At 41.3% G+C, this 105738-nt stretch overlaps 4 protein-coding genes across 9 annotated transcripts; 2 read left to right on the top strand and 2 right to left on the bottom strand.

Annotated features, from left to right (window-relative positions):
* Positions 1-335: 335 nt before the first annotated feature.
* Positions 336-40296, bottom strand: LOC148346998 (kinesin-like protein KIF20B). The gene is made up of 27 exons (XM_088323835.1): positions 40167-40296; positions 38095-38202; positions 33084-33167; positions 32882-33001; positions 31792-31930; positions 31538-31722; positions 29779-29821; positions 29564-29712; positions 29421-29493; positions 28432-28543; positions 28293-28367; positions 26039-26185; positions 24286-24448; positions 22585-22851; positions 20060-20163; positions 19837-19997; positions 17476-17603; positions 15265-15402; positions 13946-14073; positions 13715-13860; positions 8920-8994; positions 8675-8844; positions 8506-8601; positions 5704-5754; positions 3625-3703; positions 2323-2432; positions 336-601 (listed from the first exon to the last, which is right to left on the bottom strand). The coding sequence occupies exons 2-27, from the start codon at positions 38200-38202 to the stop codon at positions 521-523; spliced, it is 3132 nt and encodes a 1043-aa protein (XP_088179961.1). The 5' UTR covers positions 40167-40296; the 3' UTR covers positions 336-520.
* On the top strand, positions 39256-63503 carry asah2 (N-acylsphingosine amidohydrolase 2). Of its 4 annotated transcripts, none has more exons than XM_088323837.1 (21): positions 39260-39398; positions 46019-46155; positions 47698-47792; positions 47870-48013; positions 48083-48259; positions 48344-48471; positions 48537-48614; positions 48696-48816; positions 50070-50195; positions 51461-51547; positions 51612-51716; positions 54725-54806; positions 55479-55594; positions 55671-55765; positions 57178-57217; positions 57670-57768; positions 59366-59461; positions 61432-61581; positions 61663-61719; positions 63129-63217; positions 63283-63503. In XM_088323837.1, the coding sequence occupies exons 2-21, from the start codon at positions 46032-46034 to the stop codon at positions 63479-63481; spliced, it is 2208 nt and encodes a 735-aa protein (XP_088179963.1). In that variant the 5' UTR covers positions 39260-39398; positions 46019-46031; the 3' UTR covers positions 63482-63503. The 4 variants fall into 4 exon arrangements, with proteins under 4 accessions (XP_088179965.1, XP_088179963.1, XP_088179962.1 ...); XM_088323836.1 differs by lacking the exon at positions 39260-39398 and adding an exon at positions 41005-41607; XM_088323838.1 differs by lacking the exon at positions 39260-39398 and adding an exon at positions 45721-45831.
* Positions 63504-66155: 2652 nt separating this feature from the next.
* On the bottom strand, positions 66156-77520 carry LOC148346996 (cGMP-dependent protein kinase 1-like). The gene is made up of 10 exons (XM_088323052.1): positions 77334-77520; positions 77157-77256; positions 76946-77085; positions 76782-76871; positions 73569-73710; positions 73310-73503; positions 67695-67817; positions 67562-67621; positions 67409-67475; positions 66156-66254 (listed from the first exon to the last, which is right to left on the bottom strand). Exons 1-10 carry the CDS (start codon positions 77444-77446, stop codon positions 66156-66158), a joined length of 1128 nt encoding a protein of 375 aa, XP_088179178.1. The 5' UTR covers positions 77447-77520.
* A 4268-nt stretch (positions 77521-81788) lies between these two features.
* a1cf (apobec1 complementation factor) lies at positions 81789-101603 on the top strand. 3 transcript variants are annotated; one of them, XM_088323050.1, is made up of 13 exons: positions 81789-81932; positions 83389-83537; positions 83603-83737; positions 84993-85123; positions 86706-86944; positions 89030-89194; positions 89258-89355; positions 90461-90616; positions 94097-94238; positions 95834-96033; positions 97429-97565; positions 98534-98679; positions 101271-101603. In XM_088323050.1, exons 2-13 carry the CDS (start codon positions 83436-83438, stop codon positions 101390-101392), a joined length of 1773 nt encoding a protein of 590 aa, XP_088179176.1. In that variant the 5' UTR covers positions 81789-81932; positions 83389-83435; the 3' UTR covers positions 101393-101603. The 3 variants fall into 3 exon arrangements, with proteins under 3 accessions (XP_088179176.1, XP_088179175.1, XP_088179177.1); XM_088323049.1 differs by having other exon boundaries at positions 95810-96033; XM_088323051.1 differs by having other exon boundaries at positions 95810-96033; positions 98534-98689.
* The last annotated feature ends 4135 nt before the right edge of the window (positions 101604-105738 follow it).

The raw sequence follows: 105738 nt of genomic DNA, 5'->3' as shown, positions 1-105738 counted from the left end.
CCTTCACTACCCACCTCTTTATTTATGTGACTAATGTTTCCCCCCTGTCATGTTTTGTCTATTTCATAGTGTTTTAGTTTGTTGTCCGGTTTGGTCGTATTGTGTGTTAACGCAACATTACGGTAAGATTTTGGTATGTAAATTTTCTCTGCGTTTTGTGCAATAAAGCAGATACACAGAGAAACAGAGTGTCTCAAAGAGCCAGCTCTAGAGCCATATTGTTCACAAACGACTCACCAATTCCACGGAGCCACAGTTATACCTCTGTTCAGAACAGACTATAAAATGAAAAATTCTTTATACACACATACAGTCAAACAAAGGGCTGCAAAAAGTGTGTCGCAAGTTTGGAATGTAAACTTTTTATTTCCTTCAAGTCAAGAAAGAGTGAAAGGTCTTTATCAAACACCAGCATTATTTACACCTTAAATTTACAAGACTGACAGAGACATGATAAGAACTATTCAACTGTTAAAACTACAAACTAAACAACTAATATACACTATCCATTTTGGTCCTTTCACTTCCTGACGGTCTTGGAACGCAGTTGGCGTTTGATGATCATGTGATCGCTTTCTTCCTTTTGCACCTCAGCCGTTTCCTGAACACACAAACACAGACCTTACAGCAGAGTTTGTACAGCTTTTCATGGCCAAAATTAAGCACTTTTTGAGGACTTTCAAAACCGATTCTCCAATTTCTCCAGTACCATTAAAAGAAGAAACCCGGTGTGCATCATGTAATTTGCAGGGACATAAATATATCTGCATTTTATCTTTGCGATGTTCAACTTTGCATATGCATTCATCAAGACATGTGATTTTTAGAGTTTAAATCGCAAATATTTCTGTTTTTTGAGACAAATCTCTCCCCATATAGGGTTTTAGTAAAAAACAAATATGAAGCTTATGTTTTCAGTTGCATAAAGTTCTTCCCATTCTAATTTATCACTGGGAATCACTACCTTCATTTTTGGCATAGCCCATAATAAAAATTCATAATTTATACGTAATCCTTGCACTAAGACACATTTCATAGTGCCCTGTTTAGGTGTAGCAGGCACTTGTCTTCCAAGTATGATGACGTTTCAAAGGCAATGCGATACGATCTACTGAGAGTTACCGTTAATCACAAGGGAAGAGTAAAGAGAGCACTGCCGGAGTGATTTTTTTTTTTTTTAGAAGACTTGTTGAGCAACATGGTGACAATTTCAAGCATTTACAAGCACTTCACCCAAAATTCAAAACATAAAAATTCAAGCATTTTGAAGGATTTCAACCAACCGTACGAACCCTGTTCAAGATACCATGTGTATTAATTGACCACTAGATGTCGCCGTATTATGTAGCGTAACCAAAAATGAGTTCTACAAAGCACAAGTAAGATTTCAAGCTACAAAAACTCAGTTTCTTGTGGTGTACTTTTTTTTTGGCAATAGAGGGAAAAGAGGAAAATAAAAACAGAAATACAAAAAAGCAAAAAAGAAAATGAAAAATGCAGAAAGAGAAACAAGTAAGGAAGAGGAAAACGAGAAGGTAAAAAGCATGAGAAAAAGAAAAAGAGTGAGAGAAAAGAAAATGAAAGAAAAAAAGAAGAACACAAAGAAAAGAATAAATGAGAGAGAAATAGAGAAAGCAAAAGAGAAAAAGAAGTAAAATTGATACAGAAGAGAAGTAAAAGACAAGTCAAGTCATTTTTATTTGTATAGCCCTAAATCACGAAGAGTCTCAAAGGGCTTCACTGGTTATTACACAGACTATTTTTCAGAATATTATTATACATTCCCCTGCTCTGGAGCCGACGAGAAGAGTAGGTTATTCGTATGCTATAGAGTAGAAGTGAGTTTTAAGCTTAGATTTAAATATTTCAAACAAACAAAGAAAGAAAGAGAAAGAAAAAAAGAGCAAGAAATAAAGTAAGGACGAAAGAAACAGCTTTGACGACATCAAACGGACTTATTTTAAACTGCAGCTCATATGTTCTGTTGCGCGTCTCTCAGTGTTTCCCCCTTGGTGGCCCTGATCCAGCCCACGGGTCGCATATTTGGCACCCCTGGGCTAAGGTGCACTTTTTATGCCATTTACATAGTAGGAATGGTTTTTTTCAACCATGTGGCCCCTGACCCAAAATGAGTTTGACACCCCTGGTTTATATGATAGTTCATGTGTTTTTGCTCACTACTTAAATCAATATATATTTTTTTTAAATGAAGAAAGTTTATTTTACTTCGAGGAAGTGCTAAATAATACCCACTATCACTTTAAGCACACAAACATGAATAAGGCGTTGAGAGAAACAAGAGCAGAAAAGGTACAAACGAACCAAAAGCGGAGAGTTAAAAAACGTCTCAGTTGCTTCCTTCCCTAAGAGCTTCCTCCGTCCTCGCTTGGTCTTGGTTGCCATGGCAACGTGACGTCCACAGGAATTTTTATCTGAAAACAAAAAAGACTTTAGTCGCCGCGCATGCTGAGTACAGACTGCAGAGTCTCAGAGCTGGCAGGCTCAAGGACAGCTTCTTCCATCATGCTTTCAGAACACTCTCCCTAACCAACCACAGCCCACCCCTCTGCCTTCTGCCAACCAACGCAAAACGGCTTTAAATAAATTCCGGCTACACTTTGCACTCTTTTATTTGAAACTTTATATATTTTTATATGCATACGTTTTCTTTTACCTTGCTGCCATACCAAAGCACTGTTCAACCCATCCTCCTGACTGCTCCACATGTTTTTTTCACTATGATCTGACACAAACCGGACCAAACTCACACGTGTCACTCACCCAGCAGCTAAAATCATCTGCCTCCCCACACCCAATCTCTCAGTCTTAAATAACAGTTCCATCCTTCGACTAGCAAACACAATAGTCCAGGATATCACTCATCCACTAAACCAATACAGTCAGGGTGCAGATAGAGAACAATTAGATTTAGGAAGACCTTCCTTGGGAAAAGCCTGATCCCCTCCGCCATTTACCCTTGTAAAAAAAAGGCACTGCTGACCCATCCAATCATTGTGACCTAATTGTCCCACTGTCATGTATGTCATTCTGCTGAATTTTGGTTTCAGTTTTCTTTTCTTTGTAATGTAATGTAATGTCGGCTGTTTTCCTACGATACAGTCTGTGAATTTTCCTTAAGGGACCAATAAAATAAATATGTATTGTATTTTATTGTGCCTGGTGTGTGGTTAGCACGTACGTGGCAGTTCTGAGGTGATAGGTTCAAATCCAGCTACTAGCCTTCCTGTGCGGAGTTTGCATGTTCTCCCCCAGGGCACTACGGTTTCCTCCCACATTCAAAAAACATGGATGTCAGGTTAATTGGCCGGTCCAAATTGTCCCTAGGAGTGAATGACCGAGTGAGTTGTCTTCGCTGGTGTAACCTGCAACCAGTTGAGGGTGTCCCCTCCCCACTTGCGAAGATGGCTGGGATGGGCTCCAGCAACCCCGCGACCCTAATGAGGATAAGCGGTGCAGATAATGGATGGATGGATGAATGTATTGTGCCTTATTTCTCGCATGTTTGCACACGGGAAAAAGGAAGTTATTGCATCTCTGCTGTATGTTGTGTATATATTTGAGAATAAAGTTAAAGATCAAGGAGAAAATCCCCAAAAAACGCACCTGTGCTTCTCAAAACAGGGGGAGATGGAAACGCCCTCATCGGACTCAACTTTGCAGGGGATGGCTTCTCCTTCTGGTACTGTAGGAACAAGAAAGAGATTTCAAATGCATCATTCACCCATATTTTGAAATGGATGTTCTAAGCTGGCTATACGTATGAGAGGTAAGATTATGCTTAAAATATCCAGCCTGACCCGAACCAGGCCTGTGGGTATTCACAGTTCGACCCGGTCGGACCCCGATCAATTAACTTGATTTGCGGGACCAAGAGCAAATCCGATATTGCATATTTCATTTGTTAAGGACTTGGGAGAAGTGATTTATAACAAATTAAAGCCCGTCTTTTGGAATAAAATCCAAGTTAAACAATGCTTATTTCATATTTCTCTCTGCTGAGGATACATTAGCATACAATTTTCCATCTTTGACATATGTATTTAGGATAATTACAAGGCCGTCCGACAGATTAAAAGAAAAATTTCCAATTTCTCCAGTACCTGTCACCTTGGTTTTTCACCTGTCCTCTTGGGCGCCACCCATAGGGGGCGATGACACATCATGGGACAATGCCATACAAATTAATGCCAGCTGCAGTAAGTCATGAAGGAAAAAAAATGCAATGGAAAAGCCAAGCCACCAGAGCGGGTGTGTCTGCGTCATTTTTAAGCAGACCTGAATTTTTTTTCCCATTTAATGCTTGAAAACACAATATTCAAATTCATGAATTTTCAAGAATTATAGCACCTGTACAAACCCCGTACATAAGCTCGTAAGTGCGATTTTAAAATGCAATAATCGAAAAGTCAAAGTCAGGGTTTGTACGCATTTTTCAAGGCCAAATTCAAGTCCTTTTTAAGAACTTTAAAAGCCAATTTTCCAATTTCTCTAGTACCATTAAAAGAAGATATTTGGATTGAATTATGTATTTTGCAGTGCCACAAATATATCCGCCCTTTACCTAGGTGTTTTTTAATCTTGCATAAGCATTGATCAAGCAAGATTTTTATATCTTGAGTAGATCGCGAATATATTGGTGGATCTGAACAAGTGTGTAAATATGTTTGGGCCAAATCTCTCCCCAGATAGGTGTTGGGTTAAAATAACAGTAATATATAGTTCTTACCATTACAATTTACCAGAAGAAAACCCAACCTTCATTTTTTTGCATGGCCCTAGAAAATGTCAATAACTGATGCATAATTCTTGCACTAATACATATTTTATAGTGTCCTGTTTAGGTGTAGCATGCAACCCATCATGACGCATCATAGGACAATGCTATACAAACAAATACCAGCTGCCGTTAATCATGAGGGAAGGAAAAATGCATGGCAAAACGAAGCCACCGGAGCAGCATCGGCATACTATTTAAGCAGACATGTTGAGAAACATGACAACAATTACAAGCATTTACAAGCACTTCATTTAAAATTCAAGCACTTTTTAACCCTTATGAACACATCTAAATTCAAGCATTTTGAAGGGTTTCATGCACTCATATAACCCTGGATTCATATCCATTAATCTGCACTTGGGGCGGGGCAAGATTTATGGGACAATGATCTGAGATTGAATTTCTTTCAAATAACAATTTCTTCAGTTAAAAAAAAAGTTGGAATTTGGTGTCCAGAAGAAATACATAGCTTAAAGCTCCAGTGTGTAATATTTGACGACTAGATGGCACTGTATTCTCTGGTCCAAGCGAGGTCCAGTGTCACAGAGCACAGCGTGGCGGCACAATGCCGGACAGACATGGCGGCGACCTAAGAGTGGATTCAACTGTGTAAAAGAGATAGACATTTCTCTACCTAGGATTTCCTATAACAAAATAAAGTTGGTATATTTAATTTATTTTTCCCTAGTATTCAAATCAATGTTTTTTTTTACTGAATGAAAGGTTTTTGTACCCCTATGAGGCACTAAATATTACACACTGTTCCTTTAAAGAGCGCCACATTGGATCCTCATGACAGACTACAAATGTTCCATAGTTAGTGTGAATCAGGAGTCAGGAAAAAGGCGAAAAAGAGGAGCGCCTTGAGACTCCTCAGAGGAGACCCATAAGGATGCAGGGCTCACCTGTCTGACACGTGTGACGTTCGCTCGCTTGCTCTCGCTAGTCCTCAAAACCTAAACACAGGTAGAGAAGTTGGTCACGCAAAATATTTCCTAAAGCCCGACGCGTGGGGAATTTAGCGTTGATGCCTTTGGCTGCAGAACGCCAATGGCACCTTACCGCCACGCATCTTACGGCGTTCTCTTATGCATCCTTTTCAGTTTTGCTCCAAGTTGTTTACGTCACGTGTTTTCTGATCATGTGACTATACAAGATGGCGACTACAAAAACATATGAGGGCTGTTTCATGTAAATTATGAGCGCTATATTTCTAGATGACAGAACCAGGGCAATCATACGGTGGAAAATAGCGCCAGATTGCAACTCAAATTTGAGAAGTCGTAATTTTGTGTTTTTGTCCATGGTAGTTTCTGCAGTACCTGACCAAATTGCATTTGCTTGTTATCGGTCCTCCAGGATGAGTGGAAACTTCAACGACCAGACATTGACGCCATTGATACAAAATGAGAAGTGTAGCGTTTTGATAGGTAACTTCCACAGCGGTTCAATTCGGGTGTATAAATTGAGGACTAGATATGCGGAAGTTGAAATATTTTAGTACGTTGTAAATATTGAATAAAAGTACTGTCAAACATCTCGTTTACCTCATGTTGTGTATTTTATGAACAATCTTGGTAAACATATTAACTAATTTTCTTCTATGAGGGCATCATAAATGCTTCCAGGCATCACTGCAGTTTCTTATATTTATAGTGCACGAGTTGTGGAAAAAAGGAGCTTGACGATACAGTTTAAAAGAATAAGCTGCAATGTGTTTAAAGCAACAGTGTTTAAAATGTAGGAAAAAAGTACAGCTTGTAGTCTTGAATCTACCCTATATATTTGGTTCAGCATGAAACTATGAAGGTTAATTTTTACTTTGAAAAACTATTCAACATTTTTTTTTTTCGTCTGAACTTAAATAATGCCATGAACAGTGTTGGGCGTGTTCCTTTAAAAAGTAATCTGTTATAGTTACTTATTACTACTTCCAAAACGTACCTGAGTTAGTAACTGAACTACTCTACAGCAAAAGTAACTAGTTGTCAAAGAATTTGAAATTTTCTTAGCAGTAATCTTGTTCCTTAAATAGCGAAGAACAGACAAGTAGTTGTGTTATAGAACCTTGTAATATTTATTGCCCCTCACATCTCACAGCATCAGATTTATCCTACACTTGAAGTGCAACTAAAATAAACAGTCAACAATATGATAAAATAACAATCTACATGCACAAAAAAATACATAAACATCCACAAAAACGGACGTAAAACGCACATAAACTTACTTAAATGTACACAAAAACTTACATTAACACGCACAAAAACGTAGGCAGCCCACCGCGTTTGACTGTCAATAACAATAACAGCGTTCCAACGGCAGAAAAATTAGATGACCTAGTTACTGAAAAAATAACCCCGTTACGTAACGGCGTTATCTATAACGGCGTTGTTACGAACACTGGTTGGCAAAAAACATTAACTAATTTCTCCTCTAGAACTGTGTTTCTTTAACAATAGTGTGCTCAGTAATCAATTAACGTATTGTGCCAAGGAAAATTATCAGGTCTAAGAAAAGCTTTCTATTATTCAGACTTATTTTCACCGGAGATGCAAGAGCACTGACTGGTGGTGTTCCATGGGATTTCTCCAAATGTGACATGGCTCAAAAAAGGTTGAAAAACACTGCTCTAGAAGGGGGTCATAAATGTTTAAATATGTCAATGAGGTGTTTTGTATTTAGAGTGCAAGCGTTGTTAAGTTAATTCAGTTTATAATATTGGACACCTACAAGGGAGATTTCATAGAATAGCAGTTCCTTATTTTGACTAGTATTAGACACTGTTGTTCATTGTTTTGACTATAGCATCATTGTCACTATCGGCCAATATGTTGCCATTCTTTGATTTTCCACACCCCTTAGGACTGATTTGCTTTTTGTAACCTTGAAGTTTGAATTAAAAAAAAGGGGGCCTTACAACAGGTTAGACTTTCTTCTCAGAAGAAATGCTATATCTATTCCACCCTGGTCATCCTGGAAGGGGGATTACCACTTGTGAGGCCCCTTCTCAAGGTTTCTTTTTTCCTCACGCTGAGGTTTTGAGTTTTTCCTGGCCCGCATGTTGATTTAAGATCAGGCGATGGTGTCATTGTAATCCTGTGCAGTCCATTGAGACAATTTGTGATTAAGGGCGCTATATAAATGCAGACCATTTACATTTTACATTTACAAATAAATGCGACCTGACTTGTCTTGACTCGAAGGCTTCTTCCCTCTTTCCTTGCATGATCAAAATCCATCAATGTCTTCTCTACTTAGTTTGAGTGTCTACTAAACTTTAAACTCATCAGTTGTGGTAAAGAGCATCTCACTGTTTTTTTGGGTAGTGCACACACTTGAGGAATTTGGCAACGGAGCGCTAATATTATCAGACATGTTTGATACTCTATGGTAGACAGGGGCATACTACGGCCCGCAGGCCATATATGGCCCGTTGGCCTTTTTAATCCAGCCCGCCAAACATTTTCCAGTTATATCAAAATATAAAATTAATAATATCGTTACGGCCAAACCTTGTTCATTTACTTTCCCCTGTAATGCCCACATTTTCCCAATAGATGGCATAGAGTCTATGCCATTGGGGCCACGCCATTTTCCTCCAAAAAGTGTTCCCATCCCCGAACGACAAAAGCCGATCGCCAATTAGCTTCGCCCACGGTTGGCGGCAGGTAAGGGCAGTTGTGTAAAGTTGCAAAGTTTCTCACCTCTTCTTCATAGGTTTTCCTTTTCCGTGCTGCGCTTTTGCCATTGGAGTTACTACCATTCGGAGAACAGCTGAGATACGCGCACGTCGGCGAGTCCTGTTCATGCACACATGCGAGGCTATTACATCAGCGTCCCTGTGATGGTGAAGTGGATGTGTTGCCACGGTACCTCTGAAAGCGCTTTTGGTGTTTGCCTCTCCTTCTTGTCGTTGAGCCTCCGCATTTCCTGTTTCAGCTCTTCCACCAGCGCCACAGCCGGGTGCTCTTTGGGATCCTCGTTCTCCTTCTGCTCGACTTCCTCCTGACGCCGCTGCGCTCTGACCTTGGAGCACTCCAGTTCTAATGGATTTAAAGGCAAGAATTTGCTGGCTAGATAGCAAGCACATGCTCGGGCGATCCAAACGCGATTGGTACCTCGTTTCATAGCATCCATCTGTCTCTTGTGATCTTCCGCAAGTTTTTCTTTTTCCTGATGGACAAGTTGAAGCTCTGAGGCACAAGCACACAAAGACAATCACGCACACATTAGGAGACACGATAGAATAGCTCTTTTCCATTTTTGTAACATTACAAATATTCGCATGATGCTGTTAAAGTGTGATGCTGAAATCATTGTTCAATTGTTTGATACCTCCCAATTATTGTAATTACAGTAATCTCTCGATGTCTTAAAAGATAGATAGATGGATAGATACTTTATTCATCCCCGCAGGGAAATTCACATTTCCAGCAGCATCCCTTCGCTGAGAACAATACAATAATAAAGCAAACGGAATACAATATACAGATACCCAATGTGACGTGCTAATACCCACTGTAGCGTGTTGTATAGAGTATTTAAATAGTGCTACATAAAATAAACACTGCAATAAAAGTACGGTAATATGCAATGTAGGGGGTGTGGTTTAGTGTGGGCCTTTACTCCGCCGGGTGGAGTTAAAGAGCCTCATGGCATGAGGAAAAAAAGATCTCTTCAGTCTGTCTGTGGTACACGACAGTGACAGCAGTCTGTCGCTGAAGCTGCTCTTCTGTCTGGATATAATGCTGTGAAGTGGATGTGATGAATTTTCCATGATTGACCGCAGCTTTTTCAGTGCCCGTCTCTCAGCTACTGTTGTCAGGCTGTCCAGCTCTGTGCCCACAACAGAGCTCGCTTTCCTCGCCAGTTTATTGAGACGAGAGGCATCCCTCTTCATAACGCTGCCTCCCCAACACGCTGAAGAATTTTTAGACGTTCCCAGACCCTCAAGCTCAGGTTATTTGTGCTCAACCTAGCCGTTATGATCTTAGGGTACGCCAGTCCATCAGGCCTCCCAGTCGTCCTTTTTGTCAGATGAATGACCAGTTAGTAGGTGACAATTCTGTGTCCACAATATCTGCTAGTTCCTTGTTTAAGTTCTTTAGAGATGCACTTTCAGTTTGAGTAACAAAGCTTGACCAAGAAACAAGAATTGTGCCTATGTGAGTACTTGAAACTACAGGAACAATGTTTGATATTTCATAGATGTAACAGGCATCTTTGAGTCTGTGCTTAGTTAGGAGTTTGATCGCCTCCTTTCTTTTCAAACTCCTTTTTGGGAGTTTTAGAACTGACATGCACTTCAGTTTGTTCCTTGTAATACTGTACCAGTTTTTGTGTCTTTTTTTTCATCAATATTTGCACTTTTGCATGTGATTTTTTTCTGTTTAGTGTAGCACTCCCATATTAAGCAGATAAAATGGATGTAAAAATGTATTGTGACATTCTAAAATGTATTTTATGTAAATTGAAAAGAAAGCTCTTTGATATGCTTTGGGCAGTCTACAGAAAGAGCTGCTAATGAGATCAAAGAGATCAAAGCCAGCAGAAAAGCTAATGTTGTGACTCTTTTCATCTGCAGTAACTGTAATAAAAACCTCATCATCCAGTCCAGCGTGAATGTGGATCTTTGGTGGGACAAGTCCATTTTAACAAGATACTTTTAACAAGAGATCGTATAGTGGATTTTTAACGTTTACAATGAATTCAACATATTTTTCTTTAGTCTGAATTTTAACCAACATCATCCTTTTTAATATATATGAGAAAATAGAAATAAGAACAATAATAAGTATAAAAACGGGTACAATTTACCTGCAGATGAAATGAGTAACGACATTAGCTTTTCTGCTGGCTTTGATCTCTTTGATCTCAACAAGGGGAATTCATATTTTAGTAAAACAGAAACAAAAAGAAAATAAATCCAAACAGCTTGACAACATCAATCACATTACTGTGCATGTTGAGAGATTTGTCAGCTGTGGTTATAATGTTTAAAATTAACTTCTTTTGTGGAGCAGCAAAAGATGTGTCTTACCGTTAGCAGCTCTCTCTGTAGACTGCCAACAAACCCCGCCTCCCGATCACATGTCAGAAGCCAAAACCAAACCCCACCCCATACCAGCAGGTGGCACTGTTGGACTCATCATTGCAGGACACTTACCAAAAACTATACACATATTTCAGCAGGAATTTCAATAAAACAAAAGTTATTATTACACACGTTACATGCACCCCCCTGAAATTCTGCTTAATATGGGAGTGCACTAAACAGAAAAAAATCACATGCAAAAGTGCAAATACTGGTGAAAAAAAATAACACAAAAACTGGTACAGTATTACAAGGAAAAAACTAAAGTGCATTTCCGTTCTAAAACTCTCCCAAAAAGGAGTGTGAAAAGAAAGGAGGCGATCAAACTCCTAACTAAGCACAGACTCAAAGATGCCTGTTACATCTCTGAAATATCAAACATTGTTCCTGTAGTTTCAAGTACTCACATAGGCACAATTCTTGTTTCTTGGTCAAGCTTTGTTACTCAAACTGAAAGTGCATCTCTAAAGAACTTAAACAAGGAACTAGCAGATATTGCGGACACAGAATTGTCACCTACCAACTGGTCATTCATCTGACAAATAAGACGACTGGGAGGCCTGATGGACTGGCGGACCCTAAGATCATAACGGCTAGGTTGAGCACAAATAACCTGAGCTTTAGGGTCTGGGACAGTCAAGTCTAAACAGTCAGTATTAGGAGTGGCTGTCTCATACGTGTCAGTACCAGGGAAAACAATGTCCGGGGGGGTCAGTGTTCAATGGGGTCTCGTCTGGGAGGACAGTGTCTGGTGGGCCCATACCCAAAGGGATCATGTTTTCAGAGCACTGTGGTGGGCTTTCCGTATTGTCACATGCAGTATGATCAACATCTTGTTCTGGGATGTGCTGACTTCCTTGACTGGATGTATCGACTGTGAGAGAGTCAGACTGGGCATCAGATCTGCTGTCTAGTGAGTTATCCTCCACCTCTGAATGAACTTGCTCTTCACCTGACTGTATTACCCAGTTTACTGTAAAGAAACAAGTTTGCAGCTGGTGCAAAATGCTGCAGTGAGGCTTTTGTAAGGCGATGCAATTTTGCTCACTGGGTGTAGGAACAGCACACTCCCTTCCAGTTACAGCTAAGACAGTGCGTTTAAACCACTGTGAATATTACAGGACTAAGAGGTTACATTTAAATAAACAGAACCCTCTTCTGGGAAGCTTGGTTACGGTTTACAGTCTATAAATCCTTGAAAAAAAAAAAACGCAGGGTTGTGCGATTGCACTATGTCAAATCGCAATGTCAATTCGATTTCGGTAAATCATGCAGCCCTACTTTCCGCCGTGCTTAGCGCCAATTTTGCCATGTCCTCTGGTTTGTCTATTTTGGTCTGTTCTTTGTTGGTTTGCGGTTAGCCTGGCTGCTCACTGAGTGATTTTGGTCAGCCAGCCTGCAGGCTCCTTTCGTTATTTGGTCCCAATTAGCCCCCAGTGACCAGCTCTCACGGTTTTTTTGTGCCGGTTAGCTGCTTTTTGGCTTTGGTTATTACATTACTGCTACAGCCTGGGACACAATGCCTAGGCATTCTCGACAAAAACTACCAAAACTTTGCCTAAAACACTCGAAACTTCTTCAACTAATTAACACACAAACCGATATGGGGACTGGCTTGCTAGGGTGCTGGTGTTTTTCCGATAATGTCACAGCTCAGGAGGACAAAGACAAGACATGCTGTCTCGAAATCATTTTACCCGGAAAATAATTAGAATATAGATATTGAAGATAGATTAAAAAACAACAAAAAAAACACACTGTAAATAGTACCGTATTTTCCGCACTATAAGGCGCACCTAAAAGTCTTAATTTTTTTCAAAAGCTGACCATGCGCCTTATAATACAGTGCGCCTTATATATGGCTCTTTATTAAATCGCAAGGTCTCGCAACTTACGCAACAGCCGCCGACTCGATTTCCCCCCGAACGTGGAGTAGTCCGCGGTGTATGCTGGGATTTATATACCGGCGTTTCATTAGCTAACCAATGTGTCAATCATCATTTGAAACGATCGCTATTGGCTAAAGTTATTCGGAGCCTCGGATAGGCTAGAGGGCTAAAACAAACCCTGCAATTGGCCGAAAAAGATGACTGAATAGCAAGCTTTTCTAAACTACGCCATAAAGAAACATGTTTCATTAGTCTGTATTTGTAAACATTTTACTCTCCTGGATTTACTTCACTCACAGTTGTAAGAAGACCATGATTGCGTATCATTATTGAACGTGAGAACTTAGGTGAGCTATGCGGCTTTATATTTTCCCGGTATCTTGTTTTAGAACGATCTTGATGTTGCTGTGATGAGTTGAGTGAATTAAACTCAATTCCAAGTGTTTATTGTCATATGCACAGTAAAGTTGCGAGCGAAAAAGAAAATAGAAACTAAGGAATGGTTGGCATTTTTTGAATCCCAAGACTATAACCTTCCGAATGATATTTGAAACGATGCATTTGAGTGACATCGTACAGAAACCGCATCCGCACGTGTCTACGACACGCATTTGCTTCTTTGCAAGCTTTGGGAATGTTAAGGGGGTAATCAGTTTGACTGAATCATCTGACTGTTTTGTCGACGTTCCCAGTAGCACCTTATAATCCGGTGCGCCTTATCTATGGAAGATATAGGACCAAAAACTATTTTTTGGGGGTGCGCCCTATAACCCGGTGCGCCCTATAGTGCGGAAAATACGGTACATGTTTTTTTACATAAAATCAATTTTCTCAAACTGCATGTTTTAGAATTTAGGAATACCTTTAAGGGCTATACAAATAAATATGACTTAACAAGACCTGCGCATGTACACACGCACACTCAATCACCTTGTTGTCGCTCGGCATCCTCCTCAGTCATCCGCTGGAGGGCTTCAGCCAGTCTTTCAAGCTCCACCCTCATCTCCCCTAGCTGATTGAGGTTTTCCAATTCCTGATGGCCCAATTTTTCCCCGAGTTCCTCGCACTTCTTTTCCCTGCAGAAAGGAGTTTCAGAAAAGGTATGATGGCACAGTTCGGTTCTGTCTTTTCATAGGAGCCCAGAACTTATTATTAGCTCACAAGAGTTTATTTTCTTGGGTCACTTCCTCAATGACTTTGGCTTGGCGGGCAGAGATCTCCAAGGCTGCCTGGCACTCCTCGTGCAGTCGGGCCATGTTGGCATGAAATGTGCTGGGGGATTTGTTCTCCTGAGGGAACAAGTGTTGAGTTTAAGTGTGGGCAATATAGAGGTCGACCGATTACAGGCATCGATATTTGGGAATTTGTTGATCTCAGTATCAGCATTTTTATTTATTCAACGGGATGTTTAAATATGTTATAAAGTGGTTATTTAGGCTCAGATGCAGCCGGGCCTTTCTCTCCCTCTCTCGTTACACACTCAGTGTGTTCTGACTGGATAAGCGACAAGGGGTGGAGCTGTCCTGACTCGTAAGACTACAGATGTGTATGAGCTAAACACAGAAAATTCCCCAGGAAATGTAATCAAAATTCCAGTGCACTACATTCGATGACTATTATTTACGTTACAAGGAGCAGGAGAATAATGTTAGAGCAGAGTAAACAGGGGCAGCTCTGCTAACTCCTGAGTCCTAACTTTACTGTGAACCAAGAACACTGATAATATTGAGATTTTAAAGTCGGTGTGGGTGATTAAGAGATAGCATTAAAAGTGTAGTTAAACCATTCTAGGGAGGCACGTTCAGGTGGAGATAAATATATTAGCTCTAATTATAACATTAGTTTATCACTCAAGCATGTGTGTTTGAGATGAAGAACAACTCTAAAGTGGAACGCTGAGTGATTAGCTCTGACAATACCATCAGTTCTTCAATATACCTCTAAAACAGGAGGTCCCACACTTTTCAATTCGCAAAGCTCAGTTGAAATTTTGATTGCTTTTTGCAATCTAATTTCAAGAGGCAAATTATATCCTGCACGGGTAATTTTTGGTTTAAGTGAAAGACAAATCTTTCTAGTTTACTGTAAAAAAATAAAAATAAGGGAAATATTTACGTTTTTATGTACCTTTATACGAGTTGCTGCTAAGCCCATTTTTATTTCCTGCAATGTGAGCTTTTGGTTAAAGTGAAAGATTAGTTATATTAATTTTGTTGGAATTCTAATTTCTTCATTGTAAAATTATTCAGAGAGCTAATAAAGTTTTATTTTTATTCATAACAAATGTTTTTGTTTCTTTTGTATTATCAAAAAATTATCACGCCAATTGTTAAGCTTTTACAGCAAATCAATATGGGCTCCAAATATCGGTCTATCGACCTCCTCTTAATATTAATATTCCGTATTGGCCCTGAAAAACTTATATCGGTCGATTCTTAATGGACATGGCCCAAAACACTCCTGAGTCAAACAGCAAATACCTCAAAATTTTGCAGCTTGGCTTTGGCATCCGATTGTCTCTCGAGTTGCTGGAGACGGTCCTTGGCAGAGGCCAGCTGAACTTCTGCGACATCCGCGCGATTTGCTTCCTGATGTAGCTCGTCTTGCAGGGAGCTTATCTGGTGCCAAACAATGGTCCCCAGTTTTTTTTCAGATTGTTTTGCAGAAAAAAACTGGTCATTTTGTTTAAAAGAAGGCAATGTCAAAGAACATTATCTGGCCCACCATATGATTCTGAGTATGTCAAAAAAAGAAGCGAGTCTCTAGCACAGGGGTCTCCAACATGGTGCCTGCAGAACTGTGCTCGGTTCATTGTCATTTACTAGTTGATTAGTAAGTCTCTTTAACCCTACTTCCAGTAAATAACCGTTTAGTAACATAGTAATAACATAATAAGTTATTTTAAAAAATACATATCAAACTGTGTGCCCTTTGCGCTAATTAGAAACAAAAAGTAGCACTCAGTTTGAAAAGGTTGGAGACCCTGGCTCTAGCTTATTACTATCAAAAGTAGTGATTTTTATTAGAAAATGCAAAAACCAAATACTCTCTATGGCCGCAAACGGGCAGTAAATATGTAATAGCGCTGATGTCCAGCATGCGGACTGAACAAGTCAGTACCAGGAAACATGAAGCGGGAATATACTCTCTCAGCTTTGGTAAGCCTGGCGTAGTTCGATATGATGTAGTCTAATCTTTTTATCCCTGCACCGCTAAATCGTTTATTTTCTGTTTCATTTTAATCAAACCTGTACAACAATTAAAGAAAAAGGTATTTTTCACATCTCCCACTTAATTTTGTATAGTGTTGTGAGTTAGTTCATGTGCAAAACTGCATTTACTCAACTCTAAAAATTGACACATTCAATGCCAAGCAGGATCTTTTTTTCCCTATTGTTTGTCAATAAACGTGTTATTCAGAAAATATCCTTTGTCATCAGTGATAATAATATGAAGGGTAGGTTATAAATGTAAGCTGAATGATACTGAATAATACTGAAAAATGAAGCTAATAATTTGAAGTTGACATTCTTGTTCAAACCCTCCCTCAAAATTTAAAGGTGCCATTAAGACACACTTGAATAAACGCTTCCTTTTTCATGTCATCAGGGTTTGGTTTGGCTTTGGGACTGTATTTGAAGCAGGCCTATAATTGCATTCACTGTTTTAACCAAAAAACAGAGAACAAGCATAAAATCCCTCTCCACCCACCATCCCCCCCGTTTCCGGCTTCCTAATGTGTTGCGAGTCCCGAGCCCTGATAAAAGCATAAAGGCGCAGAGGAAAAAAAACATAAGGGCTCATTAAAATCACATGGACATTTTTAACACATACTGTACTTAATCAAGAAAATATTTTACCTTTAACTTTTTAAAGACACCTGAAACAACGCACCGCATCATTGCTCCAAAAGGAAAAGAGTAATGAGGAGCCTGTGAATAAGGTTTGTTCTAGGATTCCAATGTATAATAGAAAATTAATTTAATAAGAGGTTTCTACTTCGCGGGTTTTGACTATCGTGGGTCCTTTTTGGAATACAACCCACTCGAAAAACAAGGGATTACTGTAATTTTGATTTAAACTCAGAAAATTGCATCAAATTCAACCAGGAAATAGCTTGGTGCAAATGTTTTAACAAAGTGGTTTCACATTTAATTTCCCCCCTAGGCTCCTGCTCAGAGTCTTAGCTCGGAAAATGTTGGTCTACCAGTGATCCAGGAACCAAGAAGAAGTCATCAGGTCCAAGAGTGTTCTCCATTCGGGCCCCGGTTATGTGAAATGCTCTACCCTCTGAGATTAGATCTGTAACCTCAGTGGAAGTGTATAAATCTAGGCTTGAAAACAGTTTTATTCACTAGCTTATGAATGATGTAGGAAGCTGTAAACCAGACATTCTGCTATAAAATATATTATGTTGATGATATCTGTATGGTGGTGGTGGTAGATCCCTTAACCACGAGAGTTGTACGGGCACCATTTCCTGTGGTGGTAATGCACAGCCTGGCGGCGCCCAACTGCCTTGTTAATTCTCGTCATGCTGAAGTTTTTAAAAATTTTCTTGCTTTCGTGCAAGTTTTAGATCAGGGAATGGTGTATTAGTAATCTGTACAGGCCTGTGAGACTTTTTGTGATTGAGGGCCATACAAATAAACATGACTTGAACAAGAAAAGCTGGAAAAAGCCTGTGTCACCTGTGCCTGCAGCTCCAAGATCCTGTCAGCGAGGGTTTTACTTGCTTGCGTCAGTCGGCGAGTCTGTAACTGCCGAGACTTTACAGAGTCCAACGCAGTTCCACACTTGCCACACTTGTCTACCTTGGCTACAGAAATAGAGGAACATCATGGCTAGGGTGGCAACAATGAATCAACGTTGTCGACAAAAATCGGAGAAATAGTAAGACAATGATTTCCATTGACGACTACTGCTGAGAGTTGCTCATGCCCAAAAGCGTCTGTCTCGAGTGGTAAAATACAGAAAAGACGGCGTCAACGTCAAGTATAATAACCAAAACTTCTAAAGTTCTGGAGCATTTTAGCCTGGATACAGCCAATAAAAGACTACTTGCAAAGATTTTAAAGGAGACCTTGTGTATCATGGCATTACCTTGGTAATGAACAGTTTTTTTAAAGAGAAAGCACGTTTGACAGTTGAATGAAACGGAGTCTGACTCGCCTCGATAACGTTGAATACTGTTATGATGACATGCACTGCCCATTTTTGAAACATATATTTTGCTGTAAGGGAGCTTAAACTTAATTAGGGGTGGGACGATATGCTTTAGTCACGATTCAATTGTATCATGATACTAATGAGCCAATTTAAGTTATTTCACAATTCTCGATAATTGCAATCCTACAAGTATAGCAATACGATATAATTGCTGGTTGCGATTTAATTTTCTTTACCAAAAAAAACAAAAACAAATTAAATCATACACTTCTAGGACAGGCAGCACGGCGGCGCAGTGGTTAGCGCGTGTGCGGCACAGTTCTGAGGTCATTGGATCAAACCTTCTTGAGTGGAGTTTGCATGTTCTCCCCGTGCTTGCGTGGGTTTCCTCCGGGCACTCCGGTTTCCTCCCACATTCCAAAAACATGCATTTCAGGTGAATTGGCCTGTCCAAATTGTCCCTAGGTGTGAATGAGCGAGTGAGTTGTCGGTCCCTGTGTGCACTGCGATTGGCTGGCAACCAGTTCAGGGTGTCCCCTGCCCACTGCCCGATGATTGCTGGGATGGGCTCCAGCACCCCCGCGACCCTACTGAGGATAAGCGGTGTAGCTAATGAGATGAGATGAGACTTCTAGGACAATAAACATTGAATGATTTTAAACAATGCATTTGAAACAATGGATTTACATACTGGATATGGCGTCTCAAAAATCTATTCTGGGGAGAAATGGTGATTTTAAAAATCAGCAAAAATAAAATCAAAATATATAACATGAATTGATTTTTTTGTCTCACCCCTAAACGTAAAGCCTGTGCCTGACAAACATCCAAAAACCAAACGTCAGTTGTTTAAACTGTTTCATTTCAAACTGTTGAGAATTTGTTAGGTTCTTTAGTTCCGGACTTTTCAGTTGACCACCGAATGTACTTAACAAAACTCGCAATTTTTATTTATTTATTGTTATACTTGCTGCTAATGTGCCTCTTCTTGGTTTCCAGGGGTAAACAATGTTTACTGGATTTTGTTATTTATTTGCCTGTCCCTCAAAAATGGGTACAGATTTAGTTATGGATTTATGTCTGCACTGACCAAGCAATATGGCTATTTGGTTTTGGGTAGGGATATTTTTTTTTTTAATTTTTGTACGCATCTGCAGTATGTTCAGTACAATATGTATTCTTTACTTTACCCATTTTTTGTGTACTTTATTTGCCACATAATTTAATCAGCTTCATGCTAAATTTGAGCTCATTCAAATATATTTGATTTTGAGACAAACATCTCCCCTTTAAGGTGTTGGATAAAAATGAGAGTAAAATGTAGCATTTCCAGTTGCCGGAAATTCTTCCCATTGCAATTTACCAGTGTGAAATGCTACCTTAATTTTTTTACATGGCCCGAAAAAAGCCCATAAATGATGCATAATTCTTGCACTAATACACATTTCATAGTTCATGTTTAGTTGTAGCATGCACGTATCTTCTCAGGCACGACTCGTAGGAGTCTGTGATGCTTCATATAGGACAACGCCACAAAAACTAATGCCAGCTGCTGTTAATCACGAGGAAAGACAAATTGTAATAGCAAAGCGAAGCAACCAGAGAGCAGTATTGCTGCCTTTTTTAAGCACATTTGTTGAGAAACATGGCAACAACTTCAAGCACATCATCCAAAATTTAAGCACTGTTTAATCTTTGACACACCATTAAAATCCGAACACTTCCAAGGATTTCAAGGACCCATTTGAACAGTGATTATTTATATAATTATTCGACAAATGGATAGTTGGTGACTAGTCGACTATTAAAATAGTCTGTAGTTGCAGCCCTAATTATGACCAACGTTTCCCCTTCTGAGGGTCACATTGTGGTGGCGTTTCTACCTGGCCAACGCAGTGTGTCTATCTCCAGGTTGTCTTCCACCGTTTGTGTTGAAGCATTGCTCTGAATAATGGACGTTTCCTCGCCGATCATCTTCTTTAGAATCTCCAGCCGGCTCTCGGCTCGTTTCTCCAAGATCTCACGCTCCCTCTCCAGGCGTTCACTGAGGATAAACACAAATTGTCTGGGACAGGTCGTCGGGGACAAGGGGCTCCCTTTGCTCACCTGTAGTCTTTTTCCATTTCTTTGAAGACCTCCATAAATCCGGCGCAAACTTCTTCTCTTATCTGAGCCTCCAGAACCAGACGCAACGCTGCATCCTTGTCAGACTGACGCACAGACGAAGTCAGGTTACATTTACTGTATTTGTATAGCCGTTAATCACAAAAAAGCTTAAAAGACTGCAAAGGCAACAATTACAACTGCATGCGGACAAGGACAAACGCAGTATAAAGAAAATAAACAGACATTGTCCATTTTGTTCTTTTTAAAGGTACTACAGGGGGGTATTGCAAGAAACAAAGATAAGGAACAAAGCCTGTATATGTTTATGATCTTAGCTGAATTTAGCCGCAGGTCAGTTGCATGATAGCAGGTTCAATTAAGCTTAGCTCTGACTTATTCTTTATAGCTAGCCTGATCCAGACCAGGCTAAAAACCAGGCTAGGATTATCCCTGGATGTGGCACTTTGAATTTCAATCATGTGAGAAATTAATGCCGTTTATATAGCTTTTTCATTGACTTTCTTGATATGTTGCATTATTTTAATCATCCCGCATTAAAACTATTCATATAAGCCCATATTGTTGTATCATTAACAGTGGGGTGCATTCTTTGAAGTGTCCTTGCTCATTCCGTGCCAAAACATATAAATACACTTTTCCTCAGTAGGGTCGCGGGGGTGCTGGAGCCCATCCCAGCTATCATCGGGCAGTGAACACCCTGAACTGGTTGCCAGCCAGCCGCAGGGCACACAGAGACAGACAACTCACTCGCTCATTCACACCTAGGGACAATTTGGACCAGTCAATTAACACTGAAACGCATGGTTTTGAAATGTGGGGAGAAACCGGAGTGCCCAGAGGAAACCCACACAAGCACAGGGAGAACATGCAAACTCCACACAGGAAGGTTCGATCTCATGACCTCAGAACTGTGCCGCATACGTGCTAACCAATGTGCTGCACGTTCTTGAGTGCCAATATGTAAAAATAACTTTTTAAAAAACTATTCTGAAATAAGCTTTGGCACCACTAAACAGGAAGCCGGAATATGGGTTTTTCAGGGTGATACAGATACCGATTATTAGTATTAGGAGGAGGCCAATAACTGATATTTGGAGCGAATTCATTCGCTAAAAAAGGCTTAAAAATTGGCAATAGGTTTTTTTAGTAATACAAAAACATGGAATGTTCGGGCAGCATGGCGGTGCAGTGGTTAGCGCGTGTGAGGCACAGTTCTGAGGTCATGAGATTTAACCTGTGTGGAGTTTGCATGTTCTCCCCGTGCCTGTGACGCTACTGAGAATAAGCGGTACAGATAATGGATGGATGGAACATTTGTTCTAAATTCAAATAAAACTTTTAACAGCTCGCTGAAACATTTTACAATAAGTAAATTATAATTTCAACACTAACCAATATGACTAATCTTTCATTTAAACCAAAAACTAACAGTACATAAAAACTGAAAAATAACTCCCTGCTTTTTTTTAATTATATTTATATATCTACCCTGGTCATATCCATCGAGAGGGGTGACCAACAGCAAAATGTTTTTTTTTTAACAATAAATCCAATAAATAAATAAAGATGTCAATTCAACAAACATGACTGAACTGAAAACAAAAAGTGCATGGACATTTCAACAGAGCGAGCGAGAGAAAAACAATGAATCAAAGCAGAGCTCTCGCCTGCGTCTCTAACTCAATTTTAAAACCCAATTTTAAATATATTTAATTGGCCGGTCGAATTAAAAAAAGCAAAAAAGATAATCTGTAGACCTTTTGGTGTGTATGATATCAGTATGATAAAAACAATACTAGATGGCAGGAATGGCTTTGATCAGATTTATCAACACTTAGTCTAGTTTCATTCCTGTATTCACCATATCATACCTTATGGCAGTGTGTAGGTGCCGGCCCATATGCAGAGTACGCAGTGTGGTGAAAAAAGCGCAGATATACTGTAAGTACAGACAACGCTTCAAAACTTTGTTCTTTCTGAAATGAAAGCTGAGGGTTCAAGCTTTATGTTTTTATGCTCTCTGCCTATATAGCTACAGAGCTGAATTTTCTGTAGGTCTTCAATATTTAGTCAAAATGGCAAAAATTGGCTGGCACCAGCACTTCCCATTTTAGAGAAACTTTTCTATATTACCTCATTCAGTGCAATAACGTATAAATACCTTTTCAGAAGGATTGTCCCAGAGTGTCAAATTGGGAAAATACACTTTTTTTGTTTTATTTTAAAAACTGTTCCAAAGATGTTGGCCCTGCTGATTAGTAAGTATCAAGCCTGTGGAAATGATATCAGTATGATAAATCACTATTGGATGGCAGAAGTGGCTTTGATTTTATCTTTGTCCTTGCATCATAAACACGCTTGGACAGAGGTTGCAATGATGACACAAGAAAGAGGTAGTGGCCACGAGTAAAACAAAAAAAGTTTCCAATTTTGTGTAGCTCCTTTAAAAGGTTGTAATGGAAAAAAAAAGATCCCGAAAGACGTTACTAAATAAAAGCTTGTACCTCGTCTTTTTCTGCCATGGTTGTTTCCACATCATCGTCATCGCCTGCATTCAACACCGTACCCTCCATGCCGCTCTCCTCTCCTTGTTCCTCTTCCTCCTCTTCATCATCGTCCTCAATGACATCCTCCAAGGTCGTTTCCCAGGCCAGCATGGAACTATTACGGCCGCAGGCATTCCTGCGCTGGTCGGCCTCAGCGATGATGACTGACATTTCCGTGGGCAACCTGAGGGCGGCATCATCTGGCTTGGAATTCACCACCACCACCTGAAGGGAACGAAGAAGAAAACAGCAAACAGGGTTTGTACACCGAGCACTTTTCAAGGACTTTCAAAGCCAATTTTCCAATTTCACCAGTACCAGTAACTCATTCAGTGCCATTACGTATAAATGCATGTTCAGAAGCATTGTCCCCGAGTTCCAGAACGTAAAAATATGTTGTTGTTTTTTGTTTCACCTAAAAAACATTATAAAGGGTTTGGTGCAGCTTATCAGTAAGTAACAAGCCTCTGGGGATGATTTTAGTAGGAAAAATGCCAATTAGATGGCAAGTGTGCTTTGATCAGAACTTTGTCCACACATCAAGGGAGCCCCCACATACGCTCACCTACTTACAACCATTCGACTTACATAAAACGGTAGACACGCAAACAATTTTCGGGATGTCGAAAAATATCCGGACATTGCTGTAAGTTAGATTTTGTATTGTGTGCACCTTTTTCCGAGTACAGGACATTACTGTAGTGCTTCTTTCCACCGCTACCGGCATGTGGCGCAGTGAGAGGTCACCCAGCATTCAGCCTAGTTCGTGTGTAAACATTCCATACGTCTATATCTTTACTATCTCCAGCGCGCTAAAAACTTTGACATTTTTATTGTTTAATATCTCGTGCATCCATTCAATATGGTTGGGGTAAAGTGTAAAGAAGAGGCGAGCCATTTCTTTAGAAATGAAAGTGGAATAAGAAAGCTCGATGCGGTTGAGAAAATGGTCGGATGTTTTTTTTTTTGGGGCCAATTTTTACCACGGAGGAGGACCACTTGAAGCACATCTTCCAAAAGTAAGTTAAACTCAACTTTATTTATCTTTATAGAGCATATTATTTTATTAAATGTTTATTTTTTTGTACAAGACAATCAGGGTTACTTGTACAAGTCTTAAACATACTTATATAAACCTTAAACATACATTCCATACAAAATATAGCACTGAAGCAACTTACGAACAAATTCAACTGACTAACTATCGTAAGTAGGGCAGCGTCTGTATTGTTTTCTGTGCCCAGTGATTGAGTTTGTAGGCCGCCCCATATGGCAATTCCGTAGTAAAGCAGTGAGTAAAAGAAGCGAATATATTGACAAGTGCCGAAAGAGTCTTATTCTTTCCAGAAAAGAGATGACAAAGTCCCTTTGTCATCATCGGGCCAAGAGGAACGATGTTTCATGCACGTCCGCAGAAACGTGATTTCCATATTGACCAAAATTGTGTAAACACGTCACCGGAAATATCAGGCTTCGCCGCTTTACATCACAAGATAATGCACGCCGCATAATTTTAAGACTTTTATGGTCTTGAAATTCTGGTGTGTTTAAATATATATGATATATATGCTTGTTTAATAAATTAAAGTTTCTACTTTGCGGGATTTGATAATCGCGAGACCTTTTTGAAATGCAACCCCTGGAAGAAGGAGGGATTACCTTCTGAGCTAGGGCAGAGAATTTGAGGACGTTGAGCGTCTCATCCAGGCAGGACAAATTCTGATTAATGTTGACCACCATGGACACCTTGCCAGCACCGCAGAAAAAAAACTGCAGGAAGTGAGTCAGCTTGGACTCTCTGAAGGGAATATGACGCTGAAAACTGAAAGCAACAGAACAACAAAAATATGTTCTTTTAATGTTTGCTTCAATTATTATGGACATCACAACAGACACAAAATACAATATTGCTGTATCACAGTTAACTATTCACAGTTTTAGCTACTTAATGGATTTTCACTGTGCATAACAATTTCCCACTGCTTCCATCTTGCGCTGAGTAAAGCTGTTCAGACCGCAGAATGGGGGTGTGGTGAGGTTGGAGTGCGACTTTATGGTCATCAGTGCAGCTTTTTGTTAGTGTCACATGGAAATGGTGAAAGAAAAGGCCCTTTTTCAAGAACAGTACCAATGCCAACCCAAACCCCCAAAAAGATTAAAACAAAAGCGCATCGAAAAAATACACGTACTTGCACGTGCTATATAAGGAGCTTGACATGGGCTGCAATGATGACACGAGCCAAAAAAATCAGATCGACAATCGTGAAAACCCCAAATTCCATACTGCAGCTTTAATGTATAAATAAAGGTTTCTACTTCGCAGATTTTGACCAACTAAGGCAGTGGGTGGGAAGGTCTGGCTCATCAGGTGTGGCTTTTTTTATGAGTACATTTGGCTTGGAGATAAAATTCATGATTTTAAAGCTTTGAGGACGGAAAACAAATACCACGTGTCTACCGCAAGCAGGAACGCTGTAACGACTAGCACAAACGGTCATTTCCTTTTCCACCTTACCTTACTTGCGAGGAGACTCATCCTCCTTAAATGGACACATAGATCCTCTCCAACACACAACAAATGGATTAGTTATATATAGGGTTGGGTAGGGTTACTTTAACTTGATTACTTTCAATTACTTTTGGATTACTCCCATATCAAATATGCTAATGAAAGACAAAAGAAACTAAATAAGAATGAAATTACTAAATTTTGTGCTGGCTTGGGGAGTAACTGAATACATGGAACGGCAAAAATGCTGTTGGCAGGCTGTTTGGATTTATTTTCATTTTGTTTCTGTCGCATTTTATGTTAGTTTTGCCGGAGATCAAAGAGATCAAAGCCAGGAGATAAAGCTTACCACGTGTTGTGAGTCGTAACTGTATTCATATTTAGTTTCTTTTATCTTTTATTAGCATATTTGGTATTGGAGTAATCCAAAAGTAATTGAAAGTAATCAAGTTAAAGTAACCCTACCCAACCCTGGTTATATACTGCAAAACCTGAAGCATGAGAAAACCAGATTATCTCTTAAAAAAGTCATCACAGGCCTTCCAAGAGACCTGGCAACCCTTTCTAGCATGTCGATGATCTAATTAGTTGCCGACGCTTTTAACAATCGATTTTGTCGATTCATTGTTGCAGTACTAATATATAGATTCCCTGCAGTTTGACATAGATGATCACTAACTCTCAGCTGCCCTTTGTCCCCCTTGTTTGTTTTTCTTAATTTATTATTAAATATTTGACTTTCATGGCTCTTTGAGTCCAAAAGATTCCCAACTGCTGAACTAAAGGGTTTTTTTTAGAACACAGCCCCCACAAAAAATAATGAATCACTTTACACACAATTTGAAATGTTTCAATGAAAACCCCAGAAGGTTTTTTCTTTTGCAATGACACACATGTACGTACTTCGCGCCTTGTTTGACCTTCATCGCATTGATGCATTTCCCAAGTGCGAGGAGCGAGCTGTTAATGTTTCCTGCCTCTTTCAGTCGCTCGCCCGTGTTGTTTGTGCGTGAGCAGCGCTCCGATCCAGCCAGGTCGCACAACACCAACCTGCGTACATAAAGTTGAAAAGTTTCGGGGCGCTTAGGAATTTTATTTTTTATTTTTGGAAGGAAAAACTCTCTTTTTTTTTTTTTTTTTAAACATTTGTTTAGATAACATGAAAATTAATCAGAAATACACCCTATACATTGTTAACATCTTATTATAACATTTTATGTCTTATCCATTTGGTGAAAATGTGTTGGATTAACATGGTACAGGATAATGCAGTTTGGTCTAGATCAGGGGATGGTGTCATAAGAGACGGCTCAGCTAAAAAGTCTCTGTAGTGCGAAGTGGAAGGAGAAGAGGACGACGAGGTGAGCGGAGAAGATGAGGTAAAATTTTGGACTATTTGATAAAGTTTCAGGAGCGAGCAGAGAGAGTGGGAAAGGTGAGATGGCACAACATTCATTTGGACAGGTAACTTAAAATTAGTTTTACCTGGTTATATCAGTATCAGAAATTATTTTCCCCCCATTTTATTAACACTCCACTTATTGAAACATAAATATTTTGTTTGTTTGTTGTACATGATTCAATTGTTTGTTTGTTTGTACATGATTCAGATTGAATCGTTTCTTGTACATGATTCAATTGTTTGTTTGTTTGTACATGATTCAAATTGAATCGTTTCTCCGGCGCCGTCACGAATGGCAGCCACTCCAGCAGCTCCCGTGTTATTTTCGATTGTTCTCAGTTATTTTCGATTGTTCTCAGCTTAGGGATGCTGCTGGAAAAGTGAATTTCCCTTCGGGGATGAATAAAGTATCTATCTATCTATCTATCTAACATTGGAATAATTTACAAGATGAGATCAAACAATGTCCAACTATCCATGTGTTCAAATTTAAATACAAAAAAGCATTACTGGCGAAATACAGGGATGAAGAGAATGGGATATGAGGGAGATTGGAAATACTGCGTGTAAAACTATGGTCAACTTGTTGTAATTGTTGCTATTATTATATCAGAACTGTTGTTATAAATATTATGTTTATTTTTATTGTTGTTATTATCATTGGTGCCGCAGTGACATTTGGTAACTAGGCGCATTATAACGTTGAGGGATGGGTATTGCAAAGATTAGTGTATAAAATATGTGATTATAGTAATTATTATAATTATTGTTATCTGACCTATGTAATAAGTATATCCACGAGATTTTGTTATATTAGACACAAGAGGAAAGGAGGATTTGTAAAATGTATTTAATAGGGAAGATAAAGGGGTAGGAAAAATAAGCATCTGCTTCTGACTACCCCTTTTCGAACATGTTATGTGACATTATTTTGTTGTTGACTCATTGTTTTTGTCTTGTTTTTATTTTAATGTTTGAAATAAAAGTTTTCATTCATTCATTCATTCAACATGGTAATTTTAGCTGCAAATGTCTGTTTTTTTAATGCAATTTTTACATAGGTGTGTAGAGGCCCATTTCCAACATCTACCACTCATAGTACATTATGTTTGCTAATGGCATTAGCAGAATATATGATGATTAGAAAAGTATTGTGAAATGATGATAGCACAGCTAAAAACAGTTAAGTTGGTTAGAGAAGCTATAAAACTGACCTTTGTTTGAGCTAGTCAAGTATCCGGAGCATTACATTTGTAGGTGTGATTCAACTTTCGAATAGGTCAGAAAAAGTCGGCCAAAGTTTCATGTTTAACTCGACAGTCTATTCTTGTACTAAGAAACTAAAGCTATTCCAAGTAAGAAATTCCCCCAAAATTGAAGATTTCCGACAACGGTGTGTATTACTCGCTTCAGAGAAGAGCATAAGGAGGCTCTAATCAGAGCAGAAAGAGAAGTGGGAGGCCACACTCCACAAGCAAGTATATTAGAGTCTCTATTTGAGGAATATACATATTACTGGTCCTCAACTAACACATTTGACTAAATAGAACCCAAAAACATCAGCGTCAACATCTACAGTGAAGAGGCGACTTAGAGATACTGGCCTTCAAAGCAGAGTAGCAAAGAAAAAGCCATAACTGAGACCAGCCAAAAAAGGGAAGAAAATAAAATGGGCAAAGATACCGACATTAGATAACTCATTTGATAAACGAAAGAGTGACGTTTGCATGGAAAAAACAAAATTATCTGCCTTACTCGCTGACGCTGAGGAACCTGGGCACGGTGGCAGTGTTGTCTACCCGCAGAATCCTAATGGAGAAGATGCTGTGGCTACAAGATAGGCGCCATGAGTACGCTGTACTGATGAGTCGATAGGAAGCGGGCACCAACTCACCTCCTACTGGACTGCTGGTTGAGTCTGGTGCAGGCTAAACTTTGGTTCTTCTTGCCAATATTCATGACATTGAAGGCCTCCTCTGAGCTGCTCACTTGGATCCACTTTAGGTCTGCAAGAAGACACATATGGTTGTGTCTAAATTATCATTGTGTGTCGTTTTCTATATATCAGAGATTCCCTACTGGTCTGACTTGAAGGTATTCACCAAAAACTTTTTTTTTTAATTAGGCAGATAACTTGTCGTGTTTCTCCTAATAACTATGTAGATATGTTGCAAAATATTCCACATGCTGTGAGGCACGAGAAATCTAGTCTCAAAATTGACAGATTTTGACTGATATTCTCTAGAGCTGTGACGTCGTAGGATGAGAAGAATCCTATTACTCAACATGTGAGACAGCGCCCAAACTGGCAGTGATTGTAGTACTGCTCATTTCTGCTAGGAGAAATTGGAACTTTGCCTAAACTTGTTGCTCGGGGGCTTTGTGACTGTTCTTTACGAATTGCGTGCTCCGACCTCCAGAAGCTGCTTTGGGCAAATTTACCTGCCTCTTTAGTGTCGAGACTGCCGAAGGATTCCTCTTTTGTTTTCTCCAGGTTAGCCCCTGTTATCAGCTGGCTAGCCTGCCGTTGTCCATTGGTTTATTGCCAAACAAGTGTTGCTGTAGCTGCTTTTTGTTGTTGAACGCCCTTTGTTGTACCATTATTGCATCCACCTGGAAGGTAATGCCTTGCAGGATTTGTACACCTTTTTTATGGCCAAATTCAAGCAATTCGGGGGGATTTTCTAAGCCAATATTCCAATTTCTCCCGTACCATTCATTAATAGAAAACATCTGGTGTGAAAAGTGATTATACATGTAATTTTTTAATTTTGGGTATGCATTTATCAAGACATGTTATTCAGATATTGAGTAACTAACAACTATATTTGTTTTTTTTACACATCTCCCCATATAGGTATTGGGTAACCCTAACCCTTTTACCTTTAATAAAGGAATTTCCTTTGACGTCCTGAGAAAGACGAAGCGTCGTCCTTTTCATGTGTCCTCCCGGAACCTGAGAACATGGTCTCGTGACTCCCCGAGCCAATCAAAGGACCCACGGCATTTTTGGCAATGTTCGCTACCTGTTCCAGGAGGTCGTGGATATTGTCATTGTAAATCTCACAGAAAGAAACCCAGACGGAAAAGCGGACGTTAGACGGGACGTCCGGCAGGGGCAAGCGGTCGGTCTCAGAAAAGCTGTTGACACTGCAATTTGAGCTCACAGTCGATGCTAGAGCCACAAAATATTGTTAGCTGATGCAATTAAGTATACAGAAAAGAGATAAAAGTGCCCCACCATCAAGAAACGTTGATCGGGCAGATGTCGCGTTTTTGTCAGTCTGCAGAGACACAATTGAGAACAAGCGTTAAGAAACAAGACGAGAGGTGCAAAAACACATTGATACATTTTTGCCAAGAAAAAAAAAGGATAACATTGTCGCCATTTTCCCAGCAGCCCAAACCGGTATTGATGAAAAGAGGCACTGATTAAAAAAAATAAAAATAAAATAAGAAATACTTAAACTAATGCGGAAAAAAATGTAAGCAAGAAAAATGCTCCGCCACTAAAAAATTCAGCTTGGACCCCAAACAAAGAGCTTTGCGTTAGGGTTCTAGAAATTCTTAACGGTCAAAATATTTCACAAGCAGTACGAAAAAAGGTTGAGAAACAAAGTTTTTAAAACAAGAATTGACATGCAAACATTTTTCGGTTATCAGATTTCACTATTATGGATAAAAAAATTAACAGAAAAATAGTTTGATGAGAAAAATGTGTTCCCTACAACAACCCAAATATACACAGTAGTGGCTTCAGGTTTTGAGTGATTGGTGGATTGACCTCATGAATGCAGGGATGGATGGATTGTGTGATCGCAAGACAATGCGTTTTTTTCCAAGGATTTATTGTTCCCTGTTTTTGTCTGAGTGATGGGGTGTTTGGCCAACCGGAATTGTCACAGTTTGGGTTTTAACCGTTTTAAAGTCACTAGCTAATCAAGGCACAGCAAAGTTTGCCACCAGCGTGCACGCGACTGTGATAGGCTGGTGTATGTTGTTAGTCAAATATCAGGCAGGCAGGCGCATAACTCAATGTGCCCAGCCCTGCCGCCACCCAAAACAAACTCTGGTGCACGGCTACTTTTAGTCTTTTAGCAGCTCGTTACATTGAAAATAAATTAATTAATTAAACCAGACTCTGAGATAAGTCAGACGAGTGCAAAGAAATGCTGATCACCAGCGGGTGCGTGGTGGATTGTTATCGCATCAGGGAAACAATTGAGGCAGCGTCGTGAGGGAAAGCAATAACAAAACTGCTGTCTACTACTACTGTGAATTTCCCTGCGGGGATGAATAAAGTATCTATCTATCTATCTATCTAGTGCTACAGCTAGGCTTACAAATCTCACAAGCTACCCTTGCCAGATCCATTACCCATGAAGCAGACGACCTGGAGCTACAAGTTGTGGTTAACTCCTACATTCGTGACTCTTGCATTTTAATCATCATGGAGACGTGGCTTGAGTCACAGTTACGCGATACTAGCTCGCAGCTTGCCAGCCGCTCTCTCATTTGCTATCTTCCTCCAAAAGAAGCCCTCCAATTTCGTCTTACTTTTGTATGATAATAAAGACCATTTATTCAACAGCAATTTTGTATTCTGTTTTTATTTGCCTCTCTCTCTCTCGTGTATGTATGTATATATATATATATATATATATATATATATATATATATATATATATATAGTTGTTATTTTGTTCCAGTGGTGCACTCCCAGGAGGTAATGACGTCATCTAAAGGTAGGTTGCATGTCACTATGACAAACAAAATTAGCACAAAAAAATGCACTTTTCTTTTAAAATCGAAACCCACATCGAAATTGCAACACAGATCTGAAAGATTGCAATCAGGTTTCTTTCCAAAATCGTGCAGCCCAACAACGTGAAAGGCCGCAAAAAGATTCGCTTGTTATACATAAATGTAGGACATGAAGCAAGGTTGACAGAACGGGTTGCTAAATGTTTCAACGATGTTTACAAATAGTAATGACTAACCTCTCGGACGGTCCGAAGCAGACTCTGCTTAACGGCACGCTCCGCCTTCTGCTGATCCGCAGTCAGGCGACTGTAGTCCCGGCAGCGGTGAGGTTTTAGATCGCAGCCTGAATATGAACGGCCCTCCGTGCTGTTAAAGATCAGCCACAGGCACCGAGGCAACAGCCCGCTGTTGTGCTCTGGACCTGAAAAAGCAAAAGTTTACAGAAGGACAGACAGCCAAAAGGGTGGGCGAATGCACAGCTTTTGCCTACCGAGAAAAGTGAATGTCTTGCCAGCGTTAGTGACCCCGTAAGTGAAGAGAAGACAGTTTTGGCCATGCAAAACATCTTGCACCAAACCACGAACTGATCCCTCGAAGACTTCTTTCTGACTGGCATCCGGTCCAAACACCTACCAGGAAGTAACATTTTTTGAGGGGTCTTGCAGAAGATTAGTGCAGTGTATGTCAACTCGTGTGCCACAGCACACAAGTATGCTGTGAGATCTTCTCTAGAGCAATGTTTTTCATAAACTTAAGGCACACTGCCCATCAAAAAAGATAACAAAATAATTTCCAGCACCATTTTCATGCTTTTTTTACGCTAAAAGTTTCACATTACCCAAATTGACAGATTACAAGTGGGGTGCGTTGTTTGAAGTAGTAATAATAATAATAATAATAATAATACATTGTATTTCGAAGTGCCTTTCAGGACACCCAAGGTTGCTGTACATGAGTAGGACAGAACAATCAAGTGTCCATAAAGATTTGAAAGCAAAATATCTTCTCCATCAAGTATATGTCGACAATGCCCAAAGGAGTTCAAAAAGCCTTTGCAATTTTTATTTTTCCCCACCACGGCTATCTGCTTTTATCTTACGTTCAGACATGTTGTTACAGGACCAACACATTAGGAAGCAGGAAAGTGGGGATGATTAGTGGAGAATGATTTCATGCTTGTCCCTGCATTTTTGTTGTGTAGCATTAAAACTGTAAAAATATGAAGGGGCATGTTTAAATTACAGCCCAAACGCCAACCAAAAACCTTCAAAAAGATTTTTGATTTTTTTTTTTTAAATAAATACATTACAATTTTTTTAAAAAAGATAATAAAAATTAAAAACAAATTATATATATATATATATATATATATATATATATATATATATATAAAAGATACAATTACAATAAAACGAGTTACCAAGAATTTCCCAGCACTCCCAATGCACGTTGACAAAACAATTTTTTGATCTATTGTCATGATTTAAAAAGTAAAGAGGGGAAAATGACTGTATACTCTAAAAAAATTAAAATAAAGGTTGAGAAACCGTGGATTAGAGTGTACGAGAGTGCTGGTTTACCTGAGTGAATGTGAACCTCTGTGCAGTTTGCTGAAGGATCTTGTCAGCCTGCCTGTTGGATTGGCTGCTTTTGGGAGTTTTGAGGACCACACTGTGAGGTCCCTCAATGGTCACACAGTCCTGATAGCATGTCCAACACAAGTTGAACTCACTCTCAAGTTTTCCTCAATATAGATTTAGTATGCTCGTGTAAGTTCTCAACCTGCAACTCTCCACTCTCTGCTCCCGTAGAAGGGCGAACCCTGAGGTACACCTGAAGGTACTCCGACCGGCTTTGTGCATCATCCTGAAGACAAACATTCCAAGGACGTTAACTGCCAAGCAATAGCGAGGATACTGAACCGTTTAGATCAGGAGTCAGCAACCTTTTTGGTGTGGAGTGCCACTTTCAAATTTCCTTTTAAATCAGTGTGCCACACGAAGATCAATGACTCGCACAACAATTCTTTTTAATATCCGACAGAGCTGAAATTTGGGGCAGCACGATGGAGCAGTGGTTAGTGCGTGTGCGGCACAGGTCATGAGATCGAACTTTCCTGTGTGGAGATTGCATGTTCTCCCCGTGCTTGCGTGAGTTTCCTCCGGGCACTCTGGTTTCCTCCCACATTCCAAAAACATGCATGTTAAGTTAATTGACCGGTCCAAATTGTCCCTAGGTGTGAATGAGCGAGCGAAACCCTGAAAAACCCATATTCCGGCTTCCTGTTTAGTGGTGCCAAAGCTTTATTCAGAATAGTTTTTTTAAAAGTTATTTTTACATATTGGCACTCAAGAACGTGCAGCACATTGGTTAGCACGTGTGCGGCACAGTTCTGAGGTCATGAGATCGAACCTTCCTGTGTGGAGTTTGCATGTTCTCCCTGTGCCTGTGTGGGTTTCCTCCAGGCACTCCGGTTTCTCCCCACATTTCAAAATTTCAAATTGTCCCTAGGTGTGAATGAGCGAGTGAGTTGTCTGTCCCTGTGTGCCCTGCGACTGGCTGGCAACCAGTTCAGGGTGTCCCCTGCCCACTGCCCGAAGATAGCTGGGATGGGCTCCAGCACCCCCGTGACCCTACTGAGGATAAGCGTTGTGAAATATGAATGAATGAATAGGAGCTGTAATTTTACACCAGTCCGAATATACAACATATATATACATTGAATCGTAACTGACCAATTTATCTTCCACTATCCTTGTTCATCAATAAACTAAAAAATAAATGTGAGCAACATGTGGAAAGACATCCATGACTTCAACTTTTTACCACAGGAATCAACCAGAATCAACCATTCTTCAATGAATGAATGAACTACAATCAAAAACAAGTGATATGGACAGCTACCATACCATTCATCAATGAAATCTTATTGCAGAAAATATCAAAACTTAAAACAACAGCAGTAAAGCAGAAGGCTACTTGAAAATATGTGCAACAGAAATAACAGCTGATTTGGTTGCAGATATAAATGGTTTTCCGTGCTTTGCTATGCAGTGAGCAATGTGATAACTTGCTTCAGTGGTGGTGTTTTTAGAAGTGACAAAGGTTTTCAGGGTCTGTGTTTGTTGGCCGTACTTGGACACGGCGCGTTTTAATGTCTCCGCCTTGTCAGACTCATCCTTGAATTCATGTTCATATTTCGTCTCGTAATGATGATTAACACTTGATGTGGCGCAATGCACAAACAGCACGGTCCTTTTTTCTTTTTTTTTTTGCACAAAGCCCCAGTCACCTGTCCACGCTGGCTGAAAAGAACGAGATTTTTTTCGCTGGAGGAGCTGACATGATTCATTTATCGTGCGCTTTTGTTTCGTTGGCTGGGTTAATACACAGATCTCTCCTCCTCTTCTCGGCGCCACGCAGACACACGCTCACACACAAAGCAGAGGAGGAGGGGCGCTACCGTAAAGCCCCTAAACAACACGGAACGCAACTGAAAATGTCTGAACTGACAGCGTCATCATCAAGTACCAGACGAAAACTTCTTACGTTTGGGGGCATTTCAGTCTGGATATGCCAATAAATATAGACTACTTGCAAAGTTTTTCTAAGCAGACTTTGCGTATCATGGCAGTACCTCTGTAATGCGCTGACATTTATAGAGAAAGCACGACAGAAAGTTGAACGAAACGAAGTCTGAATGGCATTGGAACGCTTCAAGTAACATTTAAGCCAAAATAGTTTTCATTACAGGCATTGTATATTATATGTTGTATATTAACCTGCAGGGATGAACATAGAAGCATGTATATTTTTCGTTATTAAAGAGACCTTGAGCGTTAAACCAGACTGTGCCAGACAAATGCAATGTTTCTCATAAAATGTTCTGAGACTCCGGTGGGTGGAGAGTCTATGGTGGTCCATGGTAGTGCCTGAGGGTAGATATCTTTGTTGCTCTGATTGATATGGTTGGTTGAATCGCTTAACCACAAGGGTGATAGGAGCACCATTTCTGGTCGTGCGTCCTGGCCAAGTACAGCCTGGTGGCACCCATCCCTCTCCAAGCCAACATGTTTCCACCCGGTCTTGAACCAGGGACCTTTAGCGTGAATGTGCTAACCACTCTACTATGGAAACATACGAAGCCAATACCAGACATATACATTGCGGGCAGAAGTTAGCCAACACTAGCATAAAGCTGGCACACCTCCAGGGGCATCTCACCACAAAACATGGATATCACGTTGGTAGGGGCCCGGTCACACAGCCGTTTGCGGCTGAATCACGGCCAGAAATTTCTGCCTGTGAGGCGGACGCTATTGGACGCTTTGAGACCGCCATACAGACGAGATACAGCAGTGCTTAACACGCGGTCGGAAATTCACGCGCGGTTGGCAGCGCGAAAAAGTTTTGCGCTGTTCAATACTTTAGAGCGCGGGTACACAGCCTTTCACGGGCGTATTGAGGCTGAATCACGGCCAGAAATTTCTGGCCGTGAAGCAGATGCTGTTGGGCGCTGTTGGACGCTTTGAGACCGCCATATAGACGAGATACAGCAGTGCTTTACTCCCGGTCGGAAATTCACACGCGGTTGGCCGCGCGAAAACGTTTTGAGCTGCTCAAAACTTTGAGCATGTGTTAACCGCGGGCAGCACACGAGGTAATGACGCGGAACGACGTGCTCTGGCCGCGGCCAGGGCGTGGTTACACATGGGTAGGACGGGGGGGTTTGCGTAGGAGTCGGATTTGGGCACAACACTGGCTCGGGAGCTTTTATACCCGTGGTCCACACGAGAAAATGACGGGGAAATGACGCGATGAGGAAGCGGAACAGTCGCCGGCGTCTGTTTTGCGGGCATACCACCGATGAACAGCGGGTTGGCCAATTTTGCGCATTTTCCATCGCGGGCAACCACGGGCAAAAAAAAACGCAAAATTTTACCCGCGATACAGACGCAAACGGCTGTGTGACCGGGCCCTTAGGCACCCGAGTTCTTCAAGAGAAAACTCTCTGACATCAAGTCATCCCAGTCATCATCATGTTGCTAAAGCCAAAAACACGTTCACCATAACGGAAGACCTACTGCTCCCCGCCGCTGTGGTATTGGCCAAAACTATGCTGGACCAAAAATCAGCGAATACAATAAAACCTGTGCCTTTGTCCCAATGACACCGTTTGCCGCAGAATAGATATCATGGGCACAAACATTGTCAAACAAGTTTTGGGGAATCTTGCCGATTTATTTTCAATAAATATGATTTATTGGGTTATGGATTTAATCTGATCTCATCTCATCAGCCGTACCGCTTATCCTCATTAGGGTCGCGGGGGGGGCTGGAGCCCATCCCAGCCATCTCCGGGCAGTGGGCAGGGGACACCCTGAACTGGTTGCCAGCCAATCGCAGGGCACACAGGGACAGACAACTCATTCGCTCATTCACACCTAGGAACAATTTGGACCGGCCAATTCACCTGAAATGCATGTTTTTGGAACGTGGGAGGAAACCGGAGTGCCCGGAGGAAACCCACGCAAGCACGGGGAGAACATACAAACTCCGCACAGGAATTCTGGAGCTGGATTTGAACCCACGACAGGTTCCCATGACATGTGCCGCACAAGCGCTAACCACTGCGCCGCCGTGCTGTTCTGTGAACAGATTTTGGTTAGTTATGTATATTTTTTTAAATTCTATTCATTTTTAGCAGCGTTTTGCACATTTGAGTTTTGACTGTTTATATGCCTTATGGTGGTCGATGTCTTCTGTTTTTCTTTTGTCCGTGCAATGTTTGCCATACAAATGTTTTTGTCAGGTTCACTGTTGTTTGGCTTGAATACATGACTTTACAGCACTTTACTTCTTGTTTTCTTCCAAAAATGTTTTGCCCCTGTTAGGAGGTACTTGACTAGAAACATAGTTCACTGAAGAAAGTATGAGAACCACTGCTCTACAGTGAACTTTTAACGAATTTAAACTTTTATACTTGGCAACTTTAAAGTCAAGCAACACAGAATCCCTGAAAAACAAGCTACAGAACAAAATAAAAAATGTAAATATTTACTCTTCAGAGCTGTAAATAAAAAAGGTTCTTTTAACTAGTAACAACTCAACTTTTAATCAACGTAGACTGAAACAACGCAAAACCTCTGAAAAACACGAAAAAGTAACAAAATATAATATAACAAAAACATATTTAGTCTCTATTGAATATTGGCATTTGGAAAAGTGCTAAGCTTTGAGAGACTGATTCAGATTAATCCGTCAGTCAAGTCATGCTTATTTATATAGCCCTTGATCACAAGAAGTCCAAAAAGTGATAGACAATGCACAATATAATATAATTAAATATAATTAAATGAGTCCAAATAGGCATCATTTTCATGTTTTGCCCCATTTCTTAAAAACAAAATATATATAAAAATATATCATTTGGTCCTCCATATTGCAATCCGTTTCTCTGCTCAATATGCTGATTTTAATTCATCATTTATTTGCCTGTCGCTAAAAATGGAAAGGTTTATGTATGGATTTATGTCTCTACTAACTGAGCACTGTGCCTTAATGGTTTTATTTTATTTAATCTTGTATGTTTAATAAAAAATGTATTTTTCATTGTACTCGTTTTTGTGTACATTATCATTTGCACACATTTAAATCAACTTCATGCATGCTAAATTTATGAGAAAAAGTTATGTTATTCGACTAATTATTTCACTGGTCGGTGACTAGTCGACTATAAAAATAGTTCTTAGTTGCACCACTACAATCAAATAGAAAGATAAAGGATTGTAACCTGCTTGTAAATAATTGAGAAGTCATGCAGCAGGTTACGCTTGATGTCGTCCACCTTCACCGGGCCAACGCGCTCCAGCTTCCCGGTGGGAAAGCAAGACTCCATCATCTGCTTCCAAAAACACACAAACACGCACAACAGAAATTGTCTTCAGTCAGCTCGTTTGTGATGCACGTACAAGTATATGCATTTCTTAAACTCTGCTTATTTAATGTTTTGGGGAGTTTGGGTTGGTGTTTAGACTGCCTGAAGGCTTTTTCTTACTTTCACCATTTTCATACTACAGTAACAAATAAAAAATAAGACGAGCATGTTGCCCTCTAGCACTCTCACACCTCCTGCCTACTAAGTTCCGCCCCAAACATTTTTGCTAACAGCAAGACAGAAGCAGATTGAAAAATAAGTATAAGGGCTCTTTGAATTCGTTTCTGCATCGTCAACAAATACTTAATAGAGAAAATATTTAACTTTCAACCGTTTTAAGGACACCTCAAACAACGAACCCAACCTTTAAGTAAAAAAAAAAAAAGTAAATATGTTCTCGAGAAAGATCTTAACAGTTATAAATTGTTCTTATCAGCTGTATGATTATTCCAAATGCCCAATGTTAATGTAAGCCAAATGCTGAATAAAGTATGAATGCTGCTGTCTCTTTCAATGTCTGATATTCAGTTTCTCTCTCATTAAAGTTATCTATCCATTCATGACTAAAGTTTATAAATATTGAATACAAAAAAGACATGATCTAAATCAAAACAAGAAAACAGAACTTTACCCCCCAATGGAAACTTTGATTTTTTTTTTAATTTAATAAATAGTATAGCTAATGACTCGTTTAAGAATAATACCCAAAGAAAATCTTGATATTATCAATATTCTTTAGTATATTCATCCAAAATTTCTAGAGTATATCTTTTTAATTTGATACAAATAAAGGAATTTTAAAGGTCATCATTTAAATTGATATTTCTCAACTGGTGGGTCGGGCCCCAAAAGCAGGCCTTTGCCATGGCAAAATAAGCTGAGAAGACGAGAAAAAAGGAAGGTTACACTCCATAACAGTAGATGGCAATAATCCTCTACTCCATCTCTTCTCTCTTTTTAATCAACTGGCACGTTTGAGAGGGACAAAATCTAATATTATTGGGATTTTGTTGGTTTTATTTCCTATTGCTGCCAATAATAATGGGTCCCGAGAAAATTACTGATAAGGGGAAGGAAAAGAGGACAACAACTACAGAAGTAAACATATGCAAAATATGAAAATAATGTACGAGTGTCTGCCATCAAAACGACGCTGGAAGGTACAGTAAATAGTTTTAAAATGTTATATGTCTAGCTTATTACAAGTATATTAATGTTTAGTAACTACATAAGTGAATAACAAGCAATGTATAAGTACACATTTGATCAATATTTTAATTTTATTTTTAGTATGCAGATATGGATTTTGGTGGTATTTTTAAAAGATGCATTTTTACACTATATCTGCTTTACCCAGCAAAACCCTTTATTCAGATACATTTAGGAAGTGGAAATTGTTGTTTGTCTGGGTCGCAGCTTGTCAATTGGTTGGAATGGTTGGTCCTCAAATCGGATCAGTTGAGAACCACTGATCTAAATGAAAACATTTTCAGGTAGAACAATGTTATTTCAATACCTGTTTGGAGTTGATCAAACATTTGATACCTGTATTTGGATTATTGATCAAAGGGGATCAGGAGTAGCACGAATTTAGAGCGGCTCAGCTAAACCCGACAACTAATAAAAACATGAAAGAAACCTCGTGACGGAACTTTTAATGCCTTACATAAAGTTCCTTTTCACAAACATATTCAAAGTCTCTGTTGAGTTTAGAGGATGTCTTTCATAAAATTGCACCGAAGTTACTTGCAAGGCTTTTGTTGTTGTCATTACTATTAGCCACATATAGCCAAACGAGGAATGTTATGAGACTTTTTTGACGCAAACATCGGGAAATTAAGTAAGCTTTGCACGTGTTGCAGCTACAGTTACCATATAGCGTACAGGTTGTTTTGTTTTATTTTATGTTGCATTCACGCTCAACTCACCCTGGTGATCCTTAAGCTAACCGACAGAAGTCGCTCACTCAGCGCTGCATGTACGTCCCCGCTTAACTTTTTCAAACGGGAAGCGGACAACCAATCAACATAAAGAAAGACATCGACGTCATCAGAACGCGACGCGTGTCACATAGTTATCGGAATTTAAGCTCTCTTCAAGAAAGGTCATCCTTTGGCTCGGCTCTTTAATAATACCCGACTTTTTGGGCTTCCAAACAGTTCTTCAGATATTTTTTGCTTTTAATTATATGTTATCTACCTACCTACCTACCTACCCCCCACCCCCTCTCTCTATCTCTATCTCTATCTCTAACAAAACATTATGCTCCAAATTAATTATTTTGGAAATGCATATCTGTCAACCTGTACGGTTTTGCCATACAAAGTACGTTTTTTATGCATTTTAAGACGAGTACAACGTACAAAGAAATCTTTACGGAATAACACAAATATGTCAATCGCATGCGTCTGCCGCCTGGGGGGTGGGGGGTTAGTTGTAGAGGGTTATTGTTCTATATTCTTTATCAATTATCCGTCAAATCATAATACACTGCAAAGCCAAGAGGCCAAGAGACTGAGTCAAGGTCCTAGCCACAGGGCCAAGCAGCGTCGTTCCGAAAAAAAAAAAAATATGGTGTACAATTATTTTGTACGGGAAAATACGACAGTTTGTACAGGCATGGAGCCGTGGAGGTTGAAAGGTATGGGATTGGCAGGAAACAAAAAGGAACTCAGATCTGGTAAATCGCCTGGAAAAATCATCAACCCAGTATGAGATTGAACTAAGCATAGAAAAACAAAACTAATGACCAACAATCCCCAAGGTATCACCACAAACATCACTATCAACACAAAGAGCTAGAACCTGTCACCAAGATTAAATATCTTGGAGCTGTCAGATCAGGAGAAGCCTGAGAACCAGAGATCATAGCCAAGATAGCTAATTTCAGAGCCACACTTGCCAGACTTAAACCCACTTGGAAGCACAAGAACATAGCTGTGAAACCAAAAATCAGACTCCAGCAACTGCTGGTTACTTCCATCCTCCTCTAGTCTTGAGAGACAATCCACGCCTTGGAGATGTGATGCTTTAGGAAACTTCGAAGCATCAGCTACTTAGCCCATGTGACAAACGAAATGGTGCGCGACACCATCAGAGGGCACATTGGACCCTAGGAAGAACTGTTGTCAACTGTGCGCAGACGGAAAACTTCAGTGGTATGGTCCTGTCACTAGATCATCAGGACTGGGCAAAACAATTCTCCAGGGCACAGTCTAAGGGGCAGGAGGAGAGGAAGACTGAAAAAGAACCGGGCCGAAAACATTAAGGAATGGAATGGTGCCAACTTTGCCATGGCCCAAGAACAGGCAACAATGGAGAAGCCTGTCCATACTTGTTTCCTCATCGGTGCCCCAAAGACCCATGCGGGTAAGAGATCTGTGAACCGTAAACCGATTAGGCTACAATATTATAACTGGTGAGACCGGGAACAGTTGCAACACATTTTTGCTTTCTCCCTCCCGATTTTCTGATCTTTTGTCCCAGTCCTCTCAAACCTTTACACTGTCTATTACAAGTATACTGTACGTCAATGGTAAGTGCTAAAAGTCTGTGAGAGTCTCTTAAACAGATTGATACACAATGTTACAGTTGTGGACAGTTCTAACAGTGTGATTTATCTTTACAAATCAGCTTCAGATAGTCCCATACTTAAATAACTCTTTCTTTAATAGAAATATATGACAAAAAGAGCATGGAATTGAACACAGTGCTTGTGTCATATCTATCCTTTTGTATATCTATCCTTTTGCTAATCAGAGTCTGACAAGCTGTTGTAGCAAATCTATAGGTGAGTGCTTGGGGTGCAGCCTTTGTGCGCAAATCGCTTGCAATCAAAACACTGTATCCACTTTTCTTCCCTTCTTTTTTGTCTTTGCCTTAGCATTTGTCCACACAGACTATACAGAAGTTGTCGTTTTTGGTGTTTGATGTGTTACAACTGTCCCCGTACCTATCAGCCACCATTAAGTTACATTTTTCTCCATGTAGTTGTTACCCAGCATTAAAATATCCATACGATGGAAGCCAATAATGCGGACATTAAGCATGTCAATCCTTATCATATTTGGCATGAATATGAATAACAGCATCATCTCCACACAGAAGAACAGCTTCAGCGACAGACTGCTGTCACTGTTTTGTTCCACGGACTGTCACGAAGCGTGGTGGCGTGGAAGGTGACCGGACCAGAACGGAGGCAGGAGGCATGAAGGGAGAACTCAAATGCGTTGACGATCCATAGGTTTTATTTAATAAAATAAAAGTCGCCCAATACTCCAGGGCAAAACAGAACAATACAGAGTTCCTCCGGCAAGAACTCAACAGGACAAGGCATAACAGACTAAAACAGGACAAGGCATAACAGAACGGGATTGTGAATAATGAGTATTAATGAACCCGCAACCGCAGAGCCCACCATGCAGCCTTAAGTACAGACCCACCATTAGTGGAACTGCTTTCAGCTGTTGCCCAGGGGGCGGGGCAGACTGGTCACCAAGGCGACCGTGACAGAGCCCCCCTCTTAAGGGACAGCTCCCGAGGTCCCAAAAAAGAAAAAATTACAACCTCACGCCCCGGAATGGTTCGACGCTCACGATTGGGGCAACCCCGCTCCCTCCTCCGAACACGCAGGAACGGGGAGAGTCAGGCGCCATCTGCGTCGGGCGGATCGGAATCGGCGCTCGGCAGGGGGGGGTCCGGCGGGCAAACTGGACAGGGGATAACAGACAGGCAGAACCGACGAGAACAGGACAGGCAAAATCAGGGCAGAATCAGAACAGGTAAACAGGACAGGCCTCTACAGAAGAGTCGCGCTCAGGACAGGCCTCTACAGAAGAGTCGCGCTCAGGTCAGGCCTCTACAGAAGAGTCGCGCTCAGGTCAGGCCTCTACAGAAGAGTCGCGCTCAGGTCAGGCCTCTACAGAAGAGTCGGACTCAGGGGGTTCAGGTGCAGAAGAGTCGGACTCAGGGGGTTCAGGTGCAGAAGAGTCGGACTCAGGGGGTTCAGGTGCAGAAGAGTCGGACTCAGGGGGGATCAGGTTCAGAAGAGTCAGACTCAGGGGGGATCAGATTCAGAAGAGTCAGACTCAGGGGGGGATCAGATTCAGAAGAGTCAGACTCAGGGGGGGATCAGATTCAGAAGAGTCAGACTCAGGGGGGGATCAGATTCAGAAGAGTCAGACTCAGGGGGGGATCAGATTCAGAAGAGTCAGACTCAGGGGGGGATCAGATTCAGAAGAGTCAGACTCAGGGGGGAACAGATTCAGAAGAGTCAGACTCAGGGGGGAACAGATTCAGAAGAGTCAGACTCAGGGGGGAACAGATTCAGAAGAGTCAGACTCAGGGGGGAACAGATTCAGAAGAGTCAGACTCAGGGGGGAACAGATTCAGAAGAGTCAGACTCAGGGGGGGAACAGATTCAGAACAGACAAGACAGTACAGGGAGACTCAAGGCAGGCATGGGAGTCGAACAGGCAGGCATGGGAGTCGAACAGGCAGGCATGGGAGTCGAACAGGCAGGCATGGGAGTCGAACAGGCAGGCATGGGAGTCGAACAGGCAGGCATGGGAGTCGAACAGGCAGGCATGGGAGTCGAACAGGCAGGCATGGGAGTCGAACAGGCAGGCATGGGAGTCGAACAGGCAGGCTTGGGAGTCGAACAGGCAGGCTTGGGAGTCGAACAGGCAGGCACGCAGGGGAGACGGAATAGCAGGCAATCGGCACGGGAGTCGGGCAGGCAGGCATGAGAGTCGAACAGGCAGGCGTCAATTCCTCCTGTGAGTCGATTCGAGGCACAGCAAGGGCCACGACGGGCGGGGCCGTGGTTCGAACGAGCAGGGAAGGCCAACTCAGTAGGCGCCTGCCGAACTGCGCTCTCCAGCTCTCCCCAAGTCGCGCTGGGATCGTTCGCTGAGTTATCTTTGTTGGCGGGTTCATTCTGTCACGAGACGTGGTGGCGTGGAAGGTGACCGGACCAGAACGGAGGCAGGAGGCATGAAGGGAGAACTCAAATGCGTTGACGATCCATAGGTTTTATTTAATAAAATAAAAGTCGCCCAATACTCCAGGGCAAAACAGAACAATACAGAGTTCCTCCGGCAAGAACTCAACAGGACAAGGCATAACAGACTAAAACAGGACAAGGCATAACAGAACGGGATTGTGAATAATGAGTATTAATGAACCCGCAACCGCAGAGCCCACCATGCAGCCTTAAGTACAGACCCACCATTAGTGGAACTGCTTTCAGCTGTTGCCCAGGGGGCGGGGCAGACTGGTCACCAAGGCGACCGTGACACGGACAGACTGAGGAGATCATTTCTCCCTCATGCCATGAGGCTCTTTAACTACAGCCCACATGAAACCCCAACCCTGCATTTGCATATTTTGCTCTATTTTTATTACAGTGTCTTTTTTGGAACATTATTTAAATGCTCTTTATTTTACATGTTATATTGGGTATTTTTTATTCTATATCTCTTGTTTTATTTTATTTTTTAACATGAGGATACTGCTGGAAATGTGAATTTTCCTATGGGGATGCATATCTATCTATCTCTCTATCTATCTATGAAACAAAAATAGTGAAAAAGTTTGAAATCTTGCCTGGAAATGTGTTTTTTCACCATAGAATTGAGAAAATGTCACAGAGACTTTTGGATTGGCGTGTGTGAGGTCAAAATAAAATGGGGAGTGTCTGATATCAGTGGCATCATTAAAACTCTCCTTCAATTGTTCAAACTTTGACTGTTACAACAGTCCCTGTAAAACAACTGTACCCGGTCTCTTCTAGCCTTTTGTTTTAATATGCAACTTTTGGTACGCGCTACAGTTCCCTTAAAACAAAGACTAATAGGCTCAGTGGCAGTTTCTTTAGCAGGGCCATCACCCCACTAAACAATTGAGCAAAACTGAGAAAATACAAATCTTAAGAATAATTTGGTTCTCTTTGTTGTTGCTGCTAAATGTTACCGCTGTACTTTTCATTGCACTTTTGGAAAAATGCACTATTATTTCATTGCACTGTTTTTATATCTCAGCCTAGTATTTAAACACTGCTTTGTGAATATAACATGCCTATTTATCCTGACAGTCCTTTATCTGATTTTTCTCTCTAGCCTTTATTACATGTTTACCCTGGAGTACCATGTCTAATCTCGTGGCATATGATATCTCCTGACCACCCAGAAAAAACGTCTGGTCAGCTCCATGGTCTCACCCTTTCTTTTTGCGTGTCTGTCGCCATAGTTAGACCAAGCCTCCCTCCAATGGAAGGGATGCCAAGTGGGCCCTAAAGGGCCCCCCTACGTTATTGCTGCACTACCCTCACAACCTGCAGAATAAGTGGACCAATCATGACATGTGCCATGATGTCCCGTCAGCACGCAGAGCTATTATTTATGATGAAATTGGGTCATAAAAGCAAAAACAATTTTGTTTATCAGTGTTGCTTTACAACTGCAACCATCGAATGAACTTTGCTTCAGAACCCAACGATAACGCCGCCCGCCACAAAATTTCCAGTCAAATCCTGACTGCCAGTTGTATCTTGCTAATCTTAGGAAACATTAAGGTGGCTTGTGTTGCGTTGTGGTAAGTTTTTTATTCTTCAGGTGTCTAAAATTATATTGTTGTCTTGCTTTAACGCACTTTGAGTTGTGTCATAGAATTTTGACCTGTCCTATCATGTCTTGTTTTGACTTGTGCACAGTTCTATTGTATCATTACTTTTTAGAAAATGAAAACAGATGTCAGCCATCTTGTTCTTGTTTTGTCCTAGTTTACCAAACAAGATGACCTACAAAAAGCATTGTACTTTTTCCACTCTGGAGGTGATATTGACCGTCCTTTTTGTCGTCATGACGGCCGTCAGCGTCACTCTTATCGCCCTGAGGGTCACATCCTCCATCACGACTAGTAAGGACATTGTGCTAACCATAGGAAGGCCTTGTCTTTCACACCTAGGCCTTCTGCTTATGTGGAAATAAGCAATGTGTCGTTCGCGAACGAACCAGCTCTACTACGGCTCTTGAAGGAGAAATTTCCCATTTTATTTGTGAGGACTCGGGTGGAGGAGAGTTGATTTGACTCCTGCCGCGCGCCCGGTGCTTTTGGTTTGCTGGTATGCCACTCAGGAAGCCGGCAACGCAAACTGTGGAAGGGGGGTATGCGAAGGGCCGAGAAAAAAATCCTGTCTTTTGTAATAAAATCTAAGTTCAACAAGACAGTATAAACAGAGACAAAGAAGGACAATGATGGGTGGATAATACAAGAAAAAAAATTAAACCAGAGAGAAGGTCAGCCCAACCTGAATGTTATGATTGTCATTTTAGGCCCGACATAGTCTGAAATTCAGACAGGGCTTGGGCTCAGGCTTAAAATCTTACCTCTTGGCTAAAAGTGGCGGACAAAATCTTTTCCCGCTGGCGAAAGGCTTGGTCGCTTCGGAGTTGTCCGACCTTTCGCTCAGCTCGTTCTCTACAAATTTAACGGATGTTGGCGCAATCGCTTTGATAGATTACTGGCCCATAGCCGATCATAGTTTGTGAAACTGGTGACGTTTCCCAAGCACCGTTAACATTCGCTGACCCTCCAAATTGGAATCAGATTGGCTAAACCAACAGCTTTATCAAACTCAGGATATGTTGTGAAGGCCTCCAGGTAGATTTTTGAGCCTAGCAACAACTAATGGCTGAAACGTGTTTGGTTACATTCTGAAAGGGACAGTGTTTAATATTTTGTGCCTCCTAAAGGTACCAAAAACCCTTAATTCAGTAAAAAAAATCACATTCATTTGAATAATAGGCAAAATACATAAACTTATACCAATATTATTTTTTATAAATATTCATAGGTTAAGAAACTTGTATTTATTTTTGCATAGTGTAATCCATATTTAGTAGTCGCTGCCATGTTTGTCTCGGAATCTTGCTCCTACGCTGGGCTAATTTGGCACTGGTTTTCATTTGTATTAGACATCAGTGCCATCTTGCGGTCAAATATTACACAATATACCTTTATATTTGAGCATCTGTAGGTGGCGTAGCCAAGGAGAACCAATGCAAGGAACCTGAGGGACAATTTGGAATGATTTAGTAGGTATTGATGGACAAAATACAATCAACATTACATAAATCAGATATTTTGGGGGCCAGCAAAGAAGGCCCTGCATTCCCAAACTTGCCACCCCTGGTGCTAACATGTCGTTGCTCTGTAAAAAATATTTTCGTACCACAGTATCTTACAACATCACCGTTGTTAAGTTTGGCTAAGAAAATCCAGACGTGGACATGCGAGCCGAGTCAACAGCTTAATTGGGGTTGGAGGGATTTAAAAAATCATTTTATACGTGGTAGTTCTCCATTCCTTTATTTGTTTTGACGCCCTTGGAGGACGATGGCATGCTGAAACATAAGAATTATATTATTTTGACTTTAAGACTATTTATTTTTGTGCTAGGTCCTGACCCGACTCGGCCCCCCGTTTCAGAACCGTCTTTCCGTATCGGAGTAGGAAGGGCCGACTGCACCGGACCCATCGCCGAACTTCCTCTGGTCTATTGATTTGCAATGTTAACAAAACTTCCTGCTGTCCTTGGACCACGGTGGCTTAAGTGTTTGTGCGTTTGTAGATGGGCTACGCTAACCCCCAACAGACAGCTGCCGGGATTCACACCCGTTTGTTTAGTCGCGCTTTCATCATAGATGACAGCCGCCACAGAGTGGTCTTTGTTGCCGTGGATGTGGGAATGATCTCACAGAGGCTAAGGCTTGAGGTTCGCTCGTGTGTATGCGTCACTTTATGAACATGGTGTGGACCTGAGAGTGTTTCTTCTTGTGATAAGGTCCTGAAAGCCCTACAAGTGAAATATGGTAACCAGTACAGACAGGACAATGTGGTGCTTAGTGGAACGCACACTCACTCAGGTCCGGCTGGGTACTTTCAGTACACACTCTTTATGATCAGCAGCAAAGGTTACCTCAAGTCGTCTATTCAACCGCTCGTCAAAGGCATCGTCAAAGTAAGACCTAAATAGGCCCACGGCAGGCATAGATGTGGCCTGTTGTTCAAATATCAGCTTTAATTATCTTCCACTCGGTTCCAGAGTATCGACAGAGCCCACAACAGCGTGCGGCCAGGCCGCATTTACAAAAATCGTGGACGTGTGGGCGCCAGCAGCGTCAATCGAAGTCCTCACTCGTACCACAACAACCCACTGGATGAGCAAAACAGGTCAGCAGGTCTGACATGTCCCCAGACAGTGACGGTTTCCCCTTAAATCTTTGATCCCTTTCTAGGTACGAAAATAACGTGGACAAGGACATTGTGCTTTTAAAGTTCACAGATCCAGACGGAGATGGAATTGGTTTGCTCAGGTGACTATAGTGAAAAATTGCCCGCCTGCCACATGGCACAAGACAGGTCCAATTTAGCTCCTGAACTTGGTCCTCTTACAGCTGGTTTGCGGTGCATGCAGTCAGCATGAAGACAACCAATCTGCTGGTGAGCAGCGACAACATGGGCTATGCCGCGTATCTGATGGAGAACCACAAGAATCCCGGAGCGCTGCCTGGACAGGTATCACCATTGTTAAACTGCTCTCGATGGACAAGTATAGATCCCTTTGCGTGTTTGTAAACAAGTGTGTCATAGCCAAGCTATTTAGCCAGAATAACGGAAACCGTGTGCAACCAGCAAGATATTTTAACTTTATTTTAAAACACAAAACAAAAGAAACTTTCTCTTGGCCAGCGCTACACATAGATTGTGCGAGCAAAGTTGCAGAGCTTTTGTGTGTTTTGTGTCCATGTCAGGTAAGTAACAAGTTAAATAGAAACAAATGTAGCTTGTTTACAGTAGCTTAGTTCAAAGTAGACTTTTCCTTGGATTGCGCCAAACTTAAATATATTGTTAGTGATTGTGAGATCATTAATAATATAACATTTGCTCAATATTGATTAATTTCGACAATATGCTGTAATAATATATTACTGATTATTTATTATATACCATATACGTTATTATCATGTTAATAATGGTGTTATTGTTGTTATAATTATTATTATTATTGCTGTTGTAAAATATCTACGAGCTAGCACCAATAGTAACAGACTTGCATTCAGCAGTATAATAGCATCCATTGATAGACAACACTTACAATTCCCCAACACTTATCCTACCCCTACTTAAAAAGGCATTCCGGATTCAAGTAAATCTAAATCATACAGCCACGATAACTTACAAAAATGAGACACCGCAAATGCGGACGTTCCTTATGATGTCCTCGATTTATTTGAATGGCTACTGCAGTGCTTTTGAAAAGGACTGTTTCTTCTTGCAGACAATTTGTTTTCCTTGAAATTAAGATTTGTGCACCTATACACACAGCTCTGCATGTTGTTTTTTATAAACTATGACTTTGAAAATGAAACTCAACGTACATATCGTCTCTCGCTCTATTCAAACTTGTGTCCTACTTCCACTGTTTTGGGTCAACAATGCGCTCCCATCCTGTGGTGATCCACGGATGACGTTTGCTGCGGAGTGTTTTATTGTTCGCAGGTACTGGTCTTGGTGCTGATACCTGCTTTTTTAAAGATATATTTTTCTTTATACTAGCTGAAAATAGTGTTAGTTGCTTTCTAGTGGCCAATTAACAATCAGGAATTTGAATTTATTATCTAAATGCAATGTTAAAGAAAATATATTGTGATTTATAAGGTGTTTCTGTTAAAAAATGCAGAGGGAAGGAACTTTTATGTACCAAATATCACTACTCATGCGTTGGGTATTGGTATCAGTCTGAACTTGTGTTCTGGTGTGTGTATCAGGCAGCATTTGTGGCTGCTTTCTCTTCCAGTAACCTTGGCGACGTGAGTCCAAACATTCGAGGTCCTCACTGTGTCAACTCTGGATTAGCCTGTGACTACCTCAACAGCTCTTGTCCTGATGGAGGGGTAAACACATTCATACGCATACACACAAACACACATACTAGTGGTATTCCCAGAATTACTTATTTCTGTTAGGCATAGAATGTGTAGTGTTTCTCCCCACAATAATGAAAATATATTGCAAAATATTCCACGTGTTGGAGGACTCGCAAAATTTATTCTCAAAGTTGTCTGATTTGAATTGTTTTCTGTAGAGCTGTAACTTCACTAAAGAAACACAACACTTTCAAAATGTTGAATCCCATTAACACAACATGTAAGGCCAGCTTTGAAATAGACAGTGATTGTAGGGGACACTGATTGTAAACCGCTCATTTCTGCTTCGAAGTAGGGAGTTGTGGCTTTTCTTTTGTGTTTTTCGCTGCGTGTGTCACAGTTGGTATAATTTTGTCCGGCGAGCTCCTAGTTAGCGTCGGGACTGCTTTCCTATTTTGTTTACTCCCGGTAGGTGCATGTTGGCTGCCCACTGTTTGGTGTTTGGCTGGCTAGCCTGGATTAGCGGTGATTTTTCCATGTCCCTTGGTTTATTCCCGGCTGGCTTCTCATTTGTAACCGTTACTGATTTTCGTTGTTGGTTCCCAGTTTGCCTGGCTGCTCACCGCGTGGTTTTTGATCGGCAAGCCTGTCGTCAGCATCATTTTCTTGTGTCCCTTGGTTTATTTCCGTCCAGCTTTGCGTTTGTCGACACAGCCGTTGACGTTTTTTCTTGTTATTTCCGAGCTTGCCTGGCTGCTCACCGCGTGTTTTTTTAATCGGCTAGCCTACTGTTAGTGCCTGTTTTTTTGCTGTGTTCCTTGATTTGCTTATTACCGGCCAGTTTTGTATTTGTCAGCCTTGTGTTTTTCTGCCGACGCTGCGGCCGCCTTTTCGTTGATCGTCCCGGTTAGTCCCCTTTTGGCGTCTGCTCTCTGTGTGTTTTTTGCCTTTTTCTGCCATTACTGAATCCACCTGCGCAGAAACGGCTAGGCATTCGCCACAAAAACGATCAAAACTTCGCTTAAAACACACGTAATCTCTATGACTATTTAAAACGTAAAACAATATGGCATCTGGCTTGTTGGGGTTCTGGTGTTCCCGTTGTGACGCCACAGGTCAGGTTAGCAAATACAAGACAAGCTGTCTGCAAATCGCATTGGGACGGAAAATATTTGGATTATACCGATGACATATATATAGATTTTATACAAAACACATGTATTATTTCTTCATTTTATTGCATGTTTGCAAATTGGGATTACCTTTAAAGAGGAAGTTTGTTTGTCTTTCAGACAAAAGAGTGTCAAGCATTTGGACCTGGAGAAGACATGTTTGACAGCACCAGAATCATTGGACACAACATCTTCATGAAGGCCCGGGTGCGTGTTAGCATGACTTTGTATGTAAGCCTGTTTTGTTTTTCATGAAGATTCACGTTTGCAGGATCTTTATGCTAATGCAGTTGAGGAAGTGACAGGTTTTGTTCATTCAGCTCATCAGTGGGTCAACATGACAAATGTCTCCATTGACATCAATGACACACACACAGTAAGTGTGCACCAACACACACTAACACCTGCACAAACAAACACGTTTATACATAAATGACATATTAGCAGTGTTGGGTGTGTCACTGAAAAAACAGGAATTAGTTACAGTTGCTAGTTACCTTATTTAAAATGTAACTCAGTACCCACCAGATTACTGACTCCAAAAAGTGGATAAAGCATTACTCTGAAACTAACTAACTGCTTGAAAATAGCCACATAATAAAAAAAGAAGACAACGTGTACACCAACCTGTGGAACCGGTGACCCCTTTATTTTCCTTGTCTGGTGCAATCTTGAGAGTTTGCAAATGAACACTTTGCCGAGACACTCTATATCCGTTTTGTCTCTGGGCTTTGTTGAGGAATGGTATTTTCCTCAGTGTGTTTGTTGGTCCTGGATACTGGGAAGGCAGGTTTTTGAAATTGAGGCTAAAAACAAATGAGCAGTTCCTTTTAAAGGTTTTATTACAGAATTGATTATGATAAAGGAACAAACAGACAATGGCTGTAACAATCCACTTTAGCTAATGGTGATGTGTTTTACCATCCTTTTTGTAAAAAAAAAAGGGCAGTCCATAAGCTGATTGAAAATCTATGACAAGTCAAACATACAGTTGAATAGAGCACCATCCTGCTGATAACTGCCACGTCATCTCTGAGGATGTCATGGTTCGGCACCTGAACCCCCTCCCTTTCTCCAAGAGAGGGCAGCATTACCCCATTTCCCAGTCTTCCTCTCACTCTTCTGTCCAGGTGCTCCTAAGCAGGCAATTAGCCAACCCTTACTATCAATACTCCAGCCTCCCATTCTACTTTGCTGATTCGTTTTTGTTCCTGCTCAAGACTATCACACGCCAAGACGACAAGCTTCTCTTACCAAGACTTTCTTTTTCAGTTCCTTCCTCATCCTAAGACGTTCCTCACCAGCCATCTTCTTAAAAGTTCTCCAGAATCTCCTTTTGATGACTTTCACCATCCCAAGATTCCCTCTCAAGTTTTCCCTCCTGACCAGTAAAGCTCCCTTATCAATAGTAAATTCCTCTATTGTTTATTGAATAAAAAAAAAACCTTTTGGAGTTTGATTACATCCCCATTTTAATGTCTCATTGTGTCCTGCATTTGGGTCTGCCCGACATCCCATAACAAGGGAAGGTTTACTCAAGCCTCTCACCCTCAGTGTAGGAATCAATTGCAAAAGGACAAAAGCTGTACTTTACTTAGTTTGATATTCTCAGGAATGTGGTTGTTTAGGCATCTCCTCATAAACTGAAATTGATATTTCCTGTCTTTGTATAGTTCTCTCAAAGAAGTAAGATGATAGCGTAGATTTAAACATAACTGAAGTAACATAATTGCGACTGAATAAATCAAGACGTAAGAAATGAAGGAAGTGAATAATCATGACTAAATATGGGCAGTGACATATTTCAGTATTACAACTTTAAACCACTAGAAGATCTCCTTCTCCATTTCTGTCCAAGATGCTTCCTTTTTTTATCCAGGCATGGTGTATAGCCAAAATAATTTGACAATCAAAAAGACCAAAATTTTGCATACTTTTACCGTCATTTCTCTGCTTACGTTTGACCCATTGATTAAGTTGATTTGTTGTTTATTGTATTAGCCACGCCCCTTTCCCCACATGCTGCCTACTATTCACTACTGGTGACACGCAACCTAATATGCGCATGTTAGCTGACCCTGAAGAAGTATGACAGTTTTCTTTCTTGTCCTAGGTGTGTTCATTTAATTCCTGGTGAGTAGAACATTGTTAAAACCAGAGGTTGGTGATGAACTGCTTCTATAAAGTTTTTTATTGGCCGAAAATACTCCCGACATCATTGCAAGTCTATAAGCTATCAATTGAGTGTATCAGAGACATTTTAAAGCAAACTTCTTATACGTTTTCTGAGTCGTTCCAAAAGTCAAGAGCAAACTGCAACTGCAGTCTTTTGCTTTGTATTGTTAGCGCACTTTTGGGGTTATCAGCCAATTGTCAGAATTTGGGTTTGCACACTTTACTACACTTTACTGTAACATCAACAAAATTGTCAGTTTTTTTTTGTTCTTTCCAATACAATTTTGAAAATTCGCCCACACATCTCTTGCTCCTGTGGTATTGTGGTTGATCCTGTGACTTGTCATCCATCCATCCATCAATTCATTTTCTGCACCGCTTATCCTCAGAAGGGTTGCGGGGGAGCCAATCCCAGCTATCTTCGGGCAGTGGCCACCAGTTGCCAACCAATCGCAGGGCACACAGAGACAGACAAGTCACTCGCTCATTTACAACTAGGGACAATTTGGACCGGACAATTAACCTGAGTTGCATGTTTTTAGAATGTGGGAGGAAACCGGAGTGCCCGGAGAAAAACCCACGCAAGCACGGGGAGCACATGCAAACTCCGCATAGGAAGACTGGTAGCTGGATTTGATCCCATGACCTCAGAACTATGCCGCGGACGCGCTAACCATTCATCCGCCGTGCCGCCCTACTCTTGTGATTTTAGCTTGAACTTCTTGTAATGAGTTTAAAGTATTTGACATTGGTTTGAACTTCTAGTTTGCTCAAAAACATCCTTTTATTTCTTACGCTGATAAATTTTATGTACCATATTGTCACCCCCTTTTTGATTATTCTGTTTTATAGTTTTAAATTTGGATTAGATCTGAGTATGTATGGTATAGAGAATATCTGCATGAGGAGAAATTCCACATTCTCATACTGCTTGAGACGGCACTACCATAACTGTATTCACTTGCACTTTGAAGGTATGTAAAAACAGGCACATCCATTGTAATTGGCGTTCTGAGAGATGTACAGTATTTGGCAATATTATTGATGAATTACTCAACAGTCGGTAAACATTGCAATTATTACCTGCATTTAATGGTATTGCAGTGATGCCCCACATAGCACAAAACATATGAGTTACAAAGATTCATTAATAACACGTTACAGTACTCGTTACCAAAAAAAGTAATTGCATTCCTTTAATGTGTGCAGGCCAGTACATGCAAACCTGCGCTGGGCCACAGTTTTGCAGCAGGAACTACAGATGGTGGAGGAGACCTCAATTTCACACAAGGTTGCTCTAACACTCACAAACTCTCATTTTTATTCAACATTCTCACACTCATATTTACAAGTGCAAATATTATATGGGGTCTAATGTTTAGAACAGTGGTCTACAACGTGGTGCTTCCAGGCACCAGGTAGCCCCTTTTAGAACACTAGAATAGCTGGTGGACAGGTTCTGAAAACAACTCACCAATTAAGTCATTGGGATTTTCCAGGAAATGTGATTTACAACTGGCATGATGTTTCAGTGGTTGACTTAGCTTGTTTTTAACTCAATTTATAATCATCACAACCTGGTAATAACATAGTAACAACATAGTAATAATAAGTAGCAAATCAATAAAAATGAATGCTGCTCTCAGTTTAACAAAAGATGAATTACCCGTGCTTTAACCGAAATGTAAACTTTTTTGGGTGGGCTTGTTCTTATTTCTTATTTAGCGTTTGGTTTGAAACTAAATAGCATAGTTTTAGGTGGTTGTGCAAAACAACCCATGAAATAAGGTCAAATTAACCTTAATACCAAAAGTTTTGGGGAGGACAAGTCTGTGCTAAGTTTTTGGCTTCAACCTGTCATCCGTTTTTTCTTTTGTAGTACAATTTTTTTTAAGGATGTGAAGTTTGTTCAAGAAAGAAAGATGAACTAGACAAAAAAATACAAAATACTATGCTCTCGCAGGTGCCGTAGTGGGTGACCCATTTTGGGATGGGATCCGAGACGCCCTGCTTGGTGAGCCGTCCAATCAGACGCAAGAATGTCACTGGCCCAAACCAATCCTTTTCAGCACCGGTGAGGTGAGTCTAGCTTTTGTATCTTCACATGGGCTCCAATGCAACAGATTGTGTATATAACATGTCTATTGGTATATAGATGAAATGGCCGTTGCCGTGGCACCCAGAAATCATTGATGTTCAGATCATCACTGTCGGATCTTTAGCAGTTCTCGCTGTTCCTGGAGAGATGACGTAAAAACACACAAATGCACCTGCTCACAGAGTGTTGGGCACATTATTAAAAAAGAGTCATTAGTTACAGTTCTTAGTTACTTTATTTAAATCGTAATTCAGTAACCCCCTTGATAACCAACACCCAAAAGTACCACATTACTCTGAAAGTCACTATCATGTCACAATTTACTTTACATACTTGCATATAAGCCGACCGCCCTAAAACTGCTTGAAAGGGACAGTGTTTAATATTGAAGGGCTCCTAGTGGTACAAAAAACGACATTCAGTCGAAAAACATTGATTTGAATAACAGACAAAAATAGATAAGCTATCATACCATTGTTAACTTTTAATTAGGGTCGAGAAAACTGTATTCTTTTACATAGCCAAATCCATACAGTCGCTGCCATATTTGTCTGGCAAAAAAAATACAGTTTTTTTTTGTCTTTGGGTGATACCTGTAGCAGCAAGATGGCTGACTATTATGTCAGCTTCATCTAAGTGAGGCTAATGTTATGTATAATAAATGCATTTTTCTCTACCTATTAGTATTTGAAAACATGGACGTTTTTTTCATAGTACATGCATTTTTGCTTGGTTTTTAAACCAGTATCAATTATTTTTAATTCCTCCCACCAGAGGCGCTTAAAAATACACACTGTCTCTTTAGACTTAAACTATAACCCACGGGCCGCAATTGGCCGCCAGGCTGCAAGTTTAAGACCCCTGACCTAGAAACTTGCTTCCTTTTTTGACATACTCAGAAATTGTGGGCGGGTCGGTTTAAATCAATCAACGGGCCAGATCCGGCCCGCAGGCCTTATCTTTGAGATGCCTGCCCGGTGTACACCAACTGGTGAAAGCAGTGCAGCCTTCTTCTTTCTTGGCTTGTGCAATCTTAAGAGCTTGCAAACGAACTCTTCACCGAGACACACAATATCCATTTTGTTTCTCGGCTTTAAACCTATTCAAGAACTTCTTCTTCTTCATCCTTTTTCTGGGTACTCTCCAAGACAGTTCCTTTTTTTCTTCTGTCATGGTGTAATGCAAAAATAATTTAACAATACATTGTATTATACTCTGTGCTTGAGAATGCACCACCATAACTGTATTTAGTTGTACTTCGTGGGTATATTAAACACGCCGACCCCTTTTTATTGTTATTGGGGTATTGATGGTTACAGTATATGTAACTTTGAAAATGAAGTAATGGTGTTTAGTAATCACAAGACACTGTATACCGTGACCTTATTTTAATAAGTAGCAGAGTAACGCATCGTGATGTAACGACAGCTGAGTTACAAAATGATATCAATAACGCTTTACAGTAATACAGTTCTCATTAATGAGAAAAATACTTGCGGACTATCATTACTTACACTCCACACACATATGCATGCAAATAATGATGAGTATGTTTGTGTGGCAGCACCATGGCAGGTAGAAGGTTAAGAGAAGCTGTTCAACGGGTAAGTGTCAACATCACGCATACAGTGCCTGGCGAAAGTATTGAGCCCACAACCCCCCCGAATAAGGTTTAGATGGGACGGACAGGTTTTGCTAGGTTTGCGAGGGCTTTATGCACTCTCCATTTTGATATTATTGCTTTCACAGTGCCCCGGGAGATGTGTAAATGTTGCTCAATCATCTTTTATACCATTCCTGCTCTGAACTTTTTATTTGGTCTTTGGTCTTGATAATGCTGTCTGTTCTCCAGTGTCGCATTTCAGAGACCTCTAAGCCCATCACAGAGCAGGTGCATATAAACGAAGACTTTATTACAGACATTTGGACTCCTTTTGTCATTATTAGTCATTTAGGTTGACATTGGTTCATGCTTTCGCTAGGTACTTTACACACAGGCACATTTGTGGTTTGGCAACAAGTGTTGATGTTTGACAATTGTGTATGTGTGTGTCAGGAACTTCAGTCAACCAGGGCGTTCTCAAAGGTGGATGTGGTGATTGCTGGTCTGAGCAACGTATACACGCACTACATTACTACGTATGAGGAGTACCAGGTGTGCACACCAAAAACTCACACTTACATACCCGTGATGTGCAGTCAGGGGAGGCAGGCAAGGTTGTGCATAGCTGTCATCATGGAAATTAAACATTTAAAATATATGAAAAGGTTACATTTCTTCAGTGTTAAAGTTATATTTTGGGGTAGTACAAAACACAGTGCAGAAACACAGATTAGTTCAGTAATGGAGGTCTTTTTTGGAACAGGGTTAGGCACTGAGATGTCCGGTAGCAAGGCAACAATCGTGGTCCATTATGCAAGCGAGGGGTCCTTGTTGCGAAGGCAAAGAGTTTGTCAGGCGGTTCTGGAAGGGCAGGCAAGAATGCGGTGCACTGGAATAAAAAATAAGCTGAGACAAGAGTGCTTGGGACGTGACAAGATAAATAGCACAGAGCCAAAGGGACAGTCTGTGTAGCGTTATCGATATGACACTGATTCAAACCACCAGGACTACAGGTTATTGCGGCTTTAATTTCCTTCTTCGGATGGTGACAAAGGCATTGCCTTGTTAATCCTTCATCGTTAATGGGGACGAATGGAACACACAACTGACAAATCAGCCATAGCTTACTACAAGAGGCCCAGAATTGGAAGTAACTCTGGAAACCCGGAAGTAGTATTATTTGGCTTTCTCTTTTTTACTAAAAGCTCAAATAGCCTCTAAATATTTTTATTAAGACTTCTTAATTTACAACAGTTTTAGCTTTGTACTATATTTTAAACACATGAAATTATAACTACCTTATGGGCAACACGTTCCTCGCCAGGCCTCATAGGCCACAATAACTAAACGTTACAAGCACAGAGTATTAAAATATTGATGTGGAAGAGTCGTGATAGGAGGGAAATCAGTAAAAGTGAGTGCAGCTGTAAGAAGGAAAACTGAACTGAGTGGCAAAATTAGGTCAAGTTGAGAGAGACAGGAGAGAGATGGAAAAGGAAGAGACTCGGGACTCACAGAGACTCAGGAACCTAATTGGAGGAACATATTTATGTTTAAAATGTTTGGATTTTTTTTTTCAATATCTTGAATACCTGTAAGGCCTGCACTTATTTTGCTTTTCGGCGGAGGGAGATAATGAGCCCAAGGATCCTGATTTGGCACACACCTGTATCAGTATCAGCTCACTAACAGGAAGTCTAGCCATCCAGGACTTTTTTTTTAATCGCTGCATGGGCTGTTTTTCAGAATGTCTGTGTACGGGATTGATTTTTTGCTCGTTCCTGGGATTTTTGTTAGTGTGGCCTGAAAATACTAAAAGTTAGAATAGGACTGTTTCAAAAACAGTCCAAATGCTATCCCAAAAAGATGAAAAAAGGAGAGTTTATTAGTATGATCATGACTTAAAGCCAGAAGATTGTGGCAAGAGTAGCAACATTTTAAGTTGCGGACACTACCTTTAAGGTAAGACAATAAAAGTTCTATGTCGCAGTTTTTATATTGCTTTCTTGCTCAGCCAATCAAGTGATAAATAAGATGTTCATTTATTTGTTAATCTGACTGCCTCACCACAATTGAACCTCACTGCAAGTCACTGTCACAGACTATTGAAGTATCAAAATTGATAAAAATGATTGTTTATTTGGTGCAGGTTCAGAGGTATGAGGGTGCATCAACTATTTTTGGCCCACACACGCTGAATGCCTACATAATGAAATTTGTTGAGCTAGCACGTGCCATCGCTCAGGTGAGTTTCACTGCCATTTAATGTGTGTGTCAGATATTTCCTGTTTAGGTACTATGTCATTAAGGAGAAGGCTGGCTGTTGGAACAAGGCTTGGGTTTTAAATCTTTAGTCTTTTCCTTCTGATCTTTGTTCCTGGTTCTTGCGAGCACATTTGAGTGAGAGGAGCGACACGGTAAAGGCAGCTGCTAATTTCTGCAAACACATAGCACAGCACAAATCTGGGGACACACAGATGACAGGCAAAAAGTGCAAGTTGAGCTCAATGAATGATAACAGTCCTTGTTTTCGCCCCGCCCTCTTCTGCTAGGGCTTCGCCGTCGGTCGCTATCAAGTCACGGTGGAGGAGTTGCTGGTGGAGGGAGGCTTTTCTGTGTTTTTTTCTCGGACATTTTCCATTTCAGACGCTACATTGGTTTTGGTTAAAATAGAGAAATTTGGGTAAAGAGTGGACTGATCCACTACTTGGGAAAGAAGAATGTACTTGGATTGGATCAATACTATAGTCCTGGGATGGATACAACACTCCACCACCAATTTACTCAATGTGCAGCTTCTCTACATAGATTGCGAAGCCCCTTTCTCTCTCACCAGCGCCCTCTGCGACTCTAAATTTATGCCTGTGTGTGACTGACAGACACCTCTCCTTACCTGGCCTGCTGCTGCATCCTGCCTGTCAGACAGATGAGCGGGCCAAATCTATGTAGCCACCCTAGCAGAAAGTAAAAATGACAGAGGCAAACAGAGAGCCCAGCGCGGTGGGGACTTTTTTTCGATGACAGAAAAGCACAATTATAGGTGTCATTTTTGTGGTAGTGTGGTCTGCTACTGTGACAACACACATTTACATAAACACATAAAAAGTTCACCCTCTATAGAGCAATGAGCTGTAACCAAAAATGTAAACATGTTACTGCTCCTGAACCTGTAAATCAGTTGTCACTATGTCAATAAAGCAAATGAGAGATAACACATTTTTTGCATTACAGACTTTATATTCAAAATATTGTTTCGTAGAAGGTATTTAGTTCACTAGTTCTGTATTTTTTTCAAAATATTTTGAGCCAAGGCACATTTCTATCATTAAAAAAATCCAGCTGAAAACCACTATGTGAAAAAACGTTATATTAACAATATTAGCGTTTTTTTAACATTGAAAAATGACTTTACGTGATAAGGTCTTGAATAGGAATCAAATAAACACAAAGAATAAAGTATTTTATTATATTTTATATTTATGCTCACTCAATATGAAACATGGGTTTGTTAGGTTGATCACAGAGTTGACATCCTGGCAGGAATCCATGAAAGAGAGACACAAAGCCTCCACAGCTCTCAATTTTTCTCTCACTTGTCTCCAAGGACAAGGCCTCTTATGGTATTGAAGAGTAATACATGCTTACTCTGGCAGGCGCTAAACTGCACAGACACACAAAATGGATCATTTCTGACAGCATACCTGACAATATCCCACTGTGCACACCAGTATGCAGCGACACAGTGGTTTAAAACACTTCTCTTGTCAACATTGTTATACAGTGTTTGTATTTGTATTACATTGTTGCTTTTTTGGTTTGACTCTGAGTCTTTTGTTTTGAAACAGTTGTAATAGAAATATTATGTATCTATTTTTTTTAATACTGTTAAAGTTCGCTATGTAGTGATTTATAAAAAAATCAATAACATTTTGTGGCCGAATTATTCGTGCTGTGTTTATTGAAATGTAAACAAACTTAAATGGGCAGGGTTCCATTATTCAACAATCATGACGTTACCAGTCAAAAAGTAAAAGATTGCTTGGATCAATACCTAAATTTGACAGTATCGCCCACTGCTAGTGTTGAATAAATGAGAAAGCAGATTATGAGCCAGTCAGGAGTGCTGAATTGGGATTTTCGGTCCAAATGACAAAAAAACAAAAACAAAAAGTAGACGACAGAATGAATCATTCTCAAATCACTGTCATCATGCAGGATAAAGTCGGTTCGCTCCCATCAGGCCCACCTCCACCCTTTTTCGAGAAGAATCTTTTTAATCTGTTACCCATAGCCACGGTTGACAGAAAACCAGAAAACAGCAGTTTTGGCGAAGTCCTGCAGCAAGTCCTGCCGGTCTACAGACAGGTAAGCAGCACACATTCAGTCTTAATGTTTAAACCTGAGCTTAACTTTCGTCCTGGTGGCTGGACGGGTTTTACTTTCTAGGGTGATTTGGTGTCCGTCACTTTTGTGGCAGGGAACCCTAGACACTCGGGAGATGTGGTGAGAAAAAGCTTTTTCTTGTAATCCCTTGTTTTCCACGGGGGCTGCGTTCCAAAAAGGTCCTGCAATAATCAAAACTCTCGAATTAAAAACCTTTACTTATTTATTTATGAAATACTCGATTATACATTGAAACCAAAGAACAAACCCAATTTACAGTATTTTTCTAACAAATAAAAGTACTGGTCTTTATAAGCGTTTTTTTTTTAGTTCTTACAAATAACTTTTGTGCTGTCAAATTATCATTTTTAAAATACTCGTGCTGCTTTATTGCTCAACTGTATTTATTAAGGACGGAATCCACTTTACTTCACAGTTTACTTCAAGTTAAAAAATGATTTGCACATACATAATATAGGTTCGTCAAGCTGTTTTCCATATGTGTACAACTCAGACTGCAACATCATTGACGTGCAGGCAGACACAGGCAGAAAAGGGGCAGGGCGTCTGTTTAACCAGAATGCCGAACAAAATGCGTTATAAAAATCTGCCAAGTAGTGAAACCGCGATAAGTAGACCGTGATACTGCAAGGGATTACAGACGCTGTCCTACTTACGAACGAGAGGTTCCGGACGATCGTTCGTAAATTGAAGTTGTTCGTAAGTTGCTTCAGTGCTATATTTTGTATGGAATGTATGTTTAAGGTTTTTATAAATAACCTGTATTGTTTTGTCCTGAAAAATAAACATTTCTCAAAATAATATCCTCCATGAAGATAAATAAAGTTTAGTTTAACTTACTTTTGGGGGATGCACTTCAAGAGGTCTTCCCCTGTGGTAAAAAAGCGGCTGAAAAAAAGTGTTCCGACCATTTTCTCAACCGCATCAAGCTTTCTTATTCCACTTTCGTTTCAAAAGAAACTCTGGCCTTTTCTTTACACTTTAAACCAACCATATCGAATGGCTGCACGAGATATTAAACAATAAAAATGTCAAAGTTCCTAGCGCGCTGTAGTGTAGGCGTGGAATGTGAGGTGTGCATGAATGATGCGAGAGTTAAGTTTTGGAGAGAGTTCAGTTAGGGGTTTTTTTTTTATGAACGCGGAGCAATCCATTACCCACACAAAACGACTACATTGGTGGGAACGGTGGGATTACGAGCAGGTGAATGAGAGATGCTTATATAAGAACTAGGAAAAGGAAGCTGATTTTTTTACTTCCGGGTGAATGCTGGGTGACCTCTCACAGCGCCACTACTCGCCGGTAGCGGCGGAAAGAAGTAATTTCCTATACTCGGAAAAAGTTGCACACAATACAAAATCTAACTTACAGCAATGTCCGGATATTTTTCGACCACCTGAAAAAATGTTCGTACCTACCGTTTTACGTAAGTCGAATGGTCGTAACTAGGGGATCGACTTTACCTGTTTTTTTTCCTCCCATCTCCTTATTTCACGGTTCGTCTCCAGAGGGATCAATCCTTTGTTGCTGTGGAGATGCACGATGACTCAACCGACCGCTGGACGCTGGTCCACACCGACGCTTCATGGGAGACCCGGTGTGTAAGCGCGTAGCTGTTTTAGCCCGACATTTACGATGGCTGATCAAACGTACGCGTTGCAGGTTCCACTGGCTAAAAGGTTCTGAGCGGCAGAGCAACGCCACGGTAGAGTGGTATATTCCGAAGAATGCCGTGCCTGCATCCTACAGGATCAAGCATTTTGGACATTATAAAACCATGAAGGGCCTGCGACCGGTCATCACACCCTACCATGGCACGTCCGACGTCTTTCGGGTCATTGGCAGTTTTTATGCCAAGTGACCAATTATGAAATGCACTAGAATTTTTGATTTGAATGAACATATTTACATCTAAATAAATAATAAGATCCAGAAATGAAGTGTATTACTTCTCCAACATTCTAGAATTACAAGGAATTTTATAGTCCTACCCCTAATGTTCAAATAAAAAACATTCACATTAAACGACATAAAAAGAATAATATATTGTAATTTCCGGACTATAAGGCGCCCCCAAAAAGCCCCATTTTGGTCAGGATTAAAACGTGCGGCCTATATTCTAGTGCGCCTTATATGCGGACACAACTGGAAATGCATTACCATTTTTGTTCAGTTCTTGTATAGTCGTTAATGAAACACACTATTTTTAGTCACGGAACCAGATATGATGGAGTAGAGAGAATGTTGGTTCACGTTTTGTCAGCTCAAACTAAGCATTGTAAGTGACAAACGTATTGGATACGTGCGACCATGCCTTTATTTATATATTTCAGGACAACCGAATTACTTCCCACAATGCCCTCATTGTAATTCTGTTCAGAATCTTGCGCTCGTCCTAATGACTTTGCTTGTCGGCTGTACCACTGACCGGTTAAATGCCTGATAATATTCTCACCACCTGGCCCAAAAAAAACATTAACAATTTGGTACTGTGACTAAAAATAGTGTGATGATGAGATGATACCTATTTTCATGAAATTTCTGTACGCCTAGCGGCCCAGGGGATAATATCTGATGCACATCACTGTGATCCAGGTTCGATTACCTTTGCATCCAATGTCATGCAATTGTAAGCGTCAGGCGGCAGGTCCAGAATTGGATGATCTTGGAACGAGGAAGGAACTGAAGAAGAAAGTCTTAGGAAGAGAAGTTTGTTGTCTTGGCAAGTGAATGTCCATTATCCATCCATCCATTATCTGCACCGCTTATCCTCGGTAGGGTCACGGGCGGTGCTGGACCCGATCCCAGCCATCTACGGGCAGTGGGCAGGGGACACTCGGAACTGGTTGCCAGCCAGTCGCAGGGCACACAGGGACAGACAACTCGCTTGCTCATTCACACCTAGGGACAATTTAGACGGGCCAATTAACCTGACATGGATGTTTTTGGAATGTGGGAGGAAACCGGAGTGCCCGGGGGAAACCAAGCAAGCACGGGGAGAACATACTCCGCACAGGAAGGTTGGTAGCTGGATTTGAACCCATGACCTCAGAACTGTGCCGCACACGCGGTAACCACTTTACCGCCGTGCTGCCCTGGCTAGTGAATGTCTTGAACAGTAAACAAAATGAAATAGCAACGAGAAATGGGAGCCTGGAGTATTTATGCTAGAGGTGGCAAACTGTCTTATTGAGAGCACCTGGACAGAGGAATTGTGAAGGTGACTGAAAGAGGGGCCATATCAGGAGAGGGCTGGCGCTAAACCATGACATGTAGCTAGTCATTTAATGCACCGCAAGCGCAGAGGGCAGATGGTTGCTTCGCTTAGGAGAGCTGTGGTTTCGTCAACCAGATGTTTATTTTAGGGTCATCTTTTCCAAGATAGGGAGCTATTGTGCCTGAAGTAAGTTTCATTTTTAATTGTGAAAGGGCTTAAATAGGATATTTCTCCTTTAAGGCATACTTTATTCGATAATACTGCGTAAAATAATCACAAAATAAAAGGTCCGTCAAGATTTATGTAAAAACAACATTAAAATGATTGATCCATGGATTTATGATGTAGAGCAGGGATGCCAAACTAAATCGGCTCCTGGGCCAGATCCAGACTTTCTGTTTCCAGACAGACCGGGTCATTAAAAGAATGTCAGCTCCAAATGTTTACTTTGTTTTTCAGTATCATACTGTATCATTAAGACTACATTAGTAAGCTACCCTACATATATTAATCACAGATGACAATGGATCTTTTCAAAACACATTTACATAGCTGACAATACTGCCACTTAACGCGTTAGACTACGGCTTTTCGGCTGTAAAAAATACCCACTACTTTTTTGAAAAACAAATTTAAACAACAACAACAAATCTCGAGTCAAAACTAGTATTTTGGTTTACGGTTGCTTTATTTTACAGCTACCGGCCTTCCTGTGTGGAGTATGCATGTTCTCCTCATCCCTGCGTGGGTTTCCTCTGACCACTGTGGTTTCCTCCCACATTCCAAAAACACGCATGTCCGGTTATTCGGCCGGTCCTAACTAACCCCAGAGTGTTAATGAGGGAGTGAATTGTATGTCTCTGTGTGCCCTGTAATTGGCTGGCAACCAGGGTGTCTCCTGCCCATTGCCAAAGTCGGCTGGGATGGCTTCCAGCACCCCTGCGACCCAACTAAAGATAAGCGGCTCCGAAAATGGATGGATGGATGCAGTTTTACACCTGTACCAACTCACCACGCTATGCAAACTCAACACTGCCATCTGGGGCCGGAGAGAGCATTTTGTTTGCATTTATTTATAGAATTATAACTTAACCAGAGGTGTTTTGTGATTCTTCTGTTTTGCGATGTTTATGTTTTTCCAAAATGTTTTGCTGGTTTTTGTTGTTGTATTGGTTGCCAGGAGCGTAAGACAGCCACACAACTGTTTAATATTTATTCATTGCATCATCATAAAAATAATACTACAGTAGTGAAATGACAATAGAAACACAAACACTCGTGACATAAGATCTGGACGTGTAGGCCTAATGTTTTGCTTTTAAAAGTCCGAATCCCATCCTGAGTTGTCGTCCGGAGGCGGTTCATCGCTGTCGGCTGGATATTGGTCAAAGTTGCTGGTGTCGGTAGCAGATGACACCTGAAACCAGACAACTCAGGTAGTGCTAACATAAGCATCATTGTTGCTAGCGGTGCAATTTATTAACTTATGTGTATGGACCAATACTGCCTCTTGGACCTGATGTGCGCCATCATTTAAAACAATGGTTCCCAAAATTTTGCAGGCTGGCTGGCGCCGCCTTGGCTACCCGGTGAATTCCTAGCGCCTAACTGTTTACGGAGTCCGCCATGACACTTAATGAGCTCACACCGTGGGTGTGGCATATTGTGGTGCTTGCAAACTTAGAATAGCGTTTATTGGCTTGTGTCGTTATTAAAACTTGCCTCTGATTGGTCGTCGCTTTTAGAACTCGAACAGTAACACTTGTGGTTGGCCAAAACTCCATCACTCACTACAAACCTTGAAAAAACCGCAGTGCTTTGCGGTTTCACAACTGCACATGATGTCGATTCGATTTTGGTTAATCGTGCAGCCCTAACGTGTTGTGTACAAATCGTCAACCAAACGTTCAAACTTCTGACTACGACTTCGGACTGCCGCCCCCTTACCACCCCCCATTTAACTGTTAGAGTTTGGATTGTATTGTGAGTTGCAGTTGTCGAGGGACTTCCTGTTTTGTTTGCTCCAGGTTGGCGCTCGTTGGCTGCCCATCGTGTGTTGTTTGGCCGGCTAGCCTGACGTAAGTCCTGGTTTTGCCATCTCCCTTGGTTTATTCCCGCCCAGTTTCGCGTTTATCGCCGTGTTTTTTTTTTTTGCCAGCTAGACCCTTTTTGACCATTTTCCCTTTGTTGTGTCATTACTGCATCAACCTACGACATAACACCTAACCATTCTCCACAAAAACTTTGCTAAAACACTTAGCAAGTCATGTTTATTTGTATAGCCCTTAATCACAAAGAGTTTTAAAGGGCCGCTACTTGTAACCTCTTCAACTAATTAACACGTAAACCAATATAGACTCGCTAGCTAGTGTGCCGTTGTTCCTCCGATGACGTCACAGCTCAGGATGACAAAGAAAAGACAGGCTGTCTTCAAAAGGAATCATCTCGGAAATAATTGGAAATACAGTATACCGACAAATTATTTATCGGTTTTATGCGAAACACAAATACTATTGTTTAAGAATTTGTGTTTTCCTTTAAATTTTAGCAAGCAACCTGACTGCCACTCACCACAGGTGTGATGGGAGGGGCTAAAGTTCCTCTCTCCAGGCTTTCCCAATCGAAACCTGTAAACCACCTGTGGTCACAAACATGTACAAGGCCTTTGTCAATGGGTTGTGTATATTTTGAGGAGGACCAAAATGTATCTCGAGCTGCCCTCACAGGTGTTTTCGGATGTCCTCGCCATATTTCGAGGTCCCAAGCCTTTCCCTGGGCTCGTCCCTGCCAACAGAGAAGATCCATTTGCCTTTGGAGGCACCATGTTGAGGACTGCGTTATTTCTGACTTCACTCACCTGCACAACCTCCGAATAAGATCAGCAGCATCCTGGCCGATTTTTTCGGGGAACTCCAATGTCTCAAAACCGCACAAGACCGCTGCATATGTCTGCGCCGAGTCCGCCCCGCGGAACGGTGGGCTGCAAGCCACAAGTACAACATTAACATTGAGTGGAATAATGAGACGGAAAACACGAAGGGAACTAGAATGGCTAGAATGGGGTCCGCGACCTGGTGCTCCTAGAGGACAGCTGAGGTGCCCGCGGACCTCTTTTGAAAATACCCCACCAGTGCTGAGTCATTCAAAATTTTCTATAGAATGATTTTTTTTTTTGTGGTTTACTAAGTCAAATTAACCCTACTTCCTACTCATCTCTCTTCTTCTATTCTTTTCTCTTTCCATCTCTTCTTCTTTCTTTCTTTTGTACTTCCTTCCTTTCTTTATTTTTCTCTTTCCTTTTCTCCTCCTCTCTCCTTTTTTTCTCCATATCTCTCTTTATCTTCATCTCTTTTTGTCTCCATGTCTCTTTATCTTCATCTGCTTCTCTTTCTCCCTTTCTTTCTTTCTTTCTTTCTTTCTTTCTTTCTGTCTGTCTGTCTGTCTGTCTGTCTGTCTGTCTGTCTGTCTGTCTGTCTGTCTGTCTGTCTGTCTGTCTGTCTGTCTGTCTGTCTGTCTGTCTGTCTTTCTTTCTGTCTTTTCTCTCTCTTCTTTCTACTTCCAAGAATGAACCTGGTAATAACATAGTAACAACATAGTAGGTAGTACAAGATAAGTTATTATTTCAGAAACGTATATAAAACTGGGTGCCCATAGCACCAATAAGTAGCAAAAAGTAGCTCTCAGCTTGAAAAACATTGGATACCCAGGTTAAGATGCAAAACCATTTTTTGGCCACATTTCTCATTTTGTCAGGGTCATTCACATCTAGTGGGACCTACCTGATAGCTTGTAAAACATTGTGATCCTGGCCAAACTTGTTCTGGCCTGAGACTAGAATGTCTTTCTTGGAAAGCTGCTGAGTCAGCAAAACCAAATATGCCAAGACAGCTGCGATAACCTATGTGACTGCCTATAAAAGATGGTGTTGATATTCAAGCTTGTTCTGGCCTGGAAGAGTGTAATGTATTTCTGGAAAAAAATACCCCACCAGCAAAACCAAAAGTGGTGAGTAGAGTTTTTTGAAGTATTTTTTCACATATAGGTTAACCCTTCCAACTGTAAGACATTGTGTTGGATTTGAATGTTTTTGGCCTGGAATAGAGGAAAGTCTTTCTGGACAAACCCCTGATTCAGCAAAACCAAAAGTGCTGAGTTACCTTTTTTGGTGTCATTTTCACATCTAGAGTTACCTACCTGATTGCTTGGAAAATATTGTGATCCTGGCCAAACTTGTTCTGTCTCGGGAGAATAGAATGTCTGCTGAGTTAGCCAAATCAACAATCGTGAGTCGTCTTTTTGGGGGGGCAGTTTTCACATCTAGGGCAGCTGCTGTAGATAGTATATTTTTTCATATATTTTACAGAAATGACCAATTAAGTCGTGTTTTTTGTCAATCGTTTGTGGTGTGGGGTGTCACACTCACAGAAATTTGTTTGTATGTTTCAGTTTTGCTTTGGAATAAAGTGGAGCTAGAACGCTAATTTCACTCAGCACTTTCTCCAGCTCGGTGGCCTTGGGGGTAGGGCGCCTGCCCCAAGACTGGGAGGTTGCAGGTTCAAGCCTCGGCCGAGTCATACCTAAGACTTATAACATTGCCTCCCTGCATGGCGCCCGGCATTTAGGGGTTGGAATCGGGGGGTTTGGTCACTTAATGACTCCCAACACACCAGTTGGGTTGAGCGAGGGGGCTGGGAATCCCCCCTCCTTGGTATCAATCTCCCAAAAAGAGTCAGACTGTTCTTGACTCTAGCATTAGGGGGATATGGCTGTATAATATAATAATACACACACACATATATATATATATATATATATATATATATATATATATATATATATATATATATATATATACTGGACTGTCTCAGAAAATTAGAATATTGTGATAAAGTTCTTTATTTTCTGTAATGCAATTAAAAAATCAAAAATGTCATACATTCTGGATTCATTACACATCAACTGAACTATTTCAAGCCTTTTATTATTTGAATATTGCTGAATTTGGCTTACAGCTTAAGAAAACTCAAAAATCCTATCTCAAAATATTAGAATATCATGAAAAAGTATACAAGTAGGCTATTCAACTAATCACCTGAATCATCTAATTAACTCGAAACACCTTGCGAGGGTTTCCTGAGCCTTAAAAACACTCAGCTTGGTTCAGTAAACTAAATCACAAGTATGGGGAAGACTGCTGATCTGTCTGCTGTCCAGAGGACCATCATTGATACCCTCCATCAGGAGGGTAAGACACAAAAAGAAATTTCTCAAAGAGCAGGCTGTTCACAGAGTGCAGTTTCAAAGCATATCCACAAAAAGCCTGTTGGGAGGGAAAAATGTGGCCGGAAACGCTGCACAACCAAGAGAGATAACCGCAGCCTTAACAAAATTGTGAAGAAGAGCCGCTTCCAGAATTTGGGGGAGCTTCAAAGACAGTGGGCTGAAGCTGGAGTCCAGGTATCAAAAGCCACAGTTCACAGACGTGTCCGGGAAATGGGCTACAATAGCCGTATTCCCATGGTCAAGCCACTTCTGAACTCAAGACAACGGAAGAAGCGTCTGACTTGGGCTATGGAGAAGAAGCACTGGACAGTTGCAGAGTGGTCCAAAGTCCTCTTTTCAGACGAAAGCAAGTTTTGCATTTCATTTGGAAGTCAAGGCGCCAGAGTCTGGAGAAAGGCTGGAGAGGAGCAAAATCCAAGTTGCTTGAAATCCAGTGTGAAGTTCCCACAGTCAGCAATGGTTTGGGGAGCCATGTCAGCTGCTGGTGTTGGTCCACTGTGTTTCATCAAGTCCAGAGTAAATGCAACTGTGTACCAAGAGATTTTAGAGCACTACATGCTTCCATCTGCTGAAAAGCTCTATGGAGATGAGGATTTCATTTTCCAGCATGATCTGGCACCTGCCCACAGTGCCAAAACCACCAGTAACTGGTGCACTGACCATGGCATCACTGTCCTTGATTGGCCTGCTAATTCCCCTGACCTGAACCCCATTGAGAATTTGTGGGGTATAGTTAAGAAGAAGATGAAAGACACCAGACCTACAAATGCAAATGAGCTGAAGGCCGCTATCGAAGCATCCTGGGCATCAATAACACCTCAGCAATGCCACAGGCTGATTGCCTCCATGCCACGCCGGATTGATGCAGTAATCCGTGCAAAAGGATTCCCAACCAAGTACTGAGTGCATCAATGGACATTTTCAAATGTTTGATTTAGTTTTGCTGTTATAAAATTATGTTTTTACTTGGTCTGAGGAAGTATTGTAATATTTTGAGATAGGATTTTTGAGTTTTTTTCAGCTGTAAGGCAAAATCAGCAATATTCAAATGATAAAAGGCTTGAAATAGTTCAGTTGATGTGTAATGAATCCAGAATGTATGACATTTTTGTTTTTTAATTGCATTACAGAAAAAAAAGAACTTTATCACAATATTCTAATTTTCTGAGACAGTCCAGTATATATATACTTTTTCTAAGAGGCTTCTGCTAAGATTGTGTTTTTTATTTTTATTTTTTACAAGCGGATGATTGGGAGGGTATCGGCTGTGACTTCGGATGCACACAAGGCCCTTCCCACTGATTTCCCCAGTTTTGCCGCGGCACCTTGAGTTACTTTCTACCTACTTTGTGTAACTTTGATTAAGACTCTTTCCGGACTGCGTCTGCAGCTGTCGATCTTATTCAACTAGTGCAGCAGCTCATTTTATTAAATTGGCATTAATGTGAACATAGGTGTGCGACAAAAAAACCCTCAAAACAAAACTCATTGTATTGTACTGACTAAAATTCAGAAGCCTGTACAATCACAGCAGCCTGAGCCATGCTGAGCCAAGCAACTAATCTTAAGCTCTCTCATCCCTTGCACACATGACAAAGTGATAGAGACGAGAGGATGTATTACTCCATTCATCCATCCATTATCTGCACCGCTTATCCTCAGTAGGGTCGCTGGGGTGGTACTGCCCATTCCAGCTAGCTTCGAGCAGTGGGCAGGGGACACCCAGAACTGGTTGCCAGCCAATCGCAGGGCACACAGGGACAGACAATTCGCTCGCTCATTCACACCTAGGGACAATTTGGACCGGCTTATTAACCTGACATGCTTGTCTTTGGAATGTGGGAGGAAACAGGAGTGCCCGGAGGAAACCCACGCAAGCACGGGGAGAACATGCAAACTCCACACAGGAGGTGCGATCTCATGACCTCAGAACTGTGCCGCATACGCGCTAACCACTGCCCCGCCGTGCTGCCTTGTATTACTCTTATTACATAAAAAACATTATGCATGAAAGCTTGGAATCTTTCTAACAAGTAGTTTCAACTGATTGACTTTTTTTGGGGGTAGAAGTTGACTAATAATCGGGTATATTTTTACCGGTTGAGACAAAAACTGTGACATCATATTAGTCTGTTATCAGATTGATAACTGTCAGCCCGATAATTTTCATGTATCCCTCCTTAGTTAGTGCCGGGATGTATAATGAATTTTTTACTTTTATGTATGAGCTTAAAATCAGCATGTGTGCAGGCTGGTGTGGTTGGCAGACCTCTGAATTTAAGGTGGTACAGTACATTAAGTTTTGTTTCAAGAATGTTTTTGTCGCACTATTGTGTATATGTGAATGAGAATTTGATATGGAATGCTAAGCTAGTTGATTAACATTGACAACTGCAGACACAGTCTGCAAATGAGTGTCTTAATTGCTACACAGTGTGTGTTACTTTTCTGACGTTTACCCGCTTCATTGAATTTCTTCACTTTGACATTGAGAGCAATGGGCAGAAATCACATCGCGTCATCACCCACCATTGTCTCTCGCGATGCTTTGTTTTAATTAAACAGCCAGATCCCTGGTCCACACCAGTTTTAATCCAGCTGTTAGGCGCCCTCTTGTTGTAATGCCAATTGAATTATTATCTACTGCTTTGCTAATTGATTGAGATTGACAGCTCTGGACACAGTTCACAAACCAATGTCTTAATCACGGCACAACGTGTGACTTTTCTGTACTAGACATTTCCCCGCTGATGTTTTAAAACTATAAGAAGTGGACGTTAATGACTTCATTATTTTAACAAAATTGAGTTACTTCCTTAAAGCCCCGTTGTGTAATATTTGACCACCGTATTGTCTAGAGCAGAAACCAGTGCCTCAGAGCACAGCGTAGCAGGAAGTTGCAAGACAAACATGGCGCCGACCTTATGAAGAGATTCTACCATTTACAAAAAAGCAAATCTCTCGAGCTATGATTTTTTTGTACAAAAAAGATAACATTGATAAGATGGTTCAGGTATTTTTTGCAATGTTTTTTATACTTAATGAATGTTTTTTTGTACGCACTAAATATTACAAACTGTCCCTTTAAACGTACGCATGCGGCTTTTAATTACCAGAATTTACGGTAATGTGGTTACGCTGAATATTTGGGAAAAATCTCCCAACCCTAAAAGAAAAATAAGCTCTTACCTTCCAGTGAGAAGTTCAAATGTGAACACGCCAAGAGCCCAAATATCAGCAGATGTGCAGTGACCTTTGTTGAGGATGACCTCAGGGGCCATGTACTCAGGAGTGCCACAAAAAGTCCACGTCTTGTCTGTCTCGTCCCTTTTCGTCTTGCCTTTTCTCCCGACGCCGATTTTCTTCGCAAAACCAAAGTCCACCTGTGCCCAGCGCCATTTCTAGTCAGTGATCTGCATTGTGATGATGCAGATGACATCATACGCACCAGCTTGGCGTAACCACGGGTGTCTAAGAGAACGTTTTCGGGCTTGATGTCCCTGTAGACGATCTTTCGGGTGTGGAGGTAGGACAAGGCCTGTAGCACGCACGCCACGTAGAAGCGACTACTGGCGTCCTCAAAACTGCCCCTGCCCAAGCGACAACAGGACTGTTTATAACAAGTAAGAAAACGCACATTCTTTGCTTTTATCAGGGTTGGTAGGGTTACATTCAAAATGTAATCTGATACAGTTACTGTTTAAAAATGTCATCAGTAACGTCATCCGAACACCATAATATCAAAGTAATGAAACAAATACTTTTGATTACTTTTGGATTACTCCAATACCAAATATGCTGACAGAAAGACTGAAAAGGAACCATGTAACCTTGAAAAAAATAGAGGAATTTATCAGGTAGTTGCTTGTAGTCCAGCAAAAAAGTGCTGCTTACATTTTAACCACGTATAGTTTATTGTCAGAATTGGAACAGATGGTAGACCCAGATGCGTAACGTTTCACACAAAAGCTGATTGGGATATCGAGGAAGTCAGGTGCAAGGAAACAAAGGCCAGCGATCCGGTGATTGCTGGACAGGAGGAGCAAGCAGCTCCTGGGATCGGAGCGTGATCGGAATGCGGAAGTGAGTGGATTCGCATGGTCAGGGGCAAAACGGGTCGGTAGCCGGAGCGGGAGATCAGAGCGTTGTCGATGGGCAAAAACAGGTAAATAGCCGGAGACGATCGGGAAATAAGGAACCGACGGGTAGGATACGGATGAAGAAGGGATAGACGGGAGCCAGAGTAAAAGTGCTTGCCTTGCGTATGCTGAAGTTTGCTGATGGACTGACAAGGAGTGACTGGAGTGCTGAGTTTAAATAGGAGGTAAATCAATCAGGCAACGAGCAGCAGCTGGCGCCAAACGAGCGGGCACAGGTGAGGGCAATGAGCAATCATGACAGTTTATTAAGCAAAAACAAAACTTTCTATTTCACATGGCAGATAAAATATGCGTCGTTTTGGTTCAGATTAAAAGCACATCAAGACCAATATGGTTCCAAACACAGAAAGTGTTCAGCTTCTAAATTTCCAGTACACTCTGGGGCTTCTTGTCATCTCTTCTGTCTTTGTAGTGTCAGTAGTTAAAATTTGGGCAGACCTGCAGGTGGAGAAGGGTGCCTGAGAGTGAGCGTGCATGGAATGAATAAGACCGCAAAAGGGAGAGGAGAGAATAGACATGGCCAATGTAAACAAAGCTATTGCGAACAAGGAAAAGAATACAAAGAGTTTAAACTAACACACGCCGTACTTCAATATTGATCTCTGTACTGTGCAACATAAAAATGTTTTTAAATAAGAATGAAATCTTGTGAAGTAATCTTTTTTTTTTTTTTTACAAAACCTGATTACCTCTTTCTGTATTTCGAACGGAATACAATCACATTTTTTGTATTCTGATTCTTGACACATAATTTTGTACCCAAGAGGCCGAATAGCCCACAACCAGCGAGTTACAAAGGAACACGATCCTGGATCACAATTCCTTTTCTTGGTACTGAAATGTTGACAAAATTTAATGACTGTACTGTTGTTACTACATGGTGCATTACAGCGTTATATTAGCTACTGATTTTATGCATATCATTGCTAAATTCTCCTGCGTCACTAATGTTATCACATAAAACTGACAATCATGTGTAGAAGATGTCTAGTTTATATTTGACTACAAAATACAACTGAGTTCAGTTCTGTCGGCGCTTCCTTAAGCACAGAAACACTGAGGACACTGAAAACCTCCTCATGGAGATTTTCTCCCTACTGGACATACTTACATCTACACCGAATATGTATCCAGTAACTCATTTAGTATAAGGAAAATATTGAAAATGCGTTCAGCTTATATGCGCATATTTGATTGTGTGTCACCAATACTGAACTGTAGGCAGCGCATGGGGAGGGGGCCGTGGCTCATACAGGAACAACAAACGAACAGGCCAAACGCAAATGGTCTGCATTTATATAGCGCTTGTCAAGTCAATGAGGACCTCCCAAAGCGCTTCTTTACAATGTGCTTCACACTTTTCCCTTTTACACCCTACCTAACCGATAGCAGCGTCAGCCATGCAAGGCAACTACCTGCTATTGGGAGCATTAGGGATTCAGTGACTTGTCCAAGGACATTTTGAAATATAACATGGATCAGTCGGGAATCGAACCTGCGACCTCTTGATCCGAAGTTGAGCGCTCTTTCTCCTGAGCTAATGCTGCCCAAACGTGAATACACATTATACGGTAAAAGTGTGCTGAATTTTGTTGTTTTACAAAATCATTTTTAATACACCATGTCTGAAGAAAGAAGGAAACGTCTTGGACAGTATCCTGAAATGGAGCAAGTGTCACGGTTGCCATGGCGCCCAGTTGGTCCCAGCCAGGTGGCGCCGGGTTCTGTAGCGGTTGCCACGGCGCCCAATTGGCCCCGCCGATGGACGCTGAGACGCGTTGACTGATTGCTCCTTGGTAGTACTTAAACGCGGTCCTTTAAGCCGTTAGTTGTCTGAGCGTCTGTGAAACTTCTGCAAGACTCCTGTTAAACTCTGTGAAATGCCTAGTCTGTGAATTTGCCTGCGTTCGATCCTGTTTTATTTTTGGCCTGATGTGTTTGATTTTTACCACTCTTTTGTTCGGATTTCAATCCACTTCTGCGACCATCAATCCGCGGATCGAGTGTGCGCGCATTCCTCCTCTCCCTAATAAATTGTGAGTATGTTACGCTATTAGGTTCACAATCCTGTTTCCTGCCCTGGTTCGTGACAAAAAGAGATCTTCAAGTGGTTTGAAGCCCAGAGACAAAACAGATATGGAGTGTTTTCAGCTAAGTGTTCCAAGAAGCCAAGAAGTATGGACAGTGTACTGCTTCCACAGGTTGGTGTACACATTCTCTTCTATTTCTTTCATCATGTGGCCATTTTAAAGCAGTTTTAGGGGGTCGGCTTCAATGCACGTATTGACATTAATTCGTACTTTACTTTCAGGGTACATTTTTGGTGCCAGTCATATGTGGGATAACTGAATTACTTTTTAAATAAAGTAACTAGTGACATTAACTAATGCCTGTTTTACTGTCTTTTTCAGTAAGGCGCCTCAACACTGGTCACAACATCGTCAGTGGGAAATTGTGGCTCAATAGATATGTCTCAAAGGATTTGATATCTGTTTCTGTACCTGTTTCTGAGGAGAGTCCACAGCTCACCGCCAAGACACGCCTCCATCAGCATGTATACATACTTGCTGTCCTTAAAGGTGCGGTACAGCCTTTACACAAAAGCAAACCGAAATCAGTAAAGGTATTTCATTTGGGGGAGATGCTCTGGCGGCAATGGCGCTACCTGACCACAAATCGGCAGCGGGTCTGACTCATGAGGGTCTTTTCCGAGCGTACCTGTTCCTGCTGCGCCCCCAAAACCAACTGCCGCTTCTTTAGAACTTTCATGGCATACGTCTTTGTCTGCTCTCTCTTTAGCTGCACCTAATTGCCAAGGCCTCTGTCAAATTCAAAACCCGAAACTTAAAAAGTTTGCGCCATCTGATTAGCCGTACCAGCTGAACGCGTCCAAATCCTCCGACTCCGAGAGTCTGGATCACATTGAAGTCACTGAGCTGGAGATTGGACAAGAAAACGCTTTGGTCCTCCTCGGAACTGACAAAATTAAAGATAATAAGTCTGAAATGTTTTGATGGAGTCCCGAAGAATTGCAGAGTCCATTCTGGCGTTACCTGCGGTGTTTGACCACGTGGAAGAATGGAAAAGTCCTGGATGTCTTCACCGAATAGGATATCGCGGAACGGACAATGGGACGTGTACTGGGCAACAAAAACAAGTCGCGCATCTTAACAAACCTCTGCAGGCCAAAGGGTCAACTTTGTATTCAAAGATCACAAGAGTGTGTCAAAGAGACTAAGCTTTAGGTTGACTGGCCCACATGTCGTTCACAACTTCCAGTCCTGAGGAAAAGGTGCTGGTCCCGATTGACAAAGTCCGTATGAGAGCACACTTAATCCCTGCAATGGCCACGGAAACAAGCCGCTGAACCAAGCCAGCCAGCAAGCGAGGGTCCAAGGGACATCCGAGACTTCCTATGAGCCTGACGTGAGCGACTCAGGGTTAAAATTAGCTAGAAAACATTCCCCAGAGGGTCCTGAGCTAAAATAAGTCCACAAACGGCGATCACATGATCTCCAAGTGCTTGTACATGTTTGTTGTTGTTTTCATTGTAGGTATCATTCTAGGATGGAGGTTACGTGTCGCCACATATATCGAGCAATCATTGTTTTGTCCCCACCCATATTATGTGAGTGCTTAAAAAAAAAATCATATGTCTGCAAGCCACAAGTACAACACTAACATTGAGTATCGATCAGTTTACCATATCTTCCAGACTATAAGGCACTGTAAAAAAAACAGTTTGCTTGAAATTTGAAAGTGTGCCTCACAAGAGGTTTTACAGTGTAGTATTTGTGCAATGATTGATCAATCAAAAAGCATCCCTGACTAAAATCGCAAGACATTGGATGCAACAGGAATCAATCCCTGGTTACGACTCTGAGAGATGTAATATCTAGACCGCCAGTGATACAGAAGATATGAACATCATGAAAAGGCATTGGATTTCTTTCGAGAATAGAGGGAACAGAAAGTCATCTAAAAATATATAAATGAACGCAAAAAAGCACGACAAGGGAAACAAATCTTTGGTGTATCTGATGATGAATCACACTTTGTGTCTCATTATAAGCTGTCAGGACGACTTTCTGTTTTCTCCATTCTCTAACATTAATTTCTGGTACCATTAGTAAAAATATTGGTGATAAGATAAAATTGTTTGCCTTTCTGTATCTTGTATGTTATCTGTGTCACCAGTGGACTAGTGGTTAGGGTTCAACGCTCTCACCGTTGATACCCTGGTTCTATTCCCGTTTCATACTGTTTGATTTTTCAGCTCATCAGTGCACCTACATACAGCAAGTGTATAAAATGTGCAATGGTTATATTCTAATTCCATGATCCGTATAGTCCAGTTTGCCTTATGTATGAAAAACAAATGACAAAAGACTATTTTTGGGGGGTGTGCCTTATAGTGCAGCAAACTGTAGTTATTACTACTCATGTGCATCAAAATTGAATGACACGGAAGATGGCGATTTTCCAACTTGCAGTTTGGACTTTTGTATTGAAGTGCGAAAACAATATTTGGGAAAGGGGATGAGTCCTATAATTGTCAGTCCGATAATTATTCTTGGTTAGCAACTAGTGTTGGCATTTATAATGATTTTTCTATGTATTAATACCAATACTTGGAGTACTCTATGTGCAAGGGATAAGAGAGCTTAAGATCAGTCACATGGCACAGCAAAAGGTTATGACTGTACGGGCATCTGAATTTTCGTAAGTATTGTACATTGAGTTTTGTTGTTAAAATATTGCACAGAGACACCTTGCTTCTTCGCGCTTCAGTTATCACTTCTTCACTGCTTCGCATAGTTTGAATTGAATTGATAGGTCGTTAATGTCATTGATATCAACGTATTGATAGGACAAATTTACATGATATAGTCACCTGCTGCCAGACTAAAATATTCAATCAGCCAACACTACTTGTAACAAAGATTCCAAGCATGTATGTATAATGATTTTAATTATGTGGTAACAATACTTTGTCTTCTCTCTATCACTTTGTCATGTGCGCAAGAGATAGGAGGGCTTAAGATCAGTCGTATGGCTGAGTATATGTAAGAGCTGTTGTGATTGTATGGGAGTCATAGTTTGTCCCATCTTTTACTCACACATTATTGAATTTCTTTGCTTTGACATTCAGAGCTCTTGGCAGAAATCACATCACCTCATCACCCACTCTGGACTCTCGCGATGCTTTGTTTTAAATAAATAGTCGTTTTTCCCCTGGTTTGCACTAGTTAGCCAGCTGCTGGGCACCGGACAGAGCAGGGAGCCCTAGACGGAGGGGAGCGCCGGCGCGTTTACGTGGGCCCTGACGAGCATTGCAGCTGGGGAGATTTTCAAGGAAGTAACCGCAGACACCCTTGTGACCTTCCAACTCAAACTACTAGAAAAGAATAAGCACCGTCGTATTGTAAGTGGCATTGTTCTATACATTCGACTAACAACAATAAATAACGATTCACGGATCCCTTAACTGCCCAGGTTGTAAGGGAATCAATGTGGACCCAACTCAGGACAGCTCTCGCTTTGGTTTTTAACCCGGGTTTGGGTTGTGGTAAAGTTGGCACCTGTATATTCCTTGATTTTGTCGGCCCAGTTCCTTTTCTATCTTTTTCTCATCCTGCCCCTGGACTGTGCGCTGGAGAATGATCTTGGCCAGTCCTGATTATCTTGTGACATGACTATTCCACTGCATTTTTCTTGTCCGCACAGTTCTTCGTAAGGTCCAATGTGCCCTGTGTCTGATGGTGTTGTGCGTTGTTTCATCACATGGGTTATGTAGATGATACCTAAAAGATTCCTGTAGCATTGCATCTCTAAGGCCTGGATTTTCCATCCAGCTTTGCTGTGAAAGTCCACGTCTCGCAAGCATAGAAAAAGCTGGTAGTAACCAACACTTGTATGTGTCTGATCTTTTATTTCACTGCTATGTTTTTGACCAACCAGATTTAGTTCTATCAAGTGAGGTTGTGATTTGAGCTATGTCGGCCATATTTTCTGGTTCTGACCACTTTTCTGACATGCCAGTTCCAAGATGTTTAAATTTGTTGACAGGTTCAAGCTCTTGGTGGTTGACAGTTATGTTTGTGGTGATACCTTGGGGGATTTTGGTCATTACATTTTTTCTGTACCGATTTCCATCCCATACTGGGTTGATGTTTTGTCCAGGCGATTAACTAGATCTCTGAGTTCCTGTTCTTCTCCTGCCAGTCAGGCAATAGCATGAGCAAAACTGAGGTTAGTGACCTTGTATCCACCAATGCTGACTGTATCTTCATGTTGGTCCAGGGCTTCGATCATGATCCTCTCTGGGAAGATGTTGAATAAGGTTGGTGAGAGAACTATCACATACATTTATAATCAGTGCTAACTTTGAACTCGCTCAAACAGTGACTGTAGCCTTCGACCAGGCGAAGATGTCATCAGGTCGTGTCCAACTGTCACTGAGCGTTTCGACCCTGAACCACAATGCCTCGAGTTTGCGGGCCGGCAGTGATGGCCAGTCACTGCCCATCTTTTCCTGGTCCCCAGCTAAACTCCTCTCTCCCATTCCAGAGCCAGCCAGAGGCTCTCTCCGCGGCTTCCCCCACCCTATGGGCAGCTGCCTTCTTCTCCCTTCCACTTATTCCCAGAGCTGTTAATGTGTCCCATACCGACTGTGCTGGGAAGCCCCTGCTTCCGACCTCCACTGGGAATACCCAGGTCTACCATCCTTTGTCCCTGCACTGTTGGACCAGTTTTTGATATTTGGCGTTTTTCCTTTCATGTGCTTCGCTGCATCCATCTTCCTACGGTACAGTTAGCTCAATACGGATGATCTTTGGGGCCTCTTCAAACAGAATCACGATGTCTAGCCTCAAGTTTGGACTGCTAGGTAAAAGTGTAATTTCCTTCCCAGGTCTACCCTCATCTTCCATGCTGGTGCTGTTTGTAGAAGGCCCTTCTTGGTCTTCTTGGAGGTTGCTGGTTTCTCCCCTTCCCTGACGAACTGGATGGAATGTGTTGGACTAGGTGGAGGTTGGTACTTCTTCCGCCTTTACTGCTCCAAGATGTAAGCCAGTGCATCGAGTACCTTGACGTGGCGCCAGGGTTATCTCCCCTGGCTAAGAGCAGTCTGGCATCCTGCCAGTATGTCCGCCAGTGTCCCTCTTTGAATCAAACTACTTGCTCAGTATCCGCAATATCGATATTTGGATCGATCCGCCCAACCTCAGTGGCCACCCCAATAGTAGTTTGCATGTCTACTCCCACATTCAGCCCCTAACACATGAAGAGAAAAGCAGAAAACAGATCATCAATAATATTAAAAGGGAATAAAAATGATCTGCATCATCTTAAAAACTCATCATGTCTATGCAAAACTATCATTTCGTTTATGGACAATAACAACCATTTTTGTGTGTTTGTTTTGAGTGAGTGTGTGCATGTGTGTGTCTGTGAGCGTAAGAGCTACATAGATAACAGCAAGTTAAACATTAATGGTGCCTTGTAAAGCTAACACCGAGACAGTGAACCTTTGGAGTTTGATATGATGGGATCTCACACAAACACACTCATGCACTATCGCACACATCTACACATAGTGGTCAGAATGACACAGGCCTGAGTGGAGGGAGGTGATCTCTGAAATTGCTCAGGTGAGTTTTCATGATTTTTCCCGGACAAAGAAATAATAACAACCAAAAAAAAGCGACTAAATGCTTCATTTGCGTTGTGAAAGGAAAAATTCGGGTGTGCAGCGAACAAGCTAACGGCCATCACGACAGCCATCTCCGGGCTGCGACGCGATTCATCGAAACAAATCATTCGCTCACTTGTCACAGGAAGATAATCGACCTAAAAAAGTCCTTTCAAAATAAGATGAATGCATCATTTAGTAGTCAACATATGTATTTGTATAATTTCAACGCATTGGAACTATTTCAAGAGTCAACGTGCGACGCCCCTACGACTAACACGACTTATTGGCTAACCAGAAGTCATGTGACCACTTACCTTCCGTGACCTTTCACCAGTGGTGGGCACTTAGTTACGGTTACTAGTTCTTCATCTAAAAAGTATTTGTGTCACCCCCGGGATTCATAGTTTACAGATCCCTTAACCACCTGGGTTGTAGGGGCACCTCTTCTTGTGGTGTCTCTTGGGCAAATACAGCCTGGCGGCACCCATTCCTCGCCAGGCCCCTCAGAAGGTCCACCCAAAAGTAACGTGTTACTCAGACAACAATTAACTAGTAACAAACTACTGTATTTTTTCTTAAATGGAAGAAAACATGCATGTATTGATGATGAAGCCTTCATATTTCTCAACCTCTGCAATATTGAGAGCTTGCAAACAATCACTTAGCTGCGACGCTCTGTATCAATTTTGTCTCTGGTCTTTTAACCACAGATTTCCTTCTCCATTTCCGGGCAATATCTCCAGGCATGGTGTATTGCAAAATAATTTTACTCATAAAAAGACCAAAATTCAGCACTATTTTACCCCTAGATTACGTTTAGCCCATTGATTGTGGTGTTCCTGTAAAAGCCACGTCCCCTCCCAATGTACTGCCTTCCATTTGCTTCTGATGACAACCAGTTATGCTGATATAAACAGACCCCCTGATTTCAGTAGCAGATTTTGTAGTTGCAAAAATGGCTTGGATACAAGTTTTTGCGGAAGAGAAAATATCAGATTATCGGTAAGGAGAAATAACGCGCCATATACTCTGTGCTTGAGACGGCGCCACCGTAACTGTATTTTGTTGTATTTGTGCGTACATATAAACACGCTCTTAAAATCTAGTGATCAATGCCACATTGAGGGGTCATATGCTGATTTGAGACCTAAAAAGAACAGATAACATTGTGATCTGTGATCTGCTTGCAAACATTTTGGTAACAACAGTTGAATTAAAACATTTTATTGATACTGTAAAGCGTTAAAGTACGCTTTACCAAGAAAAGTTATTGCGTTTCAGGAACCGATACTCCCAACACTGACATTCACACACAAAAATATGCAGCTGTTGATCATGTAGCTAACCTTTATCTCCCCATTTCCCTCCCTTATCTCCTGGTCTTCGTCTTCTGGTGGTCTTGGCCCCTGCAGTGAGCTCTGCTAATTTCCTTGATTTATCAAGCTGTCAATCAAAGCCAATGGAAACCAATCAGAAGACTGGAGGGGAGGGACTAGCGGGAACACAGAAGGAGGCGGGACTAAGAGCCCTGGTGCAGAGGACGGGGTACCGCCTCCAGCAGGTAAAGTGGGTGGGTAGGTGGTTAGCCGTTGCGCTAAAATGCTAAAATACTAATTTTAATTTTAGGAAAACGGCCAGAGACGCTATGGAGGTCCACCACCTGGCTGGGACGGACCTCCTCCTGAAAGGGGAAGTGAAATTTTTGTAGGGAAACTACCAAGAGACCTATTTGAAGACGAGCTAGTACCACTCTGTGAGAAGGTAATAATAAAGACATTTATTGTGGGGCATACACTTTAGAAATTAAAGAGGCATACGCTTATTTGGGTCCCCTCTGGTAGGGGTGGTCAGATGATCCAAATATCAATATAATCGATACCAAGCACCTGAGGTTCTAAGGTTCAAAAGGTTGGCGACGTCTTCATTAGAATAACCCAATATAGAAACGTATTTTAACTCATTCAACACCAGATGTTTCTCTCAGATTACTATTTTGACTCAATTTCGAAGGCTTACAAACATTTTGTTCTATAGCTATAAAGGCATAGCACATATCAAAGGAAAGCTCGAACCCTTGAACCCAATGCTTCTAGTTTTTAACCATTGTGTAGTAAATAACAGTTAAACATTGAAAATAGTTGTTTGCAAGAAAACTCTTGAGAAAAAAGGCTTTTAGTGAAAGGATGCATTTCAAACAGAATTTTCACACTGGTGCTTTTACTTTGTATTTGTACCTCCAATATCTAAACAATCCTTTCCATAAACACAAGGGCACTTTGCTTGCAAAATAACATTTTATTGTAAGAACACTGAACTTATGCATGAACGAAGCATGAAATTTGCAATAACTTTTCAGCGCCGATGTTATCGGTGATGCGATCAAAGGATTTTAGTCACCATGGCGATCATGTGCTCCCGGGCATGCATAAAACTTCATCCCTCACCGCGCTGATGATCAAGAAAAAGACTCTGTTGAAGTGTCTGTCCGTGTTTATCCATATATTTGCTTTTCTCACCACAGTGATTCATAACACTGATTCAGGAGCCGCCTATACACTCTCAATCGCTGGATACGGGAAGCAAAACTAGGAAGTGCGGGCTTCCTCAATGTGTAGACAGAGATTTGATCATAGCGACTCCTGCCTTCTGATGTTGATCTATCATACTGAAATCATTCCCAGAGGCTTGACACTAACTGATGAGCTGCCCCAAACCCATTACAATAGTTTAAAATAAAACAAAAAATAACATATTTATTGAATGAGTTGAAAGCTAAACAGAACAAACCTGGTAATTGTAACAAACTGGTCCAATAAGTGAGTAAATTATTCTGAGACCTACTTTCATTTTTTCAAGGATTGTTATCGAGCCCCTCAACAGCTTGCTAAGGAGCTGATCATTTGAATCAGTTGAATTTGAATCAGAGTGCCCAACCCCGGTTTAGATCGAAGCTAAACACATTTTAGCATGGCAGAGGTCCGTCCAGCAAATAACCGGGGCTTTGTTCTTGCCTGAGTTTGGTCGGATCTTCGAGGTCCGGATGATGATGGACTTCAACGGCAATAACCGCGGCTATGCATTCGTCACCTTCTCCAATAAACAAGAAGCCCGTGCCGCCATCAAGCAGCTCAACAACTACGAGATAAGGTAAGTTGGCCGAAATTAGCCGAACAGTTCCGAAAAGAGCCCAAAAATCCCACCGGTCTTCTCTTGCGCATTTCCTATGACTTGTCACACTTAAGAGTAGTGATGTGTCGTTCGCGAACGAAACGATGGGGAGTCGGCTCCCCATCAATAAGGAGCCACTTGTCAGGAGGACCAGAACAGAGCAGGAGACCCTTAGAGCGTTCGTTACAAGTCTTTATTTGGGGAAGCGTACAGGGTTAGCGGGAGACGCGATGACCGTCGGACGTCAGCAGCAAAGCCGTGAAGACAACTTTGGAACACGTAGCCAATCGTAGCGTGGGACGGAAGCAGGTCGTGTTTACCGGGACTGGAGAGAAGATCGTAGCGTGGGACGGAAGCAGGTCGGATCGGAGGCAGGCAGGCAGAATCAGGTAAACAAGAAGGCACAGGTAATCGGGAGAGTCATACGGGGTACAGAAGTAATCCTCAGACGAAGAGGTCTCGGCGTAGCGTGCTTAAAAAGGGAACATAAACCAATCAGGAAGCGCATTCCAGCGCGCCAGATGATTACCCCAGGTGGCTCCACTTAGGTAATCATGACACCACTTCCCTTCGAGACACTTTCTCTTTAGTCTCTGCCTCTCTCTTTTGCGGCTTCTCTCTATTTCCCTCTTTCTCTCTCTCTCCCTTTGTATTTTTTCTCTGTATGCCTCTCCTCCTCTATTTTAATTTTTCTCTCTCTTTCTCTCCCTTCTCTCTCTCTCTCTCTCTCACTCTCTATTCTTGTTTCTTTTTCAGCATCACTCACTTTTTCTCTCTTTCTTTCTTTCTGTTTCTCTCTCACTCTTTCTTGCTCTTTCTTTCTTGCTTTCTCTCTTTCTTTCTTTCTTTCTTTCTTTCTTTCTTTCTTTCTGTTCCTTTCTTGGTTTTCCTCAACACTTTCTTTCTGTCTTTCTTTCTTTCTTTCTCGCTTTCTTTCTTTTTGTTTCTTTATTTGTTTTCCTCTACCCTTTCTTTTTCAAACTCCTTTTTCAAACCTTTGTTTTCTCTCTTCTGTCCCCTTTTCTCTGGCTCCACTTTTCTCTTTCTTTCTCTATATTTCTCTGTCTCTCTCCCTTTCTCTCTATTTGTCTCTTCTCCCCTCTTTTTCTTCCTTTTCTCTCTCTTGTACTATCGTTGTTTCTCTCTTACTGTCTTTCTCTTCATAACACTGTTTTATTCTCTCTTTCTTTGTTCATTTCTCTCTCTTTCTCTCTCTCTTACTATTGTTGTTTCCCTTTTTATTTCTATTTACCTCTGTTTTTCACTTTCTCTCTCTGTCTCTCTTTCACTCTCTGTCTCTTTCATTCGCTATTATAACATAGGAGCATATTTTTTGTTTGTATCCCTTAACCAGTAGTGTCGTAATGGCACCATTTCCTGTGGTGTGTCTTGGGCAAGTGCAGCTTGATGGCACCCATCCCTCTTCAGGCCAACACATTTTTTTCACCAATACATTTTCTAAATACATTCATTTGGTGCATAATGTTCCATTATTATATACCAAAACAATCTAAAGAACCGTTTGGGAGAGAACTAAGAGCTGGAATTCCCATGACTACAGGAGCGGTCGTCTGCTGGGCGTTTGCGCCAGTGTGGACAACTGCAGGCTGTTTGTGGGCGGCATCCCCAAAAGCAAAAAGCATGAGGAGATCCTGGCCGAGATGCGAAAGGTTACAGAAGGAGTTGTGGACGTCATCGTCTACCCAAGCGCGGCAGACAAAACCAAAAACCGGGGCTTCGCTTTTGTGGAGTACGACAGCCACCGGGCGGCCGCCATGGCGCGACGAAAGCTCTTGCCGGGTAACGTTTTTGACGCCGGGACTCTGACCTACAATTTTGGCACTTTTTTTGTGAACTTCAGGGATTGTGGTACTGTGAGCAAAAATAGCGTGAAGATGAAAAACAATTGAATGCCTTTTCCTATGTTATCTAGATCCATAGGTCTAGTGCAGGAATCTCCAACATGGTGGGTGCCCTTTAAGGACAGCTGAGGTGCCCAGGGACCTCTTCTAAAAAAGCTTGCCAGTGCTTGTTCATTGTGATGTTCTAGTACTACCAATAATTAACTTGTTAATAACATAGTAATAACAGAGTAACAACATGATAACTTTATTTTAGAAAAGTGTATCAAACTAGGTGCACTTTGTGTAATGAGTAACAAGAATTGTCTCTCGGTTTGGAAAAAAATTGGAGACCCCTGGTCTAATGATTACACAGTATATTTAGGCTTATAATTATTAATGTTACTATTATTATTACTAATGTTATTATTGAGCCAGGTTGCAAAGTTTTTGTTGACATTGACTGTTACCGCTGCAACCAACACTAACAAAAGCACAAAAAGACACATTTTTGTTGCAATCTGGCACTATTCTCCACATTATGGTTGCCCCCAGCGCTGTCTAAAATAATAGAGCTCACATTTGAGTTGTAAGTTTGTGCTCGTCTTTGTTATCACAGTCTTGAATGGTCACACCATCCAAATACACATGATCTGTGTTCCCTCTAAGCTGCGCGCCTGCGCAATTGCGCACAGCTCGCACATTCTCAGCGCACAAGAAAATCTAGCCAGCGCACAAAAATGAGGGCTCAAAATTACTAATTAAGAAGTGACTCAGGTCAAAGTTACAGTGCATGAAGGTAAAAATACACGGGTTCCCCTGACGTTGTGTCCTAAATGCGGTATTTTGAAGTCGAGTCAAAGGAGAATGAAGTTGAGTAAAGTTAGTAGAGTTTGTCGGGGAACCTGCTTCTTCGGCTCGGCTCACTAAAAGGAACCGGCTCTTTCGGGTCCTAAACGGCTCTTCGGGTTGTTTTTGCTTCTTTAATCCCAACATGACCAAATGTTATGTAAAATTATGCACAAAATGACTTAAAGGAAGGGGGGAATAGAACAAAAAAGAAAAAAATACCAAAATGAAAGAGTAGTGAAAAGCTGAGAAAAAAAGAAAAAAAGGAAGAGAAAAAAGAAGGAAAAATTTAGAAAAAAAGCCAGAAAAAAAGAAAAGAAAGAAATGTAGGAAAAAAGTAAATAGAGAACAAAAAGAAAAAAGTAACAGCTCGGAAAAAATAAAATGAGATTTTTTTCTAAAGGCATTTTAAAAAAAGTAGAAAAAAAACACAGAAAAAAGAAGACAAAGTTTATGTTGCATTCAAATAATTTCCAATTATATCAAGTGAATCTTGTTGCCAACATTGTACTTCCACTAAAAATGTGATTAAGTACAGTTCTGTATCTTACAACTGACTAAATAAGCCCCCAAAAATGTTACTATTATGCGACAAAATATATCAGGAAATAAAAATCAATGGATATCTTGTGAAAGAATTGTAAGAACAAACGACGTTTGTAGGCCGTACAACCTTTGCAATAGTACATGAGTCAATTCATTCAAAAGAGAAAAATAATTTTGCATTGCCGGAAACCCAGCAAAATGTAACTTGATGTCAAGTTTTGGACATGTTTGATAATTAATTATCTTGCCACACTTGGGATTATGGTTGCTCACTGTTGTTTCAAGCGCTGCTCACCGACTTTGTGTGAACGCTCAGACCCGTGGAAAATTAGAGGGAACACTGCACATGATGTCAAAAACTTGGAGCAGATCTGAAAAACAATGCAGCTGAAAACGGCGTCAGTGTCAGGACCAAAACAGAGACAGGACCCACTTGCGTTGCGTTTCTCACAAGTTTTATTGGAAGAAAGAGAAAGGGTTGCGCCCACGGTGTGCACCTACTCTAGTTATGTCTATTTAAGTATGTAAGTAAGTATAAGCGCAAAACCTGGTGGGGCTCTTAGTTGATTTTGGTTTTTGAATTGGATTTTTGATCATCTGCACTCGGTAGTTCGGAACTGACGGTAATAAATGTGCACATTGTCCTTAGGCCGCATCCAGCTTTGGGGTCACGCCATTGCGGTGGACTGGGCGGAGCCTGAAGTGGAGGTGGACGAGGACACCATGGCCTCCGTCAAGATTCTCTACGTCAGGAATCTTATGCTGCACACCAGCGAAGAGGACATCCACAAGGAGTTCAATGCCATCAAAGCAGGTGGCGGCTGAAGCGGTCAGTTTGTCTCTGTCAGTTTTCGCCTGACTGGTGTTCGTGCCGCAGATGCGGTGGAGCGTGTCAAGAAGATTCGAGACTATGCCTTCGTTCACTTTACACACCGCGAGGACGCCATCAACGCTATGAATGCCCTCAACGGGAAGGTATAGCAGATGTGACACACAATGGTGACTGTGCTGCAATCTGGCAATATTCTCCACAGTATGGTTGCCCTATTTTTTTTGTTCTATTGTTGCTTTTGTTCTTAGCTTATTGCTTCTATTTTTCTTGCTTTGTTCTTCTTTTCTCTCGCATTTTCTTTTCTCTTTTTCTGTTTTATTTTTTTCCTAGCTTTTTATTTATTTTTCTGACTTTTTTCTTCTTTTCATCCCTTTAATTGTCATTTCTGAGCTGATTTCTTCATAATTCTTTTTTTTTTCTTAAAGTCCTTTTTTCTCTTTTTTACATTTTTACTTATTTTATTTTATTTCTTTTTAGTTTGTTTCTTTTTACCCTAGCTTCTCACAACTTTTTTCTCGCTTTTTTCTTCTTCTTTTAATAATTTATCCTTTATTTTTTCCTTAATTCTTTTGTTTCTTTTCTTCTAGCATCTTACTATTTTTCCTTAACTTTTTATTTTTTACTTTCACATCGTTTTTCTTGCTCCCCCCTCTTTTTTCTTTCGTTTTTCTTTTATTTTTGTCTTCTTTTTGTCTTTTTTCACTGACTTTCTATTTCTTTTTTACGTTTTTCTTTTGTTTCTTCTTTACCTACCTTTGTACTTATGTCCTCTGTTTATCTCTCTTCTTATTTCATTTATTCTCTTTTGTTTCTTTTTCCAAGCTTTTTACTTTTTTCTTCTGTTTATCTCTCTTCTTATTTCGTTTATTTTGTTTATTTGTTTTTTTCCTAGCTTTATACATATTTTTTTTGCTTTCCCCCTTCTTTTTTCTTCTTTTGTTTCTTTTCCCTAGCCTTTTACTTCCTTTTTTTGCTTTTCTTTTTCTTCTCTTTTTTATTGCGCTTTATTTTTTCCCCTTTTTATCTTTTTTGTTTATTTTCCCCCCCTTTTTAAGTTATACCGTACATGTAATGTTACATAACAGTTGGTAAAAGCAACATAAACAATCTGAAGAGCCAATTGGGAGTCATAAGAGCCAGCTCTTTCCAGCGAGTCAGTTGTTGAAAAAGAGATCGAATTCCCATCACTACAAGGCATAACATATAACCACACGCGATACACTGACTGCCACGTGTGTACTGGTGCAGGTGTTGGACGGGTCTCCGATGGAGGTGACCCTGGCTAAGCCAGTGGACAAGGACAGTTATGTTCGTTACACGAGAGGGACGGGAGGACGAGGAGGACGCGGAGGTCGAGGGACTTCGCTCCTGCAGGACGACTATGCAGCGCTTACCTTAGGACAGGTGTGGGCCCCTTTTTAAAAAGTTTAACTTTGGGATATGTTAGGTTCAGTAGACACTCAAAATAAGGAGAAGACCCCAATGGATTTTGTACTTGCAAGGAGAAACAGGGAGAGGGGCCTTAAGATGAAAGAACTCCATTCCTCCTTTCTGCCCTGCTCTTCTTTTTATTTAAATCTTTAAGTTTACAAAAAAATAGCAACAACGACAACGACATGATTGATGGCAAAATAACAAACATCATTGCCCAGTAATGGTCAAGATACATTGCATTGGCCCCTCAAGAATTTTATGTCATATTTTCACATTTCAGGCTTCGAAATTAAGGCTATAATACTGAAAGTATCGAAGAATCAGCAACATGTGAGACACAATTGTGAAGCAGAACTAAATTTATTCATCATTTGATATTATATTGAAAAATAACTACGCGTTGCAAAAAATGTTGGCCCCTTGTTCTCTCTCGCCTCAGCCAACTGACTCCAGAAGTTAACAGATAACTAATTTTGCTACATTTACACACCTTCCGGAGCACTGTGCGAGCAATAATATAAAAAAAGAGAGAACATAAAACAACAGCAAACCTACCAAGACCTGGATGTCTTTATAAGATTTTGGCCTAAACAATGAGAAAACGAACCAGAGAAGCGACCAAAAGGCCCTTTAACACACTGGATGACCCACAGGCATACACAGCTGAGGTGGAACAATCTGTGCATACATCTGCCTTTTATGGAAGAGTGGAAAGAAGAAAGCCTTTTCTTAGGGCCTGGACACACAGCCGTTTGCGTCTGTATCGCGGGTAAAATTTTGCGTTTTTTTTTTGCCCGTGGTTGCCCGCGATGGAAAATGCGCAAAATTGGCCAACCCGCTGTTCATCGGTGGTATGCCCACAAAACAGACGCCGGCGACTGTTCCGCTTCCTCATCGCCTCATTTCTGCGTCATTTTCTCGTGTGGACCACGGGTATAAAAGCTGCCGAGCCGGCGTTATGCCGAGAAATGCATCCTTGCCGAGATTTGCATCCCCTCGCTACTACAACCACTTTTACCTCGTTTTATCTCACTTTTATATCACTTTTAGGGAATTTAATGGCGAACATATAACCACAACCACTTCGTCTTGCATTTGTTGGGAATGTAATACAACCTAAACCATTCCGTCTTTGTATTTGTTGTGAATGTAATCGAACGGTAATGCACGCCGTATACAAATCACTTTTGAGCAGGTAACATGTTTATTTTGCCTTTTTCTATTCAAATCGCTCGTTTCGAAACTGTTATGCACTCTACCATAAAGCTTATTTCTGCATAATAAGCTTTACGGTAGAGTGCATAACAGTTCTCAAAAGTGATTTATATACGGTGTGCATTACCGTTCAATTACGTTCACAACAAAGACGGAATGGTTTATGTTGTATTACATTCCCAACAAATGCAAGACGAAGTGGTTTTGGTTATATGTTCTCCATTACATTCCCTAAAAGTGAGATAAAACGAGGTAAAAGTGGTTGTAGTAGCGAGGGGATGCAAATCTCTGCAGGGATGCATTTCTCGGCATAACACCGGGCTGTAGAAATCATAACCGCTCAAGACACAGTCCCGTGAAGATCAAGATTTCAAGCTATGGCACCGAAGAAGCCAATATGTTATTATTGTAATAGTTTTTCATATTTATTTTATTATCTTGTTATGAAATGAAAAGAAATGTCAAGAAATAAAAATGGATTAAGACGAGGTCACTACGGTGACGGGGATCCATGTCCACCCCTTGACGTCTCGAGCACAACTGACGTGTGCTCGGCAAATCGCGCTGTATATACGCGGAGAAAGGCGTTTGACCGTCACACGCGTAACACGCTAATTTCACGTAATAACACCGCGATACAGGCGCAGAACATGCTATGACCGTGCTCCACCCACGATTACCCGCTGAAATTTCGCGTCCTACCCATGTGTAACCACGCCCTGGCCGCGGCCAGAGCACGTCGTTCCGCGTCATTTCCGCGTCATTACCTTGTGCCGCCCGCGGTTAACACGTGGTCTAAAGTTTTGAGCAGCGCAAAACTTTTTCGTGCGGCCAGCCGCGTGTGAATTTCCGACCGCGTGTAAAGCACTGCTGTATCACGTCTATATGGCGATCTCAAAGCGTCCAACCTCGTCTGCTTCACAGGCAGAAATTTCTGGCCGTGATTCAGACGTAAACGGCTGTGTGACCGGGCCCTTAACAATATCAAAAAAGGTCTGTTTGGCATTTGCAAGAAGCCACGTGGGTGACCCAAAAAAACATTTGGAACAAGGTGCTCTGGTCGTATGAGACCAAAATTAACTCTTTGGGCTGAATTCAAAGCGTTATGTTTGGTGTAAGAGTGACACTGAACATCACCCTGAAAACACCATCCCCACTGTCAAACGTGGTGGTTGCAGCATAATCCTCTGGGGTTGCTGTTCTTCAGCATGGGACTGGGTAAAACTTTAGAGTTGATGGGAAGATGGCTGGAGCCAAATACAGGGCGATTCTAGCAGAAAATCTTTTGGAGTCTGCAAGAAACCTGAGAATGGGGCGCAGGATGTCCTTCCAACAGGACAACAACCCTAAACATATCGCAAAATCTACAATGGAATGGTTTTAAACTAACAATATAAAGGTGTTAGAATGGCCGAGCCAAAGTCCAGACCTCAATTCTAGAGATCTGAAAAGTGCACAAACAATAACCATCAAACCTTAGGGAACCTGAGCTGTTTTGTGAATGGGAAAATATTTCTGTTTCAACATGTGCAAAACCTATTGCAGCTTAAGGAGGTTGTACAAATTATTAACTAAAAGGGAGGTAATATTGTTGCAACACCTACTTTTCAATTTTGAATTGATTGGCACCGTATAAAAGGTTAAAAGTGTTTATCTCTAAGTTTGAATATGGCAATCAGTAAAAACGTCGCAAACTGATGTTGAAACTGGCAGACTGCAAAGGGGAAAAAAAACGCATACAGTAATTTAAAGGATTTATTTAATGGATTAAAAGTCTTTCCATTATGTTTTTTATCATGTGGGCGCCGGGTTAAAATTAGTATGACACCCTTGGATTAAAGCATCTGGGTTTCGCAATGCTCAGCATGTGTGCGGATTACCTCATGTGCGGCCCCTTGTCAAGGTTTATTTATTTTTTCTCATGTTGAGGTTTTTGAGTTTTTCTTTGCCTTCATGTAGGTTTTGGATCAGGGGATGTTGTAATACTAGTCTGTAGTCTGTGCAGACCTTTGAGACTTCTTGTGATTAAGGGCTATACAAATAAACATGACTTGACCTCACCTAGACCAACTTTAGCTGTCTGTAGTGTGAAACAGTGGGTGTCAACTTGCATTTGCAGGGCAGTACCACCATCTACAGTCAAGTAGAGTAATTGACTCTCGATCCTCTCGAATGAAAACCTATTTATAAGGAGTAGAAATTGCAGTATTTTAGCATTAAAATTTCTCCCCGCAGGTGTACGACCCCACGGTGGCTTATCTCGGGGCCCCAGTGTTCTATGCCCCACACACATACGCCGCTCCGGCCCACTTCAGGATCTCGCCTGTCAAAGGACCCGTGGCAGGTCGCGGCCTGATCAGGACACCTTCTGTTCGAGGTCAGACGTCACTTCTCTTAAGAGCTTTTCAATCAAATGACGACTACTCGACGTTGGGACAACTTGCTAGGCTAACAAGTGCTATTTGATAATCCACATATCTTCTCATAATAATACTTAATTTGCTATTTACCAGTAGCTGGCCATGTTTCACACCTAGGCCTTCAGTAGGCTGAATGAATCCAATCCTCAATAACTGTTTTATGGCTGTGAAACATTTACTGCAGCTACAGCTGCAATACATATAGAGAAAACATCAATAACCTCATAAGATTGCAACATTATTCAGGAATATAGCCAAATCTTACTCACGAAAATCATTTTCATTTGTGCACAAAATCCGTCCTCCTTCCTCTCCTCGGGAAGATTTCAATTACCGGTCTAAAAATCCGCAAGCTAAGCCTGTCCTGTCATACCTCTGGCATAAGTTTTTATTCGATATAAAAATGGGGTAAAAATGTCCCCTTGACCGAAGAATTGGACATGAGAATTTTTACTTCACATTCCCGTTGTGAAACTTTAGTTACCGCCCCCAAGCCTGTAATAGTTTATGAAACGGGTGACGTTTCCCATTCTAGCAAGCGCTCAGACGCTAACTCGGAATCTGATTGGCTAAATCAGGTATGTTCAAAGTACGGCCTGGGGGCTAGTTACTCCCGTAATCAAATTTTTACCTGCCTGAGCTCTCTGTCATGAAATTAATAATACTTGGCCCACCAGTAATGTTGACCGCAGTATAAAATAAATTTGGATAAAAACCCAAAACAAATTAACCAGATGATGGCAGTAGCCCTTTGGTGAATTTTCACTTTGCTTTCTGTGAGAAATTTAGCCCACCCCATTTCCGACAGTAAGTAAAAAAAGAAAAGTTGATTGTGAGGGCCGCACTTACAGGTCAGTTGAGAGTTATTTTTCACCGAAATTCCCAAAAACTGCTTACGCCTAATTTGCCAAGAGACTGTGGCTGTTTTCAAAGAATATACTGTAATGTCAAGAGGCACTGCCACAAAAAGCTAACTGGAAACGAAAGCTGTGAAAAAGCGAAGCAACTGGAAGCTGTTTAAACAACACAGCAGCACTTTTTCAGGAGACGCCGTGAGTCCAAATGAAACACTACAAAGGCGAGCTACGAGGTCGCAACGCTGATTCCAAACAAAATGCCAGGCTGAATAGTCGTCTCTCACACATTTTCAACTTACCAAATCTGGGCCGCTTTCTGAAAGGTTTGGATCCCCTGGGCTAGATCAACAGCTTTTTTGAACACGGATGTTGCGTCGCCAGGGTGTTCTTTGCCCAAAACACACCACAGGAAGTATTGCCCCGACGACCAGGGCGGTTGATGGATATGTGAACCGTGAACACCATGGAACAACATCTAGCGGTTAATAATACACACTGTCCCTTTAATGCCATACACAGAAAGGCAAGTGTTGCAACGTCCAGTAGGAGTTTACAATCAACAGGAATGCTGGGGAAGACTGTCTGTACGTCTGTCTGTCTGTCTCCCTTTCTATTTGTTTGTGTGTGTGATTACGGCTGATTGGAACTGTCATGGTTGGTTTCTCCTGTAGAAGTTTACATGAGTGTGCCTGTAGGGGCTGCGGGGGTGCGGGGGTTGGGCGGGCGCGGCTACCTTACGTACGCGGCGGGGGGCGGCTTGGGCATTTGCCGCCCCGGTGCAGCCCCCAAGAGGCCCAACGACAAGCTCTACGACCTTCTGCCCGGCATGGAGTTGACGCCCATGACACCGGCCACCGTCAGCCTCAAGGGTGCAGCCATCAAGCCGGCGCCACAGGTAGCACACAAGCACTGTTTTACTGCCAGTGTTGGGCGAGTTACTGAAAAATAGTCATTACAGTTACTAGTTATTTCATTTAAAACAGTAATTGAGTTACCCACCAGATTACTGGCACCAAAAAACGTAGCACAGTACTCGGAAAGCCACAAGTTACAAATTACCGTATGCACTTGCAAAGAACCCGACCGCTTAAAACTACATTAAAATTGCAAATGAATCAAAAAAAGAAGAAGAAAAACAACCTGTGGAAGCGACTTCTAAATTTTTGGATTGTGCAAGCTTGAGAGCTTACAAACAAACACTTAGCAGAGTCACTCCATATCCGTTTTGTCTCTGGTCTTCAAACAGCTCAAAGATCTCCTTCTCCGTTTCTGGGTCCTGTCTGAAACGTTGTGTTTTGTTTTCTCATGGCATGGTGTAGCTCAAAAATAATCTTATTGATCAAAAGACTAAAATTCAGCATAGTTTTACTCTAAATTCTGTCATGTTTCTTTTTCTACTGGTATGAGCCATGCCACTTTCCCACAAGCTGCATACCATTTGCTACTGGTGACACACCACCAAATATGTGCATGCAAGCTAACCCCCTGATTTGAATATTTTATTTTGTAGTTTTGAATTCAGCCTGGATGTGAGTATACACGGTAGGGAGAATATCTCCATGATGAGAAATTAAGTGGCCTCATACTTTGTGCTTGAGAAAGCATAGCTGTATTCCGGTGTCAAAAACCTAAACCTAGCTCCAGCTAAAACCCCAACCCTAACTCAAACCGAAACCCAAACTAAGACAAAACACTAACCCTAACTCGAACCAAATACTTAACCCTAACTCCAATTAAAACATTGACCCTTGTTCCAACCAAAAACCTAACCCTCACTAGAACCAAAACCATAATTGTAGCTTCAACCCTAGCCCCATGCCTCTGAATTCATGCTGCATACTGCAAGCTAAACTCCTGATTAAAAAAATCAAATACATACGGTAGGGAAAATATCTCAATGATGAGAAATTCAGTGCTCTCATACTCTGTGCTGCCTTCATTTGTTTTTGTATGTAAATATAAAAACACTTACCTTTTCATGAATGTGTTGGTGGATCTAGGGTCATATGTGTCAATGTAAAAGGTGCAGGAGTGTTTGCAGTAGAGGGCATTGTAATTCATGATTTATATTTAGAAAGTAACGGAATAACGTGGTAATGCACCATGTAGTAACGACAGTAGAATTACTTAATATTTCTCACAACGCATTATAGTACTTGTTACCCTGAAAAGTAATTGCGTTCCAAGAACATGTTCCTTTGTAATGAGTAAGCCCCAACACTGGTCCCAACACCTTTTACTAGACACACATTCTTGCAAAACTACACTCTCACTCCCATTGTGCATGAAGGTTCTGGAAGAATTATGTGAAAAGAACAGCTGGGGGGCACCGGTATACCAGCTGCACTCGGCCATTGGACCGGACCAGCGTCAGCTCTTCCTTTACAAAGTCACGATTCCAGCCCTGGCCACCCAAAATCCTAACGTGTAGGTGCCGTTTTACATCCATCTGTGTAAATGTGTATTTGTTTATACGCAGTGCCCAAGCCCTGTTCCCTAAAGTCTGAATCCAAAACCCCGTATTTGTAAAGCAAGGATATTACCAGTGGAGCTACCAGATATTATTTTAAAGAAATTTACTTTAGGGCTGAAAGCCTAATCCCTCAATCCTAGCTCCAACCATAAGCCTAGCTACAACCAAAATAACCATAGATCCAACCCCAGTTTGACTGGGAGTAGAACCCACAATCCTGTCATCTTAAATGAGTCATCTTACTAGTTGAGCTACCTGTAAATACATTTAATACAACCACTTCAGGGATGTAACCCTAATCCACTAACCCGAGCTCCAACTAAAACCCTAAACTTATGTCCAAGCCTAGCCCCAAAAATGTAAGTTTATACAGGCTCGATTCCACAACTCTTTATATGCAAAACATCTTACCAGGTCACTACAGGTAATTACATATTAGACATCTAGTTTAGGGCTGAAAGTCTAATCTTCTAACCCTAACCCCAATAAAAACCCTAACCCTAGCTCCAACTAAAACCATAACCCTAACGAGGACCACAACCCTAAACTGGGATCAAACAAACAGCCCTGTTTTTGTAAAGCAAACCACTTACCAGTCGAGCTACTGGTGGTTACATAAATGTATAAACCCCTAACTCTAGATCCAACCAAAACCCTAATCCTAGTTCCAACCACAATAAGTTTGATTCTGGAAGATTGAGGGTTTTATGTGACAACGAGAGTAATGCAGAAGCGCAGAATGCAGAGGTGCGACTTGTAGTAACGATAGTTCTGGTTGTTACAAAATCTTATCAATAACGTGTGACAATACTCTTACAGAGAATAGTAATTACGTTCCAGAAAAACTTTTTTCATAATGTGTTAGTCCCAAGAAAATAAATACTCTCAAAAATTAAAAAGAGGTTGTGTTTCCTGCCTGCAGTCTACCGTTCACCCCAAATAAGTTGAGCACCGGCCTTGAAGAAGCCAAGGCGCATGCGGCCGAGCACACGCTGCAGACACTTGGGCTGCCTGCAGAGGGCACTAGCCTCGCCCCTGACGCTGCTCTGGCTGCCGTGGCTTTCCCAGGTATGTGAAGGTCGGTAGTCCGCGCCAAGTGCACGCACCCGGTGCTATGGGGTGTTGTGTCGGTCAGAATTCAGTATTGGCTAAAACACTTGCACCTCAAATGGTCATATTCATTAGTGTGAAAGGAAACACATGTGAAACTTTACACATTCTGGTCAAAAGATTTCAAAGACACTGGTCAAAAGTTTTATTTCTTAAACACAGGTCAAATATGCTCATTTATAGTACTGAAATCGTCTCATAAACCTCTGTCAAAACCTTACACCCGTACTGGTCCAAAGATTTCGAAGACACTGGTCAAAAGTTTGATTTCCTAAACACAGGTCAAATATGGTGCCCTGCGATTGGCTGGCAACCAGTTCAGGGTGTCCCCTGCCCACTGCCCGATGATTGCTGGGATGGGCTCCAGCACCCCTGCGACCCTACTGAGGATAAGCTGTGCAGCTAATGAGATGAGGTCAAATATGATCAATTATATTACTGAAATTGTCTCATAAACCTATGTCTGAATCGTACACACGTACTGTTCAAAAGCTTTCAAACACACCGGTCAAACGTTCATTTTCATAAACACAGGTCAAACATGCTCACTTACAGTGCAGAAATGGTCTCATGAATATATGTCAAAACCTTACACATGTACTGGTCAAAAGCTTTCGAACACACTGGTCAAACATTTGAGCTGAAAAAACTCATTCACGTGAGACAAGTTTGTTCATAGTTCTGAGATGCATGCATAAATGATAGTGGAACATATTCATCACATTTCAAATGCTTTCACACATCATGGTAAAATATTTTTGTTCATATAGAAAAGTAAATTTTTTGACCTGCGTGCTTGCAATCATTTCACATGTGTTGATGAAGATATTTCACCATCATCTATGAATGCATCTCAGTACAGTAAACAAATGTATCTCACTTAAGTGAATGAGCACAGTTCTGAGGTCGTGGGATCAAACCTACTGGCCTAAATAATAATCATGAATGAATTATGTGATGTTAATCATGTTTTGTCCATCAATACTTATTAAATAATTCCACATTGTCTGCCATCTTCATTTAATTGATTCCCCTCGGTTCCAATGTTTCTGGATGTGTGCTTTCATATTTAAGGATTACACCCTTTAACCAATCACATTTCAGCCATTGGTTGTTGCTCAGCACAGAAATCTACCCAAATGCCTTGACAAAAAATCCCCAAGGCCGATCCATCAATTATCTGCAACGCAGGGTTGCTGGAGCCCATCTTAGCTGTCCTCGGGCAGTGGGCAGGGGACACACTGAACCGGCACACAGAGACAGACAACTCGCTCGCCCATTTACACCAAGGGACAATTAACCTGAAATGCATTTTTGGGGAATGTGGGAGGAAAGCCACGCGGGCACGGGGAGAACATTCAAACTCCACAAAAGACGGTTTGATCCCATGACCTTAAAACTGTGCTTCAGACGAGCTAACCACTCAGCCACCGTGATGCTTTATCCCCAAGGCCATGTATCGTAAAATCAGTCTTCGAGAAAGCTGATGTTTCAGCACATCAGATTCCGTGTTGGCATCTGAGTGCCTGCTTGCAGGCCTTCGGAAATGTAACTGGTTTCACAAACTATGATTGGCTATCATTACGTTGGGGTGTGGCCAAGCATCTTTTTCGCAGACATTTTTTTTATTATCCACCAGTCATTGTTCTTCTTTGTCTCTGTTTATGCAGTCTTCAACTTAGATTTTGCGTCACCCAATCCCCCTGTCCCCTTCTCGCGCAGTCTGCAGACCGCACTTGGCGGCGGTGTCCAGCTCATTCGGACCCAGAGAATTGAGCTCGCAGTGGGGACTGGAGTCGGCACAAATCCCTTCTCCCCAAGTCCTCACAAATAAAATAGTTTTTTTCCCTTCCAAGAGTTGGCTCATAGAGCTGGTTCGTTCGCAAAAGACACGTCACTACTTTAGACGGTAGCTGAAGGCCTAGGTAAAAAATGCGCTGGTGTAAGTTTTTCGCATGTGTTTATAAGACCATTTTAGTAGTGTAAGTGAGCATGTTTGACCTGTGTTTGTGAAAAAAAAACAACCAGTGTGTTTGAAAGCTTTTGACCAGTTTTTGTGTATGGTTTTGACATGTATTTATAAGACCATTTCAGTACTGTAAGTGAGCGTGTTTGACCTATGTTTATGAAAACAAACGTTTGACCAGTGTGTTTAAAAGCTTATAACCAGTACATATGTATGGTTTTGACATATCTTCATGAGACCATTTCATTACTGTAATTGACCATGTTTTACCTGTGTTTGTGAAAACAATGGTTTGATCAGTGTGTCTGAAAGCGTTTGACCAGTATGTGTGTATAGTCTTGACATGTTTTTATTAGACCATTATAGTAAAGTACTGTAAGTGAGCATGTTTGACCAGTGTTTGTGAACACAAACTTTTGATTAGTGTGTATAAAAGCTTTTGAACAGTATGTTTTTCATTTCACTCTTATGTGTGAGAGCATTTTAAGTGCAAGCGTTTTAGCCAATCCTGAATTCTGGCCTGGACAGAACGCCATAGGCTAAAATAGGTACTTGGAGTGACTGTATTCTCTGATTTGTTCAGGTTATACTCTGGCTGCCCCGGCACCAGGAGCCGTGGCCTCGCCCCTGAAGCAGGACAACGTCACCGGGGTGACGGCTTATGCCGCTTATGAGGCCTATCCCGGATTATATGGCCTTTTGTAACTGGCGCAAGGCACTTTTATCGCGGAGGCACGATACCATGAAGTGCTTTAGTTTCTTTCTTCTTCTATCCTTCTACTTGGGAAGTCCTTTACATCTTTTATTGTCACAATTTACATTTCCAGGCCGTGTTTACAACTTTTAGCTTCGGTAATCTTGTGAAGGAGCCGTATTTTTCAGCATGACAGTATTAAAGCTTTATTTTGATAACACACCACACAAGCCACTTCATGTCTACTAGGTAAACCGCATGTGTCAAATTCATAGCCCGTGAGCCAAAAGCCACATCATTTTATATGGCCGGTCAGATGATGCTGAAAGAAGCACAACAGACGAATGATCCACAATGACCTGCAGTTTTAAATATGTCCGCTGGATGACGTAAAGGCCAGTCGCCACTCACCTCTGCGGCTGTATTTGCTAATCAACCGGAGAACGTTGAAGAAACCGACGCTGTTGTGATTAAAGGTAAATAATAGTCACGGGTTTGCTGTTAAGCCAATACAAAAAAAAGAAAAAGAAAAAACAGCACCTAAGTGTACAGCACGGTAGCTGGGTGGTTAGTGTGCAGCCTCACGGTGTGAAGTTCTGAGGCTCATGTCCCGCTGATGCGGCCTTCCTGTGTGGAGTTTGCATGTTCTCCCCGTGCCAGCATTGGTTTCCTCCTGTTTCTTCGCACATTCTCAAAACATGCATTTTAGGTTAATTTGCAGGTACAAATTTTCCCTAGGTGCGAATGAGGTTGTCTCTGTGTGCGAAGATGCCTGGGATGGGCTCCAGCACCACCGCAACCCTTGCTAGCACAGAAAATGGATGGATAGCACCTGGGTAAAAGAAGCTTTAGCTCCTCTCTATAATTTGTATGAAATATAACAGCAAATTGGCAGCACGGCGGCGCAGTGGTTAGCGCTTGTGCGGCACAGTTCATGTCATGGGAACCTGTCGTGGGTTCAAATCCAGCTCCAGACTTCCTGTGCGGAGTTTGTATGTTCTCCCCGTGCCTGCGTGGGTTTCCTCCGGGCACTCCGGTTTCCTCCCACGTTCCAAAAACATGCATTTCAGGTGAATTGGCCGGTCCGAATTGTCCCTAGGTGTGAATGAGCGAATGAGTTGTCTGTCCCTGTGTGCCCTGCGATTGGCTGGCAACCAGTTCAGGGTGTCCCCTGCCCACTGCACGGAGATGGCTGGGATGGGCTCCAGCCCCCCCGCGACCCTAATGAGGATAAGCGGTACGGCTAATGAGATGAGATGAGATAACAGCAAATTTCCCAAATTCAGGAAAACATTTTGATAGATAAAAATAAAAAGCAGAAAAACTTTTAAATCACAAAATTATTCATTTGAATTAATTTTTGGGGGCTTTTTTGGCACCTTACAATCTGCATGAGTTTCACTGAGTTAAATAAACCATATTGGAAATAAATCAAATTGTTAATTTTATTTTATGACAAATGCACAGTTGATAAACACTTCAAGAGATTCAATCTTAGTGAAGAAAAAACAAATTATAATCAAATCATACATCGCTGAATTATTATTTCATTGTAAGCTTCCAAAAAGACCCCCAGCCCTTTAGTTTAGGCACACTTTTTTTGCTAATCATTTACGGCTCTGGCCCCTATGAGAATGTTTTTTCTACCATTTGGCCCCTGGGCTAAAATGAGTTTGACACCCTTGATCTAAATACAAGTACAGTATCTTTAAAGCTAACTAGTAAAAGCTAGCGTTAGCTTACACATTGCAAAGGCTAGTGTTTAGTTTCTTTGTCGCTTTTCTTGTTCTTTCCTTAATATCTTTTGAAATGACTCTACACGTGTAATGACTTTAACTGCTGCAGCACGAAAAAAGCTATGTTGCAAGTCATTTCTTTATTTATCCTTAAACCTTGATGTTATTCATCTATAAATAACAAAAACAAAGAATCACACCCTCTGACTGCACTCATCCATAAAGTTCAAAATAGACAAAAAATGTATAATCCTTTTACAGAAAAAATGTACCTATTAAATAATAAAATAATGAATATAATAAATATGTAATTTGGTAGTGCATAGTATAGTGTAAAGAATAGTCTATGATATAATAGTTATAATTCAAAGAACTATTCAAAACAAAAATATATGCTTGAATAAATTTCACCACTATAGCTGTTGTATAGTGGTGTGAAAACTTATTCGCCCCCTTCCTGATTTCAGTTTTTTTTTTCATATTTATCACTTACAAAAGGTTTCAGATCATCAAACCAATTTTGATATCACACCAAGACAACCCTGGTGAATACAAAATGCAGTTCGGGAATGTTGATTCAATTTATTAATGCACCAATGTTCTCCATTTGTGAATAATGGCTCTGACAGTGGTTAACTGCAGCCCTTTTAGCCTTGGAAATTGCTTTGCGACCCCTAAATTGCCAAAACCAAAAACCAAAATGAAGCTTCTGGAGTGGCTACATTAAAGTCTGGTTTTAAATTCAATTGAGATGCTGTGGTGTGACCTTAAACGGGCAGTTTATGCTAGAAACAACTCCAATATACATATTTGTAACAATTTTACCAAGAAGAGTGGGCCAAAATTCCTTGCGAAATTCATTGCGAAAAATTAATTCCCAATTATCGTAATCGTTTTATTTCTGTTTTCGCTGGCCCAACTCACTAGTTTCTGAGGCAATTTATTTTTCACACGCGGGCCAAATACGTTTTGATTTTTCTTGTACACTAAAAGATTGAAAGTGTGAGATTTTAGAGCACTACATGCTTCCATCTGCTGAAAAGCTCTATGGAGATGAGTATTTCATTTTCCAGCATGATCTGGCACCTGCCCACAGTGCCAAAACCACCAGTAACTGGTGCACTGACAATGGCATCACTGTCCTTGATTGGCCTGCTAATTCCCCTGACCTGAACCCAATCGAGAATTTGTGGGGTATTGTTAAGAAGAAGATGAAAGACACCAGACCTACAAATGCAAATGAGCTGAAGGCCGCTATCGAAGCATCCTGGGCATCAATAACACCTCAGCAATGCCACAGGCTGATTGCCTCCATGCCACGCCGGATTGATGCAGTAATCCGTGCAAAAGGATTCCCAACCAAGTACTGAGTGCATCAATGGACATTTTCAAATGTTTGATTTAGTTTTGCTGTTATAAAATTATTTTTTTTACTTGGTCTGAGGAAGTATTCTAATATTTTGAGATAGGATTTTTGAGTTTTTTTCAGCTGTAAGCCAAAATCAGCAATATTCAAATAATAAAAGGCTTGAAATAGTTCAGTTGATGTGTAATGAATCCAGAATGTATGACATTTTTGTTTTTTTAATTGCATTACAGAAAATAAAGAACTTTATCACAATATTCTAATTTTCTGAGACAGTCCAGTATATATATATACCAGAGCCATATTCCCCTCGTCGGAGGTGGCTAGAGTCAAGAACACATTCCCATTTTTTACTCTATCTGGGCGATTGATAGATAGGAGGGGACTCCCAGCCCCCTCGCTCAACCCAGCTCCTTGGAGTCATTAGGTGACCAAACCCCCAATTCCTACCCCTAATGCTGAGTGCTAAGCAGGGAGGCGACGGGTACCAATGTTGTAAGTCTTAGATATGACCCGACCGAGGCTCGTACCAGCAACATCCAAGTCTCGGGCTTAAAATACACTCTTACATTCATTAAATAAAAACAACACAACTGAATGTATTTAACCTAAAGTCCATCCATCCATTATCTGCACCGCTTATCCTCAGTAGGGTCGCGGGGGTGCTGGAGCCCATCCCAGCTATCTTCGGGCAGTGGGCAGAGGACGCCCTGAACCGGTTGCCAGCCAGTTGCAGGGCACACAGAGACAGACAACTCACGCTCATTCACACCTAGGGACAATTTGGACCGGCCAATTAACCTGAAATGCATGTTTTTGGAATGTGGGAGGAAACCGGAGTGCCTGGAGGAAATCCACACAAGCACAGGGAGAACATGCAAACTCCACACAGGAGGTTCGATCTCATGACCTCAGAACTGTGCCGCACACGCGCTAACCACTGCGCCGCCGTGCTGCCCTAACCTAACATTTATACTGGTAATCCAAAATTTCAACAGGATAGATTTTCTGCTTTGTGCGTAGGAAAGCATCATTCTCCACCAGAGGTGGGCACCCCGATCCTTGAGGGTCGCATATGTTTTTGGAGGGTTCATTTCTTCAACTTGGGTAAAACAAATCATCAGCTCGCTAGCAAGCTGCCAGGAGCTGATTGGGGTACAGTAAACCCTCGTGTATCACAGGGGTTACATTCCAAAAAGAACCGGCAATAGGCAAAATCTTTGGAGTAAAAACCTTTGATTACCCCCGCGACCCT

The sequence above is a fragment of the Urocampus carinirostris genome, chromosome 19 (genome assembly GCF_059441175.1).
Source record: "Urocampus carinirostris isolate Australia breed hairy pipefish chromosome 19, RoL_Ucar_1.0, whole genome shotgun sequence".
In the NCBI taxonomy this organism is placed as follows: Eukaryota; Metazoa; Chordata; class Actinopteri; order Syngnathiformes; family Syngnathidae; genus Urocampus; species Urocampus carinirostris.
This window is presented reverse-complemented; position numbering and strand designations above follow the sequence as displayed.

Bases quoted from the DNA above. Each gene is read 5' to 3' on its own strand.
- LOC148346998 (XM_088323835.1), bottom strand. From the start codon at position 38,202: ATGATGGAGTCTTGCTTTCCCACCGGGAAGCTGGAGCGCGTTGGCCCG. The intron at 14,074-15,264 runs GTATTTGCTGTT...TTGTTCCCTCAG, and splicing joins CCAAGCTGCAAAATTTTGAG to GAGAACAAATCCCCCAGCAC. The intron at 13,861-13,945 runs GTGAGCTAATAA...TCCTTTCTGCAG, and splicing joins ACCCAAGAAAATAAACTCTT to GGAAAAGAAGTGCGAGGAAC.
- asah2 (XM_088323836.1), top strand. From the start codon at position 41,510: ATGGAATGGTGCCAACTTTGCCATGGCCCAAGAACAGGCAACAATGGA. The intron at 46,156-47,697 runs GTAAGGACATTG...TTTTTGTGCTAG, and splicing joins CACATCCTCCATCACGACTA to GTCCTGACCCGACTCGGCCC. The intron at 48,260-48,343 runs GTAAGACCTAAA...ACTCGGTTCCAG, and splicing joins TCGTCAAAGGCATCGTCAAA to AGTATCGACAGAGCCCACAA.
- LOC148346996 (XM_088323052.1), bottom strand. From the start codon at position 77,446: ATGCGCGACTTGTTTTTGTTGCCCAGTACACGTCCCATTGTCCGTTCC. The intron at 73,504-73,568 runs GTGCGTATGATG...CGCTGGGCACAG, and splicing joins CCCGTGGTTACGCCAAGCTG to GTGGACTTTGGTTTTGCGAA. The intron at 66,255-67,408 runs GTGAGTGGCAGT...GTCTGGTTTCAG, and splicing joins CCCCTCCCATCACACCTGTG to GTGTCATCTGCTACCGACAC.
- a1cf (XM_088323049.1), top strand. From the start codon at position 83,436: ATGGAAACCAATCAGAAGACTGGAGGGGAGGGACTAGCGGGAACACAG. The intron at 89,195-89,257 runs GTGGCGGCTGAA...TTCGTGCCGCAG, and splicing joins GTTCAATGCCATCAAAGCAG to ATGCGGTGGAGCGTGTCAAG. The intron at 89,356-90,460 runs GTATAGCAGATG...GTACTGGTGCAG, and splicing joins TGAATGCCCTCAACGGGAAG to GTGTTGGACGGGTCTCCGAT.